Genomic DNA, 143525 nt, shown 5'->3' on the forward strand with positions numbered 1-143525 from the left:
GGATATTAATTTCTTTTACACGTTACTCAAGTTAGGGGTACACATACTTAGCCGGAGAGCTCGGCTGCACTATATATTTTTCTACTTGTCAAAAGCAGGAGCAGTCATAACAGCAGAGGATCAGCAGGGAGTTGGGTTGGGGAATTAATTCACAGAAACAGAGAGGGAGAGAGGAGAACCATGTTCTCATACAAGATGTTTTCCTTTTGTTCAGCTGCACAACCACACCTTAAATGAGGAGAGGGAGCAAGAGAGAGCACTGGACAGGGTGGAGGAGAGCAGAGGAGGAGGAGAGGTGGGGGATCATTGAATAGCTGGGCATAATGTGCTCTGGGCAGTCCCAGACCCAGCTGTTTTCCATTCTGTGGGAGTCCAAGGAGTGAGAGAGGGAGTGGGAGAAGGAATAGAGGGAGAGAGGGGAAGGGTGGACAGGGAGAGGAAGAGAGAGGAAGAGAGACACAGAGAGAGACTCATGTGGTGAAGAACATGAGGGTTGGGTATGACATACGACCGAGTTAGAGGTCTGGGTAGAGAGGAGAGACCTCTTAACAGCTCTGCCCCTCAACAGACACTCACATACACATGCTAGCTCCCTTTATAGGCTAAAGTGGTGTGTGATTGTGTGTTTGTTTGGGGGGTGGGGGGGCTAAATGCTGAGCAGACAGACAGCGTGTGTATGTCCTGACTCTGGCAACGACCATGACCCTGAGGATGAAACAACAGTCAGATTGCCCTTCTCATCCAGTCCCCCCTCACCTCGGTCCCCCACCTTGGTTGCCCGCATCCTTCCCCTCACCTCGGTCCCCCGCCTTCCTCCCCTCTCAACTGTCCAGTGGTGTAAAGTACTTAAGTAAAAATACTTTAAAGTACTACTTAAGTCATTTTGGGGGTATCTGTACTTTACTATTTATATTTTTGCCTACTTTTACTTCGCTACATTCCTGAAGAAAATAATGTACTTTTTACTCCATAATTTTCCCTGACATCCTAAAGTACTCAATAAGTAAAATGGTCCAATTCACACACTTATCAAGAGAACATCCCTCGTCATCCCTACTGCCTCTGATCTGGCGGACTCACTAAACACAAATGCTTCGTTTGTAAATTATGTCTGAGTGTTGGAGTGTGCCCCTGGCTATCCGTCATTTTAAAAAAACAAGAAAATTGTATTGTCTGGTTTACTTAATATACAGAATTTTAAATGGTTTATACTTTTACTTTTGATACTTAAGTACATTTTAGCAGTTTAATTTACTCTTGATTCTTAAGTACATTTCAAACCAAGTACTTTTAGACTTTTACTCAAGTAGTATTTTACTGGGTGACTTTCACTTTTACTTGAGTAATTTTCTATTAAGGTATCTTTACTTTTACTCGAGTATGACAATTAAGTACTTTTTCCACCCCTGCCTCGGTCCCCCGCCTTCCACCCCTCACCTCGGTCCCCCGCCTTCCTCCCCTCACCTCGGTCCCCCACCTTCCTCCCCTACTTCTCCAGGGTTCAACACTGCATTCCAGACGCCACACACAGCCAGGCCTGCATACTGTCCACACACACACACGGCCACTCCCATCCCTAGATGTTGTTTTCCTAGAAGACTACTGGGATGTCTATGCAGAATGGTGGTACACTCAGTACCTAGGGGCCTTGTTGGTATGACCATCTGAAATGGAGAGTTACCATTGGCTGAAATTTGGCCTATTTAGTTCCATCTGGTCAAGTTCTTGGTACATATACATTTGAAGTCGGAAGTTTACATACAGTTAGGTTGGAGTCATTAAAACCTTTTTTTGAACGACTCCACAAATTTCTTGTTAACAAACTATAGTTTTGGCAAATCGGTTAGGACATCTACTTTGAGCATGAACAAGTAATCTTTCCAACAATTGTTTACAGACAGATTATTTCACTTATAATTCACTGTATCACAATTCCAGTGGGTCAGAAGTTTACATACAGTAAGTTGACTGTGCCTTTCAAAAGCTTGGAAAATTCCAGAAAATGTCAGGGCTTTAGAAGCTTCTGATAGGCTAATTGACATAATTTGAGTCAATTGGAGGTGTACCTGTGGATGTATTTCAAGGCCTACCTTTAAACTCAGTGTCTCTTTGCTTGACATCATAGGAAAATCAAAAGAAATCAGCCAAGACCTCAGAAAAAATTGTAGACCTTCACAAGTCTGGTTCATCCTTGGGAGCAATTTCCTGAAGGTACCACGTTCATCTGTACAAATAATAGTATGCAATTATAAACACCATGGGACCACGCAGCCGTCATACCGCTCAGGAAGGAGACGCCAGACGCGTTCTGGCTCCTAGAGATGAACGTACCTTGGTGCGAAAAGTGCAAATCAATCCAGAATAACAGCAAAGGACCTTGTGAAGATGCTGGAGGAAACAGGTAGAAAGTATCTATATCCACAGTTAAAACGAGTCCTATATTGACATAACCTGAAAGGCCACTCAGCAAGGAAGAAACCACTGCTCAAAAACTGCCATAAAAAAGCCAGACTACGGTTTGCAGCTGCACATGGGGACAAAGATCATACATTTTTGGAGAAATGTCCTCTGGTCTGATGAAACAAAAACAGAACTGTTTGGCCATAATGACCATCGTTTTGTTTGGAGGAAAAGGGGGAGGCTTACAAGCCAAAGAACACCATCCCAACCGTGAAGCACAGGGGTGGCAGCATCATGTTGTGGGGGTGCTTTGCTGCAGGAGGGACTGGTGCACTTCACAAAATAGACGACATCATGAGGGAGGAAATTATGTGGATATATTGAAGCAACATCTCAAGACATTAGTTAGGAAGTTAAAGCTTGGACGCAAATGGGTCTTCCAAATGGACAATGACCCCAAACATACTTCCAAAGTTGTGGCAAAACAGCTTAAGGACAACAAAGTCAAGGTATTGGAGTGGCCATCACAACGACCTGACCTCAATCCTATAGAAAATTTGTGGGCAGAACTGAAAAAGTGTGTGCTTATTGTGGGAAGGTTGTGGAAGGCTACCCGAAGAGTTTGACCCAAGTTAAACAATAAAGGCAATGCTACCAACTAATTGAGCGTATGTAAACTTCTGACCCACTGGGAATGCAATGAAAGAAATAAAAGCTGAAATAAATCATTCTCTCTACTATTATTCTGACATTTTACATTCTTAAAATAAAGTGGTGATCCTAACTGATCCAAGACAGGGACTTTTTACCAGGATTAAATGTCAGGAATTGTGAAAAACGGAGTTGAAATGTATTTGGCTAAGGTGTACATAAACTCCCAACTATCTTGAGTTCCAACTGTACATGTACTTGGCAAATAAAAGCGATTCTGATTTGGGCTATGAACTTTGCTTCAGCAGCCTCTATCTGCCATTAGCCTGCTCCCCTGCCATTAGCCAGCTCCCCTGCCATTAGCCAGCTCCCCCTGGCCAGCAGGGCACACCTTGGCAATGCCCGAAAAGCATGAACATGTTCTCAATGTAACCAAAGTGAGTTTAAATTATGTAGATTGAATGCTATCCTTGGCATGTGGCTCCATATGTTTTTTTACGCTCATATCCTTGTTGATCATGATCTCATATACTGTACCTACTGTGTGTGTGTCAGTGGTTAAGTATATGCCCATGAGTCTGTGCCTTACAAGGAATGACCATAATAGTGCTTGTGTGACAGGCTGGGGGTATGGGGTTGTTGCATAGTTATAGCACCCACCGTCTGTGCCCCCTGACATTATCATTCTGGGTCAGGGCACCATTGCCCGATACCAGACACCTCAGACCTTTGCCATTTGCCATTTGATTTGACGCGTTGCAGGGGGGCAGAGTGAGGTATGGCCAGTGAAGCCCTGCCTTTTTCAGACCACCTCATCAGAATCTGCCCTGGCATAGGCATCCCTGCCTTGGCCCCGCTACCCCTGCCCGCCAAGGCTCAGGACAGTTATACAGCTAGCTGAGGCACTCTGGGGAACTCACTATGGGAACACTGTATATCATGTTGGTATATGAGCTTCTCAATGAAATCACAGAATAGAGCTGGCTCATTACCAAAGAGAAGTTTGCATTACAGTATATAGTGAATTAATGTATTTGAAGATAGATTATTTTGTGGCACTGACCGTGTCAATGTTCTGTGTCATAATGTTCCTATTCGTTGAACGTGAAGTTGGTGGTGCAAGTAGAGCTCTATATTTCAGGTACAGCGTTCTCTCTTTTTCTTCCATGTCAAGAAGCAAGTCATAGCAAGGTGCTGGCTATAGATCCATATCCGATATGAATGGAAATTATACAATGAATTCACATGTGCTGTGAATAGCCTATCAGGAAACGTGCACACATGGTGTGTGTGTACATGTGTGCGTCTGGCTGCTCTAGCTCTTGCTGACAGGGTAATTGACCTGTTCAGTGTTGCATATGGACCTACTGTGATGCATGAGATTCCGCTGAAATTCTTACTTTCACATGAGATTCGTGTCTCTGTTCCATTGGTCTTTATTTCCGAATACATAAAAAAGACAAGGTCATCCCCATTGACATTCAGTGACACCTCAATGAAATATTTCCAGCACAGGTGATAAAAGCTGCACTTTTTGATTAGTCTCTTGGAAGGTAAAATAGCTATCTCACTCATCTCAGGTATTTGATGGATGCCGAATCACAGACTGCATTGTGAGCTGCCACTGTTTGGCACAATGCGGTGAAGCTCTTCAACACAACACGAGGGGCTCTATTCAATCCGTAGGACTGAAGATCAGCTATATAGCAAGATTGACAATTAAAGGCAATGCTCCCGTGGTGGCGGAGACGCTTTCACGGTAAATGCTGCATATGTCGGCTCAATCAGCAATGACCTTTAAATGTGAACAGTGCTGGAATGCAGATATTCTGCGCTACGGATTGAATTGAGCCCTGGTGCTGAAAGACAATCTTATTGATTTGAATGGATTCATTCCTTAAAAGTGACTCGAAAAATAAAATAAGAAGACAGCCGCTTTGTGAAACCATTATGCAATTCATTTTTATTGCCAAGTTGATTTTGAGTATAGAAACAAACAAAAAACATAAAATTCTCACAATGGCTTAAAACAAATAAAAGCCTTATCAAACATGATTTATTAAGACACAATTGTAATGTACACAAAACAATGACCTATAAAACATTTAGACATGCAATAAATACATTCATTTCACTAAAGCAAAATAAGAACAATATTGACCATGTAAAGTAGAAAAATACTGTTAGTTTTTTTGTGTATTGCTTTCTATTTAAAACCTTGGTTTATATTGTCAAGAAAGCGCTTGAAAAAATGTTTATATTTGAAATTAATAAAATAAAAAAATACTTGTGTGCTTGTTTGGTAAATAAAGTTCCATTATCTCCCTGGAGACAGAATAATATCTGATGTCAATTGGTTGTTTTACTGTAAGTTCAGTGCTTCAGTCTTCCCCTTTCTCTGTCTATCCCTATTCAGTCTACATACCTGCTGAACTCTCCTACTCTGTCTATCCCTATTCAATCTACATACCTGCTGAACTTTCCTACTCTGTCTATCCCTATTCAGTCTACATACCTGCTGAACTTTTCCTACTCTGTCTATCCCTATTCAGTCTACATACCTGCTGAACTCTCCTACTCTGTCTATCCCTATTCAGTCTACATACCTGCTGAATTTCCTACTCTGTCTATCCCTATTCAGTCTACATACCTGCTGAACTCTCCTACTCTGTCTATCCCTATTCAGTCTACATACCTGCTGAACTTTCCTACTCTGTCTATCCCTATTCAGTCTACATACCTGCTGAAATTTCCTACTCTGTCTATCCCTATTCAGTCTACATACCTGCTGAACTTTTCCTACTCTGTCTATCCCTATTCAGTCTACATACCTGCTGAACTTTTCCTACTCTGTCTATCCCTATTCAGTCTACATACCTGCTGAACTTTTCCTACTCTGTCTATCCCTATTCAGTCTACATACCTGCTGAACTTTCCTACTCTGTCTATCCCTATTCAGTCTACATACCTGCTGAACTTTCCTACTCTGCAACCACAAATTCAAATTCTACTTCCACCTCAATCCCCCCAGTAATCTTTATCAGATGATGGACAAAATCCACCATTTCTATATGGGATCAAATTGGTTGTGTGAGTGAGTTTAATGTAAATGGGCAGTGTGTTTAGGAGTGTGTGGAGCCTCGGCTCTGTGACATTCTGGCAGGCGTCTCAGTGTGTGTTCAGTTCAGGCCGTCAGTAACATTGCCTTTGCTTTAGTAATGACTTTTTCTACAAGAACTGACACTCCAAATGGAGCAGGGAAGCCTAATTAAATCTGACCTAATCTGGAACAGCCAGTCATGAACAGTGACAGGGCAGTCTGCCATCCAGCTGTGTGTTTGTTCGTGTGTCTGCGTTTTGTTTGTGTCTGTGTGTATTTGTGTACTCATACATGACTATTAGACCCCAGATTAGATCCGAAACTGAACTGCTATTTTCACCAAAATAGTTGTTTTCCTGTTAAGTTGTTTGTTGTTTCAGTCAATTCACTTTAGGAGAAGTACCGTAAATGAATCATATTAATAGAGTCAAGCCTTGAGAAACGGCAATATGATATTCTAGATTACACGGTGTATTCGTACTCTTGTCTTGTCTGTTGATCAGGTCTGCGGTCTGACTATTTCACTGCCCGGTGGAGACAGAACGCTCCAAGCAAAACACACTGAAGAAGACATGGGGCAGCCACCAGCCACAACTCCCTCCTCTGCTTCAACAAAGACTGTCTGTCTCTGTCATGTGGAGACTGGGTGATGATTTGAAGGCCTGGTAAGAAGACACCAATGCTGAGGGCACCCAGACTGAGACGCCAACATGAAAACCTGACGATGCAGCAGTTCACCACCACTCAGTTTTTTCTATGTTGTTTACTTAAGCTATGACTGGTACTTCAACTCTCTCATTCTTTCTCTCCAGTTCTTTCTCTCCCTCTCCATCTCAGCACATGACTTGGCTGGTGGAGCTGTGGTCTGTGGCTCAATTGTGCAATTTCATCCACTCATGTTTACTTTACTGGCATCTTTCTTAGCATATTTCCCTCTGAACATTTCTCGTCTTATCCTGCGTTTCCTCAATAATGATGCTCTCTGTCTCTTATATTCCTTTGAAAAATACTTCTGGGCTTGAAAAGCAAGCACATAATAACGTCGTCAAATTTTGAAGTTCATTTTGGAACTTGATCAGGGAGTTAAGAAAAATAAAGTAGTTGTTCGCATAAACATTTAGACAACTGTCTTCTTCAGCAGGAAAAACAACTGGAAGCAACTTGATCATGGGAGAGAGGAGGCGTAGGGAATAAGGAGTAGAGGAGGAGGGTTGGTGGCGTGGGCTAGTGGTTTGTGCTGAGTGTCAAGAAGAGAGCGGGAGACAGACGGAGGTGAGAGCAGTGCTTTGAGGTAACGAAGGAAGAAAAAGTGGGAGATCAGTGGTTGGATCGGGGAGAGAGGAAAAGGAGGACAAGGAGGAAGCAACATGCGAGAGGAAAGGCGATTGAGGAGGGTTTTAGGGGGTCACGAGGGTAATAAAAATTATAATTCAATGAATTTTCCAGAAAAGTGCAGTTTGGGGGAATAAATGGAGGAAAGCAGCTGCTTGTAATAAAGGCCAATGAAAGTGTCAAGTCTCTCCATCCCTTCTAATTCAACCCGGTCCACTGTGGGAACCAGTGGAGGCTCCTCAGAGAAGGAAGGGGAAGACCATCCTCCTCAGTGAATTTCATAAAAATGGTAAAACATTTAAAAAGTTATCCTTTTTAGATAACACTATACAAAATATATTCACGTCACCAAATAATTGATTCAAACACTTTTTTTGCAATGAAGGTCTACAGTAGCCTCAACAGCACTCTGTAGGGTAGCACCATGGTGTAGCCAGAGAACAGCTAGCTTCTGTCCTCCTCTGGGAACATTGACTTCAATACAAAACCTAGGAGGCTCATGGTGCTCACCCCCTTCCATAGACTTAAGACAGTAATTATGACACCTTCCAGAGGATGTCCTCCAACCTATCAGAGCTCTTGCTGCATGAACATACATGTTGTCCACACAATCAAGGCATCAGATAATTAATCTAGTACTGAAAGCATAAGCTACAGCTAGTTAACACTGCAGTGCATACAATGTGGTGAGATAGAGAATTTGTAATGTTTTTCAGGCTCACTTACTTAGCTAGCAAATGCAGCTAGCTAGTTTAGCCTATTCAAACAACCTGCTCAAACAGAGGGATGCTATGTTGGCTAGCTGCCTATGACTATCCAACACAACACTGGAACTCTTCCCATTCAAGGTAAGCTTTTGGTTTTACTAATTTATTGCACCTACATTGTAAACTTTCATTCATAGGCTGGGTTGTAGCAACCTCATGATGGGTATAGGGAACATTTGATTATCATGTAGTAGCCTAAACCTATCACATTACATTGAACTGGGTGAATGGAATCTGAATGACAGTGATCCAATATGCTGCAATAGAAATAAGGCCATGCTCAAACATTTTTTGTTGTTGTTAATAGACCAATAAGAAAGAGAATTCCAAACCTCTCTGCCAATAACAGCTAGTTTTCAATTTTCCCCTCCCTACTCAGATCACTCCCAGACAGACTTGCTTGAGAAATTGCTCTTAGCTAAGAAGCAATTTTTTGGGATCATTTTGATTGAAACAATCAAAGTAAGGTACTTAATTAGTACCCAGAAAGGATGTAATATTTAAATAAAAACAGCTTCATTAGACCTTTAATTTGTTAAGAGTTTTCAGATTTTTTTTAAAAATAAATAAAAGGAAGGAAGAAGGGAAAAAGATAGGGAGGCTCTTAATGTTTTCTGAATGGCGTGGTTTAGAACTAAGATCAGTCTTTCATATTTAAACAATGGGCTTATGTCCACCCTGCTGAGCTCTCCATGCTCCTCTCCCTCCCAATCTTCATCTGTGTCTCTATCGGTCTGCAAGCAGATACACACTGCACATCCTGCTCAACGTTAAGGCCCAGCCAACAGTTCACTTCCTGCTCCTTCACTCCTCTGCTCTCCTTCACACCAGAACTATTCCCAGAGCATACATTAACAGCCATTCATATACTCAAATAGCATGTGGACACAAACAGACAAACCAACACTTCCCCCTTTAAACTAACTCACGCACACACACGCGCGCACACACACACACACACACACACACACACACACACACACACACACACACACACACACACACACACACACACACACACTGCCCCCCTATATGTAATTTCAGAACAGTATCGCTGGACATTATCTGCCGCTCTCTTCCTGTACAGATTTGGAGTGTCAGTGGAAACTATTTCATTCTTGTTTTAACGGTGCGAGAAAAGGAAACGGGAGATAAACTTTCAGTGAGAGTGAACTAATGAATGAGAGACAGAACGAGCAAGAGAGATTTATATTCCCACCATTGACAACTTCAAATGGGCTGTTCCCTCTCATCTATGGGGCTTCACATGTCTGTGGTCCAACCTCATGCTGCCATGATAAATCGAAGATTGATATTGTCCACTGCCCCTGTCAATTCACAATTCACAGTCATTTAAACTAGTTTCTTATGCTATAACAAAACAGCTGTGCCCATACAGTTTCCATGTAGACTATTTTTCTAAATTAACATTGGAGCCAAGTGTGGATTTTTGTGTTTCACGTAGGCTGCTGGGAACCGCTGCATGTCCTGCAGTCCAAAACAAGCTGGCTTAAAGTGTGTTTGTGTATAAATACACACCGCCTTATTCATCATCAGCTCACAAAGCCTCCTCCAGAGAAATGGGTCAAACAACTTGAGGCTATAGCTTTCATCCACTCAGAGCCCAGCCACTGTTTATCTGTTTAGGGAAATACTGAGAAATACATCACTCCTGGTGTGCAACCAAACACGTCACTAAACATTAAGGCTTCGGGTGAAAATAAAGAGACCTAATTCACATAGACAGTATATATGTTTCTTTGGAACCAGAGGTATTACCTTATGTCTTGCCTTACAAGCCCTATCAACATTTACATTTGTATATTCTGTTGAATTAAAGTTAACACGTTTGTTTCCAAAGGTAAGAGAAAATCACCAGCTTGACTTTTCCTTATTAAGATAACGTCATTGGTCAAACCCCTACAAACCCTCTATTAGGACAGTAAAAAGGAACATATACACAGCATATTAAAATAAGAGGAAAATGTTAATATCACATGTTCTCAACAAAATTGTAAGACAAGTAAAACATCTCATAAGCATGAAATAACCACAGGTTTAACACAGGACTATTGTCCCCTCAAAAGAAAAAATGAAAATGTATGTAAATGTCTGTGTGTCTCTGTCTGCATGTACGTAAGTGTGTACGTGTGTACGTGTGTGTTGTTTGGTTGCTGTGTAGCTAAAGCGTCGCGTCCCCATGCTGGGTTCAGTCCTGAGGTAAGCACCAGTTTCACTTTGCTTTGGTTCAAAATCAAGAAAGAAAATATGTGACAGAAATACAACACCTTGATATGCTCATTATGCTACAGAATAAAACCCTTCAATTAATGTTGTACATTAATACAATCCCACAAGAGTAGGGACTATTGTCTCAGTCTCCAAGCTAAGGTTTTAAGATTCACTAAGTCTCTCACAGTGCATTCATGGCTTTAGTCTTCACATTCACCTACTGAGGTTGGCATTGGCACTATAGTGGTCAACAAACTCCAATCGGACATAAGGTCCGACAACATAGACAAATAATAAGCCAGCATGCTCTTTGGAATAAACATTCTAAAACATTTAACAACAAAACAATAAGTGCCTTCAACCCCAAACCCATAAGTGCTCATCAGTTGATAGAGACGTGCCACTACACTGTACTGTGCCATGTTTGATAGCCTAAGCAGGGAGACAGGGAAGGGCAGATGTAGGACTCGGCTCGGCCGTGCTTGGGTGTCTTGTTATGGTGTGGATCAGAGGGGCTGGATGGCAGGCATGAAATGGGCCGTCAGGCCGACAGACAGTGTGAATTGTCAGGGAGAATGTGAGATTTCACAGGGATTACTGGAAGACTGGGAGGCCAGCAGCTGGGCTGTGCTGTTCACCCACACAGACAGCGCGGCCTGCCGCCGCACCACGAGCAGAGCACTGTCAGAGGCAGCTAGCGCCCAGCTCTCATGTTCACAACGTCGTCACATTAGCAGCTCCCAGTCCCTGTGTGTGTGTGAACGTGTGTGTATTAAGGCAGCAGCGGAACAGTCACTTTGGCCTGTCAATGATAGCACAGCCCTCTGTCAGAGTTGAGACTACTATGGGTCAAAAGGATTCAACGTGGTTAGTACTATTTATGCTCAGATTGGGACAATTGGCAGTGCTGATGAATCATCTGTGTTAGAGCAATTGCTGCTATTGATAGAGACTGATTAGGAGTAATTGACTCAAGCCTCTCAGCACTGACTTGGATGGCCTCTCTGTGCTCTCCTCTGGTGAGTTGAATAGCTGTACCCACCATTGTAAATTCACTGAACAAAAATAGAAACCCAAAATGCAAAGTGTTGGTCCCATGTTTCATGACCTGAAATAAAAATCCTAGATATTTTCCAAAAAGTTCATTTTGCTCAAATGTTGTGCACAAATGTGTTTACATCCCTGTCAGTTTTACAAGGTAATCCATCCAGCTGACAGGTGGCGTATCAAGAAGCTGATTAAACAGAATGATCAGTACACAGGTGCACCTTGTGCTGGGGACAATAAAAGGCCACTTCAAAATGTGTAGTTTTGTGACACAACACAAAGCCACAGATGTCTCATGTTGAGGGAGCGTGCAATTGGCAGGCTGACTGCAGGAATGCCCAACATAGCTGCCAGAATGTTAATTTCTCTACCAAACTGCCGCCAATGTTGTTTTAGAGAATTTGGCAGTAAGTCCAACTAGCCTTACAACCGCAGACCACGTATAACCACACCAGCCCAGGACCTCAACATCCGGCTTCTTCACCTGCGGGATCATCTGAGGGGAAAAACTAATTCTGATTGGCTGGGCCTAGCTCCCCAGTGGGTGGGCCTATGCCCTCCAAGGACCACCCATGGCTGCACCCCTGCCCAGTCATGTGAAATCCATAGATTTGGGTCTAATGAATTTATTTCAAGTGACTGATTTCCTTGTATGAACTGTAACTCAGTAAAATCTTTGAAATTGGTGCATGTTGCGTTTATATGTTTGTTCAGTATATTACACAACGTCACAGGCAACACCCATTCTTAGTCTACACTCCACACCACTGGATGTTAAAGCCATGGAGAAGGATTGGCGTGTCATCAGTTGGGTATGCACCATGATGCGTCCCAGTTGTGAGATCACAGGGTTGTGCTACTCGCTACTTTTCAATAACAATTTGAAGGCACTTGGATGCAAGTCAAAATATGATTGGAAAAATACGAATAAAGAGAGGTTATGGGTTCAAAGGGTTATGGCACTGAGTGTACAAGTCATTAAGCTACTATTACTGTCACTTAATATCAGTCTCTCTGTACACAACATCATGATCAGAGTACATAACAACGGTAGAAAAACAAAGCACAGATAACTTTACCTAAATGGTGGAGCGAATGCTGTTTTCAGTTAGTCCCTCCCTCGTGACTAGAACAGCTGGAGCATGGCGTAAAACTGGATAGGGAGATAGAGAGAAAATCCAGTACCCCAAAAAACTAAATTAAGAAAAAGTGTTCCAATCAATTGCAAATCCCAAAGCTTTGGCTTTTTCTTTTGTCCAACGGTCCTTTCAGTTCTGGACAGGAGCCCTGAATCTTGTCCATATGTGCTTTTTTCCCATTTTATGTACAATTACAATAGTAGTAGTACAAAAGTACATTTAGTACACAGGTGTAGGGTCAGATTACAACACTTTCTGGCAACAGTTTATTTGGTTTTTCATTATGTACAAAAAACAAAAAAAAATTGATCTTTGGTTCTCAATTTGTTTTTGGCTCGGTGGTTTGCGTATACATAAATACTACACTGTTTTGAGTGGGTATTCCTTGGTCAAAATATAATAGAAATAGCACGTTTCTCATTCTAGGAAGGTCTTTAAAATGCATATAATGCAAACTTAGGAAAGAAAGGCACTTATAAGAGTCTACACAGTTTGTGGGCATTCTTTAGGCCAAGTATTGGCCTTAGTCTGAGGTGCAGATACTGATGGAGTTGAGGTGAATGACATTAGAATACTGTAAGTTAAGTTGTGTGCCCACAGGATTGTGTGGTAGCCAAGGCCTTGCTGGGGGTGACTGGTCAGAGGGTTTTAGCTGGGGGAGTAGCGTTCAATGGTACGAGAGTGAAAGTCAGAGAGGGACCCTGGGGGAGGGGGCAGGGCCTGGACCCCCAGGACATCCATCTTATCATGGTGGCTGAGGCGCAGGTGTTCGGCTGCCAGCTTGGACAACGGGAACAGGCTCTCAATGGCATGCTCTGCCAGCAGCTCAGAGGCCTTCTCCTGCTTCAGCCCCAGGTGCTCTGCTGCGTATTTACTCAGGGGGTAGATCCCCTCCGAAAAGTCCAGCTTCAGCTTTCCGTCGGCCGTCAGAGCCCCTCCGCCCCCCCCACTGCTGTGCATCTTCATGTGGCTGATGAGGTTGCGCTGCTGGGCAAACTTGCCCCCGCACACCTGACACTCATATGGCTTCTCCCCGGAGTGGATGCGCATGTGCTCTGTGAGGCGGTACTGGCGGGTGAAGCGCATGCCGCAGTGGTCGCATGCAAAGGGCTTGAGTCCCAGGTGGCTGCGCATGTGGCGGGTCATGGTGCCGCGCTGGGTGAACTTCTTGCCACAGATGCTGCAGGGGTAGGGCCTTGTGAGCCAGTGGGTCTTCTCGTGCTGGCGCAGCGTGGCCGGGTCCTTGTAGGACTTCTCACAGGAGTTACAGCGATAGGGTCTGATGATCTCCCCCAGGACCCCAGGCGTCAGGCTCTGGCTGGACTTCCCCTCCAGGCTGTTCAGGCTGCCGTTACCATTGCTGTTGCTACTGTTGTTTTTGGGGTTGCTGCTGCCCATCTCCCCTCCAGAGTACAGCTCCTCCTCTGTGTGGGTCTCCACGTGGGCGTTGAGCTGCTCAGAGTTGGGGAAGCCCTTGTCACAGGGGATGCACACGTACAGGTTGTCCCCAAAGCTCTCAGGCTCGTAGGGTAGGTGGAACCTCCCCATGGGCCCTGTGGGTGATGGTCGACCCTCACTACTGCCTGTCCCCTCACTGCCTGAGCCACTCTTCTCCTCCTCCCCATCACAGCCCACCCTACGGTAGCGATCATCGCTCTCCTCCCCTGCTTTGTGATGGTGGTTGTGATGCTGGTGGTTTTGGTCTCCGTTTCCACCCCGTTCCTCGTCATCCTCGTCATCCTCTTCATCCTCAGCTGTGTATGACAGTGGCTCATGCTTCACCCAGCGGTAGATGTTGCCCACCTCCCTGCTGGGCTCTCCAGCCTCTGTGGGGGTGTCGGGGCTGGGGGGGCAGGGGTAGTGGTCTGGACCTTGGGAGCTGGAGCGGTGGAGGTGGGGCCCCAGGGGCTTATTAAGGTGGGGGTAAGAAAGAGGTGGGAGAGACCCAGCCTGATCAGCTGTCTCCATCTTCTCTGTGGGGTAGGCCCCGCCATTGTTCCCCAGCATTGGGCTGGTGCGGCCGCTCAGCCCCCCCTCCCGCTCCTCATCGTGGTGGGGCAGGGCGTGGGCCAGGTGGGGGTGGGAGGGAGTGTTCTGGGACTGGGAGTTGGGGCTCTTCTTGGAGAGGTCCAGGCCATAGATGGGGGAGCAGTTCCTGTCAGAGTGAGCTGGGCGCAGGCTGGGCTGGGCAGGCAGGGCTGAGGGTGTGGAGGGGAACACCTGAGGGCCCTGAGAGGAGGTGGGGGCATACAACTCCCCTGCATGGGTGGCATGGGGGTGGGGTGGCAGCTCCTCTAGTGGTGGGGCGCGGGGCGTGTGGGTGTTCACAACTCCCCCTGGGTAGCAGGACTGAATAACAGGGGTGGACACCCGATACCTGCCCCCTCCCCCTAAACCCAAACTATTGGGGCCCATCTTCCCATAGGGCAGAAAGGCAGGAGTGGGGCGGAGAGGGTACTTCCCATTTCTCCTCATCTTCTTCTTACACAGTGCCACTAAGTCCAGCAGCTGCAGATAGCTAGCTGCAGCCAGCACGGCCCCCAGGTTGGGCTCTGTTGGGGAGCTGGGGTCTCCCTCCGTCAGACGGCCCGTGTAGATGTAGTCTAGAATGACCCGGAACACCCCGGGACTCACCATCTCGTGGTCTAGGTTGATGAGGTTGTCATGGACGACCAGGGACTTCAGGTAGAGGCTGCTGGCGGCCAGAATATTCTTATGGGCTCGGAACAACGCGTTCTGCACCACGATGATGACATCACACAGGAAGCCCTTGGTGCGCTGGGTGTTGAGTTGCAGGAGGAGGTGTCTAGCATGACTTGGGACTTCCATGGCATGGAGCATCGTCGTCAGACCGCCACCTAAAACAGCAGATATCTGTAAACGTCAGCGTCATGCAGTGCCAGTCAATATCTACTGTATATAGTTCCTATATTTCCTAATATGCTTGCATGATATTGTGACACATTCCCCAATTACCTTTTGTCTTCTTTTTATCTCTTTAAGTGAGACATTTAAAAACGAAGCACAGTGCTGACAAGGGTCTGATTTGGCATCCGTATACTAGAAATAAATAAAGTGAACTCAAATCTACATCTTCAAATTGAATTTAAAGCAGTCAATTCAGGAAGTAAACTTAAAAAACAATTTGAAATTAAAAAATTTAAAAACAGGATGCATTTTCAATAACTTCCCAATTAACTGAGGAGCATAAACGATTTATTTTTTTAATACATTTTTGAATTTTAAAATTAAAATCACTTCCAAATTTGACTGCCTTTAATTTGAATTGACCCCAACCCTGCTATTAGCTGAACTCTGCCACTGTATCCCATTACTTTACTTGGTTTTGATGAATCATAATGATTCCATGTAAGGAAAAATGAACAGATAGGCTCCAGATTTACAGTAAAGGCAGCACACATAGGAGTTACTCTATAAAAGTGAGCTATTGCTGTAAGCGAGCAGCTGTTGACGTGGTTTTGTCATTATCAGAAACTGAAGTGTACACATTCACTTCCTAAACTGAAGTGTACACATTCACTTCCTAAACTGAAGTGTACACATTCACTTCCTAAACTGAAGTGTACACATTCACTTCCTAAACTGAAGTGTACACATTCACTTCCTAAACTGAAGTGTACACATTCACTTCCTAAACTGAAGTGTACACATTCACTTCCTAAACTGAAGTGTACACATTCACTTCCTAAACTGAAGTGTACACATTCACTTCCTAAACTGAAGTGTACACATTCACTTCCTAAACTGAAATGTACACATTCACTTCCTAAACTGAAGTGTACACATTCACTTCCTAAACTGAAGTGTACACATTCACTTCCTAAACTGAAGTGTACACATTCACTTCCTAAACTGAAGTGTACACATTCACTTCCTAAACTGAAGTGTGCACATTCACTTCCTAAACTGAAATGCTGAGAGTGAGAAAAATAAAGATACAGATATGGATATGTTTTCGTGTTGCCGGCTTCCATAAGAAATGTTCCAGAGGTGGTGCGTGCAGTGTTTTAAACAAAGCGGAGTGAACATTTTGCAAGTATGATGAACAGCAGGTATACTGTAAACCTGTGGAGGCAGAGGACGAGTCCAAAAAAAGATGTGTCTTTGAGCTCCCATTCGGCCCAGTCATATAAGGAACTCTGATCACACAGGATGTAAATCAAGACATTTTAAAGCTCCAAAGCTTTAACTTCAGATTAACTCTGGAATTGTAATGGACACAAATGCTTCACACACACACACAAAGTTGTGTATTGTTGTACTAAGGCTTAAGTAAACATTATTAACTGAACAAATTTAGCAGGATGTATTGTTCAAACATTGGAGTCTGAGGATACTTTACTGATGAGATGAAACAGTTTGGAACTGTCCCTAAGGGCTTGGTCTCACTGATGGGAAGCAAGAAACTGAATAAATATGTCCGACCGTGGTCTTCCTGACATAAGTTCATCCTCTTATTGTTTATTTCATTGACTATAAGCCCCCAGTCAGAGGGACTGATGCATGAGATTGAAAGTGGACATTTAATTACCGACTGAGGCCTCCTTAAGACACTATTCTGCCCACATGGAGGCCCTGCAAGCCCACTGCACAACACACATAAACATACCAAGGGATCCATCTAAAGAAAGGCAGTATATGTGGTTCTTATACAGAGTTGTATATCCTGGCTGTCCCATAGCCTTCCATTCCTATTGTTTAAAGACACACCTCAGTCTTAATGAGTTTGCGGTGTAGTTGAGGTGATATGTTTAGAATTACCCAAAAGGAACGTAGCAATTTAAAAAATGGTGTCGTTTTGGTGTAATAATAATAATAACCTAACCATTTACAGGTTGCCACTACTGCTCTCTTAAACGCTGCTGTCTTTCATTTTTCCCAGGTCGTATTTTGCTAGAAATTCCACGATATGAGGAGCAAATCCAAAAAAAAGGAAGGTAATTCAATATGCCTCAGATGAGAATTGATATTCAAAGCGATGGGTAAGTTATACATTAACATCGTGAAGGCTTTCAGTTATATATCTAGGCACTGTGCTACTAGATTGGTGCGTTGTGCGCAAGGCGCAGCCCTCATAGGCTTTTACGCATGAGGTTTGGACAGGCACCATACACCTTTCTTCTGTCACAACACGCTATACACGGCCTGAGAGAATAAAAAGGCGGCATGAAACAGAGCGCTATGCTACTGTCCCCTTTATGCGCGTCGAGAAACATGCCACCACCTTATGGGACGCCAGCCTTCAATTATAAAGAGGGTTAAATGTTTCAATGGTAGAGGGAAAAATATAGCAGGCATATTTATAAGTTATGATTTCATTTTTTAGATTCTGGAAAAACTGTCACATTCACTTGTGCATATCATCTGTCTAACGAGTAGCAAGAGAGTGGGCTTGCGTGTATGGCACAATAATGCTATACTTTGTTTGGGCTCGTTTCCGTTTGTTTGATTGCTATCGTTATCATGTCACACAAGTATACACAGGAACACGCACGTGCACACACACGAGCGCTTGTAGCATATGTGTAACGGCAGGTTTGCCATTTTTAGCGTCGTTTGGATATATGAATAACAAAAATAATATTAACACATTTAACACGTTCAGTGAAAATAAAACGAATTCAAATTATTAGCATGATCATCCAGTTAGAATGAACGAATGAACTGTCTGTCATATCTGTAGAATTTGTAGAATATGCACATGTTTTTTTCTCTCAAGACGTCGAGTAAAAGATAGGAAAGTAGTGACCAAAATAAATCATGTAGGCCTATTAAAAACCTTAGTCATGCATTAAGAGTTACTGTACCCCTTGTCGGCCTATCAAAAGACAGCTCTCTAATCCACTAAACCAATCAAACGGTCGGTCTCTCTCTCTCTCTCTCTCTCTCTCTCTCTCTCTCTCTCTCTCTCTCTCTCTCTCTCTCTCTCTCTCTCTCTCTCTCTCTCTCTCTCTCTCTCTCTCTCTCTCTCTCTCTCTCTCTCTCTCTCTCTCTCTCTCTCTCTCTCTCTCTCTCTCTCTCTCTCTCTCTCTCTCTCTCTCTCTCTCTCTCTCTCTCTCTCTCTCTCTCTCTCTCTCTCTCTCTCTCTCTCTCTCTCTCTCTCTCTCTCTCTCTCTCTCTCTCTCAAAATAATGTGAACCATTTATCATCACAAAAGTGGTTCGAGGTGAATGCTATATTTGGTATAAGGGTGACTTTGAAAACCGCACTTGAGTCGTCTTTGGGACAGTTTGGTATCCATGATACCTGTGTTGTGTCTGCGTTGTCACTGCTCTGGTTTGGGGTTGAGGCTGAGTTTAGGCTGAGGTGTTCTACTCAGTGAAGAACACCCTCCACACTTCCCATCCACACATTCTGCCTGCCTGAATTTCAGAGAACGACTTTGTATGCATATAGGTTTACATGTTAATCAGTGTAGTATTTTTTCGTTTGAGAATGTTCTATTTAAGGCACTTAATAATTCATGAACGTTGCAAAGGAAACATACTTATTGATAGCAAATTAAATGTTAATTTTGTTTTATTTATGCTTTATTTAGTCTATTCTAAATTAATGTATTTAGAGGTTTCGACTAACAACGAATATTTGGAGAAATAGTTAAACTGTTTGTTTTCATGCTGTGAAATAGTATATATCATTGCTGTTCACATTGCTGTCAAACCACAAGGAAAAAACAGTGAGCTCTAAAGCCTTACGCCTTTTTGTGAATGGGATGTATAAACGCAGTAGAGCATGAAACCTTATTTAATGACAACTACAATTGAGGCTTTGAAAGTAGCCTAAGGAGTGGGTGTCCTGCGCTTAGCCTAAGCAGTGCAGGGAGACGTCTCGAATTTTCGATAAGGCCAGAGACATTTGCTTTTCACACTACCTCTATAGTCAGAAGGCTAGAAAAGTGAGTAGTTTTAGACACCCGTCAAAATGAGGCTGCCACCTTATCAACGCAACCTTGCCTTTACCTTTGTTATGATTTTGATTCGCTATGTCGTTGACTTTCTTATCAGGGACATTTCAAATGCTGAAACTCGCGATCTGCGCGCCTCATCTCTCTGGAATAGAGACCCCCAGACTTCCATTCATAATCCCGACGGGAGACAAGTGCACACGATCTCCTTTATTAAAGTGGCCTCCTAAAAAATAACTCACAGGCTATAGGTTTTACATTTTTTATTTGTTTTAAAATATGTTCTGGCTGTTAGTTTCCTTGTCACCACTAGCTTGCATGAGATAGGCCAACAAATCTTATTTTTAAAAATGTGCCTCCTTTTTTAAAAGGTATTTTGCCTGCAGTAAAGTTTGTAAAGTTGTAAAAGACGAGTCTAGTTTTGTGCAACCATGTCTTAATTAATTAAATCAATAGACTTAATTGAATACACACCGAGATGGGAAGTAGGCCTACAATCTCAAAATTGCCCTTTTAACAAAATAGACTCGCCTACTTCTGAGTCCTGTTAACTTCTTCAGAAAATGTAATTATATTCATACTCAATGCGTTCATTAGGCTATAGATAAAATAAAAACATCTTATTAAATACATCGTTTATCAAGAAATGGACAATTTGAGAAGTCATTTGTTATTCAGGCTTATAGGCTATTTTCTTTAAAGATAGGATACAACAACAAAACGACATGATATACATGATTTAGGTATCTTAAATTTCGCATTAGACAAATCACGAGACTTCAACGCGCATAAAACCATCCCTGACTTCTATATAGTGCGTCACCCGTCGTTATCTCAGTATGATAATCATGAGTCTACATTAAATAATCTCCGCAAATATTGTACAAACGGAAATTCAAGCAGCCCTACACTTAATTGAAATAGCAGTAAATTAGTGATAGCCTTTGACATCTGCCTATACGTGCGTAATGTGTTGTCAATATTTTTGTGATTAATGTTTTGATAAACGACATCACTTAAATGTTGACATAGCAAAGTGCAGAGGGGTTGGGAGAGGAACAGAACAGGAACAGATAAAGCCGTCATCCTCTGGCTAAAATCGAATCAACTCCATGTGAAGCACCATGAACCCTTCATTAGTCCGATGTTAGGCGAGCTGTGACCTATAGCTGCACTGTGGTGGAGGGGGGTGAACGCTGCACCGAGACCCACTGCATCAATTTACTACCACTGACTGACTGAGGATGAGGCATCATGCTGAACAACCAGAGACTGAACTACACCATCTGATGACAATAGGTGACATATAGGTTAGGCCTACTTAACAGCAAATAATCCAATATAAATCTTACCTTGTTATAGTTTATATAGAATTTAGTCCAGTGATACATTTAACATGATACAATTGTGTAGGCTATTCGTAGTTCGTTGGAGCTGAGAATTTTTGAATCAAACAAAAGGCTGCTCACATAAGCAACCATGTCTTGTTACAAATAAACATCTATTAAACTAATGGGTTCCATCGCAAAATTAGGAAAACATGACAATGATTTTAAAAGTTCCTCATTTGCATTCAAAATACACAAACATGAACCAAACACTGAACCCGCGATAAACCCCCTATGTTCACATTACAATCGCTAAAAGGTGAAATATTGTCAATATTTGGTCTCAATAATTTTGCCTGTTCTGTAACCGTAGTGGTCTTTAAAAAGCTGGTATTGAAACGTTACCTGGATGCCCGATCTCTTCTGCCATCCGATCTAAGTCTCCCTTAATGATCATCTCAGCAGTCTTTTGGAGTAATTTCTGACGTTTCAACTTTGAACTGCCAGCCTCCAAAAACCATGCCAGTTTTCCAAGCACGACTGCCAAAACTTTTTATTATTAATTGCTATGAATTTCTTGTTACTCTCTCCGTCCTCCCTCCCTCCCTCTCTCTCTCTCTCTCGCTCGCTCTCTGTGTGTCCTCCTTCCCTCGCTCTATCTGCCCCTCCCCTCTCTTTCTCACCCCCTCCTTCAAAAAAATACGTGCTTAGTCCAGCATCAGTTTCCTCCTGTTTTATTTTAGTAATTTCCTCGGCTATTTTTTGTGTCGAGGCTATAACGCGCAATAATGGAGCCTCTATGCGCCGTAAGTGTTTTAGCACCCCGTGTGATGTCAGTCTATAATAAAACTCAATGTTAAAATCGAGGGCAGGAACTTCATTCAACTGACCCCAATTTGAACTTCACAACACATCGCGACTTCGTCTTAAAGAGACAGGCCTTTATTGTATATCCCACAACAGCTTCGCACTGAACTGAAGTTTGGAGACATATGATACCCGTAAAAAAATGCTTATTGTCAACAATTCGACCATGGGGAAAAAGCCTACACACCGATAATGATGGATGGTTTATTCATATACCATTTGACTGAAACTGGTCTTTAACACACCCTTTTAGCCTCTCAGTGGAGGCTGCTGAGGGGAGTACAGCTCATAATAATGGCTAAAATGAAGTCAATGGAGTGGAATCAACCACATGGAGACCATGTCTTTGATGTGTTTAATGCCATTCCATTGACTCTATTCCATCCATTATTATGAGCCATCCTCCCCCCAGCAGCCTCCACTGGATAGTTTAAATGTGCTGTTGATATTGTGTACTAGTCCTAGTGGGTAAACCGTTGATAGCCTATACGGATGTGACATTCTACAGTCCAACCCCCATTGGCTAACTTAGAGTCACTTCATCGTTAGAGTTTGGTGTCTACTGATTGTAGCATAATGTCTAATGAGTCTCACCTGCTCAGGTAAAGACAAGCAGACAAGAGCTGACAGTAGACTGCCACGGCCCATATCCTGCGACACTCGGAGCACTGACAGTAGACTGCCACGGCCCATATCCTGCGACACTCGGAGCACTGACAGTAGACTGCCACGGCCCATATCCTGCGACACTCGGAGCACTGACAGTAGACTGCCACGGCCCATATCCTGCGACACTCGGAGCACTGACAGTAGACTGCCACGGCCCATATCCTGCGACACTCGGAGCACTGACAGTAGACTGCCACAGCCCATATCCTGCGACACTCGGAGCACTGACAGTAGAATGCCACGGCCCATATCCTGCGACACTCGGAGCACTGACAGTAGAATGCCACGGCCCATATCTTGCGACACTCGGAGCACTGACAGTAGACTGCCACGGCCCATATCCTGCGACACTCGGAGCACTGACAGTAGACTGCCACGGCCCATATCCTGCGACACTCGGAGCACTGACAGTAGACTGCCACGGCCCATATCCTGCGACACTCGGAGCACTGACAGTAGACTGCCACGGCCCATATCCTGCGACACTCGGAGCACTGACAGTAGACTGCCACGGCCCATATCCTGCGACACTCGGAGCACTGACAGTAGACTGCCACGGCCCATATCCTGCGACACTCGGAGCACTGACAGTAGACTGCCACGGCCCATATCCTGCGACACTCGGAGCACTGACAGTAGACTGCCACGGCCCATATCCTGCGACACTCGGAGCACTGACAGTAGACTGCCACGGCCCATATCCTGCGACACTTGGAGCACTGACAGTAGACTGCCACGGCCCATATCCTGCGACACTCAGAGTACTGACAGAGGTTGGCGGGGAAGAGCAGAACTCTGTCCCCTGATATTTATCCATCAAATATCTTTATAAGGTAATCCTGCAACCATACACTATATAGTAGCCTAGTAGTGCAGTCATTGACCTTATTTGTTTTCATGCGTAAAACGTGGGCCATTTTGGAGCGGAAAAGGTACCTACCTCTCCGTTTGGGGTAAGCTACATATACACTCAGTAAAACGTGGGCCATTTTGGAGCGGAAAAGGTACCTACCTCTCCGTTTGGGGTAAGCTACATATACACTCAGTAAAACATGGGCCATTTTGGAGCGGAAAAGGTACCTACCTCTCCGTTTGGGGTAAGCTACATATACACTCAGTAAAAGGTGGGCCATTTTGGAGCGGAAAAGGTACCTACCTCTCCGTTTGGGGTAAGCTACATATACACTCAGTAAAAGGTGATTAAGTGTACCTACATTGTACTTAGCCCCAAAATAATTACAATATACTGAACAAAAAAATGCAACAATTTCAAAGATTGTACTGAGTGAATCTTCATTCAAGGAAATCAGTCAATCGAAAAATTCATTAGGCCCTAAACTATGGATTTCACATGACTAGGCAAGGGTGCAACCATGCGAGGGTATAGGCCAGGATAAGTTTCCCCCCACAAATTAACTTTATTACAGACGGATACTCTTCATGCTGTTTAATCAGGTTCTTGATATGCCACACCTGTCAGTTGGATGGATTATTTTAGCAAAGGAGAAATGCTCACTATCAGGGATCTAAACAAATTTATGCACAACATTTGAGAAATAAGCTTTTTGTGCATATGGACAATTTCTGGGATCTTTTGTTTTTAGCTGATGAAACATGGGACCAAGACTTTACATGTTGCATTTTTATAATTTTGTTAAATATATATTAATCATGACAGCTGTTTTTGATGTTTAGGTATTTTATGAAGTTTTCTTTGTCTTCAGACCTACAGTGATTTCAGTGTTCCACACACAGTACACAGTTCTGAATTTGTTCATGTACAATAACAAATTATTGTAGCCTTTGCTATTTTTAATACACAGCAATGGGCCTCGTTGCAGTGTTGGCTGACATTCTGAAAATAATTTACATCAGTTCTAAAACTTTTAGAAGCTGAGCATATGTCAAATTATATATATTTCTTCTACCAATTGACTGTAGGTATACCAATCTTTGGCTACTAATTGTAAACCGTTGTCACTGCAAATGGTCCTTTTGCCGTTATCACAAACATCTTAAGTTAAACACGTTTGTTTTGAATTAGTAAGGAACGTTTCCTCTCTCGAATCCTTCAAAGAAAAGTAAGTAACTTTAGATTGAGAGACATTCTCGGGAGATGTTGTTTTACATTTACCCCTAACCAACCTCAGGATAATTGAAAGCTTTTAAAATGCGATATAATTTAGGCGTCAGGTGCTGGTATGTTAAGTCTATACTTGCCAGCTGACAGACAACTGTTCAAAAAGTAAATACATATATACATAAGTAGGAGAGCTCGTATTGGCTTCACTGACTGAATGCACCTGAAGTCGCGGTAAGTATGCAGACGCCATGTAAATATTCATGAGGCTAGCGGAGGCCATCGCGCGCTCTCTCCCAACTGTCATTTACCCACCTCGGACTCATGTCTGGTGTCGTGGCCGTTTGTGAAATCTTCTCCTCGGGATTCCCCCATCCAAACTTCCAAGCTTACTCGCCTAAAATTCCGTGCTATTACCAACCTCTTCCTTGTTTTCTCATACTCTCTATCACCGTTCGTCCTTTCTCTCTGCCCCGCACGCTCTTTTATTTCTCACGTGCAATAGTACTATATCGACACCTCTTCAGATTTGGTCGAGGTCCGATCAGACCAGGGCTGGTGGCCTGGTGGATGCGCCCACAGCGACACCCAATGGTTAGCCTACTAGGTTGTAATGTGCGCAGCAGCCTTTGTGCATAAAGTGACCGTCACTCACTGCTAAACCCGTTACTTTGCACTGTGCTTATATTCTATTTGTAATTAAGAAAAATCGATATTACACTTGCTTTGCCATTTCAGTGTATATATTTTCTCCATACTCCAAGCTGTATGTGAACTTCTTCTTTCAGATTCACTGTATTACCAGACATACCAGTGTAATGGATGGCTCATAGAATACATCACCCCCGTCAGTAAAGAACTTCTGATGTGATATTTTTCCCTCAATGGCACAAGCATTGGTAAAGACGGGCACAGTACATAACTCTCTATATAAGCCATCATTTGGAAAATATCTAAAACTGTACCAAAAACATGACCTTCTTTTGCAAAATTTGATTAATTATTGAAAGCAGATACATTGATGTTAATATTGTGTTCATATTAACATTTCCCTTCTATTTTAGACAATGTTATTTTGAACAGGAAATTATATGCCAATTTGTCTGAACATCTTATTTGATATGAAAATGTACCTGCTTACAATGTTTTATACAGGTAAAACTACCAAATATGTAGCAGGTGTCTTTTTAAAATACCTATTTGCTTGACAGAAATCAACAAGGTTTCCATAAGACATTTGATAAAGTCAATTTAGTTGATTGAAAGTCACCGATTGACCAAAATAGTCTTATCTTTAATGATCATAACGACTCAACCGTTCCCTATAGACGATTCCATAAGCCTTGCTGTGGATTGTGACTGCTCCCTCCAACACCCAATCCTCCCATTGTCTGACCAACACCATGTCAATATGATAAGAGCTGCTACAGGTATTTATGAACACCACTGGACGGATCCCTGATTATTTCACCGTCATTATCTTGTTGCTGCTCTTTAGACAAAAGATGTTGATTTAGTAGGACACTTACCGGGCAGAAGCCTATTCATGTCTCAGCCTACGTGTGTTGTGGTATTTCAATCACAATAGCAGCTGACAATCTTCTGATCGAGGGTCTTCCTCTTGGTATTATCCAAGTTCAAGATGCTGCTGGCTGCTGTTTCATTAGAGTGGTCAAAGTCACCCGGCCTGGAGGAGAGGAGGTATTGTCTCGCTCACTTCCAGGTTCCCATGATGAACTGTTGATAACCTTGGTCACAGAGGTGGGCAGAATGGAACCAGACAAGGATATGGGCCATCTAAGGATCTATTAGTTTCAATACATTTTCATGCAATAATTTAACTTGGGAATACACCATTTTATTCATTGATATTCTGTGAGTGAGCGAGCCACTTCCTCCAGAACCACACTTGGGAACCAGACATTGAGAAGCTGAGCTGCAGCAGCTAAAAAGCTCCAGGCACCAAAAGGTCTGCTGTCACCTAAATCACACACCTCCAAACTTACACTGAGTGGACAAAACATGATGAACACCTTCCTAATATTGAGTTGCTCCCCATTTTACCCTGACCAGCCTCAATTTGTCGGGGCATGGACTCTACAAGGTATCAAAAGCGTTCCACAGGGTTGTCAAGTTGGCTAGATGTCCTTTGGGTGGTGAACCATTCTTCATACATACAGGAAGCTGTTGAATGTGAAAAACACAACAGCGTTGCAGTCCTCGACATACTCAAACCGGTGCGCCTGGAACCTTCTACCATACCCCGTTCAAATATAGTTTTCTTGCCCCTTCACACTCTGAATGGCACACATACACAATCCTTGCATCAAGGCTTAGAAATCCTTGTTCAACCCATCTCCTCCCCTTCATCTACATTGATTTGAAGTGGATTAAACAAGTGACATCAATAAGGGATCATAGCTTTCACCTGGATTCACCTGGTCAGTCTGTCATGGAAAGAGCAGGTGTTCCTAACGTTTTGTAGAATCAGTGTATTTACAAATGTCAGGGCTGCATATGTTTGTGTTTTTAGAGCAGGGTTGAATCAACTTGGATGTTGAACTTGATGTAGACCCAACGTGAGTTAGTAATAATAAAGGGAAAGTGTTTTTTCCCGAAAGTTGTTAGGAGATATGAGGGCCCCAGCCCTCAAATGCTCAGAGCGCCTCGTTTCAATTTGCACTCAGAGTGACCAATAACATCCCAATCAAGTTATTATTGCTCCATTATTGTCTGGCGGGTGGCCTGCTGCAGTCAAGACAGTACAGAGCAGAGAGGCAGGGACCGTGGGATAGAATGGTTCACCTGCAGCCGTCTTAGCGATTAGCGCCCTGCCACCCTACACCAGATGAGCATATCATCACTCTGCTCCCATTCCAACCTTCCAAGCATCTCTCTCTCCCACTTTCTCTTTCTCAGGGCAGTCTGCGCCTCTCACTCTCTCTCAGGCTCATCTCTTTCTCCTACCCTCCCTGCAGACATGGCCACGGTCCTTACCAGATGCACTCCCCCCTCAGAGCCAACCCTTCACCAGAGATTGAGCGGTAGGCTCAACATTGAATCACACCCATCTCACACCCATCTTTGGGACAGTTTTAGTGGATAGGTGTGCAAGGCATGCCATTTGAATTCCCTGAGCTGTTGTGTTGTTTGGTCGCTATTCCAATCCACCCTCATTCTGTGATGAGCAATTATCTTGCCATATTAAATCCAAATTAGAAATACTCATGGATGAGTTATGATAATACAGGGATAGTATGGAATTCCCATCTCAGATAAATGGCTATGGTAAGAGTAAATTGGTGGCATTGAAATGTCTCTGAAAGTCATACTGCAGATGTGTGAAAATGTATGTATCATAATGTATAGGTTTGATACGTTTATCACTCAAGCTGGCGTTGGTTGGGGTAGCTCCAGAGGTGTGCAGCTGCCAGTCCTGTCCCTCAGGACTGCCCCAGCACCTACAGTTTGTTGGTTCCTGTGGACCATCATGCAGGGAAAGTATATTGGTAAACCCAATATGTGTGAGTGAGCAGGCCAGCCTGCTGGGCTTCTGTGGTGCACATGGCTGTCCGCTGAGTGGTCTCTGCTCCCTGGTCTCTCCTCATTAGCCTCACACAGCACAGCCCTTCCCTTCTCACCCCCTCTCCCTTTTCTTCTCTCCTTTTACCTTCCACTCACAGAGCACACATTGGGGAAGAGCAACCTTTGTTTTCTGTATCCTACACACACAACACACCCGCTCCGCCCCTCCTTTTCTCTCCTCTTGACCGACTAAATCTCTTTTCCGGCTTGATACTCGCTGAAAACCATATGGTGTGTGACATCATGAGGGCAGGAAGCAGAGAGAGGGAAGGGGAGAGCAGAGCAGAGCAGGGGAGAGATTGGCTTGCCAGGTCTCTGCTCAGTGATGTCAGCAGACAGGCATTCTGGGAGGCCCATTGGGGGGTGAGGGGGAGCAGGTTGGAAGTGGTTTGGTTTTTTTCACATTTCACTCCCACCTGGATAATCAGGGAAGAGAGGGCGGAGGGGCATGGACTGGAGGAGGAGGGGAGAAGGGAAGGCGGGGGGTCTCATGGACTGGAGGAGGAGGGGAGAAGGGAAGGCGGGGGGTCTCATGGACTGGAGGAGGAGGGGAGAAGGGAAGGCGGGGGGTCTCATGGACTGGAGGAGGAGGGGAGAAGAAAGGGCAGGGGTCTCATGGACTGGAGGAGAAGGGGAGAAGAGAGGGCAGGAGGTCTCATGGACTGGAGGAGGAGGGGAGAAGGGAAGCGGGGGGTCTCATGGACTGGAGGAGGAGGGGAGAAGGGAAGGCGGGGGGTCTCATGGACTGGAGGAGGAGGAGAGAAGGGAAGGCGGGGGTCTCATGGACTGGAGGAGGAAGGGAGAAGGGAAGGCGGGGGGTCTCATGGACTGGAGGAGGAGGGGAGAAGGGAAGCGGGGGTCTCATGGACTGGAGGAGGGGAGAAGGGAAGGCGGGGGGTCTCATGGCCTGGAGGAGGAGGGGAGAAGGGAAGGTGGGCGGTCTCATGGACTGGAGGGGCATGGACTGGAGGAGGAGGGGAGAAGGGAAGGCGGGGGTCTCATGGACTGGAGAAGAGAGGGCGGGGGGTCTCATGGACTGGAGGAGGAGGGGAGAAGAGAGGGCGGGGGGTCTCATGGACTGGAGGAGGAGGGGAGAAGGGAAGGCGGGGGGTCTCATGGACTGGAGGAGGAGGAGAGGGCGGGGGGTCTCATGGACTGGAGGAGGAGGGGAGAAGGGAAGGCAGGGAGTCTCATGGACTGGAGGAGGAGAGGAGAAGGGAAGGCGGGGGGTCTCATGGACTGGAGGAGAAGGGGAGAAGAGAGGGCGGGGGTCTCATGGACTGGAGGAGGAGGGGAGAAGGGAAGGCGAGGGGTCTCATGGACTGGAGGAGGAGGGGAGAAGAAAGGGCGGGGGTCTCATGGACTGGAGGAGAAGGGGAGAAGAGAGGGCGGGGGGTCTCATGGACTGGAGGAGGAGGGGAGAAGAGAGGGCGGGGGGTCTCATGGACTGGAGGAGGAGGGGAGAAGGGAAGGCTGGGGGTCTCATGGACTGGAGGAGGAGGGGAGAAGAGAAGGTGGGGGGTCTCATGGACTGGAGGTGGAGGGGAGAAGGGAAGGCGGGGGGTCTCATGGACTGGAGGAGGAGGGGAGAAGAGAAGGCGGGGGGTCTCATGGACTGGAGGAGGAGGGGAGAAGAGAAGGCGGGGGGTCTCATGGACTGGAGGAGGAGGGGAGAAGAGAAGGTGGGGGTCTCATGGACTGGAGGTGGAGGGTCTCATGGACTGGAGGAGGAGGGGAGAAGGGAAGGCGGGGGGTCTCATGGACTGGAGGAGGAGGGGAGAAGGGAAGGCAGGGAGTCTCATGGACTGGAGGAGGAGGGGAGAAGGGAAGGCGGGGGGTCTCATGGACTGGAGGAGAAGGGGAGAAGAGAGGGCGGGGGGTCTCATGGACTGGAGGAGGAGGGGAGAAGGGAAGGCGAGGGGTCTCATGGACTGGAGGAGGAGGGGAGAAGAAAGGGCGGGGGGTCTAATGGACTGGAGGAGAAGGGGAGAAGAGAGGGCGGGGGTCTCATGGACTGGAGGAGGAGGGGAGAAGAGAGGGCGGGGGGTCTCATGGACTGGAGGAGGAGGAGAGAAGAGAGGGCGGGGGGTCTCATGGACTGGAGGAGGAGGGGAGAAGAGAGGGCAGGGGGTCTCATGGACTGGAGGAGGAGGAGAGAAGAGAGGGCGGGGGTCTCATGGACTGGAGGAGGATGGGAGAAGGGAAGGCTGGGGGTCTCATGGACTGGAGGAGGAGGGGAGAAGAGAAGGTGGGGGGTCTCATGGACTGGAGGTGGAGGGGAGAAGGGAAGGCGGGGGGTCTCATGGACTGGAGGAGGAGGGGAGAAGAGAAGGCGGGGGGGTTTCATGGACTGGAGGAGGAGGGGAGAAGAGAAGGCGGGGGGTCTCATGGACTGGAGGAGGAGGGGAGAAGAGAAGGTGGGGGGTCTCATGGACTGGAGGTGGTGGGTCTCATGGACTGGAGGAGGAGGGGAGAAGGGAAGGCGGGGGGTCTCATGGACTTTGTATGAACTGCATTCCTTCAGGGAACTGTCCCTGTATAATGATGTATGTACTTACCTGTTATACACACTTGCGTCTTGTCCCTGATTTGCACTCTCCTGCACACACATGAACATTCTCAAAGTGTAAGCAAAAGGTATTTCAAATTTTATGTTGGTGTTGGGCAGAAGAGTCATTCTGGGGATAAGACAGTCCCGTCACTTTTCCACCTGAAGAATTTCAGTCATTTCTACCTCTCTGTGTACCTAAAACCTCCCTAGATCATTTCTCATCCTCTATGTCTCTCACTGGCAGTCACTCACTGGCAGTCACTATCTGTGCACCAGGCTGTTTGTCTGTCAGCCTCCCTCCCTTTCGCTCGCTGGGTGAACTCTTCTGCTTTGTTAGGAGGTCCTGGTCTCCATACCATCACCCCCATTCCATCCAGCTCTCTATCAGCACACACACACACACACACACACACACACACACACACACACACACACACACACACACACACACACACACACACACACACACACTCAGCCACATGTGAGCATGTACACACACACGCTGAACTACCCCTCACTCCCTGATTAATGGCAGAGCTGGGCAGTGTGCCAGGCCAGTTCCTTACAAAGTGAAGGGAAAGAGGAGAGAGAGAGATGTGGTTTTGGAGCCTGTCTCTGCGCCCCCTTGCTGCCCCCTCTCTCCATCTCCTTGCTGCCCCCTCTCTCCATCTCCTTGCTGGCTCCTCCAGGGACACACGCCTTGGCCAGGAACCAGGGCGTCAGGACCAAGCTAAGGGGGAGAGAAAGGGGAACAAGCGCGAGGGATATCATAGAGGAAAGAACTTGAGGTGATAGAGAAGTTTGGGTGAGTATATTCAATCAGGGGAATTGGGAGAGTGGTAGTGTGAGATAGGTGTGTCTGGTGTGCAGTGATGGATTTAGGTATAGGTGAGATGGGCAGCCACCCAGGGCGGCACGGGGCGCCTGCACCAAAATAATTGGAATGGGGACATTTGCGCGATAGGTTTTCTAGCGCTCATTTGCAAGTCACGTCAATGATATCATGTCACCGTGTGGGACTGTGGGTCAATTAACCTTGTCAGAGTGGGCGCCATGATTCTAGTTTCTGAGCTAGGTAGGCTACTGCCTGGGAAGGTCTCCCACTTAGAAGTACGATATGGGGAGGGGGGTCGGTTGACCTCCCCACTGGAAGCCCGAGGTAGGTGGAGGTAATGCAATTATTAAATTCAGTTACACTACGAAATGCTACCAAATAAATCACAATTCATTCATAATACTGTGAATATATAGTTTCATAGACATATTGTTGCATTGTTTTCTGGTTTGTGTGAAATGGTTAAGAATAATATAAAACCAGTCTGCACACCACCAAGGTGAATTGGTTTGGTCTTGACTCTTGGTCAACAGTGTTGGGGGACGGGTAATGTAGTCTTGACTCTTGGTCAACAGTGTTGGGGGACGGGTAATGTAGTCTTGACTCTTGGTCAACAGTGTTGGGGGACGGGTAATGTAGTCTTGACTCTTGGTCAACAGTGTTGGGGGACGGGTAATGTAGTCTTGACTCTTGGTCAACAGTGTTGGGGGACAGGTAATGTATTGATGCTCAAGTGCCAAATCAACACAAATTTGTTTCTATTTGTCTTTGTTACTTTTTGATATTTTTGTATATATTTTTACATAGTCTTAAATGTTATGATTATTTGTGTTGTTCCAAATGTCTGAATAAAAATTAGTGCAGAAGCTGAACACTCCCATACACGCAGTCTGCCATCTGCCCGGTACAGTTGAAACCAGTATTCATAGAGCACACTTCTCCCCTTCAAACTACAGTCTGGTCAAGACCCTGGTGATGACGACAGGCACGCAGATGAGCTTCCCTGAGATGGTTTCTGACAGTTTGTGCAGAGATTCTTTGGTTGTGCAAACCCACAGTTTAATCAGCTGTCCGTGTGGCTGGTCTCAGACGATCCCGCAGGTGAAGAAGCCAGATGTGGAGGTCATGTTTATTTGCTGGCGTGGTTACACGTGGTCTGCGGTTGTGAGGTCGGTTGGACATACTGCCAAATTCTCTAAAAGGATGGCTTATGGTAGAGAAATGAATATAATTTTATCTGGCAACAGCTCTCGTGGACATTCCGGCAGTCAGCATGCCAATTGCATGCTTCCTCAACTTGGGACATCTGTGACAATGTGTTGTACGACACAAATGCAGTGGCCTTTACTGTCCCCAGGCCAAGGTGCATCTGTGTAATGATCATGTGGTTTAATCAGCTTCTTGATAATTCATTCACCTGACAGGTGTGGCATATCTTGGCAAAGGAGAAATGCTCACTAACAGGGACGTAAACAAAGTTGTGAACAACATTTGAGAGAAATAAGCTTTGTGCGTCAGGAACATTTCTGGGATATTTTCTTATTTCAGCTCAAACATGGGACCAACACTTTGCAAGTTGCGTTTTAATATTTTTGTTCAGTGTAATTGTCTTATCAGGTGAATGATAATGGCAAGTAGAAGTAATCAATATTTTTAAAAATCAATCGATTTGGTAGACAGTTAAATTATTTTGACCTCCCCAGAGTTTACTCTAACAGTTTATTTACTGGAAAGGTATCTTGGTAGCGTAGAGAACATTTTGCTGTTGCAAAACAAATTTTTGCCAATTCTACAGTTTGGCATGGAGCTGAGAGAGAATTCAGCAGTTCTAAAGCTAATTTCCTGCAAATTCTCTGCATTTTGCCATGGCTAAGGCTGTTCATCTGCTCAAACATAACACAATCAATGGGCATGTGCACTGAATGCCTTTTTTTTTTTAATCTCCCTGACTGTCAAGCTTTTATTTTGATTTTTAGTTCTCAAAGATGGTATTAGTAAAAAAAATACATTTTATGGTTTGGGTCCTTTAAGTTGACACATAAATTACCACTTCAACAGCCCAAGAATTGTCTACACAGAAAAGCCCCTGTAATTAGTTCCAATGGCTGTAATTTCCTCCATACTAAAGGGATAGTTCGAGATTTTGTCAATGAAGCCCTTTATCTACTACCCCACAGTCGGATGAACAAGAACAGCTAGCATGCTAACTTTTCCTGGAGACTTTGACATTGTGTTACCGCTAGTTAGCGTTGGCTCATGAAACTACCTCTTAACTTCCTTCATATTGGACACAGAGACCTAATGGTATCCACAATGGTATGTATTCTGTTGCAGCTAGCGATATTCATTAAATAATAATAGTTAAAAAATCCACCCCCAAAATATTTTTCACTAAAACAAACAATGGCAGACTCCTTGTAGTACCTCAGGCCAGTTTAAAAACCCCTGGTCTAAATGTTTTTTTTCTCAACCTAAGAATACATAGTGTTTGAGTGTGATTTGCTCACCATCACAGCCTTGGAGTCCCAGGCTGGTGTGTGAGACCCAGGCAGTCTTCCTTCTCTGTGTTTTATGGGCTGTGTGGTGCAGTGACCTCCCTCTCACCCCGGTGCCACCCAGCCGGTGCGGGATTCAGGCGCGCTCGGCCCTTGCCAAAACCCCACATCTGCTATCCATAAACGCCAGCCACTCTTTCCTTCTCCCTCGCCCACACTGCCTAACTCAACGTCTCTCTCACACTCCAGCATTTCTTCCTCTACAGCTCTTATTCTCATTTCCCAACTCCATAGATCTCATTTGCATTCTCTCCATCTCTGGTTTTATTCAGTTTGAACACTTCGTTGGTCCCTAAACAACTGCATTTGGGGAAGCAGGTAGCCTAGTGGTTAGAGCGTTGGGCCAGTAACTGAAAGGTTGCTGGATTGAATCCGAGCTGACAAGGTAAAAATCTGTCATTCTGCCCCTGAACAAGGCAGTTAACCCACTGTTCCCCGGTAGGCTTAAATTGGAAATAAGAATTTGTTCTTAACTGACTAGCCTAGTTAAAGATAAATCGGTTTAAAATTGAGTGTTGGAGGGAAATTGTGTATGCGGTCTATAGACAGTCCCACATGTTACTGTAAAAACATTCTCCATGGCATGTGAGGATATTGCCCGGCAGAGTTCCATTTTTCAGCAAAATCCTTCGCAAGGAGATTCCTGCTAAAATATTTTTTGAAGATGAGTCCCCCCACAATCATGAACAGCTAGCTAGAACAGGCACACCACACCAGTCTTCAGCTTTAAACAAGATGTGTTCAACACATCACCATTCAGTGCCCTTGCCTTCATCCATACGAGTAAAAAAAAAGAAAATGAAGCAGATAAATGGTGTTTCAGCAAAACTGTCCAGTGCTCCCGGCGTGCACCCCAATGCAATAGGCATTACTCTTGTGCGATTGTTTTAGCTTTATTTTTCAACTTTTTCCACACTGTAATCAAATTCGCAGTATGAAAAATGTTGAACTTTTGGTCCCCTCCATTTCTTGGATCATGTTCCACCTCTCCAACCCCAAGTCTTCACCTTCTAGTTTCCCAGACATATTGGCATGCCTCTTTGGTGCAATCCCAACAGAGACCCCAGATGAATAATGGAGCTACGAGCATGCAAGAGCACAGTTTTATGATAAATATTACAATTCATAAATCAGTTTCTCCGTGGAGCACAAAGCATGGGATAGGGAGGAATGTAAAACTGTTGCGCGTCGTAGATCCAGAGCGAGAACATGGGTTCTCGAGTTCTCTGCTTGAGACTGACTGGTGGGGAAGAAGGGTCTTCAGCTCAGGGAGAGACCACCAGGGAGTGGAAGGGGGGCACACTATGTAGAGGTCTGAGACTATAGCTAGTGTGGAGGATAAGCTGTATATTAAAAAGGAATTTAAGAGGCACAAATTGTGGACATTTGTCTTTGAAGTCGTCATGCACACTATCTAAAATAATAAATACAATATCAGAATAAAATGCAAAGACCTAAAGAAATGGTAGTGGAAAGAGCTGGAGAAGACTTCATAGAACAGAGTGAGCAATGGACCGAAATGGGAAAGGCAAGCTTGTTCATCCAAAATTATGATCATTGTTGTTCAGATTTTCAATTTGTGTCATTTGTGCCAAACATGTTGAAATTGAGAATGGAATCTGTACAACAGTATTATTGAGCTGAACATGCTCCCTCTGATTATGCCTCAACATTGTCTTCATGTTTGATCAAGTTAGTGTTTGAGTACAGGGCAATAACAGTGCATGGCTCTCATAATCAGTGAGTTCAGTTCCACCGTGTTAGTCACTGCAACAAAGCGCCTGTTTCCTCTTATACACTGCTGCCATCTAATGGCCAGGAAACAAACTAACTGGACCACAAGGACATTTTCCAGAGAAATAAAGAAACAAGTGATTTGGTCTAATTGGTTTTATTTAATACACATTACAATCCATCTATTGAAGTGAAAATGTAATCACCACAGTCCATGCAACTCTCTACAGACTCCAACACACCTCTTGCAACAGACCACCACCTACTCCATGTCAAAATCATCCGGCACCTGAGTCCCTTCCCCCTTGACCCAGGGCAGGGGCAAAGGCACATAGGGGTCATATGTCCAGCGAGGATAGACCCTCTTATACAGGTTCATCATGACAGTATCCTGAGACCGCATTTGGCTGTCAAATACACACTTCATGTGTCCATGAGTCCCTGAAAAACATACCCACACACCGGTTAAGGTCAGGTAGTCACAATTTTCCAATGAAGGCTACACATTGTTTCATGTCACTAAACAGTATTGACAAGGTTTAGGTTTTCTCCGTACCTAGGGCCTCCTTGATGTGTCCTCTCCGGCCCCACTTGGTTCTCAGCTCAACAGGCTTAAACCACAGGATGTCGTCTATCAGAGAGAAAAAAGCACAGAGGTCAGTTAACATGAAAATAAATAATGAAAACCACAGGTAAGTCAGAGCTATTTCCTTTCCACATTACGACAGTAGTTGTGGGCCAAAAGGCACCTATTCTCTATATAGTGCACCCTGTGGGCCCTAGTCAGACAGAAGTTATGTGGGTATTATTGGGAAACATGTAGTGCTTAGCTCAGTGCCCCCTCACCCCTGTTGAAGAACATGTATCTGCAGACAGCGGACCGGCGGTTGATCTTGAAGGGGTGGCCACTCAACACAATCCTCTTCAGCACCACACGCTGGGGGTCACAGCTCAGCAGACTTCCTGTACCCACCAGGTCCTGCATGCCTGAGGGAGAGAACAAGAGATACTGGCTCAAATACAGACAGAACAGGAGAGATACAGGTAGAGACAGTGTGTTCCTCTGTCCTTCCCCCATCCTTAAACAGGTAGAGAAATACTAAGTCAGCCCAACGTCACTATCCAGGCCCTTACCATCCTCCCTCTGTTTGAAGAGCAGTACCCCAGCGGTGGGGAATGTGATGGGGGCATACACAGAAACCACCGTGGGGGCGTCAGCACGAAGGAAACGCTCCAGCTTGTGCTTGTCGGCTGGAGAGAGAGAGCCAATCACAGGTTCGATACAACACCGAGCAGACAAATAAATACTCCAGTCCCCACAGAATATTAGCATATTTGCCATACGTTTTCTTCAATTTTGTTCAAGTTGTGCTGTTTCCAGGTCCCCCTACCTGATGTGTGCTGGGAGAAGATGGGGCAGGCCCTGAACCTCCTGAATCCACAGTGGAACACCAGCTCCTCTTTAGACTTGATTGGGTCTGTGTTGCTGGGGTGTCTCCTCACCAGCATGTGCATCACTGACATCTGATCAGAGGATGGAAGGCAACCAAATGGTAAGAAGCTGGAAGAATAGTTTCTAATGAACTGTAGTGTTAAAACCATTAGCTAGAGTTGTTACAATTGATTTATACATGCGGGAAGTATTCAGAGCCCTATACTTTTTCCACATTTTGTTACGTTAGCCTTATTCTAAAATGGTTTAATATCATACTTTCAGTATTCGGCACACAATACCCCATAATGACAGGGAAAAGTTAGATTTTTTTTTTGCAAATGTATAAAATAATAATAATATATATTTACATATATATTCAGACCCTTTGCTATGAGACTCTAAATTGAGCTCAGGTGCATCGTTTTTCCATTGATCATCCTTGATGTTTCTACAATTCAATTGATTGGACATGATTTGGAAAGGTACACCTGTCTAGCTAAAGGTCCCACAGTTGACAGCGCATGTAAGAGCCAAAACCAAGCTACAAGGTCAAAGGAATTGTCCCTAGAGCTCTGAGACAGGATTGTGATCTGGGCAAGGGTACCAAAACATTTCTGAGTGGCCTCCATCATTCTTGAATGGAAGAAGTTTGTAACCACCAAGCTGGCCACCAACCACCAAGCTGGCCTCCCGGCCAAACTGAGCAATCAGGGAGAAGGACCTTGGCCAAGAACCGGATGGTCACTGACAGAGCTCTAAGGTTTTCTCTATGGAGATGAGAAAACATTCCAGAAGGACAACCTTATCTGCAGCACTCCATCAATCAGGCCTTTATGGTAGAGTGGCCAGACGGAAGCCACGCCTCAGTAAAAGGCACATGATAGCCCGCTTGAAGCCAAAAGGCACCTGAAAGACTAAGAGAAACAAGATTGAGAAACAAGATTCTCTGGTCTGAATTGCCAAGCGACACATCTGGAGGAAACCTGGCACCATCCCTACGATGAAGCATGGTGGTTGCAACATCATGCTGTGGGGATGTTTTTCAGCAGCAGGGACTGGGAGACTAATCAGGATTGAGGCAAAGTACAGACAGATCCTTGATAAACCGGCACCAGAGCGCTCAGGACCTCAGACTGGGGTGAAGGTTCACCTTCCAACAGGACAACAATCCTAAGCACACAGCCAAGACAATGTATGAGTCCTTGAGTTGCTCAGCCCGAGACTGGACTTTAACCCGATCTAACATCTCTGGAGACTGAAAATAGCTGTGCAGCGACGCTCCCCTTCCAACCTGACCGAGCTTGAGAGAATCTGCAGAGAAGAATGGGAGAAACTCCCCAAATACAGGTGTGCCAAGCTTGTAGCGTCATACCCAAAAAGACTCGATGCTGTAATTGCTGCCAAAGGTGCTTCAACAAAGTACAGAGTAAAGGGTCTGAATACTTATGTAAATGTAATCCGTTTTTATTTTTTATAAATTAGCAAACATAATAAAATATTGAATCAATTTTAGAATAAGGCTGTAACATAAAAATGGAAAAATTCAAAGGGTCTGAATATGTTACGAAGGCACTGAATATAGACATACTACATCCAAACGTATGTGGACACCCCTTCAAATGAGTGGATCTGGCAATTTCAGCCACACCCATTGCTGACAGGTCTACTAGGTCAGTTAGGATCATCACATTATTTTAAGAATGTGAAATGTCAGAATAATAGAGAATTATTTATTTCAGATTTTATTTCTTTCAAGTGGGTCAGACGGTTCACTCAATTAGTATTTGGTAGCATTGCATTGTTTAATAACTTGGGTCAAATGTTACAGATAGCCTTCCACCAGCTTCCCACAATAAGTTGAGTGAATTTTGGCCCATTCCTCCTGACAGAGCTGGTGTAACTGAGTCAGGTTTGTAGGCCTCCTTGCTCGTGCACGCTTTTTCAGTTCTGCCCACAACTGTTCTATAGGATGAGGTCAGGGCTTTGTGATGGCCACTCCAATACCTTGACTTTGTTGTCCTTAAGCCATTTTGCCACAACTTTGGAAGTATGCTTGGGGTCATTGTCCATTTGGAAGACCCATTTGCGACCAAGCTTACCTGCCTGACTGATGTCTTGATATTGCTTCAATATATCCATATCATTTTCCTCCCTCATGATGCTATCTATTTTGTGAAATGCACCAATCCCTCCTGCAGCAAAGCACACCCACAACATGATGCTGCCACCCCTGTGCTTCACGGTTGGGATGGTGTTCTTCGGCTTGTAAGCCTCCCCCTTTTCCTCCAAACAAAATGATGGTCATTATGGCCAAACAGTTCTGTTTTTGTTTCATCAGACCAGAGATTTCTCCAAAAAGTGTGATCTTTGTCCCCATGTGCAGTTGCAAACTGTAGCCTGGCTTTTTTTAATGGCGGTTTTGGAGCAGTGGCGTCTTCCTTGCTGAGCGGCCTTTCAGGTTATGTTGATATAGGACTCATTTTACTGTGGATAACGATACTTCTGAATCTGTTTTCTCCAGCATCTTCACAAGGTCCTTTGCTGTTGTTCTGGGATTGATTTGCACCTTTTGCACTAAAGTACGCTCATCTCTAGGAGACAGAATGCGTCTCCTTCCTGAGCGATATGGCGTTTATACTTGCGTACTATTGTTTGTACAGATGAACGTGGTACCTTCAGGTGTTTGGAAATTTCTCCCAAGGATGAACCAGACTTGTGAAGGTCTACCATGATGTCAAGCAAAGAGGCACTGAGTTTGAAGGTAGGCCTTGAAATACATCCACAGGTACACCTCCAAATGACTCAAATGATGTCAATTAGCCTGTCAGAAGTTTCTAAAGCCATGACATCATTTTCTGGACTTTTCTAAGCTGTTTAAAAGGCAGTCAACTTAGTGTATGTAAACTTCTGACCCACTGGAATTGTGATGGGGTGAAATAATCTGTCTGTAAACAATTGTTGGAAAAATGACTTGTGTCATGCACAAAGTAGATGTTCTAACCGACTTGCCAAAACTATAGTTTGTTAACAAGAAATGTGTGGAGTGGTTGAAAAACGAGTTAATGACTCCAACCTAAGCGTATGTAAACTTTCGACCTCAACTGTGTGTATGCGCGCGCGTGTGTGTGTATATATGTATACATTTTTCCCCCCTCTGTAGTTTGTCTACACTTTAACAACATATTTAACAGCAGAAATGGGTTACAATTCTTAACTTTTAGACTTAAGACACTAAGTACACAATAATTCAGGAGTATCCCAATACTGTATACCTTCTGTTCATGTGGCAGTAAGGAGACCAGCACCAGAGGCCTGCCTGCCTGGACACTCTCCATCACCGTGGGGGGAACATCCACTACATGGAGGGTCACATACCAGCCCACCTAGAGAGCAGAGCAGGATTAATGGATGGGGGGGGCACAGAGGGGACAGGGTTGAAACAGGATGTCACACACACACGGCAGACTCTTACCATGGCCCCCTCTTCCTCCTGCGCAGCCTCAGCTAGTACGCGGCGGCGTGTGCGCTCAAAGCTCTGAAACTGGAAGATGCGGGAGTAGTCTGCAGGCAGGTTCTCCAAGGGGTCCCAGGGGGAGGAGCGGAAACTCTTCAGGCCCCTGTAACGCTGGAACCTGAGCACACAGGAAATTAGCAATGTCAGAATATAGCTAAGTAATTACGCTGGGCCAATCATCTTGGAAAGTAAAGTTTGGGCGTTAACGGGATTGTCATATATAATAGACCAGATGTTTGACATGTTTGGTGAATTCCTCCCTCCTCAGACCCCCCCCCAAGTGTTGCTGAAGAAAATGTTAGATATTGGAGTGCTGAAGCACTTTGATCAGAGGTCAGGATCAAGTCACTAGCTGTTAATGAGCTGTTCTTCAAGGTTACCACATTCTGCTTGACTGTTTTTCCAAATGTAAAATATCAACTCAATGTACAGGTAACTGCAAAAGTAAAGGAAACGCTTCAGTAAAGTGTGGTTTAAAGTGTGTTTGTGTGTCTCAGTCACCAGATCTCAACCCAATTGAACACTTCCGGGAGCAGTGCCTGAGACAGCGTTTTCCACCACCATCAAAACACCAAATGACTGAATTATTTTGTGGAAGAATGGCGTCGCATCCCTCCATACAGATATGCCACGGTGCACTGAAGCCGCTCTGGCGGCCGAACGCCCTTTTGAGACACTTTCTGTTGGCGTTTCCTTTTTTGGCAGTTACCTGTGTGTGAGCCATGGGTTGATGTTTTTTTCAGGGATCGGTTGAATGTTTTTGCTTAGACAGCCCCTCTGTGTTGTAGCCCACACTGAAAGCAGAGGGTCGTGTACAGTACTGAAGGAGAAGTAAGGGACCACTGTGTTTGGTAGTAGACGATATGATAGTCATGCCCTTACCTGTTCTTAGCCGATTGGTCTAGAGGGGTGTCCACTTCATCTGGGAACATCTCATTGGCCCGAGCCTCCCGGTATCGTTTTAACCCCTCCCCTTCCTCCGCCTCATCCATGTGCTCATCATAGCGCTGGTCTGCTCCACCCTTGTCCGATGTGGAATTCAGCTCCTCCTCCTCCTCCTCCTCCTCCTCATCAGAGCCACCACCTGAGGCAGCATCCTAAACCAAACAGTAAAATACAGGACGTTTCTATTAGAGCTGGCAATTGCCAGGCATCTCACAATACGATATTATCACGATACTAAGGCGCCGATACGATATGTATTGCGGATCGATAGTGACTTTATTGCGATTCGATGTTCCAAACATATTGCCCACCATATGTCTGCTGTAGAGGGACAAGAGGGCAATGAGAAAATGAGTTGATCATTCATAGAAATAAAAGTGCTGAAAATTTGTCTCCTTTAAAAAGAAGATGGAGAACAAGCTACGAAGCTACGTTAGCCAACTAACGCAAAAATAATATTGCGATTTTGTGAGAGGGCACTGGTTAAACATGTAGGTAAAGTTATTAAAGTGACTATGCATAGATGACAACAGAATAGCACTGGTGTAAAGAGGGGAAGAGGGAGGCAATGCAAATAGTCTGGGTAGCCATTTGATTAGATATTCAGGAGTCTAATGGCTTGGGATAGACGCTGTTTAGAGGCCTCTTGGACCTAGACTGGTGTTCCGGTACTGCTTGCCGTGCGGTAAGAGAGAACAGTCTGACTAGGGTGGCTGGAGTCTGACAATTTTTAGGGCCTTCCTCTGACACCGCTTGGTTATAGAAATCCTGGATGGCAAGAAGCTTGGCCCCAGTGATGTACTGGGTCATATGCACTACCCTCTGCAGTACCTTAAGGTTAGCGGCCGAGCAGTTGCCATACCAGGCAGTGATGCAACCAGTCAGGATTAGAGGTCGACCGATTATGATTTTTCAACGCTGATACCGATTATTGGAGGACCAAAAAAGTCGATACCGATTTGATCGGCCGATTTAAAAATAGATCTTTTTAAGAAAAAATGTATTTGTAATAATGACAATTACAACAATACTGAATTAACACTTATTTTATCTTAATATAATACGTCAATAAAATCAATTTAGCCTCAAGTAGATAATGAAACATGTTCAATTTGGTTTAAATAATGTAAAAATAAAGTGTTGGAGAAGAAAGTGCAATATGTGCTATGTAAGAAAGCTAAAGTTTCAGTTCCTTGCTCAGAACATGAGAAAGCTGGTGGTGCCTTAACATGAGTCTTCAATATTTCCAGGTAAGAAGTTTTAGGTTGTAGTTATTATAGGACTATTTCCCTCTATACCATTTGTATTTGTATTTCATTAACCTTTGACTATTGGATGTTCTTATAGGCACTTTAGTATTGCCAGTGTAACAGTATAGCTTCCATCCCTCCCCTCGCTCCTCCCCGGGCTCGAACCAGCAACACAACGACCATATCAAAGCAGCATTACCTGCGCAGAGCAAGGGAAACAACCAACCCAAGGCTCAGAGCGAGTGAAGTTTGAAACGCTATTAGCGCGCGCTAACTAGCCAGCCATTTCACTTCGGTCACACCAGCCTCATCTCGGGAGTTGATAGGTTTGAAGTCATAAACAGCGCAATGCTTGATGCACAACGAAGAGCTGCTGGCAAAACGCACAAAAGTGCTGTTTGAATGAATGTTTACGCGCCTGCTTCTGCCTACCACCGCTCAGTCAGATACTTGTATGCTTGTCTGCTCAGTCAGATTTTATGCAACACAGGACACGCTAGATAATATCTAGTAATATCATCAACTATGTGTAGTTAACTAGTGATTATGATTGATTGTTTTTTATAAGATAAGTTTAATGCTAGCTAAGCAACTTACCTTGGCTTATTGCATTTGCGTAACAGGCAGTCTCTCTTAACTGTAAGGTTGCAAGATTGGATTTCCCGAGCCGACAAGGTACAAATCTGTCTTTCTGCCCCTGAACGAGGCAGTGCGCCAACAGAGATGGCCGCCTCGCTTCGCGTTCCTAGGAAACTATGCAGTTTTTTTTTTTTTTTTTATGTGTTATTTCTTACATTGGTACCCCAGGTCATCTTAGGTTTCATTACATACAGTCGAGAAGAACTACCGAATATAAGAGCAGCGTCAACTCACCATCAGTACAACCAAGAATATGATTTTCCCGGAGCGGATCCTATGTTCTGCCTTTCACCCAGGACAACTGAATGGATCCCAGCCTGCGACCCAAAACAACAACGTCGTAAAAGAGGCAAACGAAGCGGTCTTCTGGTCATGCTCCGGAGACGGGCACATCGCGCGCCACTCCCTAGCATACTACTCGCCAATGTCCAGTCTCTTGACAACAAGGTTGATGAAATCCGAGCAAGGGTAGCATTCCAGAGGGACAGTAACATTCTTTGCTTCACGGAAACATGGCTCACTGGAGAGACGCTATCGGAGTCGGTGCAGCCAGCTGGTTTCTCCACGCATCGCTCCGACAGAAACAAACATCTTTCTGGTAAGAAGAGGGGCGGGGGCGTATGCTTTATGGTTAACGAGACGTGGTGTGGTCACAACAACATACAGGAATTCAAGTCCTTCTGTTCACCTGATTTAGAATCCCTCACAATCAAATGTCGACCGCATTATCTACCAAGGGAATTCTCTTCGATTATAATCACAGCCGTATATATTCCCCCCCAAGGAGACACATTGATGGCTCTGAACAAACTTTATTTGACTCTTTGCAAACTGGAATCCATATATCCTGAGGCTGCATTCATTGTAGCTGGGGATTTTAACAGGGCTAATCTGAAAACAAGACTCCCTAAATTGTATCAGCATATCGATTGCGCAACCAGGGCTGGTAAAACCCATGGATCATTGCTATTCTAACTTTCGCGATGCATATAAGGCCCTCCCCCGCACTCCTTTCGGAAAAGCTGACCACGACTCCATTTTGTTGCTTCCTGCCTACAGACAGAAGCTAAAACAAGAAGCTCCCACGCTGAGGTCTGTTCAACGCTGGTCCGACCAATCTGATTCCACGCTCCAAGACTGCTTCCATCACGTGGACTGGGATATGTTTCGTATCGCGTCAGACAACAACATTGACGAATACGCTGATTTGGTGAGCGAGTTCATTAGAACGTGCGTTGAAGATGTCGTTCCCATAACCACGATTAAAACATTCCCAAACCAGAAACCGTGGATTGATGGCAGCATTCGCGTGAAACTGAAAGCGCGAACCACTGCTTTTAATCAGGGCAAGGTGACCAGAAACATGACCGAATACAAACAGTGTAGCTATTCCCTCCGCAAGGCAATCAAACAAGCTAAGCGTCAGTATAGAGACAAAGTAGAATCTTAATTCAACGGCTCAGACACAAGTTATGTGGCAGGGTCTACAGTCAATCACAGATTACAAAAAGAAAACCAGCCCAGTCACGGACCAGGATGCCTTGCTCCCAGACAGACTAAATAACTTTTTTGCCCGCTTTGAGGACAATACAGTGCCACTGACACGGCCCGCAACAAAAACATGCGGACTCTCCTTCACTGCAGCCGAGGTGAGTGAAACATTTAAACGTGTTAACCCTCGCAAGGCTGCAGGCCCAGACGGCATCCCCAGCCGTGCCCTCAGAGCATGCGCAGACCAGCTGGCTGGTGTATTTACGGACATATTCAATCGATCCCTATCCCAATCTGCTGTTCCCACATGCTTCAAGAGGGCCACCATTGTTCCTGTTCCCAAGAAAGCTAAGGTAACTGAGCTAAACGACTACCGCCCCGTAGCACTCATCTCAGTCATCATGAAGTGCTTTGAGAGACTAGTCAAGGACCATATCACCTCCACACTACCTGACACACAAGACCCACTCCAATTTGCTTACCGCCCAAATAGGTCCACAGACGATGCAATCTCAACCACACTGCACACTGCCCTAACCCATCTGGACAAGAGGAATACCTATGTGAGAATGCTGTTCATCAACTACAGCTCAGCATTTAACACCATAGTACCCTCCAAACTCGTCATCAAGCTCGAGACCCTGGGTCTCGACCCCGCCCTGTGCAACTGGGTACTGGACTTCCTGACGGGCCGTTCCCAGGTGGTGAGGGTAGGTAACAACATCTCCACCCCGCTGATCCTCAACACTGGGGCCCCACAAGGGTGCGTTCTGAGCCCTCTCCTGTACTCCCTGTTCACCCACGACTGCGTGGCCACGCACGCCTTCAACTCAATCATCAAGTTTGCGGACGACAACAGTGGTAGGCTTGATTACCAACAACGACGAGACGACCTACAGGAAGGAGGTGAGGGCCCTCGGAGTGTGGTGTCAGGAAAATAACCTCACACTCAACGTCAACAAAACTAAGGAGATGATTGTGGACTTCAGGAAACAGCAGAGGGAACACCCCCCCCATCCACATCGATGGAACAGTAGTGGAGAGGGTAGTAAGTTAAGTTCCTCGGCGTACACATCACAGACAAACTGAATTGGTCCACCCACACAGACAGCATCGTGAAGAAGGCGCAGCAGCACCTCAGGAGCCTGAAGAAATTCGGCTTGTCACTAAAAGCACTCACAAACTTCTACAGATGCACAATCGAGAGCATCCTGGCGGGCTGTATCACCGCCTGGTACGGCAACTGCTCCGCCCAGAACTGTAAGGCTCTCCAGAGGGTAGTGAGGTCTGCACAACGCATCACCGGGGGCAAACTACCTGCCCTCCAGGACACCTACACCACCCGATGTCACAGGAAGGCCATAAAGATCATCAAGGACAACAACCACCGAGCCACTGCCTGTTCACCCCGCTATCATCCAGAAGGCGAGGTCAGTACAGGTGCATCAAAGCTGGGACCGGGAGACTGAAAAACAGCTTCTATCTCAAGGCCATCAGACTGTTAAACAGCCGCCACTAACATTGAGTGGCTGCTGCCAACACACTGACTCAACTCCAGCCACTTTAATAATGGGAATTGATGGGAATTGATGTAAAATATATCACTAGCCACTTTAAACAATGCTACCTAATATAATGTTTACATACCCTACATTATTTATTTCATATGTATACGTATATACTGTACTCTATATCATCTGCTGCATCTTTATGTAATACATGTATCACTAGCCACTTTGAACTATGCCACTTTGTTTACATACTCATCTCATATGCATATACTGTACTCGATACCATCTACTGCATCTTGCCTATGCCGCTCTGTACCATCACTCATTCATATATATCTTTACGTATATATTCTTTATCCATTTACACTTGTGTGTATAAGGTAGTAGTTTTGGGATTGTTAGCTAGATTACTCGTTGGTTATTATTGCATTGTCGGAACTAGAAGCACAAGCATTTCGCTACACTCGCATTAACATCTGCTAACCATGTGTATGTGACAAATTTGATTTGATAACCTGCCGTTCCTAGGCAGTCATTGAAATAAGAAAGTGTTCTTAACTGACTTGCCTAGTTAAATAAAGATTATATAAAAGGTGTACATTTTTTTCTTCTTTTAAAATCTGCAAATCAGCGCCCAAAAATACAGATTTCCGATTGTTATGAAAATTTGAAATCGGCCTTAATTAATCGGCCAGTCTGATTAATCGGTCGACCTCAGGATGCTCTCGATGGTGCAACTGTAGACCCTTTGAGGATCTGAGGACCCATGCCAAATCCTTTCAGTCTCCTGAGTGGGAATAGGTTTTGTCGTGCCCTCTTCACGACTGTCTTGGTGTGCTTGAACCATGTTAGTTTGTTGGTGATGTGGACACCAAGGAACTTGAAGCTCTCAGCCAGCTCCACTGCAGCCCTGTCAATGAGAATGGGGGCATGCTCAGTCCTCTTTTTCCTGTAGTTCAGTCATCTCCTTTGTCTTGATCACGTTGAGGGAGAAGTTGTTGTCCTGGCACCACATGGCCAGGTCTCTGACCTCCTCCATATAGGTTGTCTCGTCGTTGTCGTGATCAGGCCTGCCACAGCAGCAAACTTGATGGTGTTGGAGTCGTGCCTGGCTGTGCAGTCATGAGTGAACAGGGAGTACAGGAGGAGACTGAGCACGCACCCCTGAGGGGCTCCTATGTTGAGTCTCAGCGTGGCGGGCCGTCCTCACCTGGGGATGGCCCGTCAGGGAGTCCAGGATCCAGTTGCAGGGGGGGCTATGGTGTTGAACGCTGAGCTGTAGTCAATGAATAGCATTCTCACATAGGTGTTCCTTTTGTCCAGGTGGGAAAGGGCAGTGTGGAGTGCAATAGAGATTGCATCATCTGTGGATGTGTTGGGGCGGTATGCAAATTGGAGAGGGTCTAGGGTTTCTGGGATAATGGTGTTGTGAGCCATGACCAGCCTTTCAAAGCACTTCATGGCTACAGACGTGAGTGCTACGGGTAGGTAATAATTTAGGCAGGTGACCTTGGTGTTCTTGGGCACAGGGACTATTGTGGTCTGCTTAAAACATCTTGGTATTACAAACTCAGACAGTGAGAGGTTTAAGATGTCAGTGCAGACACTTGCCAGTTGGTCAGTGCATGCGCGCAGTATACGTCCTGGTAATCTGTCTGGCCCTGCAGCCTTGTGAATGTTGACCCTTTTAAAAGGTCTTACTCACATCTGCTGCGGAGAGCATGATCACAGTCTTCATGCATGTTTCAGTGTTATTTGCATCGAAGCGAGCATATAAGTAGTTTAGTCCGTCTGGTAGGCTCGTCTCACTGGGCAGCTCTCGTCTGTGCTTCCCTTTGTAGTCTGTAATGTTTTGCAAGCCCTGACACATCCGACGAGCGTCAGAGCCGGTGTAGTACGATTCGATCTTTGTCCTGTATTGACACTTTGCCTGTTTGATGGTTCGTTGGAAGGCATAGCGAGATTTCTTATAAGCTTCCAGGTTAGAGTCTCGCTCCTTGAAAGGGTCATCTCTAGCCTTTAGTTCAGTGCGGATGTTGCCTGTAATCCATGGCTTCTGGTTGGGGTATGTACGTATGGTCACTGTGGGGGACGATGTCATCGATGCACTTATTGATGAAGCCAGTGACTGATGTGGTGTACTCCTCAATGACATCGGAGGAATCTCATCGACAAGGCTGTAGTGGAGCAGGTTGAGAGCTTCAAGTTCCTTGCAAACAAACTAACATGGTCCAAACACACCAAGACAGTCAGAGGACACAAAGCCTATTCCCCCTCAGGAAACGGAAAAGATTTGGTCTAGGCCCTCAGATCCTCAAAAGGTTCTACAGCTGCACCAGAGAGCATCCTGACTCGTTGCATCACTGCCTGGTACGGCAACTGCTTGGCCTCCGACCGCAAGGCGCTACAGAAGGTAGTGCGAACGGCCTAGTACATCACTGGGGCCAAGCGTCCTGCCATCCAGGACCTCTATACCAGAGGAAGAGGAAGGCCCTAAAAATTGTCAAGGACTTCAGCCACCCTAGTCATAGACTGTTCCCTCTGCTACCACATGGCAAGTGGTACCGGAGCACCAAGTCAAGAAGCATTTTGGACCTAAACAGCTTCTACCCCAAAGCCATAAGACTCCTGAACATCTAATCTAATGGCTACCCAGACTATTTGCATTGCTTACCCCCCCCCCCCTTACACTGCTGTTACTCACTGTTTTATCTATGCATAGTCACTTTAACAACTCTACCTACATGTACATATTACCTCGACTAACCGGTGCCTCCACACATTGACTCTGTTCTGGTACCCCCTGTATATAGCCATGCTACTGTTATTTTACTGATGCTCTTTAATTATTTATATCTATATATCTTTTACTTAAGAAAGTGTTAACTGCATTGTTGGTTCAGGGCTTGTAAGGAAGCATTTCACTGTACGGTCTACAACCGTTGTATTTGGCGCATGTGACAAACTTTATTTCAACAGTCTCTAATCTGTAGGTATCTGAAAAACTTTATTCCGGGAAGATTACAGGTTTCCCTCAGCAAATCAAAGGAGGCAAAGGCCCCTTCTATATATAGATCCCCCTTCTATATATAGATCCCCTATGGTACTGATCCCTAGCTCTCCCCATCGCTCAAAGGTGTTTTCAGGGTGCGAGGGGGCAACGGAGGGATTCCTGGCAACAGGGAGCATGAATGAGATGGGTCTGAGGTCATAATGGACATTCATTTGCTTCCAGATTCGGAATGTGCTGTGTATAATAGGACTGTTACTATAAAGTGACATCTTCAAATTGATAGGTGACAAAATCACAGCGCCAATAGAGAAGGGGTGACACTCCTCACGTGTTACGTTTTGGCTAGATGACGGAGGTGTGTCACCCAGCCAAAACGTAACAGCACGGAGGTTAGTAGCCCAATAGTCAAGTATTATATTTGGGAGACAATCCTCCTTCCATCTTGACTTCCAGAGGTGTTTTTTTAACCTATCCTATAGTGGGATGTTCGGGAATAGGAAAAGCAGTTATGGGAGGAGCATCACAAGTCTCTACTGCAGAGCTATATACCTCTACATCATATGTAATGTGAACAACGAGGCCAAGTATTTATCAGCCTCATTTCCAGTAATGAAGTTAGACAAAGTGTACAAGTGGCTCTACTGGAAGTGGCATTACAGTAAGCAAGAGATACATGGGAGGGGGGTCCACTCTGCAGGGGGCTGATTCAAAACCTTCAGAACAATCCCAGCTGCAATAATAATCCTGATCAACCCCAGCACCATTTCCTCCATTGTTAACATCTAGGATGGTATATCCCGTCTAACCCCGACATCAAACACATGCTAATAAATATTCAAGAAAATAGATGTAGCGGAACGTTTGACCATAGCAGAATTTACCCCCTTCTTTCAAGCAGCGCTGTTATAAATAAATGGCTGTCCCCATCTCCTGGTCCAGACAGGAAGTTGTGTCCGATAAGGAGGAAGTCAGGAGGCTTCTCTCGGGACCCCTGCTCCAAAACACTATTGTTGCCACGGTGAGCAGCCTGGCACTACAGCCCAGAGGCAGACATTGTGAAAACAAACAGTGGTGCTGCGCCACACTGTGCACTAACCACGGGTCACGTATACACTGTTCCACCCCCAACCGAACTGTTCGACACTTCCCCCACCAATCACTGTCCTGTCCGAGCTGCTTCCCCCTGACGTCTTCCGCATCACCCCACATCAGTTCAGACATCCCAACAATCAACTCAGACTACCAACGGATCACCCTCGTCTCCTTTACACGTCTCCTTTACACTTCTTCTAACACGTCTCCTTTACACGCCTTCTAACACGTCTCCTTTACACGCCTCCTAACACGTCTCCTTTACACTTCTTCTAACACGTCTCCTTTACACGCCTCCTTTACACTTCTTCTAACACGTCACCTTTACACTTCTTCTAACACGTCTCCTTTACACGTCTCCTTTAATGGTTTCAATATCGCCACGGCAACAGGCAGAGGGTAAACAAACACTTTAGCAATGCACCCAATGCCTTGGGACAGGCTGTCAGCACAACAGTTGCCGCTCTTTCTCTTGTATTAATGGCTACACGGACTGAGTTGACCCTTGTATTTATTTTTGCACCGTTTCTATGAACACTCACAAGACTCTACACAACATGCACACATTCATACAGACTCGACACACACAAACATCCTGACGCCTAGTCATCTTACCCCTATACATATCTTCCTCTATCACCCCAGTATCCCTGCACATTCTAAATATGGTATTGGAACTGACCTTGTATATAGCTTCTTACTTTCTTGTTTTCTTATTTCTATTTCTCATGTGATTTTGTTCTACCGTGTTATTTTTAGTATTACATTTGTGGATTACTGCATTGCTGGGTTTAGAACTTGCAAAAAAAGCCTCTCAATGTACTTGTGCAAGTGACAACGTGAAACTAATGCTACACCGGCCAGAAAAACATACAGAAGTTTCTTCTGTGCAGCCGTGTCAGTGTCCCAGGATGTGGAGTGGACTCACTACTCACCACCTGAGAGTCAAGGTCCTCTCCATCTATGGACTCCTCCATCATCAAATCCTCCTCATCGTCAGTACTCTCTTCATCCTCCTCGCCATTCTCATCCTCCTCATCCACAATCCACGTGGCCTGGTACTCTGATGTCCCTTTGGGCACCTTCATTACACGCTTGCTCTTTCTGGCCTCTGAGGGAAAGAGAACATTTATTAGAGAGGTTTATTACATTGTAAACCCAGAGACAATAATAAACTCAATGTGTTGACATGGTCTGGTTCAAAGTACCCAGACAATGGATGCCAACAACAGCACTGCGACCATAGATCTATCATGTAATTCAACGTAACGACCCTCTATAACTCCGCCCTCTCTCTCCCTTTACCTTCAGCCTCCAGCAGTTCAGTATCAGTGGGCCAAGTCTGCTCTCCATCCATGGGGTCTACCTCTGCCTCGGCCTGCAGACTCTCCCTGCGAGCTGGGTCTGCCTTCATCAGCACCCGCACTGACGCCACCTCAACACCACTATCCTGAAACACAGAGAGCAGTTAGCACCTACTGTCAACGAGCAGAAGCAGCGCCGATTAATATCTCAACTATAGTTTGTAAATTATTCATTAAATCACTGTCCATTTGCAATGTAATGATATCAACTAGTGACCATCTTCCAATAATGACGTAGAAAAGATCATCCATGTTTTTGCCGCTTGTAGATTAGACTACCACAATGCTCTACTCTCCATCTACCTGGACAAAGCACTAAATAAACTTGTTAGTGCTAAACATGGCTGCTAGAATCTTGATTAGAACCAAAACATTTGATCATATTACTCCAGTGCTAGCCTCTCTACACTGGCTTCCTGTTAAGGCTAGGGCTGATTTCAAGGTTTTACTGCGAATCTACAAAGCATTACATGAGCTTGCTCCTACCTTTCTCTCCGATTTGGTACCGCTGTACATACCTACACATACGCTACAGTCACAAGACTCAGGCCTCCGTATTGTCCCAAGTTTCTAAGCAAACAGCTGGAGGCAGGGCTTTCTCCTATAGAGCTCCATTTTTATGGAATGGTCTGCCTACCCATGTGAGAGACACAGACTCGGTCTCAACCTTTAAGTCTTTATTGAAGACTCATCTCTTCAGTAGGTTCTATGATTGAGTGTACTCGGGAGTGTGAGGGTGAACAGAAAGGCACTGGAGCAACGAACCGCCCCTGCCGTCTCTGCCTGGCCGGTTCCCCCCTCTCCACAGGGATTCTCTGTCTCTAACCCTATTACAGGGGCTTACTAGTGCTCTTATATGCCATCCCTAGGAGGGATGTGTCACTTGAGTGGGCTGAGTCACTAACGTGATCTTCCTGTCCGGTTTTGCACCCCCTCGCGTTCTGCGGAGGAGATCTTTGTGGGCTATACTCAGCCTTGTCTCAGAATGGAAAACAGCAGGTGGTCTGTTGACATCCCTCTAGTGGTGTGGGGGATTTGCTTTGGATAAGTGGGTGTGGTTATATCCTGCCTGGTTGGCCCTGTCTGGGTATATCGTCAGACAGGGCCACAGTGTCCAAGGAATCCATGCCTCAGCCTCCATTATCTATGTAATAGTCTTATGTGCCGGGGGGCTAGAGCCAGTCTGTTATATTTGGTGTACCGTGTGAATGTAAGTGTGCTCCCTCTAATTCTCTCCCCCCTCCTGGAGGACCTGAGCCCTAGGACAATGCCTCAGGCCTACCTGGTGACTCCTGGCTGTCCCTGTTCCCCAGATGCTGCTGCTGCTCCAGTTTCAACTCTTCTGCCTTTGGAACCCTGACCTGTTCACCGGATGTGCTACGTTGTCCAGGACCTGCTGTTTTACCACTCTCTTTCTACCACACCTGCAGCCTCGACCTCTGAATGCTTGGCTATGAAAAGCCAACTGACATTTACTTCTGAGGTGCTGACCTGTTGCATCCTCTATAACCACTGTGATTATTATTTGACCCTGCTGGTCATCTAGGAACGTTTGAACATCTTGAAGAACAATCTGGCCTTAAATGGCCATGTACTCCTATAATCTCCACCCGGAACAGCCAGAAGAGGACTGTTCACCCCTCAGAGCCTGGTTCCTCTCTACCCAGTACAGCCAGAAGAGGACTGGCCACCCCTCAGAACCTGGTTCCTCTCTACCCAGTACAGCCAGAAGAGGACTGGCCACCCCTCAGAGCCTGGTTCCTCTCTACCCAGTACAGCCAGAAGAGGACTGGCCACCCATCAGAACCTGGTTCCTCTCTACCCAGTACAGCCAGAAGAGGACTGGCCACCCCTCAGAGCCTGGTTCCTCTCTAGGTTTCTTCCAGGGTTCCTGCCTTTCTAAGGAGCTTTTCCTAGCCACCGTGCTTCTACATCTGCATTGCCTGCCGTTTGAGGTTTTAGGCTGGGTTTCTGTATAAGCACTTTGCGTTATCTTCTGATGTAAAAAGAACTTTATAAATAAATGTGACTTGATTTTGTGAGACCCACCTGCATGTCTACATCTCCTTCCTTCCCTGGCTTGGCAGTGCGAGGGGTCATAGAGTTGAGGGGAAGGGGGTCTATGGGAGCATCGATCTGACTGAGCAGGAAGTCTCCAAATCCAGAGATGTGCACCAGCCTGTCCACCTGCAGGGGGCAGCCTCGGACATACCCAGACACACGCAGGGTCCCTAGGCCCGTGGGGGCTCCCCCACTCCCCTCAGAGCTGTTGGGGGTGTAGGAGACCTGCTGGGCCAGGACGTGAGGCCGACGGGAGCGGAAGCCCAGCCTCCTCTGCCTCTGTGCTCCCAGGTGTCTTAGCATCAGTGTGGCGTCCTGGTCTGAGTCCAGGGGGAAGAGGCGCGCCCCAGGGAAGCGGATTTCAGATATCTTGGCCAGTGCCCGCCGTGAGTCCACACGCTTCTTCACTGCCAGATCTGAAACACCCTGACACACAAGAGCTGGGGGAGAAAGTAGTGGAGGTTATACAGGACAGGGACGACAGCAGAGAGAAGAGGAGGTTATATAGGACAGAGACGACAGGAGAGAGAAGAGGAGGTTATATAGGACAGAGACAACAGGAGAGAGAAGAGGAGGTTATATAGGACAGAGACGACAGCAGAGAGAAGTGGAGGTTATATAGGACAGAGACGACAGGAGGAGGTTATATAGGACAGAGACAACAGCAGAGAGAAGTGGAGGTTATATAGGACAGAGACGACAGGAGAGAGAAGTGGAGGTTATATAGGACAGAGACGACAGGAGAGAGAAGAGGAGGTTATATAGGACAGAGACGACAGGAGAGAGAAGTGGAGGTTATATAGGACAGAGACGACAGGAGAGAGAAGTGGAGGTTATATAGGACAGGGACGACAGGAGAGAGAAGTGGAGGTTATATAAGACAGGGACGACAGGAGAGAGAAGTGGAGGTTATATAGGACAGGGACGACAGGAGAGAGAAGTGGAGGTTATATAGGACAGAGACGACAGGAGAGAGAAGTGGAGGTTATACAGGACAGAGACGACAGGAGAGAGAAGTGGAGGTTATACAGGACAGAGACGACAGGAGAGAGAAGTGGAGGTTATACAGGACAGAGACGACAGGAGAGAGAAGTGGAGGTTATACAGGACAGAGACGACAGCAGAGAGAAGTGGAGGTTATACAGGACAGGGACGACAGCAGAGAGAAGTGGAGGTTATACAGGACAGAGACGACAGGAGATTATATAGGACAGAGACAACAGCAGAGATAAGTGGAGGTTATACAGGACAGAGACAACAGCAGAGAGAAGTGGAGGTTATATAGGACAGAGACGACAGGAGAGAGAAGTGGAGGTTATACAGGACAGAGACGACAGGAGAGAGAAGTGGAGGTTATACAGGACAGAGACGACAGGAGAGAGAAGTGGAGGTTATATAGGACAGAGACGACAGGAGAGAGAAGTGGAGGTTATATAGGACAGGGACGACAGGAGAGAGAAGAGGAGGTTATATAGGACAGAGACGACAGGAGAGAGAAGTGGAGGTCATATAGGACAGAGACGACAGGAGAGAGAAGTGGAGGTTATATAGGACAGAGACGACAGGAGAGAGAAGTGGAGGTTATACAGGACAGGGACGACAGGAGAGAGAAGAGGAGGTTATATAGGACAGGGACGACAGGAGAGAGAAGAGGAGGTTATATAGGACAGAGACGACAGGAGAGAGAAGTGGAGGTTATATAGGACAGAGACGACAGGAGAGAGAAGTGGAGGTTATACAGGACAGGGACGACAGCAGAGAGAAGTGGAGGTTAAATAGGACAGAGATGACAGGAGAGAGAAGTGGAGGTTATACAGGACAGAGACGACAGGAGGAGGTTATATAGGACAGAGATGACAGGAGAGAGAAGTGGAGGTTATATAGGACAGAGATGAAAGTGGATGCAGAGAAAATGGGTGGGGTAGTTGATTTTGAGTAAAATAATCAGTATAATATCTACAGTAAGTAATCTGCTAAACATGTAGGTAATCAGCAAGGGGAGAGTGCACAAAATCCAGTGCACTGAGTCTATTTTTTGGATAGCTTGTATGGAAGCTCACCATGGGCTGGTAGCCCCTGTGAAAAGAGACAGGAGAGGCAGTGGTCTCCATAGCTGTCCCAGCCTTCTGTAGAGTCCAGCACAAACACCAGACTGTCTGCTACCTTCACCACGTCCAGTAGAGAGTGCATGTCAGCTAGAGAGAGAAGGGAGAGGGAGGGAGGACAGAGTCAGGGGTAATGCTATTGGATAAGTACTAGTGTCAGCATCGAATGGTGGCAGGTAGCCTCGGTGTTAAGAGCGATAGGCCAGTAACCAAAAGGTTTGAATCCCCAGGTCAACTAGGTGAAAAATATGTCAATGTGCCCTTGAGTAAGGCACTTATGCAAAGCAACTTACAGGCGCAATTAGGGTTAAGAGTGTCTGCTAAGTTATTACAATGTAAATGTAAGTTAATTACTCAGAATGCCCCTTATAAATGTTTGGTACAGCCAGATATGGATTAAAATAGCATTTACATGAACTATAAATCAGTATCGGGTTGAACTATGAACTATGGAACTTTAGTGTTGACAACACAAACACATTGTAGTATCCAAGCCGGTGATTTACCTGTGTCTGGGCGGAGGAAGGTGAATCTCTGTTTGAAGCGGGGCATGACCAGGCCAAAGCTGTCACTGACCCCACACACACTGTTCTCCTCACGCACCAGCCCGCCAGCCCCCTCACACCGCAGCAACCTGGTCACAGCCTCAGCATCCACACCTGCATGGAGGGCGACCACAGCCACCAGATGGGGTGGACCATCCCTGCTGCCCAGACGACGCTTCTCTGTCAGGACCTGGACAGGACAAAAGTGACACGTAGCATTAAAGGTAGACTCAGCGATGCATGAAGTAATAGCAATATCGGGCCGTTTCCACAACAACTAAGAGTGCATCTATTTTAAACTTCTTTGTTTTGGTCCCGTAGCTACCACGTTGTAGCAGATACTCTGTGTAAATGCAAAGTCTTGCATCACATTCATCTGGATATCTGCGGTGCTGTGCGTTGGAATTTCATAACACTGAGTCTACCTTTAACTTGTCCGATTCATATCATTGTGGTGACATTGTGTCAAATGCAAGTGTATCTTACCAGGTCCTTCTTATTTCGCCGCAGCTGGTTGGCTTTGTGCCTTTTGTCCATCTTTCTCGCCTCTTTCCTCTGTTTCTTGGTAAGAGCCGTCACCGACACTCTACCTGTTGGGGATGACATCATTTAAAGGTGAATGACAGATCCGGATGGAAATAAATGAAAGGGCTCAGCTATCAACATGTGCACTAACAGAGAATTACAGTTGATGTAAGGGTAGTGGACTAAACTCCACGGTTAAGGAAGAATCTGATGACCACCAGAGACCAGGCTTTGTGGAATCTAGCTCTGACTACATTGATTCGCCCAATGTCAATACTTCAAAAAAACGTAAATTATTTATGGCTTACCGTGTACCCACGTCTGTCCTCTGTAGTTGTCTTTGTTTGCTGAAATCTATACATTTTCAATAAACGTTAATCAAATTCAACCACTGTTTGCTCATTGCTGTTGCCCTAAGATGGCAACTCAGCGCAAATGCCAATTGAATCTCAACAAGGAAACAGTATTTGATTAACGTTTATTGAAAAAGTATGGATTTCAGCAAATAAAAAAAGACGGTAACTAGAGGACAAACATGGGTAGGCGTTAGGTAATGTTACTTCTTTTGACATTGGATGAATCCGGAGCTAGATCCCATAAAGCCTGGTTTATTTCCACTTGATCAGAAATGTCATTCACCATCGAGTGGAGTTTAATCCGCTAATGTAAGGGGAGAGTTTTGACAATGGTCATCAGACCCGTTGATGTGATTAGACAGATACTACCAGGAACTGTTAAATTACTCGTCTTGACACATACATGTGTCTACCTACTGAATTGTAACGTGATGTGCAATACTTTCATATCGCAAGCTAATGACGATGGTCGTTCTGATTTCATCAGCTACAATGTGCCAAGGCTTGAAGGCTAAACTGTTACATGAGTGACATTACACGGGTATTTTAAAATATGACATGAAAGTATAGTTTCCACAGCTAAAGATTCTTCTGAAACATAACTTGAAAGCACGTGTTCGGCAGCACAGAAGCAGCATGTCCGTGGTTAAAACCAGCGACAGATAGGGACACATTCCTCCGTCACAAACTTACCCTTGTTCTCCCGTTCGATTTCTCCTTTAGTCCGATGCTTTCCATGTTTATGTCCTTTGTTTTTTTGTTTATAAACCCCAGCTCGATGGCCCTGTTGTTGTTCTGCACCAGACACCATTTTCGCCACGAGCGTGCGACAGCCTGCCAGCTTTGATGACGTAGTCCACTTCCGCATTTGAACTTCTTCTTGCGCAGTGTCGATGTGCTTTGGTCAAATAGGGGTGCTTGTGCCATCTACTGTTTTTCGCAAAAAATGACTGCTGTCATGAATGAAGTAAATGTGGATTCAGGTCCTGCTTTATCTATCTCTTGATAAATTGTCCAGTCATTTTACCAATAACCTCGAAGGGCGAATATATTTTGTCTATCACTGTAGGATTATTTGATCAATAGTTCTGAAATGTACATTTTGGATAGATATCAGTGTGGATGTTACAATGATGAAACATTTCACATTCTCTTGCTATGTCACAACATCAATATCAGGTTACCTATGGAATGCTGTGCAAAATATCTCATGAGTTCACATGTCCCATCCTCAGAGCAGAGTGGGAGAAATGAGGGAAGGCACACTCCTTATACGGCAGGGGCAGAGATATGATTTGAAGGAAATTCTTGGCAGGAAAGTACTACTGAGTTTTTTTTAAATGTCACAGTTTTTTTTTTCTTAGCGGACACTTAAAAAGCTTTGGATAGGCTACATCTAGCGCCCTGTCACCCAGCCTCTATTCTAAATTATATCCTCTTGTAAAACGGTACATTTAATAGAATTATCTTTCAAAATCCTCTGTGTTAATCTGGATGCACCTTTGATATACAGTACTGTATTCTTCATGATCACCTTTTTAAAATTTAGCATCAGACTTAAAACCTGCTGTAGCAGTGCAGCACTGTTGTATCTCCCATGCATGACATGGATTGAAAGGCTTCCTGTTCACTTGGATAAAGAGCATTATTGGTCGGGCTGGCCATCTGGTTGTGAGCCAAACAAGAGCATAAGCTGCTTATCTGGAGCACCAATTGGTTCACTGTAGTTTAGAAGAGAAAGTTGTCGGCAGCTTTTTTTCACTGCTTCACAGTCACAATAATCATGAATTAGTCTAAGACAACAGGTTTCTTAATGTAGGATCAACTGGATTAGCCTGTAATGCAATTACAAAGCAATTCCATACTAATTTGCTATGTAATATCTAGTGTGATTACAGTGTTATTACACAAGTCCCTAATACTCCACTAGGGTGTTTTTGTGTGAAATGGTACAGACATTGACTTCACAAACCTAATTTGTGAAGGCTGATGTACAAGAATGAAATAATGGGTTATAATATGGCCATATGATCATAACTCATTATAAGTTGTTGCAGACACATAAACATGATATGCCCTACACATGAGCAGCAAACTAATAAAAAGTCTAGATGACAACCCTAGATCTGTTGTCATCTGATCATACTAGTCCTGCTAATATCACTGATACAATAAGTTGGCGGTTTTCGTTTTTGTTTATATATATATTTTTGTACTTTTACCCCCTTTTCTCCCCAATTTTGTGATATTCAATTGGTACTTACAGTCTTGTCCCATCGTTGAAACTCCCCTACAGACTCGGGAGAGGCGAAGGTCGAGAGCCATGCATCCTCCTGAACATGACCCTGCCAAGCCGCACTGCTTCTTGACACACTGCTCGCTTAACCCGGAAGCCAACCGCACCAATGTGTCGGAGGAAACACAGTCCAACTGGCAACCGAAGTAAGCTTCCAGGAGTTGTTAGAGCATGACGGGACAAGGAAATCCCAACCGGCCAAACCCTACCTAACATGGATAAACCTGGGCCAATTGTGTCACCTCATGGGTTTCCGGGCGCGGACAGCTGTAATACGGCCTGGGATCCAACCCGGGTCTGTAGTGACGCCTTAGGATGCTGTTCGACTTGGGAGGCGGCTGTTGTCCTTTTCTTCGGGGTGTTAACATAAAACAGTAGAACTCACAAATGTTCAATCTATAATAGCCTAGTTATTAACATATGCATAATTTGTTATATATTACAATCATGTATCTGTATCTGTCTGTGTCTGAAACTAAATTGTACTAATTGAACCCAACTACAGTGATGTTCATGGACATGTTTACTAAATGTATCCCTGAATCGAATCACATCATCATGTTTTTTTGCCCTTATCATGACTCCAATTGCATCACATTGGGGACCAGCAGTAAGCCCTCTTCCATCCCCTTGGGTTCTCTAAAATACATCATGCTGAGCAATGTTGGGGAAACGTTGTAAAAAAAACAACTGTGTCCATAGATTCAATTCGTTGTTGTGCTATGGTCATGCCATTTTATTTTGTCCATAATAAATTATTTAGTCTGCAGATCAGTAACTGTATTGTCACCGCCCCTTGAGGTTTTGGTAGGTTTGCTGCTCCATGCGTTTAGATCAAAGCAATGACTTTATATGAATAGGTCAGAGGGAGTTTACAGCGATAGGGCGGAACTGGCTGAATTGGAAGAGGACAGGAGAGAATCCCAACATAAACACAGAGAAATATTGAACATACTTCTACTCTCACTCAAAGAAAAGGCCTATCCACTCTTCCGACGGTATCAAGGGTGCGGTCGCTTTCAGTTTGGGTGTTTTCGTGGTGTTCCCTGAGCTTCCCTCACATTTCCCCGCCGTATTTGTCACGGAGGGAGGTGGTGGAACGCACAGCCGCCATCTTTGGGATCTGCCTGTAGTACGGGAAACGACAATCCCAGTTACTCCAAGGGTGGAGATTTTAAACAACTCTACACAGCCAATCTAAAGCTACAAATCGGTTGACAACTTTGAAAAACATCAGAAATCAGTGCAAGGAAAATATAATACAGGAAAAAACAAATCCAGTACTCTTCCTGTCCAAAATTGGTTGAACCACACGACATTATCTGCTCCGTTCAAACCATCCAGGCCTGTCGGAAGGGTGAGTTTAAACTGGCTAGGAATAACTAATAATAGATAGCCTCATATGTTTTAACGCCTTAAAATGTAAATGGTACGATGTTAAACAATTCTTGTAACGAAGCCCAAAAATGTACTAATACCTACACCACTTGTCATATCACCATGTATTGCTTGCACACCACATACGATACTAAGTTGGCTTCCATGGCTAGCTAGTAACATCAAGTTAGCTACCTCAAGTTCTCGGCTGCTGAGCCAGCCGTAGCATGATTTCACATCGACCACACTACTCGAATGGGGTGTAGGTAACTAGCTACCGGTAACTTCGAATTTGTTGACATTAGTAAACTAACTAGCTGGCTACCTAGCTCAAGTTGACTGCCTTGTCTAGTACAGTAGTAAATGTTTTGTCGATTTTATTTTATTTTGGGGAGTCAAGATCTTTGAGCGATGTCCTGGCTATAGCTAGCTAGGTACTGTTATGTGTTAGCTATGCCACTACTAGCCTTGGCTAGCCAGCTTGCCAGCGAGCAACCGATATGGTTATGGAGTCAAGGGACATTTCACAATGATGAGTTTGGCTTGAACGCGATTCGTCACCTGACAATCTTGCTACTGTACTATCACATTAACTAGGGCACATATGAGGTGTATGTTGCATCTGTTTCAAAGATCAGATGGTAAACAATAGTCTGTTTTGTTTTTTATCTCTTTCTTTGATCCACACGGGGTTTGTCTACAAAATGCGGGGTGTTCCAGTCGTTATTCATCATTAATATGAACAGAACACTTCTAAATGCATTTGAATAAGCCTAGAATTTATTATTTTTAAGAATAAGACAGCATTTGGCAACAGCTTGCATTACCATCCAGCTGCTATTACCGTAGTTTAGACTATGATTGGATTTGTTAGCTATGTGACATTCATATGCCCCAAGCCATTAACGTTGGCCTAAAAGTGCACCATAGATGATGGAAGGCATGATAAATGGGATGTCCTCCTGGCATATTGATTCATAATTGTAATTTTCCTGTTTCAGCTGTGTGTGTTTTGGTCAATGAAAATTAAATGAATGAAAATGAAATAAAATGGGTGCTACTTCACCTTGTGAACTGAAACGAGTAGGCTATGTGTTCATACTCATTTCATTTGTTTATGGGTGTCTATTACATAATCATTAAAACAAAGGGGTCAGGTCAATTTAGTTTTCAATTCAGGAAGTAAATTGAATATTGCTAATGGTTTTCTACTGTGACAATTTATAAATTCATGAATTGCATTTCAATTCACTTCAAAAACGGTATAATGCATAATGCAGAGAGAGACGCACATAAGCCCCATAGATGGACAATAAGGATGGCCTATGTTTTTATCCACACCTTTGCATTGTCAATACCTGAGTTGATTGATTAGCCTATCACAGACTACATTACACTTACACAAATAATACAATACAGTTGTTTTCCCCTATAAGAGCTCCAAAGCAAAACCGTTGCTAGGCCTGTATAAGCTATGATAGAAGAGTCTTAATGCCCAAAAAAGTCCCAGCAGTGCCTATAGCTGAGCAAACAGGAAATGCAGTGCAATGACAGCATGCAGAGAGAGGGAATTCCATCCCTCCAGCTTTGTTGTCCTGTCTGGCTGCATTCTTGCTGCCTGTGTGTGTGTGTGTGTGTGTGTGTGTAGGGAGTCAGTAGCACGCCGAAGTGTTTCATTAAAGGTATCAGTTACCATCGCTGTCACTGCTCTCACGTGCCTCCTGCTGTTCAAAACGTCACCATCATGAGAGAGAGGCTACAACAACAAGGCTCATTCAGAAACAACAATGGCAATAAAGAGCCACAGTCGCATGCCGTTAATGAGACTTTATTTCAGGGCTGTGGCTGCGTCTGTGCAGCAGGGTAGTGAGTGAGTCGTCCAGTGTTGCGGGACAAAAGATGTCTGACTGCTGTGCCTGAGAGACTGGGGTCTGGCTGTGCTGTTCCTCCCAGGCCGAGAGGGAGAGGAACAGTCTTGTGACTCTGGCGTCAGAGAGGGAGAGTGTTGCTCAGTGTGTCTGTGCAGCTGATCATCTGAGCTGGCTGGGCACTGTCAACTTTATTCAGATAACTAGCTAGCTATCAATAATTGCATAATGTTTAAGAGCCAGCAATAAATTACATGTTTATTGAGGCATACAGACAGTGACATGTTGGGTTACCGGTGAAAATATTTTGGTATTACCCCCCCAAAAAAATAATTAGGCACTAGTCAATTTTCTGATGTTGTCGAGGAGTGGCTCGTGTTACTACCACATGTTGGTCTTCCTCAGGCAATGTTAGATTAGGCCTAGTAAAAAACAGTTCAGCTTTTTTATTCGAGAATTGAAAATACCCCTTAAATATGTATTTGAGTCAATTGACTGAGGAAGTGTGTCTGTATTGACCTGTACAGGTCTAACAACTAGCTAGTTTTAGTTTAGCTTTAGTTATCTACTGTGTTGTAATGTTGGGTTTTCTTTGTGAGGTTATCAGCTGCAGTGCTATTTTCTTTGTCTGTGTGCACACCAAAATAGTGGAGCAAGACGGTGTTGGGGGAGAGGCGGAGAGTCACTGTCTATCAGCCTGGACACAGCACACTGGCTTTCTTACAGTAGTTGCTGTTTCTATGGAAACAGGAGACTGTGATCTCTTCCTACTTCATTCGCCAGAATGGACCGAGAGCTATAACTGGCCACTCTCCAGAGCTCAGCCTTACATCACTGGCCAGTGTGCCCATCCCTCGCTCCTATTATTAGGCTCTCCTGTGACATCCAGGGACGCTCAGAGGGCCGTGATCCTAGAGTAATGGACATACTATTTCGGAATGGGCGATTAATTAGGGCCGATTTCAAGTTTTCATAACAATCAGTAATCTGTATTTTTGGACACCGATTTGCAGATTTTGTTTTATATGTGTATATATACACACAGAGTGGGTCAGCCACCAATTGTGCAAGTTCTCCCACTTAAAAAGATGAGAGAGGCCTGTAATTTTCATCATAGGTACACTTCAACTATGACCGACAAAAGGAGAAAAAAAATCCAGAAAATCACATTGTAGGATTTTTAATGAATTTATTTGCAAATTATGGTGGAAAATAAGTATTTGGTCAATAACAAAAGTTTATCTCAATACTTTGTTATATACCCTTTGTTGGCAATGACAGAGGTCAAACGTTTTCTGTAAGTCTTCACAATGTTTTCACACACTGTTGCTGGTATTTTGGCCCATTCCTCCATGCAGATCTCCTCTAGACCAGTGATGTTTTGGGGCTGTTGCTGGGCAACACGGACTTTCAACTCCCTCCAAAGATTGTCTATGGGGTTGAGATCTGGAGACTGGCTAAGCCACTCCAGGACCTTGAAATGCTTCTTACGAAGCTACTCCTTCATTGCCCGGGCGGTGTGTTTGGGATCATTGTCATGCTGAAAGACCCAGCCACGTTTCATCTTCAATGCCTTTGCTGATGGTAGGCTTTGTTACTTTGGTCCCAGCTCTCTGCAGGTCATTCACTAGGTCCCCCCGTGTGGTTCTGGGATTTTTGCTCACCGTTCTTGTGATCATTTTGACCCCACGGGATGAGATCTTGCGTGGAGTCCCAGATCGAGGGAGATTATCAGTGGTCTTGTATGTCTTCCATTTCCTAATAATTTCTCCCACAGTTGATTTCTTCAAACCAACCTGCTTACCTATTGCAGATTCAGTCTTCCCAGCCTGGTGCAGGTCTACAATTTTGTTTCTGGTGTCTTTTGACAGCTCTTTGGTCTTGGCCATAGTGGAGTTTGGAGTGTGACTGTTTGAGGTTGTGGACAGGTGTCTTTTATACTGATAAAAAGTTCAAACAAGTGCCATTAATACAGGTAACGAGTGGAGGACAGAGGAGCCTCTTAAAGAAGAAGTTACAGGTCTGTGAGAGTCAGAAATCTTGCTTGTTTGTAGGTGACCCAATACTTATTTTCCACCATAATTTGCAAATAAATTCATTAAAAATCCTACAATGTGATTTTCTGGATTTTCTTCTTCTCATTTTGTCTGTCATAGTTGAAGTGTACCTATGATGAAAATTACAGGCTTCTCTCATCTTTTTATGTGGGAGAACTTGCACAATTGGTGGCTGACTAAATACTTTTTTTGCCCCACTGTATATATTTTACACCTTTATTGAACTAGGCAAGTCAGTTAAGAACACATTCTTATTTTCAATGACGGCCTAGGAACGGTGGGTTAACTGCCTTGTTAAAGGGCAGAACGACAGATTTTTACCTTGTCAGCTCGGGGATTTGTTTATGTAACCTTCTGGTTACTAGTCCAATGCTCTAACCACCGGCCTTACATGGCACTCCACGAGGAGCCTGCATGGCAGGCTGACTACCTGACTACCTGTTACGCGAGGGCAGCAAGTTTCCAAGGTAAGTTGCTAGCTAGCATTAAACTTATCTTACAAAAAACAATCAATCTTAACATAATCACTGGTTAACTACACATGGTTGATGATATTACTAGTTTATCTAGCGTGTCCTGCATCGCATATAATCGATGCGGTGCCTGTTAATTTCTCATTGAATCACAGCCTACTTCGACAAACAGGTGATGATTTAACAAACACATTTGCAAAAAAAGCACTGTCGTTGCACCTATGTACCTAAACATAAACATCAATGCCTTTCTTTAAAATCAATACACAAGTATATATTTTTAAACCTGCATATCTAGTTAATATTGCCTGCTAACATTAATTTCTTATAACTAGGGCAATTGTGTCACTTCTCTTGCGTTCCGTGCAAGCAGTCTGGGTATATGCAGCAGTCAGGGTATATGCACCAGTCAGGGTATATGCACCAGTCAGGGTATATGCAGCAGTCAGGGTATATGCAGCAGTCAGGGTATATGCAGCAGTCAGGGTATATGCAGCAGTCTGGGTATATGCACCAGTCAGGGTATATGCAGCAGTCAGGGTATATGCACCAGTCAGGGTATATGCAGCAGTCAGGGTATATGCAGCAGTCAGGGTATATGCACCAGTCAGGGTATATGCACCAGTCAGGGTATATGCACCAGTCAGGGTATATGCGGCAGTCAGGGTATATGCGGCAGTCAGGGTATATGCACCAGTCAGGGTATATGCGGCAGTCAGGGTATATGCGGCAGTCAGGGTATATGCGGCAGTCGGAATATGCGGCAGTCAGGGTATATGCAGCAGTCAGGGTATATGCAGCAGTCAGGGTATATGCAGCAGTCAGGGAATATGCACCAGTCAGGGTATATGCAGCAGTCAGGGTATATGCAGCAGTCAGGGTATATGCACCAGTCAGGGTATATGCACCAGTCAGGGTATATGCAGCAGTCAGGGAATATGCTGCAGTCTGGGTATATGCAGCAGTCTGGGAATATGCACCAGTCAGGGTATATGCACCAGTCAGGGTATATGCACCAGTCAGGGTATATGCACCAGTCAGGGTATATGCAGCAGTCAGGGTATATGCACCAGTCAGGGTATATGCACCAGTCTGGGTATATGCAGCAGTCAGGGTATATGCAGCAGTCAGGGTATATGCAGCAGTCAGGGTATATGCACCAGTCAGGGTATATGCACCAATCAGGGTATATGCAGCAGTCAGGGTATATGCTGCAGTCTGGGCATATGCTGCAGTCTGGGTATATGCTGCAGTCAGGGTATATGCAGCAGTCTGGGTATATGCTGCAGTCTGGGTATATGCTTCAGTCTGGGTATATGCTGCAGTCTGGGTATATGCAGCAGTCTGGGTATATGCAGCAGTCTGGGTATATGCAGCAGTCTGGGTATATGCAGCAGTCAGGGTATATGCAGCAGTCAGGGTATATGCAGCAGTCAGGGTATATGCACCAGTCAGGGTATATGCACCAATCAGGGTATATGCTGCAGTCTGGGTATATGCTGCAGTCTGGGTATATGCTGCAGTCTGGGTATATGCTTCAGTCTGGGTATATGCTGCAGTCTGGGTATATGCAGCAGTCAGGGTATATGCACCAATCAGGGTATATGCTGCAGTCTGGGTATATGCAGCAGTCAGGGTATATGCACCAGTCTGGATATATGCAGCAGTCTGGGTATATGCTGCAGTCTGGGTATATGCTGCAATCTGGGTATATGCTGCAGTCTGGGTATATGCTGCAGTCTGGGTATATGCTGCAGTCAGGGTATATGCTGCAGTCTGAGTATATGCTGCAGTCAGGGAATATGCGGCAGTCAGGGTATATGCGGCAGTCAGGGTATATGCGGCAGTCAGGGTATATGCGGCAGTCAGGGTATATGCGGCAGTCAGGGTATATGCGGCAGTCAGGGAATATGCGGCAGTCAGGGTATATGCGGCAGTCAGGGTATATGCGGCAGTCAGGGAATATGCGGCAGTCAGGGAATATGCGGCAGTCAGGGTATATGCGGCAGTCAGGGTATATGCGGCAGTCTGGGTATATGCGGCAGTCTGGGTATATGCGGCAGTCAGGGTATATGCGGCAGTCAGGGTATATGCGGCAGTCTGGGTATATGCGGCAGTCTGGGTATATGCGGCAGTCTGGGTATATGCGGCAGTCTGGGTATATGCGGCAGTCTGGGTATATGCGGCAGTCAGGGTATATGCAGCAGTCAGGGTATATGCTGCAGTCTGGGTATATGCGGCAGTGTAGCCTAGTGGTTAGAGTGTTGGACTAGTAATCAAAAGGTTGCAAGTTCAAATCCCCGAGCTGACAAGGTACAAATCTGTCGTTCTGCCCCTGAACAGGCAGTTAACCCACTGTTCCTAGGCCGTCATTGAAAATAAGAATTTGTTCTTAACTGACTTGCCTAGTAAAAAATAAAGGTAAAATTAAATGCAGCAGTCAGGGTATATGCAGCAGTTTCGGCCGCCTGGCTCATTGCGAACTGTGTGAAGTCCATTTATTCCTAACAGAGGCCGTAATTAATTTGAATTAATTGTACATAATTATGACATAACATTGAAGGTTGTACAATGTAACAGCAATATTTAGACTTAGGGATGCCATCCGTTAGATAAAGTACGTAACAGTTCCGTATTTCACTGAAAGAATAAACGTTTTGTTTTCAAAATGATAGTTTCTGGATTCGACCATTTTAATGACAGAAGGCTCGTATTTCTGTGTGTTATTATGTTATAATTAAGTCTATGATTTGATAGAGCAGTCTGAGCGGTGGTAGGCACCAGCAGGCTCGTAAGCATTCATTCAAACAGCACTTTTGTGTGTTTGCCAGCAGCTCTTCGCAATGCTTGAGCTGTTTATGACTTCAAGCCTATCAACTCCCGAGATTAGGCTGGTGTAACCGATGTGAAATGGCTAGCTAGTTAGCGGGGTGCGCGTTAATAGCGGTTAAATCGGTGACGTCACTCGCTCTGAGACTTGGAGTAGTTGTTCCCCTTGCTCTGCAAGGGCCGCAGCTTTTGTGGAGCGATGGGTAACGCTGCTTCGAGGGAGGCTGTTGTCAATGTGTTCCTGGTTCGAGCCCAGGTAGGGGGAGCGAGGAGAGGGACGAAAGCTATACTGTTACACTGGCAATACTAAAGTGCCTATAAGAACATCCAATGGTCAAGGTATATGAAATACAAATCATATAGAGAGAAATAGTCCTATAATAACTACAACCTAAAACTTCTTACCTGGGAATATTGAAGACTCCTGTTAAAAGGAACCACCAGCTTTCATATGTTCTCATGTTCTGAGTAAGGAACTTAAACGTTAGCTTTTTTACATGGCACATATTGCACTTTTACTTTCTTCTCCAACACTTTGTTTTTGCATTATTTAAACCAAATTGAACATGTTTCATTATTTAGTTGAGGCTAAATTTATTTTATTGATGTATTATATTAAGTTAAAATAAGTGTTCATTCAGTATTGTTGTAATTGTCATTATTACAAATAAATAACAAACATTTGTCAGATTAATCGGCATCGGCTTTTTTGGTCCTCCAATAAATGGTATCAGCGTTGAAAAATCATAATTGGTTGACCTCTAGTCCGTGGCGTGCATCATATCCGAGGGAGAGAGCACTGGACTAAGTGAAAAAGTTGACAGCACAGCACTGGTGTTTTTGTCTTCTTCAATCCATTAATGACACAACTGAATTCTTACACATGATGAAACCCTTGAGACACACTGCACACAACTCTTGTTTCCGCGTGTCTTGGTTCTACTCTACTTCGGGTGTGGTCTGCCACTTTGCACTTCCTCTACCTCATACTCAGCATGATACCTTGCTGTTCTGGTGGGAACAAAGTAAGGAGAAAAAGAATATTCTTTCGACATGGTGGGATCGGTTTGTGTTGGTAAAATTGATTATGCGAGAAATGGCGGTGGAAACACCTTTTAAGCGTAAATATTGTCCAGGCTGTTGTATCTTCTATATCCCGGAGAATCAATCAATCACCATTCACCCCCTCTCAATATCAGAACTTGATTGATTTTGGGTCCCATGTGGCTCAGTTGGTAGAGCATGGCGCTTGCAATGCCAGGGTTGTAGGTTTGATTCCTAGGGGTAGGCAGTACAAAAAATGTATGACAAATGTAAGCACTCACTACTGGAAATCGCTCTAAATAAGTGCGTCTGCTAAATGACTAAGATGTAATATATATATATATATATATCTCACTCTCTGTCCTCTCCATCCCCAAGGTGTGTACACATATGAGGCCGTTGTCCTGCAGATGAGCTGTCGGTGGGGGCTGTCACGTCGCTGTCGCATATCCAGATAATCCCTGGCCGCGGCGGTGGCGGCACTGGCACGTCCCCCCCTCAGCATGCCCAACACCAGTCGGGCGGGGAGCCTGAAAGACCCCGATGTTGCTGAGCTCTTCTTCAAGGAGGACCCTGAGAAACTGTTCTCAGACCTGCGAGAGATCGGACATGGCAGCTTCGGTGCCGTCTACTTTGTGAGTACTTGGACCCACCACTCTGTGCTCAGTAACAGAGCAGGACTTCCATTCAGAACTGTTTAAGATATAGGGCAAGGTGTTGACTTTTTGTTTTTCTTCAGGCACGAGATGTGCGGACCACTGAGGTGGTGGCCATCAAGAAGATGTCGTACAGTGGAAAACAATCCAACGAGGTAAGAGACAGATTGTGCATCAAATGCCATTGATGTTACACCAATTACCTTTCATAATTCTAGTTTTGTTCGTAAGCATCTCTCACTCAATTGCAAATATAATGATTTATTTTCTGAAAAGCAAAAAAATATGTAAATCAGGTAATTGTGTGACAATGTCAGCACAGTGGACAAACAATATTATCTATTAATCCCATGATAATTTATTTAATCAGTGGTGTGATGAAACATGTGTTCTCCAGGAAACAATTGCTTCATGTTATAAAGGTTACCCAACTTCAATGAGTTGACACAGTAGAGGCCTGTTGCTGAAGTTGTTTGCTGTCTCAATATTGGTTTACTGTGAAAAGGCTCATTAGCATGTATTCTAACAAGGCCTAATCCTTCAAGATCCTGTCCTCAGTGGGTTCGGAGCATTAAACCTACAGTTTTTGTAAGGTTTGGTCTCCAAAGGGATTTGTTGTGTTACTCAGCAGTTTTGAATTAAAACATCTTGCTGGAGATAAGCTTATTTGCTTAAAGTAGTGGAACTGCCATTCAGTGGCCTATTCCCTAGGGTTTAGTCTAAAAACAGTTGATAATCAGATTTGAATCTGGCAAAATGACTGGATCGGGTAATTCATTAACCCAAAGAAGTAGAGTGGAACTCAAAGGGATGTAACTAAAGTTCCATGTAGAACACATAGTTCCAGCCTGCATCTCTGTCCGTAGCAATCTGCAGTTGCTACATCCATTTTTGGACTTATTCATGAATGATATACTTGATTCTTGACGTATATAACTAATATAACTTGTAATAAATACATAAAAAATAATAAATGCCATATGAGCTTAGTTCAACAGTATTATCCCATCGGAACCCAAAATACAAGCTTGTTTTACTCCAGTATATGTAAACATTGTAAATGTAAGCAAACACTGTATAGCCTCAACACGCTTAAAACTATAATTGTGATATTGTGGATGGTCAGTCTATAAATTTGAGTGGTTACATTTCTCCAGGCTCATCCCTCAGCTTTTTACCAAAACAAGATGCTGGGAGATTGGTCCTTTTAAAGCTTGTTATGCAAACATGATGTAATTGTTCCACTCTTTTACCTTACAGAAATGGCAAGACATAATCAAGGAGGTGAAGTTTCTGCAGAGAATACAGCACCCAAACAGCATAGAGTATAAAGGATGCTATCTGCGAGAGCACACTGCCTGGGTAAGAGTGTTATCTGAATGGAACATAATGCTATGATAACAGGGTGAATACTCTGAAACGGTACATTATTTAGCCCAGTATAACACTCTCTCTTTCTGTCTCTGTAGCTGGTGATGGAGTACTGTCTAGGCTCTGCGTCAGATGTCCTGGAAGGTAAGATGGCAGTTTTGAGATTATAAGACTAGTTCTTCTTTGTGGTTTTCCCCATGATTTGCAGCACTTTCATTCTCTCTCTCTCTACATCCTCTGTAGTTCACAAGAAACCCTTACAAGAAATGGAAATAGCAGCGATTACCCACGGTGCTCTACAGGGGCTGGCTTACCTTCATTCCCACAACATGATTCACCGGTGAGTCCTCCTCATACCTGTATGTGTGGACGTGCTAGACTGACTTCTTTGTGCCCTAAGGGAGGGAGTGTGCCTGTGCCAGTGGAACAAAGCTGTAAGGACATCATCTCTCTCCTCTGTCTGTCTCACAGAGATATCAAGGCAGGGAACGTCTTGCTGACAGAGCCTGGCCAGGTGAAACTTGCAGATTTTGGTTCTGCCTCCATTGTCTCGCCAGCCAACTCTTTTGTGGGGACGCCATATTGGTGAGTTTCAAAATCCCAATGTACGAGAAAAAATAGATGGTGTTTGAAAAATGGGGCACCATCTAAAATTAAATCAAATCAAATTAAATTTGTCACATACACATGGTTAGCAGATGTTAATGCGAGTGTAGCGAAATGCTTGTGCTTCTAGTTCCGACAATGCAGTAATAACCAACAAGTAATCTAACTAACAATTCCTAAACTACTGTCTTATACACAGTGTAAGGGGATAAAGAATATGTACATAAGGATATATGAATGAGTGATGGTACAGAGCAGCATAGGCAAGATACAGTAGATGGTCTCGAGTCTCAGATGGTATACAGTCTCATTCAATATTTTCCATCAAATCAAAAGCGGTGTGCCGGTCATTAAAATTGGGATGTTTCCTCAGGATGGCCCCAGAGGTAATCCTGGCTATGGACGAAGGTCAGTACGATGGGAAGATCGACATCTGGTCTCTGGGAATAACCTGCATTGAATTAGGTAAACTCTCGTCCATGTACTCAACTCTAGACTAGCTCTCCTGTTGTTTTAATGCTCTCCTTCATTCATATCTTAAACCAATATCTTCTTCATACTGGTTTGAATAATACAGAGCCTTCAGAAAGTATTCAGACCCCTTGACTTTTTCACATTTTGTTTCGTTACAGCCTTATTCTAAAATGGATTTAAAAAAGTGAAAACAGGTTATTAGAAATGTTTTCAAATGTATTAAAAATAAAACATACCTTAATTATTCAGACCCTTTGCTATGAGACTCCATTGGGCTCAGGTGCATCCTATTTCCATTGATCACTTGATTGAAGTCCACCCGTGGTAAATTCAATTGATTGGACATGATTTTGAAAGGCACACACCTGTCTATATAAGGTCCCACAGTTCAGTGCATGTCAGAGCAAAAACCAAGCCAGGAATTGTCTGTAGAGATGTGTCGAGGAACAGATCTGGGAAAGAGTGTCAAAACATTTCTACAGCATTGAAGGTCGCCAAGAACACTGTGGCTTAAGTCCTTCTTAAATGGAAGAAGTTTGTAACCACCAAGACTCTTCTTAGAGCTGTCCATCCGGCCAAACTGAGCAATCATGGGAGAAGGGCCTTGGTCAGGAGGTGACCAAGAACCCAATGGTCACTCTGATAGAGCTCTAGAGTTCCTCTGTGGAGATGGGAGAAACTTCTAGAAGGACAACCATCTCGGAAGCATTCCACCAATCAGGCCTTTATGGTAGAGTGGCCAGAAGGAAGGCATTCCTCAGTAAAAGGCACATGATAGCCCGCTTGGAGTTTGCCAAAAGGCACCTAAAAACTCTCTGATGAAACACATATTGAACTCTTTGGCCTGAATGCCAAGCGTCACGTCTGGAGGAAACTTGGCAGTATCATGCTGTGCGGATGTTTTTCAGTGGTAGGTACTAGTCAGGATCGAGGGAAAGATGAATGGAGCAAAGTACAGAGAGATCCTTGATGAAAACCTTCTCCAGAGCGCTCAGGACCTCAGACTGGGGCGACGGTTCACCTTCCAACAGGACAACAACCCTAAGCACACAGCCAATACAATGCAAGAGTGGCTTCAGGACAAGTCTGAATATCCTTGACTTTAACCCGATCGAACATCTCTGTTGAGAGTGTAGCAATGCTCCACAGCCAACCTGACAGAGCTTGAGAGGATCTGCAGAGAAGTATGCAAGAAACTCCCCGCATTTTTATATTACCTTTATTTAACTAGGCAAGTCAGTTAAGAACAAATTCTTATTTTCAATAATGGCCTAGGAACAGTAGGTTAACTACCTGTTCAGGGGCAGAACGACAGAGTTGTACCTTGTCAGCTCGGGGATTCGAACTTGCAACCTTTCGGTTACTAGTCCAATGCTCTAACCACTAGGCTACCCTGCCGCACAATACAGCTTGTAGCGTCATACCCAAGAAGACTTGATGCTGTAATCGCTGCCAAAGGTGCTTCAACGAAGTACTGAGTAAAGGGTATGAATACTTATGTAAATGTTATATTTCAGTTTTTTTTTTTTTTAATAAGTTAGTAAACATTTCTAAAAACCTGTTTTTGCTTTGTCATTATGGGGTATTGTGTGTAGATTGAGGAGGGGAAAAATATTTGAATACATTTTAGAATAAGGCTGTAACTTAACAAAATGTTGAAAATGTCAAGGGGTCTGAATACTTTCCGAAGACACTGTAAGTCTTTTGTCTGTCTTTCTATTACTTTTAATATCTATCTGTATTCCTCCTTGTTATGTTTTACTGTTAGTGGATCTTGGTAAGCTATTGTTTTCTCTAATCTCTTTGTTTCTAGCTGAGAGAAAACCTCCACTGTTCAATATGAATGCGATGAGTGCCTTATATCACATAGCGCAGAATGAAAGCCCCACACTGCAGTCAAGTGAATGGTACGTCATGTAGCTTCATCAGAGTTGACTTATTATTTAGGAGAAGGCATTTGTCCACTTTTAAAGTGTGTCATGGTGGGAACGAAACTATCTCTTCCTTCTTGTCCCCGTCTCTCAATTCAGGACGGATTACTTCCGAAACTTTGTAGATTCTTGCCTTCAGAAATTCCCCCAAGACAGGCCCAACTCGGAGGTACTGTTAAAGGTAAGACCTCTCACATATCTTATATATGATGATCTACCAGTGCCAAAATGTATAGATACATATCTAGCTGGCTCTGTTGACTTGATTTTGAGTGAATGTTAAATAAATAAATGAACGTGAATCATACCCACCCTCAACTCAAAAGAAAATGATTGTCCATCTGCCTCCCTCTCTTTCTCAGCATGCGTTTGTGCAGCGGGAGCGGCCCGACTCTGTCCTGATGGACCTGATCCTGAGGACCAAGGTTGCAGTGCGGGAGCTGGACAACCTGCAGTACCGCAAGATGAAGAAGATCCTCTTCCAGGAGGCTCACAACGGCCCTGCAGCCGAGGCACAAGACGGAGACGAGGAGGTCAGTCGCCCAATCTGGCTCTGCTCTCCTGTGGAGCTTAGTTTGAGAGCATGGTTTATACCAGAACCATTGTAGTCTTTGAAAACACCCTAAGTAGGCTAGAAATAATAATGATCATATTTCATTTGTAAATGCGCATTTCCCACACTCAATGTACATGAGGTAGAAAACAGCACACAAACAACATTCAGCAAGAAGTTAAAAAAACGGACCACAACACATTAAATCATTACCTACTAATACAACATATAAACTTGAAGCAGATTTAGTTGTGTTTTAAACAAGGAAATAGTTTAATAGTAGTTTCTCTAAATGCACTCATATAATTAGGTTAAGGGAGGCCTGGTGGGGAGGCCTGGTTCTCTCAAATTTCAGTTGTTCCTGTTTATCCTCTGCTCATAACCTGCTATAGTTGACACACTGTGATTCAAAAAGTATTTCACTCACCTGTGTCTTGCTGTTGTTATGGCGTTGTCCCCAGGAACCGGAGCAGAGTGGCAGGACAGGCACAGTGAGCAGCGTTGGCAGTAACCAGTCTATCCCCAGTATGTCGATCAGCGCCAGCTCCCAGAGCAGCTCTGTCAACAGCCTGACCGACGCCGGAGATGACAAGAGCGAACTGGACATGATGGAGGGAGACCACACAGTCATGTCCAACAGCTCCGTCATTCACCTCAAACCGGTGGGTAGAGATGATCTTGGAGCTGGACCCACAGAATAACTGTACACTGCCTTAATTATATTGAAATACACAACATAGTGATTATAGTGTTTCCTAGTGCCTTTCACATATGATTTTGAAAAAAAAAATGTTGCTGTTGAAGTACTGCGTTATATTTGTTTCCTCAGGAGGAGGAGACGACTTATCGTGAAGAGTCGGAACCTAACAGCCGGCCGCTCACTGAGCCCCAGTCTCCCCCTGCTCACACTCCACGGCCAAAACACCACCGCAACCGCGAGCACTTTGCCACAATACGCACGGCCTCCCTGGTAAGAGCACATCGAGCCATAGAAATACAATGGTACTGTAGTTAACATGATTTAAAATTGACCCTTAAAGTGCAGTCAAAAACGTGATTTTTCAGTGTTTTATATACATTTCCAAACTGAGGTTGGAATAATACTGTGAAATTGGGATAATGATTATAATGCCCTTTTAGCTGTATGAAAAGACTGCCAGAAATGTCAGCATGTTTTGGTGGGACGGAGTTTTGGCCTGCCTGGTGACATAACCAGGCTGTAAATTAGTTAATGGACCAATAAGAAAGAGAGTTTCAAACCTCTGCCATTAACAGCTAGTATTCAGTTTCCCACCCCCCACTCAGACCCACTCAGGGTGTCAAATTGGGAGGGCCTGTTGTCCGTACCTCTGGCAGTCTCTATGGGGGTGCCACAGGGTTCAATTCTCGGGCCGACTCTTTTCTCTGTATATATCAATGATGTTGCTCTTGCTGCTGGTGATTCTCTGATCCATTCTGAATACATCTGGCCCTTCTTTGGACACTGTGTTAACAAACCTCCAAACGAGCTTCAATGCCATACAACACTCCTTCCGTGGCTTGCAACTGCTCTTAAATGCTAGTAAAACTAAATACATGCTTTTCAACCGATCGCTGCCCGCACCAGCCCGACTAGCATCACTATTCTGGACAGTTCTGACTTAGAATATGTGGACAATTATAAATACCTAGGTGTCTGGTGAGACTGTGAACACTCCTTCCAGATTCACATTAAGTATCTCCAATTCAAAATGAAATCTAGAATCGGCTTCCTATTTCGCAACAAAGCCTCCTTCACTCATGCTGCCAAACATAACCTTGTAAAACTGACTATCCTACCGATCATTAACTTTGGCGATGTCATTTACAAAATAGCCTCCAAGACTCTACTCAGCAAATTGGATGTAGTCTATCACAGTGCCATCCGTTTTGTCACCAAAGCCCTATATACTACCCACCACTGCGACCTGTATGCTCTCATTGGCTGGCCCTCGCTACATATTCGTCGCCAGACCCACTGGCTCCAAGTCATCTATAAGTCTTTGCTAGGTAAAGCCCCGCCTTATCTTAGCTCACTGGTCACCATAGCAACGCCCACCCGTAGCACGCGCTCCAGCAGGTATATGTCACTGGTCATCTCCAAAGCCAACACCCCCTTTGGCCGCCTTTCTTTCCAGTTCCCTGCTGCCAATGACTGGAACGAATTGCCAAAATCACTGAAGCTGAAGTCTTATATCTCCCTCACTAACTTTAAGCATCAGCTGTCAGAGCAGATTACTGATCACTGCACTTGTACACAGCCCATCTGTAAATAGCCCACCCAACTACACCATCCCCATATTGTTATTTTTGGTATTCCAGTATCTCTACTTGCGCATCATCATCTGTGCATCTATCACTCCAGTGTTAATGCTAAATTGTAATTATTTCACCACTATGGCCTTTTTATTGCCTTACCTGCCTAATCTTACTTCATTTGCACACACTGTATATAGATTCTATTGTGTTATTGACTGTACGTTTGTTTATCCCACGTGTAACTCTGTGTTGTTGTTTTTGTCGACCTGCTTTGTTTTATCTTGGCCAGGTAGCAGTTGTAAATGAGAACTTGTTCTCAACTGGCCTCCCTGGTTGAATAAAGGTGAAATAACAAAAAGAGAAGACCACTCCCAGACAGTCCTAGCTAAATTTTGCTTGATAAATTGCTCTTTGCTAAAAAAGGTTTTGGTTTCTTTTTGAGCATTTTAATTTAAAACAGGTACTTAATTGTTACCCAGAAATGATATTGAAATGATATTGAGAAAAAAACAGTTGCATTGGGCCTTTAAGCGTCTGCTCCTGTAGGAGAGTATAAGCTGAGTCCAGAGTTCTATGATAAGCCCTATGTTTCCCCCAGGTGACCCGTCAGATGAAGGAGCACGAGCAGGACAGTGAGCTGAGAGAGCAGATGTCAGGCTATAAGAGGATGAGGAGGCAGCACCAGAAGCAGCTGATGGCCCTGGAGAACAAGGTGAAGGCTGAGATGGACGAACACCGGCTCCGTCTGGACAAAGAGCTGGAGAACCAGAGGAACAGCTTTGCCCAGGAGATGGAGAAACTCATTAAGAAGCACCAGGCCGCCATGGAGAAAGATGTACAGTCGTTTTCTCACGTACTCCATACTTACTCCATCATTCATACTCTGTCTAGATTCTACTGCTGTTCCCTAGGTCACTGTTAAAAGTTATTGTTTTAAATTAAGTTTTGGAGACGTTTTCAAATGTTGATTTTGTGTGTCTGCAGGCAAAGACCTTTACTAATGATGAGAAGAAGTTCCAGCAGCACATCCAGAGCCAGCAGAAGAAAGAGCTCAACAGCTTCCTAGAGTCCCAGAAACGAGAGTACAAACTCCGCAAGGAGCAGCTCAAAGAGGTAGAGAATCACATGCGGTCATACAGATGAATGGTCACATTTTATACACAGTATACAAGGCATCAAACATTGCTATATCATTTGAAGAAAAAACACATGACACGCACAAATGTTTGCCAACATGATCCTCTCAGCATGTCAGACTCACAGAAAGACTAACCTTTACAGAAAATGTGCAAATATGGACAGCAAGCTCCTATTTACAATTTCTTAAAGTGCCAATCTGCAGTTGAAACGATAACAAAGCATACTACCCGCCACTGATCTGGTTAAAGGTTGAGGGATGGGGCTGGAGAAAGTGTAACCACACTCAAAATCATAGACAGAGCTATGGATGCAAGGAGTGAGCATCCATGATATCAAAATTATAATTTTAAGCATGTTTTGAGGTTATACAGTTTTGAGGTTATTACATTTACTTTGTTTACAAACATTGGTAAAAAGCTTATTTTGGCTTTTGATGGGGTACAACAGTTGAACTAAGCTCATGAGGCTTTTATAAGTTATAATGTTCGAGAATGAATGTGTTTATATCATTAATTTAGAAGCCTAAAAATGGATGTAGTAACTGCAGATTTCCCCTTTTAATCTCTGTCCTTGTTCTTCCCCCAGGAGTTGAATGAGAACCAGTCGACCCCTAAGAAGGAGAAGCAGGAGTGGCTGTCCAAGCAGAAGGAGAACTTCCAGCACTTCCAGGCTGAGGAGGAGGCCAACCTGCTGAGGAGACAGAGACACTACCTGGAGCTGGAGTGTCGACGCTTCAAGAGGAGGATCCTCATCGCTCGCCACAACGTGGAGCAGGACCTAGTGAGAGAGGTCAGCCGTAATCACTCAGCTCTCCTCGTTCATACAGTCTCTTGTTTCTCTCTCACTCTCCTCAAACAGGGCCCCCTTTCCTGTTCTCGGGCTTCGTTTTGTAACCATGGCTCAGCCGTGGGTTCTGCTCATTTTCCTACTTCCTTATGTTTTGTAACCATACCATTAACCTGTGTGACCTCATTATCTGGTTGTCATACTGCCCTTTCTCTTAAAGAATGCAGTTTTCTCCTAACCTGTATGGTTGTTCCTCCCTGCCTGTCCGTCTGTGTGTAGGAGCTGAATAAGCGTCAGACGCAGAAGGACCTGGAGCATGCCATGCTGCTGCGGCACCATGAGTCCATGCAGGAGCTGGAGTTCCGCCAGGTCAACACCATCCAGAAGATGAGGGCTGAGCTGATCCGCCTGCAGCACCAGACAGAACTCACCAACCAGCAGGAGTACAACAAGAGGAGGGAGAGAGAGCTCCGACGCAAACACGTCATGGAGGTCCGACAGCAGCCCAAGAGCCTCAAGGTGAACACACACATACCAACACACACAATTCCCATAAACCGTTGTTGTTTTGTGTTACCGTTAATGGCCTTAATGTAGCGACCTGACCCCTCACTGTTCTGTTTGTCCTCCCTTCTCTGTCCCAGTCCAAAGAGTTCCAGACCTGACCCTCACTGTTCTGTTTGTCCTCTCGTCCTCTATCCCAGTCCAAAGAGCTCCAGACCTGACCCCTCACTGTTCTGTTGTCCTCTCTTCCTCCCTCCTCTATCCCAGTCCGAAGAGCTCCAGACCTGACCCCTCACTGTTCTTTGTCCTCTCTTCCTCCTTCCTCTGTCCCAGTCCAAAGAGCTCCAGATTAAGAAACAGTTCCAAGACACATGTAAGATCCAGACCAGACAGTTCAAGGCCTTGAGAAACCACCTACTGGAGAGCACACCAAAGTCTGACCACAAGGCTGTCCTGAAGCGTCTAAAGGAGGAGCAGACCCGCAAGCTGGCCATCCTGGCTGAGCAGTACGACCACTCTATCAACGAGATGCTCTCCACACAGGCTGTGAGTCACACAGGGGTTTTAAAAACACTGCAGGAGAGGGGATGAGTTTCTAAAAAGCTGACTACTGATGATAGGCATTTTTGAAATTGCAGGGTGCCAAATTCAAAACAACAGAAATCTCCTAATTAAAATTCCTCAAACATACAAGTATTTTACACCATTTTAAAGATAAACTTGTTGTAAATCCAGCCACAGTGTCCTATTTCAAAAAGGCTTTACGACGAAAGCACACAAAACGATTATGTTAGGTCAGCACCTGCAAAAACTCAACCTACCCAGTTGTGGCCCACTTTGGAAGCGAACCACTCGATTTTGTCCCTACGTTAAATCGGCATTGAACACATCACCCTCCCTAGGAGTGGGGGTGACCTCGACGATTTATTGTTCAAACAAGAAGCTGCCTGAATCTTTAATTTAAAGACCCTTGGTCCCTTCGGTCTCAGCGTAGACTAGGATCTGAAGACATTCTTGTGATTTTGTTGTTCATTGTAAATGTTTGTAGGCTTATGTAGCCAAATTGTCTATGATTGTATACTATCATTTGTTTTTAATATGTTCTATTTATATCTGTAAATTAACCAATGATATCAAGCCACACCCGGCCATGATTAGACACCTGTATCTGTCCTTTGACACTATATAAACTAGTGACCTGCAGTTTTTCATTATACCCTGAGGAAGACAGCTTGTCTGTCCAAACATTGGTTATTCAATTATTTCATCTGAGCTCCTATTTTGCGGATCTCCTTTTTTTGTTGAAGTAGATAAAGGGCCTTATTGCCAAAATCCCTTAACATTGTACTGACACCCTGTCTGGCTCCCCTCTCGTCTCTAGCTGCGTTTGGATGAGGCTCAGGAGGCTCAGTGCCAGGTGCTGAGGATGCAGCTGCAGCAGGAGCTGGAGCTACTCAACGCCTACCAGAGCAAGATCAAGATGCAGACGGACGCCCAGCACGACCGTGAGCGGAAGGACCTGGAGCAGAGAGTGTCCCTCCGGAGGGCCCTACTGGAGCAGAAGGTCTGATCTTCCATACTGGGAAAATATATATATATATATATATATATATAACATGGGTTGCATCTCAATTTGCACCCTATTCCCTGTATAGTGCACTGTGGTCAAATGTAGGGCACTTTTAAGTGGATAGGGTGCCATTTGGGATGCAGTGTGCCATTTGGGATGCAGTGTGCCATTTGGGATGCAGTGTGCCATTTGGGATGCAGTGTGCCATTTGGGATGCAGTGGCAAAAAGTCTCAATTGACATTTGGGCTTTATTTAATTTTAAGCTCCAGAGTTTGCTGTTATTATTGATAAACCAGTGCTATTTTGAAATGAACATATTATAGTACTGAGCAGCTGTGTGTATCTTCAGATTGAGGAGGAGATGCTGGCTCTTCAGAATGAGCGTTCGGAGAGGATCCGTAGCCTGCTGGAGCGCCAGGCCAGGGAGATCGAAGCATTCGACTCGGAGAGCATGCGTCTAGGCTTCAACAACATGGTGCTGTCCAACCTCTCCCCAGAGGCCTTTAGCCACAGCTTCCCCGGGGCCCCAGGCAGCTGGGCCCACCCCCAGACACAGCACCACTCTGGGGGCTCCTCTCAAGGGCTACACTGGGGCAGTGGAGGGTCAGGGCACCAAGGCAGCCATCACCATCACCACTCTGGTCAGGGAGGGTCCCCTATGCAGCAAGCCTGGGGCCAAGGCATGCAGGGAGGCGGGTGTCCTCAGCCGTGGGGCCACCCCTCGGCAGGGCCCCTGGGGGCCAGAGGCAGTGGAGGAGTGCAGAACAGCCCCCAGGCACTAAGCAGGACAGCCTCAGGGGGGCGCAGTGAGCAGGCTATGAGCAGGAGCACCAGTGTCAACTCTCAGATATCCAATGGGTCGCACCTGTCCTACACATAGACGCCCAGCCCAGCACCAGAGTCAGAGTAGGGCGCTGCAGAGTGGGACAGCATGGGCTGAGCTCTGCTACACCTCCACCTCTCCTCTCTCCTATCCCTCGTTCCTCTCCTGTCCTGTGTACAGATGTGGATGCGTGTGGAAATAAATGTTGCTCAGGTCAAAAGGGCTGAAAGAGGCACACCCCCCTCTACACAGCAGTTTATTAGCACACATACAGATCAGTTCTTCTGTTTCTATTGAAACCATTCAGTGTCAACACTTAATACTTCCTCCGTTCTTTATTTTACAGTTCTCTCACTTAGAAATCGTTTTCATGTACATATATGTGCCACTGCCCCCCTTCCACCACTGAGACCACTGTCAAAAAGCCTTTTGACATCTGCTAACTGCTTTTATTTTTTTAATGTAGTGTCTATTAATCACAGCAAGCTAAGACAGCCCATGAAATTCCCCTGCTCCAAATTTGATAATACATTGGCCCATCTATCCAGTTACTTGATTTTTAAATATTTTTTTATTCTCCTTATGCCAGCCTGTTTTTATGGTTATTTTAAATAGCTGAGATTGTTTCTCTTTCGAAATCAGAAAAATGTTTTGTATTCTGAAAGATTTTAACAGGGAGAGATTTAAAGAACTGCACAGATACCATATAGAGCTCCTTGACAATACCTGAAACAAATTCAAGTTGGTTTGAAATGATCATTTAAGTTGGTTTGAAATGATCATTTAGGTTTGAGGATGTAAGGGACACTGGGACACAATGTTGTTGGCTTGTATTATGGTCAGCTTCCATTAAACTAGCTTTTGTTGTTGTAGCCAAACCTATTTTAAGCCAGGCAGTTGTTAATAAACATCTCACAACTTAGTTACTATCAACCCCTGTTGCAGGAATGTGGTGAAATTTTGTGGATAGGATTTTTTTTTGTTTGGGTTTGTAGAATTAGTCAAATTATGTTGAACTATTCTTATTTGTCTGTTTTTTATATTAAGAAAGAAAATATTTTGGGGGGAATTGCAGCTGGTAAGAGCAAGATATGTTTTTTTTAGCAGAGGTTATATCATTGAGGTAGGATTTTTGTTGTGAAATTCAGTTACACTTGCCATTTGAAAGCTCAGTGTTTACATTTAATATATTGGAAAAGCAGTAACAGACAGTGAACCTTTTTATATCAATGAGCATTTTGCCAGCATTTAGTGATATGCATTTTATTTCACACCTCCCTGTGGGAGTTTAAGCTGCTAATCCATCCATTTGCCAATAAGAACACTAAAGCAGAATATGAATGTTTTATTTGTCTGTTTCGGATGCAACGTTAGGGGCCAGGCTGACCATAGCTTCAACTATGGCCATATTCAACTCAGTTCTGTACTACTGTACTGTGTGATGCCGGCCACTAGGCTGCAGTCTTCACTTATTGTCAACCGTTCCTTAGGCCATAATAGCCCACCTACAGTAGATCCAAATCTTCACTGTTTAGGGTTTCCAAGTGGGTGGGTGTCTCTCATAGCATTACTACATCAGCCAAAACCAGAGGGACATGGCAGAGCCATAATAAACAAAAGGCTTAGCTAACAGCTAAACGTGTATATGTATGTTAATGCTCAGTAAGATGGTGCCTTTCTATGCCCTGATACTGATCATTCATTCTCAGTGTAAAACCTGCATGTTTTAGTTCAGCTCAGATTGATTCAATTATTACACTTCAAACTAGTTTCCATTTAGTTTGCACAGATGTTGGCATCGTTCAATGAAAATGATGTACCTCAGGATGAGAGGATCCCAACATCTGTCCTCATGTACCCCTGAAAAGGATGTCGATATCAGGAGGTTTGTGAAGTGATCAGTTGAACAGAAGTTCTGAAGGTGATAATATCATGCATACAGGTACTTGAGGGCTGGTTCTGTGTGTCTCTGCTGTGCGGAGGATGACAGATTGTGAGTTCCATCTTAGTTGGCTGAATGACCGAGAAGGAGGATCAGTATAATTTATCCTGGGCTACATGATTGTCAGATACAAGAGCAAAGACTCTGTAATGCCTTTAAGAACCCTGACATTTATCAGTTGATTTTATTGTAGTGCCTTTAAATACTGCTGCCTTGTCAAAGCACTTTATACAGTATAACAAATGTATACAGTAAAACACATTGTAATTTGACTTTATTTTAAGCACAGCAACCTGAGGGATGCATATAGTGTGTTGGTATTATGTGGCTGAAGTGAGGAAGTCGAAAAGTCTAGCTAATAGTTGACCTTAAAGTCTGATACAGAGTCAGGATTTGAATGCCTGGGGTTAATTACAAGTGAGTTACCAGTATGTAGACACATTTCTATGGCTCTGTGGAGGTTTCATGTTGGACAAGAACAAAACAGATTATAGAGTATGGTGACGGGGTTAGTTAAAGGACTTCTATTGTATGCTGGTTGAAAAACACCTTTCGCACAAAATTTCCAGGCCAGGTTTAACATGAAAGCAGTGGGCACAGTAGAGCAGAGCTTCCATAAGTAGAAAAAAAAGGTAACATGGTTTCAGAATGTGTTTGAAAAGGAACGATCTAATCTCTATGTGAAGGCTCTTTTTGACCATAACAGCAGGCTTGGCAAGGAGTACATGTTTGTGAGAGCTGGTTAATGTAAGGCAGTCAAAGTGTTTAAAATGATAATGGTCCACAACTTGAGCAAAACTAAGAACTCCGCAATCAGGAAAAAAGAGCTCATCTCACCACCCTAAAAGTAACAATGGCAGGTGAATGAAGCTCATATACTTGTTACTGGTGTTCATCATGTAAATATAACACTCACACTAAATGATCATTCTACACTTATGTTGGTGAGTGGTTAAAGCTGGAAACCTTAATGGTGACACTGCCATGTCCATTTGGGATGTTACAACAAGAAAGACATCATTGCACGTGCAATTTTTTGCCACACTGCTCTACGCGCCTCTCATTAGTTTTGTTCACAAAACAATAACCAAGGTGCTGGGGCGGGCAGTGGCACAGTTTCCCCTAATGCAGATTCCATCTTTAAAGGTGGCAAAGCACTTATGTAGTTATTTACTTGGACACCTACAGTGGGTTCTATCCATAAACATGTTCTCCACTTTTTGGTATTTTCCCCTAACTGTTTTTTTTTTCAGGGGTGAGTTTATGCCATTTTGGTTCCCCTCCTTTCTCAACCTGCATTCCCTCACACACCAAATCTGCATTTATTATGAGGGTAACTATCTCCATCTGGAAATCTAAAACACTTTCAAAACGTATATATATTGAAAAGGCCACGAGGCTTAAAAAGTCCTAGAGATGCAGATATCTTAGGAAATGTATCGTCTTTTCATTAATGTGGGGTGAAATGTTCATATTGTGTGTATATATACAATTTAAGAGATTAAACATTTTAAAACTAAACTTGCATTGTGAAAAAGAAAATAACAAATAATAATCTGTAAGACTAACATTATTTAACTTGACAGACACTAACCAAATATTAAACAAGGTTGAGATTGGTATGAGGGTCTGTAAAAGTAACTGATGGAAAGTGAGCTTGGTTGTGTGTACGCTGACTCTTACGGCTTCCTGTGCATGCATAGCCTACACTGTCATTTCCCTTTACTGTCACACACTTTGTTAGTCATTGCACCCTTCATGAAGCCTTTCATTGCAGTGAGTCTTGATACCTCTGGTATGTTTTCTCCTATTCCACCCTTTCTACATTCACATCCACCAGATGATTAACTATTCTGTTTGTTCTTGTTGAATGTGATCCTGCAATTGTGCAGCAAAAACATGTTTGATTTCATGGGCACAAAGATGCTGGGAAGTTTTGTTTATTTTTTGAGACGTAGGAGAAGTTTGTTTTAAATGGTTGCAGATCATATCCAACTGTCCTTTCCAAAAAGCAAGCATGGGTCTCATTATGTTACAGTACATAGGGCTGTGAGTGTGTCCCAATACTCTCCAAAACCTTCCACCTCTTGTTTCCTTTCATTTGTAACTACAGAGGTCAAAAGCCTCAATAGGTTAATTTACCAGTATAATGCTTATACCCAACAAGTATTTTATGAACAGTGGCCAGGGGAGAAAAAGGAGCGGTATTTCTGATTATTGGGACCGAGCCCTTGTTCAGGTCAACAGCTTTTTCGGGCCAATGGTTCATGTCAGGCCAATGAAAGGTCCTTGCTATCTGTGAACCTTGGGACGTTCCTACCCCATTGAAGTTGATATTTTAAAATGGTAAAAGTTTGGGTAGGGACATCCCAAGGATCATGGAAAGCACTAAACGCCAATGAAACTTCATCTCATACGAGATTGATTGCCAACCCGTCACACCATTTTGTTAATAATTCCCCCCCCCCCCCCAAAATTGTGAGACTACTTAGATACTTTTATTCATATTTGTTTTAATAATTTACAAGGCTTCTCCACCAACCTGAATAATGTTTTCAGTTATCATTTAACATTGATGTTGTCAACTTTTGTCCTACTGACTGAAAGTATGGGATACTGAGTGAGAAACAAGCTAAAGAAACATGGAGGTCCTCCCTCTGGTCAAACACTGTGCCATACCAGAGCTGCCAAGCCCAAACACCACTGCATTGTTTCATCTCAAGAGTTACCTAACATTACCCTTGGCTTGGGCTGATGGCATGAAATGTTTAGAAATCGCATGATATGAGCCGTTCTGGTCAGATGGCCAATGTAGAGGCTTGAAAAGATGGTGACAGGCTACTTATGAAAACAGAGGGTCCATTTCTATGAGGATGTCAGTATTCTTCCTTGGCACAACATTACCACTACAACTCTTATATAACCTGTATTAAAATGTATAGATTGTGAAACCTGTTATTGAATGTCTGAAAGATTATGAAAATTATACATACATTTTCACCAACAAAAAATACAAAAAAGTGAGTGGAAATGTGTAAAAAGATTCATAAAACAAAAGAATAAAAACTAGGATCAAATGTACTATTTTGTTTGTATTATAATTACTATTGTGCTGGCAGAGGAATATTGAACAGAAATCAGCTGTAATAAAGTAATTTTAGTATATAACTTGTGTCCTGTTTGAATTTGGAGCATAAAAAATATATATATATATATATTTTAAGTGTAGTTTTTACAAAATCAGAAGCTTCTGGTGGTTTTTGAAGCTAAAGTGGCATGTTGAATTTCTATTCTTCCTATAAATTTGTCTCTAGCATTTGAACCCTAGTATAACCCCATTCCTGAAAGCTACAACTCTGGAACATGAATGTGCCTTCTGTTCCCCTCTATGATGATCACAGGGTTTGTTAGGAGTGTAAAAAAAAAGCACTTTGGCCCGATAAGAATATAGTTGAATAGCCCTGACTGGCATAGCCCTTCTACGGACAGCCTTTCCACTCCCTATTTAATCTTGCTCTTGTGGCTAACTGTGTTCAAACCAGGTCTCCTGCATGGCGCAAGACTGTGTTAGCCCACTTAGCTAAAGCCTATAGAGATAAGTTCATGTAAAGGATGACACACTGCTTGCTTAACGAGTAGCGTTTTCCCCCTGATTCAGCTCGTATTCAATCAATCCCTATCTCAGTCTGCTGTTTTCACATGCTTCAAGAGGGCCACCATTGTTCCTGTTCCCAAGAAAGCTAAGGTAACTGAGCTAAACAACTACCGCCCCGTGGCACTCACTTCCGTCATCATGAAGTGCTTTGAGAGACTAGTCTAGGACCATATCACCTCCACCCTACCTGACACCCTAGACCCACTCCAATTTGCTTACCGCCCAAATAGGTCCACAGACGATGCAATCTCAACCACACTGCACACTGCCCTAACCCATCTGGACAAGAGGAATACCTATATGAGAATGCTGTTCATCGACTACAGCTAGGCATTTAACACCATAGTACCCTCCAAGCTCGTCATCAAGCTCGAGACCCTGGGTCTCAACCCCGCCCTGTGCAACTGGGTACTGGACTTCCTGAAGGGCCGCCCCCAGGTGGTGAGGGTAGGCAACATCTCCACCCCGCTGATCCTCAACACTGGGGCCCCACAAGGGTGCGTTCTGAGCCCTCTCCTGTACTCCCTGTTCACCCACGACTGCGTGGCCACGCACGCCTCCAACTCAATCATCAAGTTTGCAGACGACACAACAGTGGTAGGCTTGATTACCAACAACGACGAGACGGCCTACAGGGAGGAGGTGAGGGCCCTCGGAGTGTGGTGTCAGGAAAATAACCTCACACTCAACGTCAACAAAACTAAGGAGATGATTGTGGACTTCAGGAAACAGCAGAGGGAACACCCCCCTATCCACATCAATGGAACAGTAGTGGAGAGGGTAGTAAGTTTTAAGTTCCTCGGCATACACATCACAGACAAACTGAATTGGTCCACCCACACAGACAGCATCGTGAAGAAGGCGCAGCAGCGCCTCTTCAACCTCAGGAGGCTGAAGAAATTTGGCTTGTCACCAAAAGCACTCACAAACTTCTACAGATGCACAATCGAGAGCATCCTGGCGGGCTGTATCACCGCCTGGTACGGCAACTGCTCCGCCCACAACCGTAAGGTTTTTCCAGAGGGTAGTGAGGTCTGCACAATGCATCACCGGGGGCAAACTACCTGCCCTCCAGGACACCTACACCACCCGATGTTACAGGAAGGCCATAAAGATCATCAAGGACAACAACCACCCGAGCCACTGCCTGTTCACCCCGCTATCATCCAGAAGGCGAGGTCAGTACAGGTGCATCAAAGCTGGGACCGAGAGACTGAAAAACAGCTTCTATCTCAAGGCCATCAGACTGTTAAACAGCCACCACTAACATTGAGTGGCTGCTGCCAACACACTGACTCAACTCCAGCCACTTTAATAATGGGAATTGATGGGAAATTATGTAAAATATATCACTAGCCACTTTAAACAATGCTACCTAATATAATGTTTACATACCCTACATTATTCATCTCATATGTACACGTATATACTGTACTCTATATCATCTGCTGCATCTTTATGTAATACATGTATCACTAGCCACTTTAACTATGCCACTTTGTTTACATACTCATCTCATATGTATATACTGTACTCGATACCATTTACTGTAGCTTGCCTATGCTGCTCTGTACCATCACTCATTCATATATCTTTATGTACATATTCTTTATCCCCTTACACTTGTGTGTATAAGACAGTAGTTTCGGAATTGTTAGTTAGATTACTTGTTGGTTATTACTGCATTGTCGGAACTAAAAGCACAAGCATTTCGCTACACTCGCATTAACATCTGCTAACCATGTGTATGTGACAAATCAAATTTGATTTGATTTGGTATGGAGACACGAACTCAGGACCTTTGCCTCATAAACACGTGACTGCCCTTTTGAGGCATTTCAACCCATTGTGCTATTCAAAAAGGCCTTCAATTGTGCAAGGGGTTACACTTCAGGCTGAGGAGTGAGTTTCACAGATCACCATCTGCTACACTAATACAAGTCTTCAAGATCCAGCAAAGTTACTCATCAAAAGAGCGTAGTTTGGTGATCCATGCTTATCGGATGAGAACCTTGCCTTGTGCTGAGACCTGAAGACATGTTAGTTTGACATGTGTTAGTTTGTTAGATTTTGTTAGTTTCAGGTCTTTCAGCAAGGGTATTCATTATAAGGTTAACATGTGACTGACTGGATTAAGACTGTGTTAGCCTGTTGAGCTAAAGCCAAGATCATGTGATGAGTAACTCTGAGACCTGAAAAGTTGCATTGTCTGGTGCAGAGGAGATCTGGGTTAGAACCCCATCAGTGAAACCATAGACATTAAAACCAGAGTTAAACTAACACATGATGTTTCCAGATCTCAGGCTAGGTTGCTCATCACATGCATAGATCTCCAAACCACCTCTATTGCACTCTCATTAAATGGGGTGCACAGATCCTTCTGCTTCTGTTTGCCACATAAAGTGTTGTTGTGCAGTAGGCCTGATTTCGAACCCAGTCAGTTATATGTAAGCAATAAGGCATGAGGGGTGTGGTATATGGCCAATATACCACGGCTAAGGGCTGTTCTTAAGCATGACGTAGTGTGGAGTGCCTGACACAGCCCTTAGCCGTGGTATATTGGCCATATATCACAAACCTGCAAGGTGCCTTATTGCTATTATAAACTGGTTATCAACGTAATCAGAGCAGTAAAAATACATGTTTTGTCATACCCATGGTATACGGTCTAATATACCACGGTTGTCAGCCATTCAGCATTCAGGGCTCGAACCACCCACTTTATAATGGTGCCATAATCTCTGAATATGAGCTCAAAGGGGTGTGAAATGTGACTGAGGTGGTTCGAAATCGACGCCCTATTAATGAGTAGGCTATCCTTGCTGGAGACTTTTTTTCAAATACAAGTTACATTTATGAATTCAAATATTCAATCTGTGCATTACAAATTCTAAAATATTACATGAAAATGCAATACCATAATACAAATACAAAATGATCAAATTAAAATACAATTTCTATTGGCACTGAAATCGCTGACGTTACTCACATATGACACGGAGTGGCGAGGAGTGGAATGATAGTTTAAGACTGGTACCCAGACGAGTGCTTGTTGATCAAATCTTTGCTCCCCAAATTCTGTGCAGTAATTGCGGATTGTGACTCCCGGAAACTCAACTCACTGGTAACATTTGCTGGAGCATGCAGGCAAAACTGTCCTTGAAAAACGAAAACATGCATGTTATCTGGCTAAATAGCTATACAATGTTATATTTGATCAAGTGAAACCAAATTAAAATCTCAAATTAGTTATTAAGCAAGCTAGCTAACTGTTCTAGCTAGCCAACATTACAAAACACTCCCAGTCAGCTGATGCTAATTGCTAGCTAGCTGTGGCATTGTGAATAGCTAGCTAGCTATAACAAACAAGTTTAGCTAAACAGCTTGCCTCCATGAATGTCACTGATATTCACGGACTTGGATACCGTTAAATCTGCTCCCATCACGATTAAAAGGTAAGATACTTTATTCCCAATATTTATTGTTAGCTGGTTATGATACATGTCACCAAGATTGAGAGTTAGCGAGCAGCTCGTTACCCCCTCACTGAACACGGCTGATCAACTTTCATCCATACTTAGCTCGGGCATCTGTTAGTTGGCAAAGACCAACATTCTGCTTGTTTGGTTTGGGCTTGAATACTAGTGTTGATAATCCCTGAAATGTCCTTGCTTTCAACCAAAAACCAAACCCTGTTTGCAGTCAATATCTAAAATGTATTTAGTTTAATATTGTTATCTTTCTTTAGGACGAGCTGTAGTCATGTTGCTCCTACCAATACCTTCTCTATTGGTCTGTAGAGGACTGTAGCGTTATGTTCCCCTATGGTTTAACTCCCCTCTCTCTGTTATTTCTCATTTTAGAAGCCCCAGGATGGTGTGTGAGCTGCTAGTCTCCTCATTATGGTTCCTTTTCGTAATCTTCTGGGTGGAGACCATAAGCGTGTGGCTGTTCCTATGCATCTTCTACCAGGACCAGGCATTTTATCACTGGGGAGATGGGTATGCGTACCTAATCATATTTTACACACAAGCAACTTGCTGATTCTTAATCGTCTTACAAATATCCAGATGAAGTATCAAACAGACCTTCCTTTCTCATTCTGTTACTACAGGGTATTTGCAGATGACCCCGGCCAAATGCTATACATGTTGAGCAGGTGAATCCTAATATTGATTTCTGTCTGTTCGTGGGTGTGATCAGATGAAATGCAGTACTATAACTTGTATCTGAAATGGAAAACTACACTGTTATTAATGGTTATTACCATGTAGCACATTCATGAATGAAGTCTCCATTGTCCACTTTCCACAGAGTGGATCCCTCTGGACAGATGCAGACCTGAGACAGCGAAAGCATATGAGGAACAGCACATAATGGATTGTTCTCTCCTGATATAAAAGGATGGGAGCTGTATGTTTGAGACGCTCCTATAAAATAATGAGAATCAGTAGTCTTTTTCTACCTCCCTGTTCCTGGTTCCCTCCTAGATTTACCGCATGGTCATTGTCAACATGAAGAAACTGCATTGAATGCAGTTGGATTGTTGTTGGATATGGGTAGAGACACCCAGCTTGGCAAGAAGAACCAGGGAGGGGATCCTGCCGTAACTGTGGAGTAGATGCATAGTGTGGCAGCTAAGTGTTCCCCACCAAAGCATGAACCATCATACATATGTTCTGTTTCCATTGTCTGTGTTAATATGTGATATAGGTCAAACAATGTGGAAAAACACTTGGCAGATGCTTTGAAAAATTATTTTGACATGAGGTTTAGTCCATAGTCAATGTCATTTTTTGTGGATTTCGGCAAACTTGCACATTTATCATGGTTGTACACATTTTAGTTTGTTTATTTCTATATCTGTGTCTATACATAATCTGCTTCAGTCTGGGCACTTACATGACAGTGTCACTGGATTGTTTTGCTATGTAAAACACTAACAACATTATTGACATGATACACATATTCAATTAAAAACTTTACTCTTGGATATCTTCCAACATGACTATAATATAATATGCACTCATCAGTATTTTGTAATTTGCGCTCAAACTAAAATGTTGAATGTAGCTTTTTTGTAGCTTTTCTGTTTTTTTTTTTGTTGCTGTTGTAAAGCTCACACCACACTAATAATGTCATGAATGCTCTTCTAGCAAATGTGGAAATTATCAAACCTTAGCTGAATTCCACATTTTGACTTGTACCTGTTCATAACTTTTAAATTGTCTTCATTGAAGATCATCCTTCTGTAATGTCAGTCATAGCCTAACACAAGTCTTGTCTTTGTAATGTTGACTTCTTCTTGTTTAGGAAAGTGTCATGTTGGGTTAAACTGGGCAGTGACACCAATGGTACATTTGGTTTTATTTGTTTGCATCTGAAGACATTTTCCAAGCTTGTTGTACTACTATTTGAAACAGTTTCAGATTTGATGCAGATTGATGGTCGGTATATAATTTCTCAATGTTATATTCCAATACAGTAGAGGGCAGTGATGTGTTATTTTAGTATCTTGCGTTCCAACGTAAAATCGTATAAATTGATACGGGGCAGTTCATGGTACCACCAAAGATTTTTACGAGTTAACCAAGATAGACCACAGCCCGTTGTTTCAAATGAGAACAAATGAGCCATAGTGGGCAGAAAAAGCAATGAGCTGGGCAGAGCCAAGAACGAGCTAGCGAGATCCTATTGGCGCATTCTAGCAAACATTTGCATATTCCTTTGGGGAACGTCTACTCTGACGTGCGCGTGTGCACAAACAATTCGCCTTTGCACCCCTGCTAAACAAGGCCTTTTTTAAAACTTTGTCAAAGGGTGAAGTCTACCAAACTTAGTTCACTCTGTTTGTAACAAAAAACTGTATTGAGATCAAATGGTTCACTGATGAGTAAATGTTGGCCAAAATCCATCGTTCTATCTCCAACTACCAGCCACTGGTCTTCCAATTTCAATTAAATTTAAGGGCTGTATTGGCATGGGAAACATATGTTTACATTGCCAAAGCAAGTGAAAGAGATAATATACAAAAGTGAAATAAACAATAAAATTGAATTACACTTACAAAAGTTCCAACAGAATAAAGACATTTAAATGTTGTAATGATGTGCAAATAGTTAAAGTACAAAAATAAATAAACATAAGGTTATATTTACAACAGTGTTTGTTCTTCACTGGTTGTCCTTTTCTTGTGGCAACAGGTCACAAATGTTGCTGTTGTGATTGCACACTGTGGTATTTCACCCAATAGATATGGGAGTTTATCAAAATTGGATTTGTTTTCAAATTCTTTGTGGGTCTGTGTAATCTGAAGGAAATATGTGTCTCTAATATGGTCATACATTTTGCAGCAAACCGGATGCTTCACATTTATATATCTGGTGAAATGTTTGTTTCTTTGTTCTATCTGTGGTTCCACTGCCGGCCACAAATCCACATACGAGATATAGCAAAAAACTGACCGTATATCTGCGACGTAATTATATTCAGGCAGCTCGGAAGCTACCCATGAAAATATCAGGGGTCCTACTAGTTGTAAGGAGCATCCAGCCAGGACAGAAAACCAAAAGAGCGAAAGCTCTTGAGTACTTTGGAGTAAGTAGCTAGCTAGGTAATCAACGGAGTTTCTCTTTCTTTCAGGTAAAGTGTTTTAGTAAGGAGTGACTTGAACGGTTGTCTGAATTTCCACGAAACTGTTCTTCCAATCGTGGTCACATTATTTTAATATCATGGCTCCAACTATCCAGACACAAGCACAGCGAGACTCAGACGGTCACAGGTAAATATCCTCTCCTATGTATTTTCTTTGCCGCAACTAGATAACGTTAGCTAACCTAACTAATGACGACATGGATGGTTAGCACTCATCATAATTTACATATGTTTTGATTGTCCCGTGATAAGTTAACATAAGTCAAAATAGGGGGGGGGGGGGGCTGTGCTATTTCCTATTTCTTCAATCTATCAGCTGAGTGTGTAGCTAACAACACTTGTTTTTCTCTCCACTTGACTAGGAGTTCATCACACAGAACTGTTCCAGAGAGGTATGCATGCAGTTTGTTTTCCATGTTAAAACAAAAGAGTGATTCAGTTACAGCTCAAGCTCTTGTGTGTTTTAAATACAAAGGGTGTGGAGGGCTGGCGATATCATGGCCAGATCCAAACCCATATGACCATTAGGTAGTTATCAGTTTGGGTTCTATCAATGGTTGATAGAACATGCTTTTGATGGCTACTTGTTCTTTGTACACTTTTGAAATGTGTGAGTCCATGTTTGTCCCAACCAATCTCCCAGGTCTGGAGTGGTCTGTCGGGTAAAGTACTGCAACAGCCTGCCTGACATCCCATTTGATCCCAAATTCATCACATATCCATTTGACCAGCACAGGTAAAAACCCTTGTTCTTTCTGCCATAAAGGTCAGTCAAGATGTTATGTCTATCAAATGTATAGTTGTTGTAACCACAGTGTGCAGCTTTTATTTTCTAAGCCTTCTCCCATAATTACTGTACTGCCACTGTAGCTGACTCTGACGTTGCCCTGTCTGGTGTTGACAGGTTTGTGCAGTACAAGGCTACGTCGTTAGAGAAGCAACACAAACATGAACTGCTTACTGAACCTGACCTTGGCGTCACCATCGACCTCATTAACCCAGACACTTACCGCGTCGACCCCAGCAGTATGTTTCTGAATGACACAAACACACGTTGTTATACCAAACAGTCAATATATTTTTGTGGTAGTTACTTGAAGCTTGTGTAGTTTTGATTTAGAATCGTCCCATCCTTATTTTTCTAGTTCTTCTTGATCCAGCTGATGAGAAGTTATTGGAGGAAGACATCACAGCTCCATCCAGCTCGAAAAGGTTTGGATACAGACTGTGTACCAGTCAATACAGTGTCTGTGTGACAAAATTCAATGAAAATCTTAATGACTTGGGGTCTGTGCTATGAGCCTTGTGTTTGTCTTCCTGTAGATCTCAGCAGCACGCCAAGGTTGTCCCGTGGATGAGAAAGACTGAGTACATCTCTACAGAGTTCAACAGATATGGTGTCTCCAATGAGAAAGTGGAAGTCAAGTGAGTGTGACCTAACAGGCTAGCTAACCACCACATTCAGCGTACACACTTCCCATCTTGTAGTGTTTTCTGTTTGTCCCACCCCTTCTATGACCTATGTGTTCTGTCCTTAGGATCGGTGTGTCTGTCAAACAGCAGTTCACAGAGGAGGAAATATACAAGGATAGGGACAGCCAGATTGCTGCAATTGAAAAGACCTTTGAGGATGCACAGAAACCGGTGAGAGTGCCCTTTGTTTGGCTATGCACAATTTACTGTGCTATATTCAGTCCAAATAGATCTTACAGTAACCGTCAATGTCCAGCTACACAGAGATCACTCAGTTCATTGTATGCTCCTTCTAATATGACGATTGCAATATCCTCTTTCATTCCATCAAAGTTATTGGATAGATGTTGGATCTTAACTGTACCTATATTGTCGCAGGCAAAATAATCCTGCAGCAACATCATTTTAATGTTTAGTCTATGTTTCTTGATTGGTGGTTAGGCTATTAGTTGGTCAAAATGAGGTGACATGAAAAGTGGGATACTGTTAATATAACTATGTTAGTGCGGTTTTTCAGTGGATTTAAGTAAATTGCGAAGCTCATCAGAATTTCCTGCGGTGAAGGAAAATTCTCAGCAACAAAAGTGATCAAATTAAGATCCTACATCTGTACGTCACACGTGGTGTTCCTCCTCTTCCCCCAGATTGCCCAGCACTACAGTAAACCCAGAGTCACTCCTGTGGAGGTGATGCCTGTGTTCCCTGACTTCAAGGTGAGCACCCATGACGCTCAACAGGACATACAGTACCATTGTATTGGTCTTGGCTTCCTTTCTGAATTATTCTCATGGTCTTTGTTTCTGGGCAGTCATTGGTTCCTTTATCTGTTCTAATCTGGATGCGTTTAGCTGTTGTTGTCTAGCCCTATTGTGTTTTGGTAAAGAGTAAGAATTTGTGTGTTCTGTCCTCTGCTCCCCAGATGTGGATCAACCCGTGTGCTCAGGTAATCTTCGACTCTGATCCTGCTCCTAAAGACATGTCAGCACCCCAAGGTGTGGAGATGATGTCACAGGCCATGATTCGGTGAGGACAAAACAATGCCACATTGTGTGTGTGCCTGTGATTTATTTTTATTTTTTTGTGACTGTCCGGCACTATGACAATTTTACATTGTGTTTTGAATTGTTTGTTGTGCCCTGCAGAGGTATGATGGATGAGGAAGGAAACCAGTTTGTGGCCTACTTCCTGCCCAATGAGGAAACGATTCGCAAGCGCAAGAGAGACGTGGATGAGGAACTGGACTACATGCCTGATGATCTGTGAGTAATCCAACAAGAATTTACACTAACCTTGAGTAGACAGGACACCAACCATTCTACTGATATGTTAACTATCCCTATCAATGATATTCAGGTTTCACATTGCCATTGTCTATTTCCTCATACCTACTTGGTTCACCTTGTCCAAGGACCGAATCCATTAGGATTTTGGAATCTCTGAAGCACACTTACTGTAACATTGAACTAGGTGTGATGGTGTGTGTGTTCTAGGTATGACTATAAGATAGCCAGGGAGTACAACTGGAATGTGAAGAACAAAGCCAGCAAGGGCTACGAGGAGAACTACTTCTTTATCTTCAGAGATGGAGATGGAGTCTACTACAACGAGCTGGAGACCAGGTAACCGCTGGCCTGGATGAGGGGGGGTCTCATAGTGTGGTCTGTTGGGTTTACATTGGCAGGAGAAGACATGGGATTCTCTTTGAAGAGAGAGTCACATTATTCTGGTAGATTTGTATTTGCTAGGGTGGATTAAGTTAGTTTGTTTTGGCCTGAGGACACCACCTGTGAAGAAGGTTGTTGGCCTGACTGTGTTGTCCTGGATTGCAGAGTACGGCTGAGTAAGAGGAGAGCTAAGGCTGGAGCCCAGTCTACTACAAACGCTGTGCTGGTGTGTAAGCACAGAGATATGAATGACAAGGAGCTGGAAGCACAGGTGAGACTGCTAATTAGGCCTATTTTCTACACTGAGCATTACTTTCAATCTGTGGAAACTACTGTGTTTACTTAATAAGTGGACCTCAACACTGATAGAGATGAGCAGGTAGTGCTGGACATAAGCAGAGAAGTATACATTCGCAGACATCTAAATAATCAGAGTAATCATGACATCCGTCTTTGTGTCCATTAGGATGCGCGTAAGGCTCAGCTGGAGAACCATGAACCAGAGGACGAAGAAGAGGACATGGACTTGGGTAAACTGCAGGACTCTGGTCAGTCTCTCCCCTCTGTCCTCCCCAATGTTTACCACTGTCTGAGGCTCTTTGTTTATCACTGTTTCTTATGTCCATATGAATGAATGATCTGTTTATTTCCACTCACAGGTGATGAGAAGGGCAGCGAGAGCGAGGGAGACAACTCTGACAGTGACTCTGACAGGGAGGATGAGGATGGAAAGCGGAGTGGAGCTGAGGATGATGAAGAGGGGTGAAGCGGAGGAGGAAGGCCAGTGGTAGCGGCAGTGAGAGTGGCGAGGAGGAGGTCAAGCTGGCGGACGAGGTGGAAATCTTTGGTAGTGACGACGACAGTGATGACGACGACAACGAGCCCAAGAATGGAGCAGCCCGGAGTAGTGGGGAGGAGGGCAGTGGGAGCGAGGAGAAGGAGAGGCATAGGGGGAGGAGTAGGAGCGTGTCTCCGGCCCACAGTAGCGGTAGTGACCACTCAGAGGGTGGCCGTGCCCAGAGTGGGAGTGGCAGTGAGCAGGCCTCAGACTCCAGCGATGGCAGTGACAGTGAATAAGAGCCTTCTTACTGTGACAACGCCAGCACACCATGCCTCACCCTCGGGCTCCAGCCAGCCCACGCTGACAAGCCCCACCCTCAGAACAGCCATGTTTTTACAGACTGAGTCCCAAGCTAGCAACTCATTCCTGTTGAATGTTAGTTTGCTACTTTTTTAGGAGAGACACAACCTCTAAGGGACTTCTACAAGGCTTTTGGGTACCTGTAAATGTCACTTACTCAAATCTGTCAGACCTTTGTTCATAGATATAGCTGGAGCTACTATCTTAGTCTCTGTGTACAGTACATGCTTCATTGAACAAAATGAAACACATTTATTTTGTTCTTTTTAAGTCAGTTTGTCTTTATGGTTTGTAGATTTCTCACTTTAATATGAGGTACTTAAAGTGGTGTGAAAGCAGAAACAGATTTTTTTATTTTAATTTTCGGGTGTTAAACCTGTTAACTGTTTTTCTTTGTCCTTAGCATTTTGAGGATACAATGAATTATAAATGTAATAGGAACAGCCAATAAAATGTGGGAAAGTTGTTTTTTACATTTTGAACTAAACTTTCAAAAGAACATTCTCTTTTTCTGCCAATTTCTTGTTTCCCTCCCAGAAACTGCTACTATTAACCTGTATAAATTCAGTTGTATGATGGAAACTTCTCTTAACATCTAGACATTGTAAATAAATGGTGGTAGCTGATTTTACAACATTTATGCCTGTATGTTTCTTATACTGCTAACAGTCACCCTCTCCAAAGTCCCCTCTTTATTGATGAACATGTATTCCTGGAAAAATGTTCCTTCCAAAGTGGTGGTAATGTAGCTTGGTCCCAGATCTGTTTGTGCTACCATGTCAACAAAAGAGAGCAGAAAGACTGGCAACCAGGATGGTAATAATGGTTTCTGAGTACAACTAAGGAATAAGAATGCAATAACATAAGTGACACTATAAGCAATTTATTGCAAACCAGTAATGAAGTTAATGTGCTGGTATGTTCAATACATGCACTTTTGCTAACGTGAACACAAGTGTCTATTCAGCGAAAGAAAGACAGTTTGTTTATCAGCCACTCTTCAGACAAGTCATCTATGTTTCGTGTCTCAAAAACCTATTGAGAAAAAGGGGTAGGATCAGGCTAAACATCCATATTTTCTGAACATTTTCTATTATACCTTCTCTATTTTGTGAGTTTAGGGTTGGACTTAAGCTCCGATCATAATTGTCAGTCAATACCTGAAACAGAAAATAGTCCTGACCTTTGTGAGCTCTGCTGCGGAGACCAGTTGGTTCTTGCTGCCTGCATACATCATTTGCTGCTCAGGCTTGCACCCTGTTGAGATGAGGAGGGTGCATAAGCTACAGATGTCTGTCCACTGAACCTTTTTGATCTCTCCATATGATAAATATTGATTGAATCTCATTACTTTCAATTATCACTTACTACTTTCGAAAAGTTATTTTGTTCAAAGGGATGTTGCAGTACAGTAATGATAATCCTTCACTTAATTGGCTGTTCACTGAATTAGGATGAATTACTCACCCACTGGACTTGAGAATATGAAACACAGCGGGTAGGACACCCTGCCATCTGTATGGACGTATTTGTAGCTGTAAACAATGAATGTACACTATATTGTCAAGGAGATCCAATCACTGGTCAATGATACAACTCAACACTGGCAGTGCTGGTGAATATGAGGTTAACATAGATTTCTGCTGTATCACTCCGACATGTTATAAAAGGATATCTTGGCTGCCGCTCTGGAAGTTCATTCCTCAGGTCATCCAGGGAGATGTCCTGAAATGTGAGTGCGTGTTTTGAGTTGAACTGGTATTGATACAGGTGTGGATGGATTTGAGTAATTATTAACTCAGTATGGGATATTCAACATCTCAGAAAGACAATGTGACTTGCCTCATACTCTTTCTCCAGGATCACAAACTGTTTCTCCATGTCAATTTTCACTAAGGGAATAGGATCATTATTCTATATTGAGTCCTAGACACAGTATGTTTCTCTGTTTCTAGGTTTATTATGTTTATGTTTTTTAATTAGGTGAAACAGGTGACAGTTGGGCTACTGAGGAACACGGTTTCAATGAAGTCTTACTCACTCAGGATGGCTGCATTGTTGGTCTCTTTTCGAAATCTAAACTTCTTCAGTTTTTCTTTCAGACTCTCATCCACCTCGCACACAACCAAAGAGCTTGACTAGAATGTAAAAGTGAAACAAGTTCATCAACCGTGGGAAGTTCTGACACATTGTAATTGTATATGTTGGTTATATTGCTACTGTCAGGCTACATCATTGAAAGTTCTGTCATATTTCACTTAGAGGGAGAGAGAGAGACCGAGAGAGTGGAGGGCAGACTTGGGGGAGAGAGAGACAGAGAGAGAGAGAGAGAGAGTGGAGGGTAGACTGGGGGGAGAGAGCGACCGAGAGAGAGAGTGGAGGGTAGACTGGGGAGAGAGAGAGAGAGAGTGGAGGGTAGACTGGGGGGAGAGAGAGACAGAGAGAGAGAGAGGGGGAAAGAGAGTGGAGGGTAGACTGGGGGGGGAGAGAGAGACCGAGAGAGAGACCGAGAGAGAGAGAGACTGAGAGAGAGAGAGAGACCGAGAAAGAGAGAGACAGAGACCGAGAAAGAGAGAGACAGAGAGAGACAGAGAGAGAGAGGGTAGAGGGTAGACTGGGGGAGAGAGAGAGACAGAGAGAGAGAGAGAGAGAGAGGGAGGGCAGATTGGGGGGAGAGAGAGAAAGGGAGGGATACAGAAAAATAGGTTTTTAGAGCAACTTGTTTTGATTTCTGAAGTTCTAGTTTCCATGAACACATAGCTCATAACAAAATCTTAAAGTGATATATTGAGGCCAGGAAGTGCTTTTGTTGCATCATGGGACAAAAAAACTTCCTGTGTCAAGAGGGTGTGGGGTGATGGGAGGGGAGTAGCAAAAATAAATGTACGCCTGCCTAAAAATCTTTACAACATAAACTAGGACATCACCATCCATGCCGAAATACATTTTGTTGGTAAAGTGCAATATCGTATAAATAAACGGTCTCCCATACCATTCTAGAAGAGGTTTTGTTTTGGGTTCTTGTCTGCAAAGATACTGTTGTATTGTAAAGGTAGTTCCTCCTCGGCCAACTGCTTGTGACAGGATGCTGTCTGACTCTCAAGATCCTCCTTTTATGTTGTAGCACATACAGTAGGGAAGGGCAGGCATTAACATATACTAGAGCACTTGAGTACTTGTCGCAAATCATGCCTTTTTAATAATACAATGTTTTATACACAAAATAATTAGTGTTGCAACAAGATAAAACAACAACGTGATATTCGCTTTTCACATTTGTTTTATGGGTGCAGTCAGAGAAAGCTGAGCATTCTTCGATAATCTGATTAATTCTACATAAGTATTTTTAGCCTTTATTTCAAGAGAAAGTCACTGTCTGTATCCTCTGTCATTTCTATCTTCATTCCTCAAACGTGAATCTAACTGATCAAATGCAATCAAGCCAAATATGTTTGTTTGAGGCCAAAGAGTTGAATTTGAATTAACAGTGCTTGGTTTGACAGCGGCTATCCATCATATCAGAGAGGAAAAGGCGAATGAGAGGGATAACTGCGCCCAAAATCTGTCTTCTCCCGCAGGTGGTGTTTTTTCGCTCACCAAGCTAAGATATTTTGTATGGAGGTCATGAAAAAATGCATGGCTTATTTGATCGAATATAAATTTCGTAATCATTAGGATGTTAAGAGTGTACTGATATAAGTAGGATACGTGACATCACGGCAATTTTGGAGAAAAAAAATCAGTTATATTGGAGTTGTGCCTCTTATTCACTCGCGTATCTGCCCTCTCATTGGCTAGAATGGTCCCACCTGATCTTGCCGACTCTCGACTGCCTTCCTTTTTATAAGAAACGTATTTCCATTGTTTTAGCGGCCACTTTAGTATCTGCTCAATATAATGGAAAATCTGTGATCATATCCATCAATTTCAGCCCAGGAGTGGTGTGTGCGTTTCATCCGCTAGGTGGGGCACTTTTCTCTTTGTTTACCCCGCCCAAAAGCCATTACGTTAGTTTCCGACGTTGCTTCAAGTCTGAATCGAAGTAGGCTAGCTCGATATCACCAAGCGTACTTTCCATATTTCTCTATGTTCAAATACATATTCTGTACATAGATAGTCTTGTACATTTGTTTTTTTAATAATCCGAAAATAATTTTCAAAGCAATCAACGACAACTGTTGGATCGAAATCTTCGCCTCATCCAGCGTTTATAAATTAAGCAAATAACGTTAGCTACTTGCTAGCGATTTAGCGGCTACGTTAGCTATCTAATCGGTTAGGGAGCTAACAAGTGACAATTCACAAAGGTAAACAAACCAACCGCTAGAAGTTGAAGGGTGGTATGTGGATATCATTTATGTAACCTGCCGTGTTTTTTGTTTGCAAAATGGACCATGGAGGACCTTTGCAACGCGAGGACTGTAATATCGTTTAACGAGATGAGAAATGCAGCGACATTCCAATAGCAACGTCGCTACTGAAAAACAACACCAATCCTGAATCCCTCGTCCATTTACATGGTGAAAGCCATCCGTAGAGGCCTGGTGTTTTTAAGCTAGCTAACTGCCCCCAGACCATCAAATCAACCCGTGTGCAGTAGATTGCAACAGCCGTGCCCTGGAAACGCCACCGTTGTCACAGGTTTGTTTTTACGTTTTCTGACCAACTATCTCGGCTAATTACGTTAGCTAACTACATGTATGGCCTGGTCAAACGTACGTTAGCTAACTTACCACAGGTAAAGCTGCGAGTTAACGTTATCTAGCTGTGATAGCTAACGTTAAATGTAAAAATGTTTTATTCACTCTTTTGTTTGATCGTGAGTTGACATAGCTACCAACGTTAGCTAGCTAGATAACTATCTCAACCAACAAACTAGCTAGATGATTTGCTCTGTAGGTACTTGGTAGTGGGCTGGTGTCTTATGGTAGCCTAGTTAGAATAACCACCCCTCTTACTTGTTAGCTAGGTAACGTTACTACTAATACAGCCCCTCCTAGCCAGAGCTTGACTACTAACGTAACGTTCTGCTTTTGTGATCAAACCAAGTTGGACAAATATCTCTAGTTAGCTAGCTGGGCTGTTTTGAGTATTTCGTATTATTCAGAGACAACCCATTAAGTATATGTCACGTTTAGTATGGTATGTATTAATTTGTGGATTTCCAACACCCATTTCGTATGATATGTTACAAATTCTGGCTAGTTGGCTAACGATAACTAGCTTACTAACATTAGCTCGGCTATGGGTTAGAGTTAGGAATTCAGTTTAGGAGTTACGTTAAAAGGGTTAATTAAGGTTAGGGGATGGGTATGCTAAGTAGTTAAAAAGTAGTAATTAGTTGAAAAGTTGCGAATTAACTAAAGTTGTCGTTGATGAGATTTTAAGTCTCAACCTTCGGGTTGCTAGACGTTCTCGTTATTTGGCCAGCCCATCCACCGCGATCAACCACTTGACTTTTGTTTTTTCCTTGACTATCTGTCTTATTTCACCATACCAAGCGTAACATATTATAACTCATTTGAACGCTTCGGATTTACATTGACTATGTTACGTCTAGTCTATGAGACCAGTCTGGTTTTATTTATGTAAACCTAGCTACATAACAACTAGGCATTGCAAGTTACAGTATATACCCACCATTCAGGTGGTCATTGCAAAACTGGGAGGGTTGGATGACAGCTGTCATTACTTTACCCTGTAACAAGCTGTATTGCAAGTCATCACATATTATGTATTGTGCTAAGAATATACATGACAGATTGCATGGAGATTATGTAGTCTTTTTTGTTGTTGTTGCTTCAAGTCAAATAGACTCATGGATTGACCGGGCAGCTAGGCCTAGATGTTGGCTTTATCAAACTTACACAGATGTTGGCTGAATGGTCAGGATAAATGAGCATGCATACTGCATAGAAGTTCTTTACCGTAACCTGTGTTGATGATGCTGGTAATAATGTGCTCTACTTTCACTTCACCATGAAGCTGATTATCTTGCATTATGATTAGCTGGCCTAAATAAAGAATATGCATTAGTGCGTTGTACAGAGACCATCTTTACACTGTCTATACAATGTAGAAGGGCAATTCCGAATGACAACCGAGTGATACTAGCTAGGTTTCTATCCAATTTGGGACAGTTTCATATGAATATTCAAAACTTAGCATTAAAACAATATTCACATTTAAACACCAGAGATGTTTCCATCAAATTGACTTGTTGCAGATAAAAGGCTGTACATGATGAGATAGTGAACATAAAAATACCCTTTGCAGTTAAATGTCCATGTATGGAATAAAACATTACAATGAGTTTCTATTGTATTTTTAACTCTACTGATTTGTTTTCTTGCCAAAAATGTTTGCGTTGTATAACGAGTGTGCACTCCCTGGTATTGGCACGTGCCCTCTAGATAATAGAGCTATCTGCATGCTATTGGCGAGAGCACTTGTATAGCCTACATCAGGGATGGGTGACTGGCGCGCATGGCCCCCTGTTTGTAGGCCCTTGACCAAAAAAACAAACATTTTTTTGTTACTCAGTCTAGGTCTCAACTTACTGTTGACAATTAATAAAAGAATACACAAGGGGACATTTTGAAATTTTGTTGTGCATCAGCAGCCACTCATTTAGCCCATGTCAGCAAAATGTTTTTAGATCGGTAAATTAGCCTAGGAGGCGGCTATCTAAACTTGTAGTAAGCATGGTTGAAATACCAAATAGGGTGGGGCCCATTGATTTTTATTTTATTTTAATTTTACCTTTATTTAACCAGGCAAGTCAGTTAAGAACAAATTCTTATTTTCAATGACGGCCTAGGAACAGTGGGTTAACTGCCTGTTCAGGGAACGACAGATTTGTACCTTGTCAGCTTGGGGGTTTGAACTTGCAACCTTCCAGTTACTAGTCCAACGCTCTAACCACTAGGCTACCCTGCCGCCCCAGATCATTAGTTATCATATTAAAAACAGCTAACATTTGCCTCCACCCTATGGCAAAAAGACTAGAATTGCATGAACTTATGGAATTGCGTAGAATTGCAGCAAACTTGCTTTAAACGGCAACATTATTTCTATGCCCCATGGCAAAATGTGCAGAATTACTGGACATTAACTTTAAAATGCATTTTTTTTTTTTTACTTCGCTGTCACGAGGTGGGCCAGTAAAATGTTTTAGGATGTGTGTACGCAGACCCACGAGCCGCTGGGGAAAGGCAAAGGGGGGTACCTAGTCAGTTGTCCAACTGAAATGTGTCTTCTGCATTTAACCCAACCCTTTTGAATCAGAGAGGTGCGGGGGGGCAGAACGACAGATTTTTACCTTGACAACCTTCCGGTTACTGGCCCAACTCTCTAACCACTAGGCTACCTGCTGCCCCTCTGCGGCACATTATGAGTTCTGTTTTTGGGGGGCGGGAGGAGGGCGCCATCAAAGTTGCCCATCCCTGGCCTACATGATGAGATTAATATTATGGACAAAAGAGTGAGATTTTTTTTGTCAAACGTGGACTTTAATGCAGGCAAACTTAAATTAATTTAATCAAATTTTTACCAGCATGTCAAATGTGCAACCAGAGGAAAAAAACTCTAGACTACCTTTACTTCACACACAGAGATGCATACAAAGCTCTCCCCCGCCCTCCCATTTGGCAAATATGACCACAATTCTATCCTCCTGATAACTGCTTACAAGCAAAAACTAAAGCAGGAAGTACCAGTGACTCGCTCAATACGGAAGTTGTCAGATGATGCGGATGCTACGCTGCAGGACTGTTTTGCTAGCACAGACTGGGATATGTTTCGGGAATCATCCAATGGCATTAAGGAGTATACCACCTCGGTCATTGGTTTCATCAATAAGTGCATCGACAACATTGTCCCCACAGTGACCGTACGTACATATCCCAACCAGAAGCCATGGATTACAGGCAACATCCACATTGAGCTAAAGGCTAGAGCTGTCGCTTTCAAGGAGCGGGACACTAATCCAGACGCTTATAAGAAATCCTGCTATGCCCTCAGACGAACCATCAATACAAGATTAAGATTGAATCCTACTACACCGGCTCTGACGCCCGTTGGATGTGGCAGGGCTTGACAACTTTTACGGACTACAAAGGGAAACCCAGATGCGAGCTGCCCAGTGACGTGATCCTACCAGACGAGCTAAATGCGTTTTATGCACGCTTCAAGGCAAGCAAAACTGAAGCATGCATGAGAGCACCAGCTGTTCTGGATGACTGTTTGATAACACACTCTGTAGCTGAACTTTAAACAGGTCAACATTCACAAAGCTGCGGGGCCAGACAGATTACCAGGACGTGTACTCAAAGCATGCGCGGACCAACTGGCAAGTGTCTTCACTGACATTTTCAACCTCTCCCTGACCGAGTCTGTAATACCTACATGTTTCAAGCAGGCCACCATAGTCCCTTTGCCCAAGGAAGTGAAGGTAACCTGCCTAAATGATTACCGCCCCTTAGCACTCACGTCGGTAGCCATGAAGTGCTTTGAAAGGCTGGTCATGGCTCCAATTTGCATACCACCCCAGCAGATCCACAGATGACACAATCTCAATCGCACTCCACACTGCCCTTTCCCACCTGGACAAATGGAACACCTATGTGAAAGTGCTGGTCACTGACTACAGCTCAGCATTCAACACCATAGTGCCCTCAAAGCTTATCACTAAGCTAAGGTCCCTGGGACTAAACACCTTCCTCTGCAACTGGATCCTGGACTTCCAAATGGGCCACCCTCCAGGTGGTAAGGTTCGGCAACAACATGTCTGCCACGCTGATCCTCAACACTGGGGCCCCTCATGGGTGTGTACGTAGTCCCTTCCTGTACTCCCTGTTCACCCACGACTGCGTTGGCAAACACTACTCCAACATTTTCCCCCTCAGGAGACTGAAAAGATTTGGCATGGGTCCCCAGATCCTCAAAGTTCTACAGCTGCACCATTGAGAGCGTCCTGCCTGGTTGCATCACTGCCTGGTATGGCAACTGCTCGGCATCTGACCGTAAGGTGCTACAGAGGATAGTGCGTACGGCCCAAGTACATAACTGGGGCCAAGCTTCCTTCATCCAGGACCTATATAATAGGCGGTGTCAGAGTAAAGCCCATCAAATTGTCGGAGACTCCAGTCACCCAAGTCATAGACTGTTTCCTCTGCTACCGCACACATGGCAAAAGGTACCGGAGCACCAAGTCTAGGACCAAAAGGCTCCTTAACAGCTTCTACCCCCAAGACATAAGACTGCTGAACAATTAATCAAATGGCCACCGGGCTATTTACATTGACCCCCCCCATTTGTTTTGTACACTGCTGCTACTCGCTGTTTATTATCTATGCATCATCACTTCACCCCTACCAACATGTACAAATTACCTTAACTAACCTGTACCCCCGCACACTGATTCGGTACCCAATGTATATAGCCTCTTTATTCTTATGTTATTGTTACTTTTTATTATTTTTGTATTTAATTTTTTACTTTAGTTTATTTGGTAAATATTTTCTTACTCTTGAACTGCATTGTTGGTTAAGGGCTTGTAAGTAAGCATTTCACGGTAATGTCTAGATCTGTTATATTCAGCACATTTTTGGTTAAGAGCTTGTAAGTAAGCATTTCACGGTAATGTCTACATCTGTTATATTCAGCACATTGTTGGTTAAGGGCTTGTAAGTAAGCATTTCACGGTAATGTCTACATCTGTTGTATTCAGCACATTGTTGGTTAAGGGCTTGTAAGTAAGCATTTCATGGTAATGTCTACATTTGTTGTATTCAGCACATTGTTGGTTAAGGGCTTGTAAGTAAGCATTTCATGGTAATGTCTACATTTGTTGTATTCAGCACATTGTTGGTTAAGGGCTTGTAAGTAAGCATTTCATGGTAATGTCTACATTTGTTGTATTCGCCTCATGTGATAGTTTGATTTCAACTGCACATTTTAGTGGCCTTTTATTGCCCCCAGCTCAAGGTGCACCTGTGTAATGATCAGCTTTTTGATATGCCTCACCTATCAGCTGGATGGATTATCTTGGTGATGGAGAAATGCTCACTAAGGGGGATGTTAAAAAAATTGTGCACAAAATTTGAGAGCAATAAGCTTTTTGTGTGTATGGAATATTTCTGTTATCTTTTATTTCAGCTCATGAAACATAGGACCAACACTTCATGTTGCGTTTATATATTTTTTTCAGCGTACCTTATCTACTTTTCCCTGTTGATTTGTTAGGATTTGGATGATGCTGACACTGATGCATCTGAGAGAGAACCCTCCTTCTGTCTGACACAACCAGCTGGATTTAACACGCCCTCCCCTCAGTACCCCCATCTCCTGCACCTGAACCATGTGAGGGCTCCTCGCTCTACTTTGAGGGGATCCCAGGACTGTTGTGTAAAAGCAGCCGCTGAGCGGGGCCAGAGTGAACCTGTGTGTGAGCAAGCAGTCTTCCCCCTAACCCCCCACCCACATATTCCCACCCTCCTTCCCATTGGGAAAGCGTCATGATGTTCCGAGACCAGGTGGGCATCCTGACGGACTGGTTCAAGGGCTGGAACGAGTGTGAGCAGACGGTGGCGCTTCTGTCCTTGCTGAAGAGAGCGTCTCGTACCCAGGCCCGCTTCCTGCACATCTGCCTGGAGCACTGGCTGGCAGACTGCACTGAGATCCACATCCTGGAGGCTGAGGCCAACAATGCAGGTAGTTAATGACTGCAGATTTCTGAAGGATACATTTGAAACCCTATTGTATTAGCCATGTGTCATTACCGGTACACCTTATCTTAAAGTGTATAAACCTTGTAACAGATAGACAGACCTACAACCTGTAAAAATGTATTTTTACATGTAATTAACTGCCCCCCTGTCCCTCCCCTCTCTAGACATTGTGAGCCAGTGGCACCAGGAGCCCATGGAGAAGGCGGTGTCCCTGCTGCTGTCCCACCTACCCCTGCTGCAGCCCCGCAACAGCGAGGCCAAGTGTGAGTACATGAAGCTGCTGCAGAAGGTGCTGAGCTATACCATCGAGAGCAGCCTGTTTGTGGAGGAGAGCAGACAGCTGCTGTCCTATGCCCTCATCCACCCGGCCACCACCCTGGACGACCGCACCTCGCTGGCCATGTGGCTCAACCACTTGGAGGAGCACCTCTCCAGCGGCTACCCAGGGCCCTCCTCCCGGCCCCCCGCCGGCCCCTACCACCCCCGTCAGGGTTCAGATGAGTGGCCGGGCTCCGCGGAGGGCCTGGACCCTGGCCACGGCTGGCTGGACAAGCCCTCCAGCTCCTCCCCTGCCGGGCAGAATGGACATATGTCTTTCCAGGGCGGGATGTCCTCGCCCATCAACAGCAACAATGCAGGTCAGTGGCTCACATCTCCTACCAAGCCAGAGTGAGGGAGAGAAATGGTCGAAGATATGTTGAGGTGAATAGGAATATACTAAACATACAATATAACTTTTTGTTGTTACCTCAACTATTTCGTTTGTGATCTTTGTCATGATTGTCACGTCTTTGTAAATATTCTCTCTGTATAGGCCTAGCCTTCATTAAAGGGATGGTTTACTGCGATTATCTATAACATCCTGCCCCTCCTGTGTGCCCTGCCAGGCATGGGTCAGATGGGCCAGCCCAGTCCTCTGAAGAGGTCCTTGTCCCTGATCCCCTCCAGTCCCCAGGTCTGTGGCGCAGATTGGCTGAGCCAGGATGACCTGGGGGGGCGACAGGCCTTTGACCACGCCCCCCTGTCCCCCCAGAGTAGTGTGGCATCCTCAGGCAGCGAGCAGACTGAGGACCAGGGCTCCAGAAACACCTTCCAGGAGGACGGCAGTGGCATGAAAGGTCAGGAGGTCAACCATAACACGCCAAGGGTTCAAAGCGGTTACATTGTTGGTATTTTCTCTGGGAAAAGTCATGACATGCCAACGGCTACTGCACTTGGCAATGGTGGAATTGCCTTTTCAGTGGGATGATATAGAGTGTAAGTTTGTTTGTGTGTGCTCCAGATGTCCATGAAAATTAAGTAGGACAGCGTTCTCCGACAAATAGATCTGAGGTGTTTATTTTGACATGCACTGCACAATGCGTCAAGCTTTCCACAGTAGTGTCTATTATTTGGTAGTTCTTTCCTTCTCATTGTTCTTGGACTAGAGTTACAAGGACTCAACAGGAGAAGAATAACAACTTATGAGCACGTTGTTTTTCTACTTTCTGTTTCAGATGTGCCCATGTGGCTGAAGAGCCTTCGTCTTCATAAGTACGCAGCACTTTTCTCCCAGATGACTTATGAGGAGATGATGATTCTGACAGAGCACCACCTGGAGTCACAGGTTTGTCATCGTTTGTCACAGGTTGGTCAGCTTCTCTTGTTAGTCCTCTCTTTCCCCTGCCTTCCTCATCAGGGCTGAATAGATATGGCCTGTGTATTGTCCTCCAGCATAGTCATACCTCAGCACTCAATGAGCCATGAAATGAAGCATCAGCTGCACCCTACAGTTATACACAGCCTCCCCGCTCAGATAAACGATGCCGTCTTGGCTCTGCTCCATAGCTTTAATGAAACCGATGGTGATCAGGAGTGTTATTTAGTAACTGGACATCTGGATGTCCGTGTTGCTGTGAGCAGTGATTTCTCCTTTTAACTCTTCGTCCAGAACGTGACCAAAGGTGCGCGGCACAAGATAGCCCTGAGTGTCCAGAAGCTACGAGAGAGGCCAAGCGTTCTCAAGTCTTTAGAGAAGGTAAACCACATGCTCTCACCACTATTATTTTTAAAGCATTTCAGATGCATTTTTATCTGGTAATGTTGTTCTCAACAACTTAACTGTTAGTTTCCATTTGGATCCCTGTGCCTAGATGGGGAAAAAAATTATGAAATGTAAATGACCATATCCACTATAATAATCACAAATAGTGTAGATATGCTACCACTCACATTATCTTAAAATGAGAAGTTGAGCAGCGAGTTCCATGACAATTTCCTGTCACACCTCAAGATAGCTTTGCTAATAAGATAATGCTATAATTGATCCAACAGGATATATTGGAAGGGGGCAACCTGCGTAACGCCCTACAGGAGCTACAGCAGATTATCATCACCCCCATCAAGGTCTACAGCTACAGCCCTCCCAGTGTTTCCCACAGAGATATGGAGGGGACTGGATCCCCCTCAGACCACTCCAACCCTGGGGAGGACAAGGACCTGGGCCAGGAGGGCTTCCAGCCCCACAACCCCCCCCCCTGCGACGGGGAGTCCTCAGCCACACCCATCTCAGACCGCGACATTGCTGGCCAGTTCACACGTGTCATGGGTAAAGGTAAAAAAAGGACAAGGCTTTTACATGACTGAGTACATGTGTATTGTGCATTTGGACAATTGTTGAGCTTGTTTGTTATTGATGTGCTGGTGTGTTTTGTTTGGAATGAGTGTTGGGGGGGGTGGGTGTTATGTAACATTGTGTGAACCTCCTGTCCATGTGTTGCAGTGTGCACTCAACTACTGGTTTCCAGGCCGGACGAGGAGAATATCAGCTGTTACCTGCAGCTCATTGAGAAATGTCTGACACATGAGGTGAGACAGCACAGAATCACATCTAGAAAATAAACATTTCAACCTTTTCACATACAGCTAGCTGGTGGTTTAGGCTGCAAATTATGTGTAACAACACCTACTGCTCCTCTCAATGGTATCTTACATAGAACTTTCACTGCACTAAGAAAGAAATATAAGGTTTATTTTTTTGCTGCTATGTTTGAACCATTACCAGGAGTTCAAACACCTGTCTCTTGCTCGCTCTCTTTCTCACTCACCAATTAAAATATGTATCTCAACTGGGGTGAAGTATTTGATGTCTCTAGCTAGCTGTTTGAAATCATCAGGAGCAGGGTTTCACTCTCTTTTACCTCTCTCTCTCCTCTCTCTCTCTGTTACCTCTCAATTTATCTCTCTTACATCTCTTACCTCATCTCTTTCATTCTCTCTATTTCAGGCTTTCACAGAGACTCAGAGGAAGAGACTGGTCTCCTGGAAGCAGCAGGTTCTCAAACTGCTCCGCCTGTTCCCAAGAAAAGCCATGCTGGACATGCCTGTGTACCGACAGAAAGGGTAAGATAACTGGACTTCTCTTCTCCTTTTGATCTATCACTCTTCTGCCATGGCAGCTGAGAGTCTCTCTTTATCCATCTGGATGTCCCCTAGGGCTCTGTCTGATAACTGTTCTCTCTGCCTCCTCTAGCTGGATGTCCCCCAGGGCCCTGTCTGATAACTGTTCTCTCTGCCTCCTCTAGCTGAATGTCCCCCAGGGCTCTGTCTGATAACTGTTCTCTCTGCCTCTTCTAGCTGGATGTCCCTTAGGGCTCTGTCTGATAACTGTTCTCTCTGCCTCCTCTAGCTGGATGTCCCCCAGGGCTCTGTCTGATAACTGTTCTCTCTGCCTCCTCTAGCTGGATGTCCCCCAGGGCTCTGTCTGATAACTGTTCTCTCTGTCTCCTCTAGCTGGATGTCCCCCAGGGCTCTGTCTGATAACTGTTCTCTCTGCCTCCTCTAGCTGGATGTCCCCCAGGGCTCTGTCTGATAACTGTTCTCTCTGTCTCCTCTAGCTGGATGTCCCCCAGGGCTCTGTCTGATAACTGTTCTCTCTGCCTCCTCTAGCTGGATGTCCCCCAGGGCTCTGTCTGATAACTGTTCTCTCTGTCTCCTCTAGCTGGATGTCCCCCAGGGCTCTGTCTGATAACTGTTCTCTCTGTCTCCTCTAGCTGGGCATATGGTTCCAACTCACTCCCCACAGCAGGCTCTGTGAGTGCTGGGGGTCTGGCACGTAGGGGGCAGAGGTCATTCCAGTTGCCCCCTCGTGGCCTCACTGCCGGGCGCATGGGTCTCCTGAGTCCAGGTGGCATCGGGGTTGCCTCCCCTCGCCACACCCTCACCAGCCCCACACTGCCAGGCCAGGGCAGACAGGTTAGTCATAGGATGGGATGTCATATAGTCTGGGGGCATTGAATACAGCCACTGAAGTTTACATATAGAAAAGTCAGAATCATTCACAAGATAATACATTTTCTAAGAAGTCTTTGTCATTGAGGGTTGCAGCTAGTTAGCCAACATTAGATTTGACATTAGATTATATTGATCTACATGTTATTATACCCACATAGTGATGAACTATCCTTAGACAACATTTGTTTTGACAGATTAACAAATGCAACCACAAGTGTTGACAGGTTAATCAATGCAATACCCAGGGCAACACGTGGGTTAGGCACTGCATTTTGATATGCATTGGTTCATTATCATAGCTGGAAGAGTCTCTCTGTAATCATTGTGCTGGGAAGACTAACACAGTGTACAACATGTTTGATGAGAGTTGATGTTCTTTTGTCTCTGTAGAACCTGTGGTTTGCCAACCCTGGAGGCAGCAACAGCATGCCAAGCCAGAGTCGCAGCTCCGTGCAACGGACCCACTCACTCCCTGTCCACACCTCCCCGCAAACCATGCTCCTGTTCCAGCAGCAAGGTAGGATCCTAGCACCCCCTTCCCCCAATCACGTCTAAATAAAATGTTTTTATATAGCCCTTCTTAGATCAGCTGATATCTCAAAGTGCTGTACAGAAACCCAGCCTTAAACCCCAAACAGCAAGCGTAGAAGCACGGTGGCTAGGAAGAAACCTAGAGGGGAACCAGGCTATGAGGGGTGGACAGTTCTCTTCTGGCTGTGCTGGATGGAGATTATAACAGAACATGGCCAAGATGTTCAAATGTTCATAAATGACCAGCATGGTCAAAAAATAATAATCACAGTAGTTGTCAAGGGTGCAACAGGTCAGCACCTCAGGAGTAAATGTCACTTGGCTTTTCATAGCCAATCATTCAGAGTATCTCTCCTGCCTCTGCTGTCTCCAGAGTTGAAAACAGCAGGTCTGGGACAGGTAGCACGTCCGGTGAACAGGTCAGGGTTCCATAGTCGCAGGCAGAACAGTTGAAACTGGAGCTGCAGCACGGCCAGGTGGACTGGGGATAGCAAGGAGTCATCATGCCAGGTAGTCCTGAGGCATGGTCCTTGGGCTCAGGTCCTCAGAGAGAGAAAGAAAGAGAATTAGAGTTCTAAACATCATCTTACACATACCTTGCTCCAATGTCTATTCCCACTGTCTTTTTACACATACCCTCCATTCACATTTCCTTTAATATCCCAGCGACATCTCCTTCCAAACCCAATCATACACGGCCTTTATACATCTCACCCACAGCCTTTAAGCCCAATTTTACACTGGCTTACGCATTCCACCCACATCTCCATACACACCACATTCACACGGCTCCATATTTAATGCATCTGTCAGTTTTTAAAGTGTGATTAATGGTCCAGATAACTGAGTGACCTGTCTCTCCTCTCCCAGAATGCCAAGTTCCAGGTGCAGACTTGGAGATCAACCCCACCCTGGAGTCACTGTGCCTCAGTATGACAGAGCATGCCTTAGGGGGTGAGTGAAAACACATGCAACTTCTTGGAAGTATGACACTGATATTTTAAACCACATTTAGATTTCCTGGAATTTTCTGATGTTATTGAAAGTTGTCACTTGGAGTAGGCAGAGAGTGAAATACATGTTTATTTTTTTCCCAATCCTCCTTCCTGTAGATGGGATGGACCGAACATCAACAATATGAAATTAAAAGCAGTGAAAGGAAGAAACCAAACTGACACTTCACTTCAACTGAGGCCTGTTCAGTTCCTCTTGCCCAGCACAAAAATATATGCTTAAAAAAAAAAGCAAAATGGTCACTACAAAACGACAACTAACAGTGTATATGTTCTCTGATATTTTTCTACTTTATTATACTTAACTGAGTTTATTATAAATGGAATACAGATGACTATTATATTACAGGAGGGAGAAGAGGTTACTTGTGCAACCTGCTCCATGTCTTCTGCAGGACTGTGACATTAAAAGGAGCAGATTGATGCTCTGACTGTTGAGCTTTGAGAGGAACATGGAGGATTGGTGCTGTCTTAAGGGGGTTCTAACTTAAATGTTTCTCCCCTTTTCCTCCCAGAAAAAAATCCACGCAGAGCCATGGCTCACACCCTCAGATACTTTAACTGTATGGTCAGGCACTTGGCCTCCCAATTGGGCACTAGAACAGAAATGAATCACATGCATGACCAGCCTGTAGCATGGCTCTGATCCTTGAACACAACTACAGCTGTCTAAACAACTAACCTGCTACAGCCAGAACTAGTTAGGCCCTGACAGTGGACACACCAACACCCTGGCTCATTCCCCTCACGTACCCAACATGGGTATTACTGGCTCTGACACCTCCTCACCTCTAGTAGGCCAAAGAGAAGGGCTCTGTGTGAAGACCTATGTTAGACTGATGTTTGGAGTGGCCAATGCCACTTTAGACATGGTAATTGTTAAAACAATGTCGGTTTGAACGTAGCATGCCAGCTGCAACTTGTCCGCATTGATATTTTTGCCCTACTACAAAAATGATGATGAATCTCCTTTGCAAGTTAAGGGCAGAGGGAAAATCCCACATGGTTGAATAAGGACCGGTGAGATTTCTTGTGGGGGCTGTGAGAACTTGCATTGGTAAAGAAAATGAAAAAAAATCTGAGGGGAGCTGTTGGTGCATGTGTGTTCAAGTAGTTACCTCCCTATGTTATACTGGGTGAGGAAGCTTAATGAATTCACATTCTACCCTGAGGCCCCATTATGACTGGTTCTGAAAAATGCAAAGGAAGCACCGTCTCTGCCACTCAGAATGAACCAGTACCCACCTCCTCACCCTGCCCTCTCCTCAACATAGCCTGTGTGGAGATCTGCGGAATCATAGTTTTTAAGTAGCCAGAATAGATTCCCACCCTGCTCTTACTTACAGCTGCAATGGGGTTGGACAGCCTTCCTGTTTAGATTAAGCCACAGCGAAGCCGACGTGAGCTATGGCTCGGAAAATTTGCCTCAATCCAGGGGTGAGAAATGTAAACTGTCGTTTTCGTCGTCCTGCTAGCTAGCAGTAGCCACATCAGCTATTTCTCATCCCTGGATTGGGGTACGTTTTCATATCTCACGCCGGCTCCGCGGTGGCTTAATCTAAACAGGAAGGCTGTCCAACCCCAGTGCACCTGTAAGAAAGCGTAGGGTGGGAATCTATTCTGTCTTGTATTTTAAGGTGCTTGAAATATGTCCTGTTTGGGTCTCTTTATGTGTTCCAGTTGTAAAACCCTAACACTTATTTTGTGGTGTCAGTGTTGAATCAGAAACTCTTATACAACCTGTCTTTGATTGTGGCAGAGCGGAGGTGCATGTATGTATATGGTCTTAACGTTTTTGATCACCTTTGGTTGCATCATGGGGCAGGGATATCCATTAGCATTTTATTTCTGCAGAGCCATAGCTGGTCTATTTGTTTAGTAAACATGGTTATTTACCAGCATGACTTTTATTATAATTTTTTTTACTACTCCCTTCATTTTAAGAACTTGTGTTTTTTTTCTAGAATTGCATGTTTTCTCCCACACTAATTGAACGATTGTTGTAGATATTGAGTGAGGGCAGTGTGGCACAGTCAAGGTAGTGCTTAATGTCTACAAATCCTCCAGGGAGCAGATATGATGGGACTGGAGTTCAATGTCGATTCCTCCTAATAGCACTGTTTACCTCCCTCTGGCAGTGCCCATTTCATTTTCTGTGATGTGTAATGATGGGTCTGAAAATAAGACTGTTGGCACTTCAGTGCTCGTAAATATGCTGTCTCCTCAGTATGTAAGGCCTAAAGCACGTAGCTAAGCCTTCTACCACATGAGGGCTGGGTAGAGAATGACAGATGCCTTCTACCCCCTCAGTTCAGCTGCTTATCTACTCGCTGTAATCATGATTCTCACTAGACTAGATGATGTCTAGAGAGTGAGACCTGTATGAGGGTATGTTGTGTACCCTTTGCTCTGCGCTCCTAAAATGTTTGAGTGGCAAGTGAAGACTGATATTGCCTGGCCTTGTGGGTTTGAACTGTCAGATGCCGCAGGCTGATTAACAGTTGATGTCACCTGAAATGCACAGCGACAGCTTCCTCTCTCTCTGATTTGGCTATTGAGCCTGTGTAGTGTCCTAGTCATGGTTATCCTCTGAGCTGGCTCTTGGATAGATATGACTTTATGAATACATTAGATTCATTCACTCAAAGAGAGTAGAATGCTTAAAAAAATGTTTGTGAATTTCAGGTTTAGATAGGCAACCAATGATTTCAATCTAAGCTATTAAATTGATACTAGCATGACATGTAATATGGCTCAGGTTGTCATTTCCTTTCCCTGTCTCAATACATACAATGGCACCTGAAGTAATTCCTCCACGTAAGGGGTAGCCAGTCCCGTTGTAGAAAAGTCTTAGTTCTTTAGGCGAGGCTAAATTGACTTTGCACATGCCAGTGGTTTAGGATGCAGAGGGGGATGAAATAGCCAATCTGAGTCATAATAGTAGATGTGCAAGTCTAGCCCAACACTAACAACGGGCCAAGGAATATGTTTACCCCCGTGTTTACATTTCAGTGAAGCGTGAAATTGGTTAGAAAATGCACTTCATGAGTCTGGCTTTATTTTCACATGCCAAGTAGAATTATGAGGTACATAGCCAGCCTGTCATACATGAGGCCCCTTCTCCCAAGTGGCCTGTCAGTTGTGGTCAATGTCCCTGCCTGGCATAATAAATAAGCAGTATGTTGTAGGCTTTTGTTTTGCATCTCTCTTGTACAATTTATATTTAATTCTAATGACTCCCCAAACATTTTTCTAATGTTTTATGAATGAACAGTTTGCACCCCATGCTTACACACGCTACTTTTTTACTGTCACACATTGTTTGAATGATCTGAACTACAGTATTGATCAGATGGACAGTCCAAATAAAAGTTACATTTTTTTTTGCTACGTGACTCATGTTTGTGGTATCAGTGTTTCCTTTTATTCACAATTTAGAATATATTATTTAAGACACTTTGCAACAGTTAGTTACAGTATCAAAAGTAATTTATTTATCATACCTATGAGTATGGGTTACTCATTAAGTGTGTATGACGTTTGGAATGTGATGGTGCCATCAGTACATTCCATTGCAGTACACTACATGCAAAGCTAGTCAACATCAGGAGACCCACTCATTCAAAATGTACATGGTACAACATATCAACTGCCTGTGCATTCATCCATTTCCAATACGTTTGATTTAAAATGTCCTGTTTTATGGATTACATTAATCTCTTGTTACTATGTGGGCTTTTATTTTGAAAAGGATTTGTGCTTCCGGGTTGTGAACGTTTCAGTTTCCTGGTTTTAACATTACTAACTAGCTATCTTTTGGAGAGCAGCAAATAATACAGTTTTAAGGTAAGCAAATTGATCTAATCAAAATAACACATTTGCATTACAGTATAACAATACGGGCAAATAAGGAGAGACTTCACAAACATTCTTGTCGAATATTTGAGAGTGACAACCTTTTTTTCCTGTATTTTGCCTTCTCCGTTAGCTCAACAAGCAAACTTGTTTCCGTTACCATGAACTATTTGTTAGTTTTACCACATTTAAGTTGGTCTTTGTGACATCCTCAAAACGTTTTTATTATGAAACAAATGTTCGATATTGTTTTTTTCTGAGGTTAGCGTAAGCTAACGCGTCCTGCTAAGGGAAAGAGTGATGCCTGAAATGTTTCAGATAGATGCTAGGCTAATGCTACAAAGCCGTTTAGCTAGCTAACGTTAACTGGCTAGCCAGGGGCACCGCTTCAATCGCATCCAGCTATAAAAGAACGCGTATAACTCCCTTCCTTGATAACGGAGATATCTGCTATAGGGGTTCTCAAACTTTCTGGAGCTCGGGACCCCTTTTGTGATAGGTACTTTTTCCACCACTGTGAATTACCTAATTGTCATACTTGAGTAAAAGTAAAGATTACCTTAATAGAAAATTACTCAAATGAAAGTCACCTAGTAAAATACTACTTTCGAGTATAAGTCTAAAAGTATTTGGTTTTAAATATACTTAAGTATCAAAAGTGTAATTTCTCAAATATACTAAAGTATCAGAAGGAAAAGTATAAATAATTGCAATTTTTTTATATTTAGCAAACCAGACATCACCGTTTTATTTTGTATTTTATTTACGGTTAGCTAGGGGGGAACACCAGTCAGACATTTGCAAATTACGATGTGTATTTATATTATATTATTATATTATGTGTATTTGGTGAGTCTGCCAGATCAGAGGCAGTAGGGATGACGAGGGATTTCATCTTTAAGTGCATGACTTGGACCATTTCGCTGTCCTGCTAAGCATTCAAAATGTAGTTTATTTTGGATGTCAGCGAAAAAGTATATATATTTTTTAGGAATGTAGTGAAGTTTAAAGTTGTCAAGAATACAAATAGTAAAGTACAGATACCCCCAAAAACGACTTAAGTAAAAATACTTTTAAACTACAACTTAAGTACTTTATACCACTGCAAAATCATCAGGAACCCTCTCATAATCAGAACACAATTTAGTGAGAAAGTATAGGATACAAGGACTTTTACTATGACTTTGGCAGTGCATGGCCGGACGAACCAAGTCTCGGCCCCTAGGAAGGAAATGTTTTTGCAAAATTTTTGATTATTATAATTTTTCCCAGTTTCAAGCTCATTTTCTGCAATTCTACAACAACAAAAAATCATGAGGCAGAGAGCCTTTTTGTTGTGCAAGCTTTAAACCTCATCCTGCAATTCTACACAGTCTCATGGCAGTTACAAAGCTTGAATTACAGTGCATCTATGTTGAAACATTTTAAGGGAAATACAAGAAGTGTTGAGTTGAACAATGTATAAATGCTGGACTTCTGTGGATAATATCCCTGCGAGCCTCCCATGCCCATGTTGCCCAGAGTTAAGAACATGAATTATAGATTAAAGGAGCTATATGTATATCTACAGTAGTAGTGGAATGATAGTGTTAAACCATATTTTTTTTATTGGCCACACAAAATAGCATTCTTATGACGGACTCTCTCTTATTAAATTGACTGGAGCCAGCAAATCTCTTGTAAAATTGACTGGGGCTGATTTTGACACTTACCTTTTGATGGACCCCAGTCAATTTGACAAGGAGATTTGCTGGCCCCAGTCAGTTTGACAAGATACCATCTGTCTTTTGTTGACCAATAAAATCCATTTTTTATTTTGAGATCTGGCTGTGGATCCCCTGCTGGACCCCACTTTGAGAACCCCTGATCTACAAGATGGGTTCTTGACAATGACTGTTGTTTATTGACTGTACCAACTGTCTTTGCTGTCAGGGTGCAGCAACAAAAAATCTTATAAAAAGGTTTACATTGTTTATTCATTTTATTAATAAACAATATTGCTTATAGGCCGTAGTTTCTTTTTAATGTGTATATAATTGTTTGCTCCTAATTGCTGCAGCTAAGAGAAACTCTTTTTTGTTTATCTTGTAGCCCCAAGTGACTGACAGTGATGCATGGGACATTTTATTGACAGTCATTGGAAAGATTCTGAATGGGAGGGCTTGCTTCTGAGAACTGACTGCAGCCACAAATCACCAGTCACATTTTCCCTGCAGCTGACCCGACTGCAACTACCATTATTGCAGCCCGTAATTAACCTGACATGTCTCAACCGAAGGAGTCAGGCGATCGTGGGAAAGACAGGGAGCGGGGCGCCCGTCCCAAGGTGAGACAGAGCCGGTCTGAGGAGAGAAGAGATGCCGGTGGAAGAGGAAAGAAAAAAGGCCATACGTCCCGTGAGCAGCAAGCTGCGGAGCGGCCTGTCAGCGATGGGTTTGAGTATGGGGATCTGCTGACTGGTCTAGAGCCCAGGGACCGCTGCTCCTCCTCTCCCCTGAAAGAGGGCAGGAGATGGCAGGGCCAGGAGGGGGTCACTTCACTCAGCCAGGACAGGGGGACAGCCAGGCTGGCACAGGGGACACTTGAGCCACCAGCCAGTGAGGCTGAGGGCAGGGGGGCAGGTGGCAGTCGCACACTCCGCCAAAAGATTCAGGATGCCATGGGGCAGTGTTTCCCCATAAAGACCAACACTCCATTGTCCAGTTCCACTCAGCAGGTCTTCATGCCACAAGCTGCAGCTGCTGCCTCCTCACGCCGCAAGATCCACCTTAGTGAACTCATGTTGGACGACTGTCCCTTCGCTGCAGGCACCGAGCTGGCTCAGAAGTGGTACCTCATCAAGCAGCACACAGCCCCCATCTCCACACCTCCTATAGTGGACACCTTGGTGGTCAGCACTAGTGCCTCTGCCTCAAACATGGCCGCCGTGGTGGAGGATGTGGATGACCGGTTACGAGAGCGCAGGCGCATCAGCATTGAGCAAGGCGTAGAGCCACCTCCCAACGCAGAGATCCACACGTTTGAGGTGACGGCCCAGATCAACCCGCTGTACAAGCTGGGGCCCAAACTGGCCCATGGTATGAATGAGCTTGCAGGGGACGACAGGGCGACCATTCACCAGCAACAGCAGCTGCTTCTCCAGAGGCAGCAGCAGCACCAGCTCCTGCTGCAGAGCTGTCTGGACACTCTGGATGAGGCAGTGGCTGTGGCTGCCTCCTCTTCTGCCTCTGCATCTGCCTTGGTCCCTGTCTGTGAGGCTGCTTCTGTCCCTGACCCCGTGGATGACCCTCAGGTCACAGCCAGCGTCCAGCCAACCAGAGCTGCCGTCCCCCAGGCTGAGGGTCCCCCTACTCAGGACGGCTATCGCATCCACACCCAGATCGACTACATCCACTGTCTGGTGCCTGACCTGTTGCAGATCACTAACCTACCCTGCTACTGGGGTGTGATGGACCGCTATGAGGCCGAGACTCTGCTGGAGAACAAACCAGAGGGCACCTTCCTCCTCCGCGACTCAGCCCAGGAAGACTACCTCTTCTCCGTCAGCTTCCGCCGCTATGGCCGCTCGCTGCACGCCCGCATCGAGCAGTGGAACCACAACTTCAGCTTCGACGTGCACGACCCAAGTGTGTTCCACGCGCCCACCGTCACGGGGCTGCTGGAGCACTACAAGGACCCCAACTCCTGCATGTTCTTCGAGCCTCTGCTGTCCAACCCCATCCACCGCACCCTGCCCTTCAGCCTGCAGCACGTGTGCAGGGCGGTGATCAGCAGCCGCACCACCTACGACGGCATCAACGTGCTGCCCATCCCCAACACCCTGAAGAAACACCTGAAGGAGTACCATTACAAGCAGAGGGTGAGGGTACGGAGGATGGACACCTGGTGGGAATAACAAAGACCTTCTGGTGGAAGTGAACCACAACTAGGCTACTAACTAAACACTCAATGGAGGCGGGCCTCGCTCAGTGGACAACCAGTTGACTCACTCCATTTTTTAAAAATGAACATATACTTACCTACTGCATTCACTGTATACCTAGCTACCTGTTTTATTTATTATTTTCCGTATATGACGTCTTACACTTGTCTCAAACTCTGGATATAATGTTAATTCAATTACGATGCACATACACATTTTTCTTTACTCACAAACTTCAGAAGTATGGTAATGATGCACCATGTGTGAGGGGATGTATCAATTATTTGGGTTGATGTGAACAGAATCCAGGCTGGTTTGGTGGATGAGTTATGGAGCACATACAGGTTTAATAATGGGTCAGTTAATTACCATTGCCAAATGTAGGCTACTGGAAACTAACAGATGTGACTGTATATGAATGACAACCTGCTGGAAAACTGCTGAGGACCTGACTGGTGGTATAAACCATTTGCAAATACATTTAAAAAAATATTTTGTGTCATTCCTTTTGTATGCAAAAGAAAGGTACTTAAATGAATTTGACTTGTCCTAATAACCTTGAATAATCCAATACTTTCCTATATAGCTAATAGTTTTCAGACAAACTAAAACTATGGGGTGTAAGGCAGGTAAATGTCTTGAGTTTCTATCCATGTGAGATGATGTTACTACCTTTCAAATTAGAGAACATTGAAGCCATTGCTGAATGCTTAACACAAAATTAATCAAATTGAATAAGAGTTTAAACTATTTCTCAGTGTCAGAGAAAACCGTGATAATAGAACAGTGTTGTGTTAGTGCTGAGAACTACATGAAGCAGCACCTGCTGAGAATAGCTCCATCTCCTCTGTGAAGTTTGGAAGTGCTTTGGTCTATTGATCTTCTTAGCCTACCACTGAGCCTGTGTTGGAATCAGAGGAATGATGATGCACGCACATATAAGCTACCTTTACGTTTTCATCATTGAGTCATTGTGCCTTGTGCTTGGAGGCTGTTGGTGTAGCCTGGTCCGATATAGACATTCCAGCATGATGGTAATTTTAGAATGGCCTCCATTTTGTATATCGATGTTATCTAAATATCATGTTAGCGTACTGGCTATATCAAAACGGAGGATTGTAGCAACAATGAGCTTTTAAAAAATAAATCTGACTTTTTAGTACCATGTCCTCACATGACATGAACATTTACCAAGCTGTTGAATTTATGCCATCTCTCTGTTGATGATATTTGGGCCTGGAAGGCTGATGAAATTATACAGATATTAGCACATTTACACATACCTCCGGCTGGGACTAAAAGCCGATCTGGAAGAATTCAGATAAGCAGACCTTTAAAAGTGACAGACAGGAAATTGTATTTGCATTCGGGAAAGTATTCAGACCCCTTGCCCTTTTCCACATTTTGTTATGTTACAGCCTCATTCTAAAATGTATTAAAATAAGGAGTACCATTTTTAATCCTCAATCTACACACAATACCCCACAAAGGCAAAGCGAAAACAGGTTTTTAGACGTTTTTGAAAATGTATTAAAAATAGAAATACCTTGTTTACATAATTATTCAGACCCTTTGCTATGATACTCAAAATTGAGCTCAGTTGCATCCTGTTTCCATTGATCATCCTTGAGATGTTTTTACAACTTGGAGTCCACCTGTGGTAAATTCAATTGATTGGACATGATTTGGAAAGGCACACACCTGTCTATATAAGGTCCCACAGTTGACAGTGCATTTCAGAGCATAAACCAAGCCATGAGGTCAAAGGAATTGTCTGTAGAGCTCTGAGACCGGATTGTGTCGAGGCACAGATCTGGGGAAGGGTACCAAAAAGTGTCAGCAGCATTGAAGGTCCCCAAGAATACAGTGGCCTCCATCATTCTTAAATGTAAGAAGTTTGGAACCACCAAGACTCTACCTAGAGCCAGCCGCCCGGCCAAACTGAGCAATCGGGGGAGAAGGGCCTTGAGTGTGACTCCAAATCCAGACCTCCATGGGTTGATAAATTTGATTTCCATTGATAATTTTTGTGTGATTTTGTTGTCAGCACATTCAACTATGTCATGAAGAAAGTATTCATTAAGGATATTTCATTCATTCAGATCTAGGATGTTATTTTAGTGTTCCCTTTATTTTTTTGAACAGTATATATATATATATATATATATATATATTATTATTTAAAAATATATATTAAAAACGTTTTTTGCTTTGTGACTATGGGTTATTGTGTGTAGATTAATGAGGGAAAAAAAAACAATTTAATTTTAGAATAAGGCCGTAACGTTACAAAATATGGAAAAAGTCAAGGGGTCGGAATACTTTCCGAATGCACTGTATGTAAATAAGAACAATCCCTTTAGTAAATTAAAGAAATTAATTCCTTCGGAAATGTTCCCAATCAAGACTTCGAGGGCAAACAACATTTCATGCAAGGACTTTCATTTGACTGGTTATCGGGGACCCATTCAAGGATTAATTGCATAATTTACCGATGCAGTGGAGTGATTGACTGCTTTGTGTGAACAGCATTTCATATTCATGGCGACACACAAAGAGAGGCCTCTTTGCTAATTTGTGTGTGCAGTGTGCAATAATCACAGTGGACAGCCGTCCTAATATTAATGAGTGAGCATGGAGAATGGATCAGTACTGTCTGCAGCCATCTTAGCAATCTTCATTGTGGTATGTCTTTCGATGGTTGAATCGATTCACTGGAGAGTCTTTATTTTATTATGCTATTGTTTGTATTTAACCTTTTATCCACTAAGGAGGATGTCACCATTGTTACGAACTGGCTCGTAGCCCGTAACAAAGAGGAAGACAACGCGGAGATAAAGAAATAACATTAAATAAAGTAAACTATATACAAATAATGGGGTGTGTAGTCAGTAGTGTAAGTGAGTGGATGTGTGCATAGATGGTGATAATGAGGGGTGTTGAGAGGTACCAAAATAAACTAAACACAAAGAAGCCCCAAATTGCGACAACCAAAAACAACAGTGTCTATGTGGAGTGTCTTTAATGTATGGGGAAAGGTGTATTTATCCCCTGGACACACCTGAGCCCAGGTGTGTCTTATTTTGCTGACGACCCTCCTTGCTCTGCCCACCGACATCCTATTAAGGAAAACAAGAGCCAGGACAAAGAGTTCATCAGACAGAGTGGGAGGGTCATCACACCATACTATAAGAGCAGTTCCATGGCAGCACTCAAACTGCACAGTATCAGCGAGTCATCCCACTGGGCACGAACGTTGCCAGGCTAGAGATTCCCCCAGCTTCATATGCATACATTAAACTCATTCAACTGTAGATTATTTTCTTGAGTTCTCTCTGTAGCTCTCCTCTTTAGAATTGATCATGGTTGGCTCTAGGGGGGTGCGGGGTTAGGCATTGCCCACCCAATGGATTATGCCTGAGTTATGTTAAACATTTAAAATTGCAGTAAGCAAGCTTTGAACATCCAAAATATTTCTGACTGCCCACCAAGGCATAATCTTAGAACTGGCCCAGGAGTTAATGTCTAAGTCCTGTATCTCTTACTATCCTGGCCCTGCCTCTGACTTGTTCAATTTTCCACCAACTGCTTTTATGATATGTGATTGTATCAATCAGTTTGCACAGTGGGAACTACAATAACACATGTTATTAGGGAGGGATGATTGCATACTGTGCTGCTGTGAAGAAGAGCACAGCTTTCCATTGGCAAAACTATCTTGTTTGGCTGATTACCAACTATGTTTGTGTATAGTAAAAGCATTTTTTAAATTCAGATATCTGTCCAAACGACCTTAATTGGATTTAGAGTGATGTACAAAGAGTGCTGTTCTGGCTGATTAGGTTTAGGTGTTGTTGTGGGAAACTGGGAATACTTTTATTGAGTGTCCCTTTATCAGCAAGCCTTTCAGACACGGTAAGACTTGCCCTTGTACCCAAAATTCACTAGACGTGAACTCAATGGTTTCAAATGAGTGAGGAAAGTAACACTGTTTTTGGTTTCTGACTGGGTCTAAAATTAGTCACCATACTATATGTTCAGCTTCAGTCTAATTAGAATCATCCCATCTGCCATCAACACCTACGATTGCAATCTCTCATGTTCTTTCCCTTTTACACACCATTCTCAGTAAAACCTACAGAGCAGAGGAGCAGTATTAATGCTGCTGTACAGCCAGGAATGCAGTAGGTGGCTCTAAAGAGCTTCAGCAGACTGTGTGTGTGTGTGTGTGTGTGTGTGCAGTAGGCGGAGGGTGGTTGGGGGTGGGGGGAGTGTGACTGCTGCCAGCGCCCTGGCTCTCATCATGCAGGCATTACAGGCGGCGGGGGAGAGGGAGGACTTTACTGTGCCTGGATCATCTTGCCCAGAGGGACACCAGGCACAAGCAAGGTAGAAAGCTGATTGGCCACACATACTTGGTTTGTTTGTATCTGTTGGGTTCTCTTCTTCCATTGAGGGAGAATATTTTTCCTCTGAGCCTAATCTGTAGAAAAAAAAAAATCAGGGGTGTGGAGAATAAGCTTGGAATGTTCACAACACCCGAAGACAATACGTTCCCAAATAATCTGTGGTTTATAATCCTAAAGAACAGTGAAATGGCTCAACTTTGGGGAAACCGACATCTCTTTTGAGAGGGAGATGTAGACGGGTGGGGAATCAGTCTCGCAGGGGTGGTAATGATGTCTGTGTCTGTATGTATTGAGTACTGAGCAGGAATATAATCATGAGAATCATCCACTCTGTATCTAGGATATGAATTCAGAGGAGGGTGTATCCAATTGATTCCAGATTCATGCAGGATGGATAAGGCTTGACAAGATAGATTCCTCCGGTCCAACCAGGGAGAAGGAAAACATTTCACAGAGCAAGCAGGAGTTGTGCTGGCAGAGAAAATTCTGCAGCTGACAAGTTCTTTTACTAATGTTACTAAATTAGTGCCACAGGAGGCTGGTGGCACCTTAATTGGGGAGGACGGGGTCATAGTAATGTCTGGAACGGAATCAATGGTATGTTATTTAACACGGCAAAAACTTAGTTTCCATATGTTTGATACCATTCCATTCCAGCCATTATTATGAGCCATCCTCCCCTCAGCAGCCTCCTGTGAGAGAATCCCACTGAAGTTCAGCCTTGAGCATGGATTGCATTATGAATCAAAGCTACAGAACTGTTTCATCGATTTTTTTCCTTTCACCAAATTAACACATTTGCGTCATTATAGCAGTACTTCTCATAACAGTCTTGAAATATTGCCGAATTGGGTAACTTTTATTCCCTGCAAACAACCTTTGGTGAACATATTGAATATCACTATCAGTGATAAACTTAGTAGCCTACTGTAGATAATCTGCTATATTTAATAACGTAGTATTTGAGCACAGATTATATTTTGTGATCCAATATATTCTTGTTTGCTAAGGGCTTTTTGTACAGTGCCTTCGAAAGTATTCAGACCCCTTGATCTTTTCCACATTTTGTTACGTTACAGCCTTATTCTAAAATTGATTAAATAAAAAAATATCAATCTACACATAATACCCCAGAATGACAAAGCGAAACAAGTTTATTTTTTTATTTTTTACAAATGTATTAAAAACGAAAAACAGAAATATAAGTATTCAGACCCTTTGCTATGAGATTTGAAATAGAGCTCAGGTGCATCCTGTTTCCATTGATCATCCTTGAGATGTTTCTACAACTTGATTGGAGTCCACCTGTGGTAAATTCAATTGATTGGACTTGATATAGAAAGACTCACACCGGTCTATATATGGTCCCATAGTTGACAGTGCATGTCAGAGCAACAACCAAGCCATGAGGTTGAAGGAATTGTCCGTAGAGCTCCGAGACAGGATTGTGTCGAGGCACAGATCTGGGGAAAGGTACCAACAAATGTCTGCAGCATTAAAAGGTCCCCAAGAACACAGTGGCCTCCATTATTCTTAAATGTAAGAAGTTGGGAACCACCAAAACTCTTCCTAGAGCTGGCTGCCTGGCCAAACTGAGCAATCGGGGGAGAAGGGCCTTGTTCAGGGAGGTGACCAAGAACCCGATGGTCACTCTGACAGAGCTCTAGAGTTAACCTGTGGATATGGGAGAACCTTCCAGAAGGACAACCATCTCTGTAGCACTCCACAATACAGGCCTTTATAGTAGAGTGGCCAGATGGAAATCACGCCTCAGTAAAAGGCACTTGACAGCCCGCTTTGGAGTTTGCCAAAAGGCACCAAAAGTACTCTGACCACAAAAAACAAGATTCTCTGGTCTGATGAAACAAAGATCAAAGTCTTTGGCCTGAATGCAAAGCATCACGTCTGGAGGAACCTGGGACCATCCCTAAACTGAAACACGGTGGTGGCAGCATCATGCTGTGGGGATTTCTTTCAGGGACTGGGAGACTAGTCAGAATCGAAAGATGCAAAGATGAACGGAGCAAAGTACAGAAAGATACTTGATGAAAACCTGCTCCAGAGCGTTAAAGACCTTAGATTGGGGCGAAGGTTCACCTTCCAACAGGACAACAACGCTAAGTACACAGCCAAGACAAATCAAATTTCAAATCAAATGTATTTATATAGCCCTTCTTACATCAGTTGATATATCAAAGTGCTGTACAGAAACCCAGCCTAAAACCCCAAACAGCAAGCAATTGCAGGTGTCGGAGCACAGAGTGGCTTCAGCACAGGTCTCTGAATGTCCTTGAGTGGCCCAGCCAGAGGCTGGACTTGAACCCGATCGAACATCTCTGGAGATTGAAAATAGCTGTGCAGCGACGCTCCCCTTCCAACCTGACAGAGCTTGAGAGGATCTGCAGAGAAGAATTGGAGAAACTCCCCAAATACAGATGAGCCAAGCTTGTAGCATCATACCCAAGAATACTTGATGCTGTAATTGCTGCCAAAGGTGCTTCAACAAAAATATAAATCAGCAAAATGAGTTTTTTTAAACAGTTTTTGCTTTGTCATTATGGGGTATTGTGTGTAGTTTGGTACTGTATGTCCTTGCACCACAAAGAAAAAGTACATTGTATTTACAATACATTTACAGTGTGCATGGCTTCTTCTTTGAACTTCTGTTTTCCTTGTGGCATACTGTATCTTCACGGCAGAGTTTCCTGCCTGTCTCATAACCCCTCCCTCTCTCCTGCAGTGACAATTCCTTGATGCCACAATGGGAGGCGTGTACAAGGAATGCTAGCTACCACAGAGCCAGCGGATGGCGGACACATTTGATGGAAAAGCATAGCAAAGAAAGCCGGACACAGCCTAGAAATGCATTTGCCACGAAGGAAATGTGTATGTGAGAGCCGAGGACTCCTAGCAGTGTTATTATTTTTCTTTGACTGTTGAGTTTTTTTGTAGGGATTTATCAATTCATATTTGTATGTTAAATGTTATGTAATATAGCATGTAATGTGTGGATTATTACAGTATCTTGAGGAAGTAATTTCAATATGCTAATTAATAATGCTGTGATATGGTACTTAAAAAAAAGTGCAGCTCAATCTCCAGAACTAATTAGGAAGCGCCAACTATACTGAACAAAAATATCAATGCAACATGCAACAATTTCTAAGATTTTACTGAGTTACAGTTCATATTAGAAAATCAGTCAATTGAAATAAATTCATTAGGCCCTAATCTATGGATTTAACATGACTGGGCAGGGGCGCAGCAGAAGGGTGGGCCTGGGAGGGCATAGGCCCACTGACTTGGGAGCCAGGCCGACCAACTGATGAGCCAGTCCCAGCCAATCAGAATGATATTTTTCCCCACAAAAGGGGTTAATTACAGACAGAAATACTCCTCCGCACCTTGCCCCCCAATCCCGCAGGTGAAGAAGCCGGATGTGGAGGTCCTGGGCTGCGGTTGTGAGGCTGGTTGGACATACTGCCAAATTCTCTAAAATGACGTTGGAGGCGACTTATTGTAGAGAAATTAACATTAAATTATCTGGCAACAGCTGTAGTGGACGTTCCTGCAGTCAGCATGCCAATTGCACACTCTCTCAAAACATAACTCATCTGTGGCATTGTGTTGTGTGATAAAACTGCATATTTTAGAGTGGCGTTTTATTGCCCCCAGCACAAGGTGCACCTGTGTAATGATCATGCTTCTTGATATGCCACACCTGCCAGGTGGATGGAGTATCTTGACAAAGGATAAAATGTTCACTAACAGGAATGTAAACAAATTTGTGCACAAAATCTGAGAGAAATAGGCTTTTTGTGAGTATGGACAATTTTCTACGGTCTTTTATTTCAGCTCATGAAATATGGCAACAACACTTTGCGTTTATATTTTTGTTCAGTGTACTTGGCTCTTCTTGATGAATAGGTAAAAAATCAACTATGTAAACTACAAAAGCTCTTTGATTGACCTGGATATAGAGAACACATTTTGTTTGTTTTATTCTATTCTAAAAGTGAAAAGTATGAGCCACATAAACGTGATCAATCTTCTTTCTTCTACATTCTTCCCTCTTATAACAAATCAAAATATCTATATGGTCCAACTTACTGTTGATCCATTATTTGTGGGTCAATAGTTCAAAATGCATCTACAGTATCCCCAAACTACAGTACTGTACACTGAGCTTACAAAACATAAGGAACACCTGCTCTTTCCATGACATAGACTGACCAGGTGAAAGCTATGATCCCTTATTGATGTCACCTGTTAAATCCACTTCAAATCAGTGTAGATGAATGAGAGGAGACAAGGCTTACAAATCCTTCTGTAACTTAAGACAATTATGACAGATTGTATGTGTGCCATTCAGATGAATGGGCAAAACAAAATATTTAAGTGCCTTTGAACAGGGTATGGCAGTAGGTGTCAGGTGCACCGGTTTGAGTGTGTCAAGAATTGCAACGCTGCTAGGTTTTCGCGCTCAACATTTTCCTGTGTGTATCAAGAATGGTCCACAACCAAAAGGACATCCAGCCAACTTGACACAACTGTGGGAAGTATTGGAGTCAACATGGGCCAGCATCCCTGTGGAACGCTTTCGACACCGAGTAGAGTCCATGCCCCGACGAACTGAGGCTGTTCTGAGGACAAAATGGGGTGTAACTCAATATTAGGAGGGTGTTCCTAATGTTTTGTACACTCAATGTATATCAGACACTTGGTGTCATTTTAAACTATAGCTTTAATTAATGATCTTATTTCTATACAAATGTCATGATGATGTGACTCACAGAGCAATTCATACACATTTGCACTGACAATATGCCATTACACTGTCCGCTGACTGACTTGTGACATGATGTAGGAATTAAGGTACAATTTAATTTAGATGGAAAGGGAGAGGGTCTGTCAAATGGACATGTTGAACTTTGAATATGTGTTCAACAGTGGAAGCCACTGTCTCCACAGAAACACCGGATGAGGGGCTTGTAGCTTTGGTCACTTTCAGTATTATTAATGATTTGGTTGTCGGTGCTGCACCAAGCAGCTGCAATCAGGAGCACTGCTCTCTCACGCTCTTTCTCAATAATTAGAAACAGGGTGGATGGAGGGAAGAGGATGCATTTAACCTTCATGTCTCCTTAGTGAATTTCCACCTCTTCCAATTGTCCTGCTCGGTTACTGTCAGCATCCTGTTTTTGGTGCAAACTACTGTAATCCAGATGTTCATGAATCTATCTATCTATCTATCTATCTATCTATCTATCTATATATATATATATATATATATATATATATATATATATATATATATATATATACATACACACATACAAAATCAGGCACACAGCCATGCAATCTCCATTGACAAACATTAGCAGTAGAATGGCCTTACTGAAGAGCTCCGTGACTTTCAATGTGGCAACGTCATAGGATGCCACTTTTCCAACAAGTCAGTTCGTAAAATTTCTGCCCTGCTAGAGCTGCTCCGGTCAACTGTAAGTACTGTATTTGTGAAGTAAAAACGTCTAGGTAGGCCATACAAGCTCACAGAACGTGACTGCCGACTGCTGAAGCACATAGCGTGTAAAAATCATCTGTCCTTGGTTGAAACACTCACTACAGAGTTCCAAACTGCCGCACACAAGCCTAAGATCACCATGCGCAATGGTGTAAAGTTGGCCACCATTGGACTCAGAATCAGTGGAAATGCGTTTTCTGGCAGTCCAACGTACGAGTCTGGGTTTGACGGATGCCAGGAAAACACCACCTACCTCAATGCATAGTGCCAACTGTAAAGTCTGGTGGAGGACGAATAATGGTCTGGGGCTGTTTTTCATGGTTCTGACTAGGCCCCTTAGTTCCAGTGAAGGGAAATCTTAACGCTACAGCACACAATGACATTCTATGCGATTATTGTTACGGATTATGAGTGAGGAGGTGTGGAGTCAGGCACAGAGAGCAAAAGATGTGGGAAAAAACACGCTTTAATGTCCCAGAAAAATGACAAACAAAAGTAGGAAAACAAATGATCAGAAATAAACGGACAGCGCGAAACCCAAAATACAAACAAAATACACTCAAACATAGAACAGACGAACAAGCCCGCACGAAACAGAAGCGGGCTGAACAAACTATTTATAACCCTACCCTAACAACCAAACAAGAAACCGGTGATACCAATCAGATAAAACCAAAGGAACACAGAACAACGGATCGGTGATAGCTAGTAGACCGGCGACGACGACCGCCACCCGAACAAGAAGGGGAGTCACCTTCGGTAATATTCGTGACAATTATGTGATTCCAACTTTGTGGCAATAGTTTGGGGAAGGCCCTTTCCGCATGACAATGGCCCCTTACACAAAGCGAGGCCCATACATAAATGGTTTGTTGAGATCGGTGTGGAAGAACTTGACTGGCCTGCACAGAGCCCTGACCTCAACCCCATCGAACACCTTTGGGATGAATTGGAACACCGACTGTAAGACCGGCCTAATCGCCCAACATCAGTGTCCGACCTCACTAATGCTCTAGTGGCAGAATGGAAGCAAGTACCCGCAGCAATGTTCCCACATCTAGTGGAAAGCCTTCTCAGAAGAATGGAGGCTGTTAGAGCAACAAAGGGGGAACCAACTCCATATTAATATTCAAATGAGATGTTTAACAAGCAGTTGTCCACATACCTTTGGTCATGTAGTGTTTTTGTTGCCCTTTTCTGTTGTCACTTGTGTTTCAAATGACCAGTGCAGTAAATGTTGTAACAGCAATGGTTTTTATTTCATTGGAAAAGTATAGTGATAAACGTTGGCTCCGATTGTGACATTTCAGTGCTCCTTCTTTTGGCATTTAAAGCACAGACACCTTGGAATTCTGCAGGCAAGCTATTTTTACTTTTTGTAAATTGTTCTCTGCTTAGGAAGGTAGAATGAGAAATATTTCACAGGTAGGGATTTGGGGACTTATTTCTCAAAAAGGTGCTTATCAACAAAATAGACAGAATCCTGAAATGGTGAGTGTAGGATTAGGAGTTGTGAGGACATGCTTTGCTCTGCATCCATAGCTCATTTTGCATTCCAACCAGGATGCTTGGCTTTCCAACTGCCAGACTAGAGGGATCCCAAATTCCTGTCAGAAAAGCACAGGAAGCTGTGACCTCCTTTGAAAAGGCTATGAATCAACCTGTTATCTTCAGCACTTCACCAAGAGAAACTCTAATTTGTACATATCAGAGTCCAGTCATGACTGGGTAAATGAACTGTGCAGGGGATTATTCACACCACAATGATAGTCAGCCCACAGTTTGAATCTGGGGATCAAATTGGTATGGCTTTTGGTTGGTGCGTTACACCATTTCTGTAATGCACCAACACCAACTTAAAAAATGGTTACTTTTGTAGAGTGAGAGTGAGTAAGAAATACAGTGTGAGAGAGAGAGGTCTATTGAATTATATTCCTTCAGCACTGCAAGAGCAGACTTAGGTAATGAAGCAGGCACAGCCATTAGCATGCCCTGTGCGTGTCTATTCAAATGAACTCTTGGCCTTGCCACTGCGACTCAAAACAACCAGCCCTTCAAGTCCACTGATTAAATGCAGCGCATCCCAACACTGGCTGATTTCCCGCTTATTACCAGTGAAAGCTCAGGCAACCCAAGACAAATTCCTGGTCTAAAATTCAGTCTTGGGTTGCCCATTCAAAGTGTACAATATATCCTATCAGCAGCATTTGTTCATAAATTATTTTCAATTAAATGGAAAATATTGGAAAGCCATTGCAAATTAAATGTGCTCACTGCAGTTTTCAGGGCAGGAAGGGGAAGTGATTCCCTATATTCATGTTTATAGTTCTGAGCAAACTGGTAAAAATATCACTGTGGAACTAAAACCTTCACTGTTCACTTTTGCAAGAAACTTACAGTTTAAGTCGGAAGTTTATTTACACTTCGGTTGGAGTAATTAAAACTCGTTTCTCAACCACTCCACAAATTTCTTGTTAAACTATAGTTTGGCAAGTCAGTTAGGACATCTACTTTGTGCATGACACAACTAATTTTTCCAACAATTGTTTACAGACAGATTATTTCACTTATAATTCACTGTATCACAATTCCAGTGGGTCAGAAGTTTACATACACTGTGCCATAAGTTGACTGTGCCTTTTAAACAGCTTGGAAAATTGATATCATGGCTTTAGAAGCTTCTGTTAGGCTAATTGACATTGTTTGAGTCAAATTGGAGGTGTACCTGTGGATGTATTTCAAGGCCAACCTTCAAACTCAGTGCCTCTTTGCTTGACATCATGGGAAAATCTAAAGAAATCAGCCAAGACCTCAGAAGAAAAACTGTAGACCTCCATAAGACTGGTTCATCTGTGGGAACAATTTCCAAACGCCTGAAGTGTCACATCCTGTTCATAGAAAGCCTGTATTTTCTATGGTAAAGTACGTCAGGGCGTGACTAGTTGTTTTAGTCTAGTTTTTTATTTCCAATTAGAGGCAGCTGGTAATTGTTGTCTCTAAAGAGACGCATTCTGTCTCCTAGAGATGAACATACCTTGGTGCAAAAAGTGCAAATCAATCCCAGAACAACAGCAAAGGACCTTGTGAAGATGCTGGAGGATACAGGTACAAAAGTATCTATATCCATAGTAAAACAAGTCCTATATCGACCTAACCTGAAAGGCCGCTGAGCAAGGAAGAAGCCACTGCTCCAAAACCGCCATAAAAAAGCCAGACTACGGTTTGCAACTGCACGTCGGTCCCTCTCCTAATTCGGGCGGTATTCGGCAGTCAACGTTACCGATCTTCTAGCCATCGCCGCTCCACCTTTCATTTTCCATTTGTTTTGTCTCGTTTTCCCGCACACCTGGTTCACATTTCCTCATCAGACTGAATGTATATTACCCTTTGTTTCCCCCATGTCTGTGTGTGGAATTGTTCTTTGTGTAGGGTGTTACGCTACAGGCTGGCTTGCACTAGGTTTGTTTGTTTTGCTTAATCCGGTTCATGTTGCCGTGGTTGTGCTTTGTGCTGCCTCGCCTGTGCCTTTGGGCCATGGTGTATATTAAAGTTCTCCTGTTATCACCCATCTCTGCTCCCCTGCACCTGACTTCCCAGCAACATGGGGACAAAGATCATACTTTTTGGAGAAATGTCCTCTGGTCTGATGAAACAAAATAGAACTGTTTGGCCATAATGACAATCGTTATGTTTGGAGGAAAAAGGTGGAGGCTTCCAAGCCGAAGAACACAATCCCAACCATGAAGCACGGGGGTGGCAGCATCATGTTGTAGGGGTGCTTTGCTGCATGAGGGACTGGTGCATTTCACAAAAAGATGGCATCATGAGGAAGGAAAATTATGTGGATATATTGAATTAAAATCTCAAGACATCAGTCAGGAAGTTAAAGCTTGGTCGCAAATGGGTCTTCCAAATGGACAATGACCCCAAGCATACTTCCAAAGTTGTGGCAAAATGGCTTAAGGACAACAAAGTCAAGGTATTGGAGTGGCAATCACAAAGCCCTGACCTCAATCCTATAGAAAATTTGTGGGCAGAACCGAAAAAGCGTGTGCGAGCAAGGAGGCCTACAAACCTGACTCAGTTACACCAGCTCTGTCAGGAGGAATGGGCCAAAATTCACCCAACTTGTTGTGGGAAGCTTGTGGAAGGCTACCCGAAACGTTTGACCCAAGTTAAAACAATTTAAAGTCAATGCTACCAAATACTAATTGAGTGTATGTAAACTTCTGACCCACTGGGAATGTGATGAAAGAAATAAAATCTACTATTATTCTGACATTTCACATTCTTAAAATAAAGTGGTGATCCTGACTGACCTAAGACAGGGAATTTTTACTAGGATTAAATGTCAGGAATTGTGAAAAACTGAGTTTAAATGTATTTGGCTAAAGTGTATGTAAACATCCGACTTCAACTGTATGCTTAGCTTTGTCCATTTCGTCATGCACATTAGATTCAGCTGTTTGAATCCAACGGTCATTTGTTCACTGGACAGCTCTTTAACTTCAAATGCATATACTGCAGTTAATGTTTTCGATAATAGAATGCTTTTAGGATTATAATGTGATGAACTTTTTAGATCAGTTATTGAAGGCTTATGAATGTTTAGGGCAGATCATTGTGCTATTGTGCTGCTGGGGATGGAGCAGTTACTTTAGTGAAGACCTAGATGGATTTATTGGTATTGCATTGTGGCATTAATCCCCTAGTCCCATTATGCAGCTCGGAGAGTGTGAGAGAGAGAGCTTTCATTAATACAAAGGATTTACTCTATAAGTTGATGAGAGATGGACTCCTGTTCGTTCTGCTGTGGCTTGGCAGAGCTTGCCAGAGTATAGCACACTGTAGACAACATTGTGTTTGTAAAGATCACTACTTCCCCCACACACAGACGTGATGATGGACACGTTGTCCAATCATCATCATCATCATCGTGTGTCTCCTGGGAGCTTGGAGACCACATCGGAGTCAGTTGCACCACTCCCTGGTTTCACATACATTAGCTGTGACGTTGTAATCCTAATAATAGTTGCCCTCTGACGATTTGAGAGATGCGTAGTCGTGGCAGGGGGAATTAGAGAACAGTGGGGAACGCCACTGATGGTTGAATGTATCACCAGGGGAGAGTGAATACCGCTCGGTTCTTATTTGCCTGTCTTCCAATAGCTCTAAATTAAATTAACAATCACCATTAGAGCACAATTTCATGCTCACGGGCAGAAATGTAACCAATGAGCTCCATTTGCAGGTATAAATGAGGACAGGATATAGCCAATCAATAGCCATGTTCACAACTGACCAAATTGAATTATTCAGTGTAAATACAGTGCCGTCAGAAAAAGTGTTCACACTCCTAGACTTTTTCCATCTGAATTTAAAATGGATTGAATTGACCTACAAACAATATCCCATGATGTCGAAGTGGAATGATGTTTTTCAAAATGTTTACTAATTAATTTAAAATTAAAAGCTGAAATGTCTTGAGTCAATAAGTATTCAACCCCTTTGTTATGGCAAGCTTAAATAAGTTCAGATTCCAAGAACACAGGATGAGATGTTACTATCCTTTGTGCAAGCACTTCCAAGAGTTAATGAACAGTGAGCGTGGTGAAATTTGGGGAGCGCATCGTCAGTAGTGTACCTTTGGTTCCTAGGGTGTTTCGGCCTTTCACACTATACACCCTCCCCAAAGGCGGCCAGCGACAGGGTGATCAATCCTATGCTTGCGTCCCATTCCCAATTAGTCATAGGAGTTGCCTTGTTGTTGATAGCCAACATCCCATGGGACTATGCATGGCAGGGGCGTCCTCCTCCCTGAGTCAAGCATTGTTGACCGCATACCTCCTGGCCCTCTCACTTCGGGGCCCAGCTGGGGTCTTTCCTCTTCATCCAGAGCCACTGACTGCTGCCTTCTGCCGCCTCTGATACAGCTTTGATTGCCGAACGCTGGCTCTGTCCCTTAATTCCCAGGTCTCTAAGCAGTCTGGTTGTAGATGTTGCCACAAAACCTCTGCAGCCCACCTCCACTGGTCGGACTTCTGTGTTCCAGCCATGATGCCGTGCTTCGGCAGCTAGATCAGCATAGCGCAGATGTTTTCGCTCATAAGCCTCATCCACTGAGTTTTCCCAGGGTACTGTGAGCTCAATGATGAAGACCTTATTGAGTGAATGGGACCAGAGCACCATGTCAGGTCTTAGGGTGGTGGTTGCGATCTCCGGAGGAAACACAAGTTGCCGGCCAATGTCAGCTAGCATTTTCCAGTCGCGGGCCAAGCGCAGCTGGTCTCGCTCTAATGGTGTAGAGCCGCTCTTCGGTGGTTTAACCCCTTCGCGGACAAAGTTTGTCCGTAAGGAGTGTGATGCTGCTGTGGGTGGTAGGGAGTTGGTGGCAGCTCGCTTGTCCTCCAGGGCGGACGCAAGGTTTTTTAAGGACTTGGTTGTGACACCAAGTGTAGCGTCCTTGGGTGAGGCTTGTTTTACACCCTGTGAGAATGTGCCGGAGGTTGGCTGGCATGGAACAGAGGGCACAGTCCGGATCTTCACCATACCATTGGTGAAGATTAACTGGTGTTGGAAGGACGTCATATGTTGCTCTGATTGAAAAGCTCAACCGCCTCGCTTCCATGGCCCACAGATCCTTCCAGCTGATCTTCCTCTTCTCCACACTGTCCCATCGAGTCCACTGTCCCTGTTTGGCAAGAGAGACTGCCTTGGCCCTCCTTGCAGCCTCCTCCTGATGGCGTACTTCCTGCACTACCATCTTCCGCCGCTCTGGTGCAGTGGCCTTACTCCAAGCAGCACGGCTAGTTAGCCCAAGGCCTCCTCTTCCTTGCTGAACATGACCCACAATGTCAGCATGTCTGAGGGCTGCTGTTGCCTCCTGGACTGCTTTTCCTGGCCTCCATTTGCGCCCAGTTGCCAAGGTCAGCGCGTTGTTGCTCACCACTGGGTCTCGAGATTCATTCAGTGTCATCTGGGGCCTGGTTTTTGCACACTTGAATTCCTCTGTTAGACTGGTGAGGGGCAGCTTGAGGACACCATCTCCATAGAGGCCTATGGTGGTAAGGCATCGTGGAACTCCAAGCCACTTCTTTAAGTAGCCTGTGACTCCTCTTTCCATCTTCTCCACTGTTGAGATTGGAACCTCATACAGTGCTAAGGGCCACAACACCCGGGGTAGGAGACCAAACTGCAGACACCAGGCCTTTAACTTTCCAGGTAGCTGGGTGTTGTCGATGGACTGTAGGCTACTACTGATGTCTTTGCGCAGCTGTTGCACCTGGTCTTTGTCCTTCAGGCTTGCATCATACCACCTTCCAAGGCTTTTTACCGGCTGCTCAGACACTGTTGGGATTTGGTCATCTCCGATGAAGAATTTCAGGTCAGAGAGTACTCCCTTCACAATCGAGATGCTGCGTGACTTGGATGGTTTAATCTTCATACGGGCCCAGCTGATGTTTTCCTCGAGTTTTCTGAGTAGTCTCCTGGTGCATGGGACAGTGGTGGTCAATGTTGTGATGTCGTCCATGTAGGCTCTGAGTGGAGGGAGGCGGAAACCAGAGTCGACACGCTGTCCACCAGCAACCCATTTTGAGGATCTGATGATAACCTCCATTGCCATTGTGAATGCCAACGGAGAAATGGTACATCCCGCCATTATACCTACATTCAGGCACTGCCATGAGGTGGTGAACTCTGAGGTGGTGAAGCAGAACTGCAGATCCTGGAAGTACGACTTCACCAAGTTTGTGATGGTGTCCGGTATGTGGAAAAATCTGAAGGCAGACCACAGGAGTTCATGGGGCACAGAGCCAAATGCATTGGCGAGGTCGAGGAAGACTACATGGAGGTCCCTTTTCTCCACCTTGGAGAAGCAGTAGAAATGTGCTTAACAAGTCACATAAGTTGCATGGACTCACTCTGTGAGCAATAATTGTGTCTAAAAGTATTTTTAATACAACACATTACTGAGTACCACTCTCCATGTCTTCAAGCATAGTGCTAGCTGCATCATGTTATGGGTATGCTTGTAATTGTTAAGGACTGAGGAGTTTCTGGATAAAAAAGAAACGGAATGGAGCTAAGACATTTTTGGTTCCTACCATAGTGTCTTTGTGAGACGCAGAGTAGGTGAACGGATGATCTCTGCATGTGTGATTCCCACCGTGAAACATGGAGGATGAGGTGTGATGGTGTGGGGGTGCTTTGCTGTTGACACTGTCCGTTATTTATTTAGAATGCAAGGCACACTTAACCAGCATGGCTACCACAGCATTCTTCAGCAATACGCCATCCCATCTGGTTTGCGCTTAATGGGACTATCATTGGTTTTCCAACAGGACAATGACCCAACACACCTCCAGGCTGTGTAAGGGCTATTTGACCAAGAAGGAGAGTGATGGAGTGCTGCATCAGATGACCTGGCCTTCACAATCCCCCAACCTCAACCCAATGAGATGGTTTGTAATGAGTTGAGCTGCAGAGTGAAGGAAAAGCAGCCAACAAGTTCTCAGCATGTGTGGGAACTCCTTCAAGACTGTTGGAAAAGCATTCCAGGTGAAGCTGGTTGAGAGAATGCCAAGATTGTGCAAAGCTGTCATCAAGGCAAAGGGTGGTTAATTTGAAGAATCTAAAAGATAATATATTTTGATTTGTTTAACCCTTTTTTGGTTACTACATGATTCCATAAGTGTTCTCATAGTTTTGATGTCTTTATTATTATTATTCGACAATGTAGAAAATAGTAAAATAAAGAAAAACCCTTGAATGAGTAGGTGTGTCCAAACGTTTGACTGGTACTGTATTTTATGTAAAGATGGCTAATAATCACTATTACGCATAGCTAACTGATAACCCCCAAACTACTAGTCTAAGTGAATGTTTTTGAGCTGTAGAATCTGTAATGACCTCTCATTGTGCAGGTCAGGACATTTAAATCCAGGTTAGGAATGCTTTTAAAGATTTAATGCCTGTGGCATTTCTAAATGTCTAGTTAAATAAGGCACAGGGGCTGCTAGCCCCATAGAGGGAGACAGCAGGACCCCGGGTGGGCAGGCAGAGGCCAGGGGCCCAAGAGGTGGAAAGAAGGATAACCTTTTAAAATAAAATGAGATTAGGTCATTCATCCTTGTCTCAGTGTTTTCACTGTTTCCTCCAGAGAGAAACCGTATAGCCACGCTGGTACAATCTGAGAGCTTCACATACAGCCAGGGCAGTCGAAAAGCATTCCATTGTCCATCCTTGTGTCTCCTGGAAATGTCACCCACGAGTGCTGGAATAATAGCACAGTTGGCTAAATATAGTACTTTATAGTCCGTTCAATGGAATTCATATTTAATGTGTGGGATATGACTGTTATAACTGATATGAGTTAGACTACAGCCATTCATATTCACAGGCACAATTACACAAGTTCACTGTTTGTTAGTTTCACTTAGAAAGACATGAGCTTTGGGGTATATTTGGTTTACTTTGGGGTACATTTTGGAGATTTAATGGCTGGTCCAATGCATTATATTGGAATTGTCTGTTATAGATTCTTAATAATTAGTAAAGGAACAACCAATAATTAATCTTGGTAATTATTTATCTCATTAAGAATTAGCTAATTAATTAGAGAGAAGCACCTGAGTGTTTGACCCTTGAACTGTCTGCTCTTATGATATAATAAATACAGCTAGTCTAATATTTATTTTTGGGTAATCTTTTTTTGCTGATTATTTTTTGTCGGTTGATAATTGCTTCAGGGTTGTTGAGACTAAGGCTGTAGGATCAGTCCAACTATTGTTTAATTATGATTTATATAGATTTTCATAGAAGCTTTTACAATTTTAATTAATCACTTCGTTGTTTCTAATTAACGCATTTTTATCTTTTAAAATTATAACTGGTTTGGAGTGTATTTGTTTTGTGAGGGCTGCGAGACATTTACCAAGTTTATTTGCCATTAAGTAGTATGCTTTACTTGAGTTGAACCTATAGTTGTTGGCTCTTAAACATAAAATATCATATTCCTGCTTAAGTTCAGAAATTCTACTTTCTTCTTTACCTGGTAAAGATTTTTTATGGGCTTTTTCTAAGATAATGATTTATGTTGTATTTTTAATCAATTTTAATTTAGATTTAACTTTTGCAGAGTATGAGATTATCAGTCCCCTAATGTACGCCTTACAAGCATCCAAAATGTTATCAGGGGTCGGCTTTGCTCCGTCCTCTGTTTACATTTGTAATAATAAAGGTTAATAATATATTTTACCTACACAAAAAGATCCTATCGTGTGAAACGAACAAATGATCTGTTTTTTATATGGTATGACATTACTAGCATAAAAACTGTGGATAGAAATGTGGTTATTGTCATGGATTTTTGACCCTGGTAAATTGTTCAGTGCGTAATTTTAAATGTTTTATGTAGTAACTTTTCTTACTATGAGAAAGAAAAAGTAGTTGGGAATAGTA

General features: G+C 43.9%; 8 protein-coding genes across 12 annotated transcripts; 5 read left to right on the forward strand and 3 right to left on the reverse strand.

Annotated features, from left to right (window-relative positions):
* Positions 1 to 4997: 4997 nt before the first annotated feature.
* Positions 4998 to 25043, reverse strand: LOC135546469 (hypermethylated in cancer 1 protein-like). Of its 4 annotated transcripts, none has more exons than XR_010456585.1 (3): positions 21327 to 21517; positions 5711 to 15526; positions 4998 to 5622 (listed from the first exon to the last, which is right to left on the reverse strand). XR_010456585.1 is itself a non-coding variant. In XM_064974910.1 (2 exons), the coding sequence occupies exon 2, from the start codon at positions 15507 to 15509 to the stop codon at positions 13317 to 13319; it is 2193 nt and encodes a 730-aa protein (XP_064830982.1). In that variant the 5' UTR covers positions 15510 to 15526; positions 24853 to 25043; the 3' UTR covers positions 4998 to 13316. The 4 variants fall into 4 exon arrangements, 2 of the variants coding, with proteins under 2 accessions (XP_064830982.1, XP_064830981.1); XR_010456586.1 differs by having other exon boundaries at positions 4998 to 5486; positions 5531 to 15526; XM_064974910.1 differs by lacking the exon at positions 21327 to 21517 and adding an exon at positions 24853 to 25043 and having other exon boundaries at positions 4998 to 15526.
* A 3527-nt stretch (positions 25044 to 28570) lies between these two features.
* Positions 28571 to 30091, forward strand: LOC135545064 (uncharacterized). Its single transcript, XM_064972713.1, has one exon. It carries the CDS (start codon positions 28571 to 28573, stop codon positions 30089 to 30091), a length of 1521 nt encoding a protein of 506 aa, XP_064828785.1.
* Positions 30092 to 35938: 5847 nt separating this feature from the next.
* tsr1 (TSR1 ribosome maturation factor) lies at positions 35939 to 58508 on the reverse strand. The gene is made up of 15 exons (XM_064974912.1): positions 58337 to 58508; positions 57249 to 57352; positions 56724 to 56952; positions 56173 to 56307; positions 54101 to 54552; positions 51993 to 52137; positions 51623 to 51798; positions 41629 to 41843; positions 40705 to 40864; positions 40505 to 40615; positions 37189 to 37321; positions 36932 to 37048; positions 36644 to 36784; positions 36354 to 36428; positions 35939 to 36238 (listed from the first exon to the last, which is right to left on the reverse strand). Exons 1-15 carry the CDS (start codon positions 58452 to 58454, stop codon positions 36060 to 36062), a joined length of 2490 nt encoding a protein of 829 aa, XP_064830984.1. The 5' UTR covers positions 58455 to 58508; the 3' UTR covers positions 35939 to 36059.
* A 2251-nt stretch (positions 58509 to 60759) lies between these two features.
* On the forward strand, positions 60760 to 87389 carry LOC135546471 (serine/threonine-protein kinase TAO1-like). The gene is made up of 20 exons (XM_064974913.1): positions 60760 to 61296; positions 69966 to 70222; positions 70327 to 70398; positions 71504 to 71605; positions 71713 to 71758; positions 71858 to 71954; positions 72086 to 72199; positions 72594 to 72685; positions 74508 to 74601; positions 74725 to 74806; positions 74988 to 75158; positions 75640 to 75840; positions 76008 to 76148; positions 78054 to 78290; positions 78440 to 78568; positions 79181 to 79384; positions 79661 to 79900; positions 80219 to 80431; positions 81267 to 81449; positions 81806 to 87389. Exons 2-20 carry the CDS (start codon positions 70091 to 70093, stop codon positions 82334 to 82336), a joined length of 3081 nt encoding a protein of 1026 aa, XP_064830985.1. The 5' UTR covers positions 60760 to 61296; positions 69966 to 70090; the 3' UTR covers positions 82337 to 87389.
* A 6931-nt stretch (positions 87390 to 94320) lies between these two features.
* LOC135546472 (RNA polymerase II-associated factor 1 homolog) lies at positions 94321 to 99444 on the forward strand. Its single transcript, XM_064974914.1, is given in 15 exon segments — positions 94321 to 94657; positions 94893 to 94922; positions 95174 to 95266; positions 95435 to 95556; positions 95676 to 95742; positions 95854 to 95955; positions 96069 to 96174; positions 96648 to 96716; positions 96923 to 97026; positions 97146 to 97262; positions 97494 to 97622; positions 97833 to 97938; positions 98134 to 98215; positions 98327 to 98428; positions 98431 to 99444. Coding segments are annotated over 15 exon segments (1593 nt in total). The 5' UTR covers positions 94321 to 94607; the 3' UTR covers positions 98745 to 99444.
* A 227-nt stretch (positions 99445 to 99671) lies between these two features.
* Positions 99672 to 101909, reverse strand: LOC135546473 (glia maturation factor gamma-like). The gene is made up of 7 exons (XM_064974915.1): positions 101801 to 101909; positions 100850 to 100946; positions 100651 to 100700; positions 100482 to 100533; positions 100276 to 100356; positions 99992 to 100065; positions 99672 to 99843 (listed from the first exon to the last, which is right to left on the reverse strand). The coding sequence occupies exons 1-7, from the start codon at positions 101801 to 101803 to the stop codon at positions 99772 to 99774; spliced, it is 429 nt and encodes a 142-aa protein (XP_064830987.1). The 5' UTR covers positions 101804 to 101909; the 3' UTR covers positions 99672 to 99771.
* Positions 101910 to 102819: 910 nt separating this feature from the next.
* LOC135546474 (protein Smaug homolog 2-like) lies at positions 102820 to 118749 on the forward strand. 2 transcript variants are annotated; one of them, XM_064974916.1, is made up of 13 exons: positions 102820 to 103449; positions 109054 to 109521; positions 109703 to 110176; positions 110426 to 110656; positions 111035 to 111165; positions 111469 to 111555; positions 111852 to 112131; positions 112300 to 112385; positions 112804 to 112919; positions 113570 to 113771; positions 114201 to 114327; positions 115212 to 115295; positions 115454 to 118749. In XM_064974916.1, exons 2-13 carry the CDS (start codon positions 109326 to 109328, stop codon positions 115480 to 115482), a joined length of 2043 nt encoding a protein of 680 aa, XP_064830988.1. In that variant the 5' UTR covers positions 102820 to 103449; positions 109054 to 109325; the 3' UTR covers positions 115483 to 118749. The 2 variants fall into 2 exon arrangements, with proteins under 2 accessions (XP_064830988.1, XP_064830989.1); XM_064974917.1 differs by having other exon boundaries at positions 111035 to 111144.
* A 377-nt stretch (positions 118750 to 119126) lies between these two features.
* Positions 119127 to 126007, forward strand: LOC135546475 (suppressor of cytokine signaling 5-like). Its single transcript, XM_064974918.1, has 2 exons — positions 119127 to 119200; positions 121301 to 126007. The coding sequence occupies exon 2, from the start codon at positions 121473 to 121475 to the stop codon at positions 123102 to 123104; it is 1632 nt and encodes a 543-aa protein (XP_064830990.1). The 5' UTR covers positions 119127 to 119200; positions 121301 to 121472; the 3' UTR covers positions 123105 to 126007.
* Positions 126008 to 143525: the final 17518 nt, after the last annotated feature.

This window comes from Oncorhynchus masou, chromosome 9 (genome assembly GCF_036934945.1).
Source record: "Oncorhynchus masou masou isolate Uvic2021 chromosome 9, UVic_Omas_1.1, whole genome shotgun sequence".
Taxonomy (NCBI): domain Eukaryota; kingdom Metazoa; phylum Chordata; class Actinopteri; order Salmoniformes; family Salmonidae; genus Oncorhynchus; species Oncorhynchus masou.

What these genes read in the sequence shown, in the direction of transcription:
- LOC135546469 (XM_064974909.1), bottom strand. Translation starts at nt 21,378, where the DNA reads ATGATCATTAAGGGAGACTTAGATCGGATGGCAGAAGAGATCGGGCAT. An exon ending in AGAAGAGATCGGGCATCCAG is followed by an intron (nt 15,527 to 21,326) that starts GTAACGTTTCAA and finishes CTGCTGTTTTAG; the next exon opens with GTGGCGGTCTGACGACGATG.
- LOC135545064 (XM_064972713.1), top strand. Translation starts at nt 28,571, where the DNA reads ATGGACTGGAGGAGGAGGGGAGAAGGGAAGGCGGGGGGTCTCATGGAC.
- tsr1 (XM_064974912.1), bottom strand. Translation starts at nt 58,454, where the DNA reads ATGGTGTCTGGTGCAGAACAACAACAGGGCCATCGAGCTGGGGTTTAT. An exon ending in ACAGGGGCTACCAGCCCATG is followed by an intron (nt 54,553 to 56,172) that starts GTGAGCTTCCAT and finishes TTTCTCCCCCAG; the next exon opens with CTCTTGTGTGTCAGGGTGTT. An exon ending in GACCAATCGGCTAAGAACAG is followed by an intron (nt 40,865 to 41,628) that starts GTAAGGGCATGA and finishes CTGTGTGCTCAG; the next exon opens with GTTCCAGCGTTACAGGGGCC.
- LOC135546471 (XM_064974913.1), top strand. Translation starts at nt 70,091, where the DNA reads ATGCCCAACACCAGTCGGGCGGGGAGCCTGAAAGACCCCGATGTTGCT. An exon ending in AATAACCTGCATTGAATTAG is followed by an intron (nt 72,686 to 74,507) that starts GTAAACTCTCGT and finishes CTTTGTTTCTAG; the next exon opens with CTGAGAGAAAACCTCCACTG. An exon ending in CACAAGACGGAGACGAGGAG is followed by an intron (nt 75,159 to 75,639) that starts GTCAGTCGCCCA and finishes CGTTGTCCCCAG; the next exon opens with GAACCGGAGCAGAGTGGCAG.
- LOC135546473 (XM_064974915.1), bottom strand. An exon ending in TCCTGGAGAAAGAGTATGAG is followed by an intron (nt 100,534 to 100,650) that starts GCAAGTCACATT and finishes CTCACATTTCAG; the next exon opens with GACATCTCCCTGGATGACCT. An exon ending in TCCAGAGCGGCAGCCAAGAT is followed by an intron (nt 100,357 to 100,481) that starts ATCCTTTTATAA and finishes TATAGTGTACAT; the next exon opens with TCATTGTTTACAGCTACAAA.
- LOC135546474 (XM_064974916.1), top strand. Translation starts at nt 109,326, where the DNA reads ATGATGTTCCGAGACCAGGTGGGCATCCTGACGGACTGGTTCAAGGGC. An exon ending in TTCTCAAGTCTTTAGAGAAG is followed by an intron (nt 111,556 to 111,851) that starts GTAAACCACATG and finishes TTGATCCAACAG; the next exon opens with GATATATTGGAAGGGGGCAA. An exon ending in TGCCAGGCCAGGGCAGACAG is followed by an intron (nt 113,772 to 114,200) that starts GTTAGTCATAGG and finishes TTGTCTCTGTAG; the next exon opens with AACCTGTGGTTTGCCAACCC.
- LOC135546475 (XM_064974918.1), top strand. Translation starts at nt 121,473, where the DNA reads ATGTCTCAACCGAAGGAGTCAGGCGATCGTGGGAAAGACAGGGAGCGG.